The sequence below is a fragment of the Hemiscyllium ocellatum genome, chromosome 48 (genome assembly GCF_020745735.1).
Source record: "Hemiscyllium ocellatum isolate sHemOce1 chromosome 48, sHemOce1.pat.X.cur, whole genome shotgun sequence".
NCBI classification, from domain to species: domain Eukaryota; kingdom Metazoa; phylum Chordata; class Chondrichthyes; order Orectolobiformes; family Hemiscylliidae; genus Hemiscyllium; species Hemiscyllium ocellatum.
The window spans coordinates 3,925,720-4,069,898 of NC_083448.1; the positions used below are offsets into that span (position 1 = coordinate 3,925,720).

Sequence of the window (144,179 nt, forward strand, 5' to 3'; positions counted from 1 at the left end):
TCATTTTGCTCTTGTTTCTGACTGAAATTCCATCTGAGCATATTCACATGACACGTTATGTGAGCAGGAATTCTGAGAGGGCATTTCGAGCGCGGTGGAGAGTGGATGTGGTGCATCTGAAGTTTCAGATGACAGAGATCACCCAAAAGGCTGCTGCAACACGTAAAGTGTTCTTGTTAATGCATTAACCTGGATAGAGGATGGACTAACGAAAAGAAAGCAGGAAATGCGGAGAGGTGTTGATTTTGGGGTTGACCATGAGTAGCTACTGGTTTGCCTCAAGGATCAATGTTGGGGTCGCAACTGTTTCCAATCTACACTGATGATTTCAAATCTGGGCCACGTGTAGTGTGTCAATGTTCACAGATGACACTGCGTTGAGTGCAAATGCAAAGTCTGCAGAGGGATATAGAGAACCTATGCAACTGGACAAGAGTGCGTCAGATGGAGTACAAAGTTGGTGAATGTAAAGTCATCCATCTTGGAAGGATTAACAGCAAAAGAAACTAATTTTTACATGCCACGGTTCAGAGGGACCTGGGGTGCGTGACTCACAGAAGGTTGATGTGCAGATGCAGCAGGTAATTAAGAAAACAATTTAAATATTATCCTTCACTTGATATGTGGGAGTGTTTCAAACATAGCTCGGCGATGGTACAGCAAACGTATGTCCCTTTGAAAACAAGGGATAGGAAAGGCAAGATTCGTGATCCGTGGATGACAGGAGAAATCATGTGATGAGCTAAAAGGAACAGGGGAGCATACATGGTCCGGGCAGCTAAGAACAGAATGGGCCTTGGAGGAATGTCAGGAGAATGGGACCAATCTGAAATGAGGAATCAAGCTGAATGGAGCCATGGAAGAACTCTAGCGAGCAGAATTAAAGAGTAGCCCAAGGTATTTTATTCATATACAAGAAGCAAGAGGGTCATAAGAGAGTGTTTTGGTCCACCAAAGGATAAGGAAGGTTGTGGGTCGAACCTGAGAAAATGGCTGAGATTCTCAATGATTACTTTGCATCAGTGTTCATTGAGGAGAGGGATATGGTGACTGTTGAGATGAGAGGTAAAAGTTGATTTACTTTGGATCACGTTGACATGAGGAGGGAAGACATGTTGGGTAGGCTACAGGATATTAGGTGGACAAATCCCCAGGTTCGGATGGGATCTATCCCAGGGTGCTGAGGGAGACGAGAGAGGAAATAGATGGGGCCCTGACAGATATCTTTGTAGCATCCTTAAATACAGGTGAGGTGCCAGAGTACTGAAGAGCTGCTAATGTTGTGCTCCTGTACAAGAAGGGCAGTAGGGACATTCCAGGTAACTACAGACCAGTGAGCCTGACGTCAGTGGTGGGAAAGTTGTTGGAGAGAATACTGAGGGATAGAATGTATTTATAATTGGAAAATAATAGGCTTATCACTGATGGTTTTGTGGGGTGGGGGGGGGGGCGATCATGCCTTACCAACTTAATAGAGTTCTTTGAAGAAGTGACCAAGTTGACAGATGAAGGAAAGGATGTAGGTATCATATACATGGACTTTAGTAAGGCATTTGATAAGGTTCCCCATGGTAAACTAATGGAGAAAGTAAAGTCATATGGTGTTCAGGGTGTCCGAGCTCGGTGGATAAAGAGCTGTTTGAGCAACAAGATACAGAGACCAGTAGCTGAAGGGAGTTTCTCGAAATGGAGCAAGGTTATCAGCCGTGTTCCACAGTGCCGGGGCCACTGTTGCTTGTGATGTACATAAATGATCTGGAAGTGGGCATTGGTGGTCTGATCAGGAGACTCCCCCTCACGGATACAGGTCCAGAGCTGGTTGGAGGAGACAGGGGATCAACTCCGGCGCTGTCTGGAATTGGCTGATTGGACCATTTTGTAACAGTCCGCACTGTCACAGACTTTATCAGTGAGTGCATTGACTGAATAATGAGGAAATCAATCCCGGTGTTCCCCAACAGGAAACCCTGGATGAATTAGGGCCTACAGAACCTACTAAAAACCAGGCGTGAGGCCCTCAGATCAGGAGACCCACTCAAACGTAAAGGATCAGAGCCATTAAGACAGCCAAGGACCAATAACCGATCTGAACTAGACAGTCCCATGGCGACTATGGCAAGGACTAAATGACATCACAGGTTCGAAAAAGAGACAGTGCAAGGTAGCAGATGATGACATATCCCTCCCAGATCTTCTCAACGCCTTCTATTTTCGCTTTGAGCAGAATGTTGGCGAAGAGGCAACACCTATTCTGACAAGTCCTGATGAACCTATCCAAACAGTCACTGCATCAACGGCCAGATCAGTTTTCCTTCATGTGAACCCAAGGAAAGCAATGGGACCAGACGGAGTACCAGGCCGTGCACTCAGAGCGTGCGCAGATCAACTGGCAGAGATCTTCTCAGACATCTTCAACCTCTCCCTGTGGCAGGCCACTGTCCCTGCCTGTATCAAGAGGGCCAACATCATCCCTGAAGGCTCGTGCAGCATGTCTCAATGCCTACCGCCCAATGGCCCTAACTTCGGTGGTCATGAAGTGCTTTGAAGGCCTGGTCATGGCATTAATCAATTCCAGCCTCCCCATGACTCTTGACCCACTCCAATTTGCCTCTCGGATCAACAGATTGATGTCAGATTCCATATCACTTGCCCTTCACTTATCCCAAGAGCATCTTGACATCAAGAAAAGCTACAAAAAAATCCTATTAATTGACTCCAGTTCAGCTGTCAACACTAATATCATTTCAAGTCTGATTACTAAACTTAGTGATCTCGGACAAAGCCCCACTCTGTGCAACTGGATCCTCAGTTTCCTGACCCACAGGTCACAATCAGTGAAGACTGGGGACAATATTTCATCCCCACTCACACTCAATACTGGCGCCCCCAGGCGTGCAGGCCCATGTATATCTATGACTGAATGGCCCAAGACCAAACTAATGCCATTCACAAGTTGGCTAATGACACCATTACCAGTCAGTCGAATCTCAGATGGCGAAGAAGCAGACTACAGACAGAAGACCTGGAAAAATGGTGCAATTTAACTCTCAATGCCGGTAAAACCAAGGAACTCATTGGACTTTTGGTGGCATGTTACTCATGCTCCCCCTGCACATTGACAGCACAGAGATGGAACCAGTGGGGGATACCAACTTCCTGGAAGTGGTCATCCACGACAAGTTTTCTTGGATTCTGCGTGTAAAAACACTGGTTACAAAGGCCCAACAACGTCTCTTCTTCCTCAGCCAGCTGAGGAAATTTGGCATGATGGTGAATACTCTCGCCAACCTTTATAGGTGCGCCAGCGAGAGCATTCTGTCTGGATGTATCACGGCCTGGTACGGAAACTGTACCCATTAAGATGGGAGACGGTTACAGAGAGGGGTGAACTCAGCCCAGACAATCACAAAGGCCCAACCTCCCATCTATAGAATCCATCTCCCAGGCCCCGCTGTCAGGGAAAGGCCGGCAGCCTTCTCAAAGCTCCATCCCACCCTGGCAATGTTTTTCTACAGCCTCTACCATTGGGGGAGAAGGTACAGAAGGCTGAACTCATACACCAGCCGGTGTAGGAACAGTTTCTACCCTCCTGTTGTTAGAACACTGAATGGACTCCCAAAGTCTTAACACTCGTCTGCAGCTGTGTTTTTGTTTTTGCCGCTGTTTACCTATTATTTACTTATGGGTGCTACTTGACTCTGTGATCTACCTGTATTGCTCGCAAAACAAAGCTTTTCATTGTGCTTCGGTACACGGGACAATAAATTTGATTCAATTCAGTAAGTTTGCAGTTGACATGAAGATTGGTAGAGTAGCAGAAAGCAAAGGTGACTGTCAAAGAATGCAAGAGAATCTTAATAGACTGGCGAGTTGAATCTGGGCAAATGCGAGATGATGCAGTTTGGGAGGTCTAATTCTGGAGTGAACTATTCTAGAGTGGAAGAGCCTCGAGACAAGTTGACGAGCAGAGAGATCTGGGAGCTCAGGTTCATTGTACCCTGCACAGGTTGATAGAGTGATCAACAAGACATATGTGTGTTTGCCTACATCGGACAGTGTGCTGAATATCAGAGCTGGTAGGTCATGTAAAAATTGTCTAAGATTCAGCCACATTTAGAGCTGAAAATGTGTTGCTGGAAAAGCGCAGCAGGTCAGGCAGCATCCAAGGAACAAGAGATTCGACGTTTCGGGCATAAGCCCTTCCTCAGGAATCGAGGAAGAGAGCTTCTTCAAGGAAGGCATCCTTGAATCCTGAAGAAGTGCTTATGCCCGAAACGTCTAATCTCTTGTTCCTTGGATGCTGCCTGACCTGCTGCGCTTTTCCAGCAAAACATTTTCAGCTCTGATCTCCAGCATCTGCAGTCCTCACTTTTTCCTCGAAGATCTTAACCTACTGCGAATCCTCTTGCAAGGATGCCTTCCTTCAAGAAGCTTTCTTCCTTGATTCCTGAAGAAGGGCTTATGCCCGAAACATCGAAACTCCTGTACCTTGGATGCTGCCTGACCTGCTGCGTTTTTCCAGCAACACATTTTCAGCTCTGATCTCCAGCATCCTCACTTTTTCCTTCAGCCACATTTAGTTTGCTGTGTGCAGTTCTGGTCGCGAATTAGTAAAAGGATGTGGACACTTTGGAGAGGGTGCAGAGAAAGTTTATGATGATGTTGCTCGGTATGGAAGGTGCTAGCTATGAAGAGAGGTTGAGTAGGTGAGGATTGGTTTCATTAGAAAAAAGGAGATTGAGGTTGGACCGGATTGTGGTCTAAGGGTTGAGACAGGCTGGATGGAGATAAGCTTCTTTTTCCCGGTGTGAGGGATTCAATAACAAGAGGTCACGTGCTCAAGTTGAGAGGAGAAATGTTCAAGGGGGATACACGTGGCAAGTACTTTACACAGAGGTGCCAGCAGAGGTATTAGAGGCAGGCCGTGTAGATTGATTTAAGGTGCATCCGGAGAGAGGCATGAGAAGGTGGGGAAGAGAGGGATACAGATCCTTCAGAATTGGGCGATAGGTCGAGGCAAAGGATTTGGATCAGCACAGGCTTGGAGAACCGAAGGGCCGGTTCCTGGGCTGTGTGTTTTCTTTGTTGTGAGACAGAGGAAGTTTCAACACTCAGAATTCACATTGCAGCTGGACAGGGTGCTGATGATCCCATAACCGGAGCCTTGTGTGTTGTTTTGGTATCCTTACTTGAGAAAAGATGTGACGGCACTGGACAGGAGTGGAAAAGGTTCACAAAGTTGACTGGAGTGAAGAGGTTTGGCTTATGAGGACAGACCGAATAGCTGAGACAGTACGCATTGGGATTTAAAGGAATGGGATAGGTCTTATCACAACATGTAAAATTATAAAGGGAGTGATAATATAGAAGCAGTATTAAAACATATTCATTGCTATGAGTGCACAGTCAACCTCCTATGAATATGATCAGTGGCTCATCAGGACACAAACCAAATAGCAAATCTAAAAATTATGAACTATCAAGTTTGCAGCATATTCAGTCCCGCTGAATTCCCATAACAAATGGGCAAGTTTCTTTCAGAGGATGAAGCAACTCATTTAATGGTTGGAGTAGGCGTCTGTCACAGTAGTGTTTCAGTTTATCGATCTTCAAAACAATCAGGACAGAACTCCTGTCCCTCTCTCTCTCTTCCTACTCCCTACACCCCTCATCGCTGCTTGTGTCAATCTTGCATTATATTGACCGGGCGCTTCTGAGCATATATGTGGTAAATGGTTCTCCAAGAGAGTACAGCTCAACCAAGCTCAAGCCTGACATTGAAGCAATCGATACATGTGCTGCTGTTTTCACTGAGAGACAGACATTATTCCAATTACTTTGAGGTGGTTTAGCTTACACTGAGTTGCTGTCAAGTTACGGCAGCACATTTTCAGACACAGCGTAAGCATTTGTGCAGAGAAATGAGGGAGAGACAGAGACACGCAGAGACAGAGAGAGGAAAGGTTCTTCTCGGAATGTATCGATATTCACTTTCTGCCAAACAGGGGGACATTGTTGACTGGCAGATGAGCCAAACGGTCTTTTTTGCAAGCTGTGATTGTTCATGCATTTCGGGAGAAGCAGCTGTGATGCATTTTGATCAACATTTAGCTCTGAGCTGCAACATCCCCTCTTCCATGAACAAAAGACGGTTTTCAGCATCTTATCCCATCGTGCCGGCAAGAGGGTCACCTTCAACACCACCAGGGATTTGCAGCACCAGAGAGTGGGAAATCAGAGATCCGAATCTGAGAACAACAGATTGGAATGCTCCAATAATGGATCCAATAATGGATAGGGGATTATCCTGGTCCCTTTGCTACCTTATTTCGTGGCCTGGGTCAGGCGGTTGGTACACACACATTTGACTTTCCTTATCAAGTATTTTTCCTGTCCCTTCATGGCTTTTGTTGGAGTCACTGGTCAGTCTGCCACAGAGCTGTTGATTAACCGCAGTGTTTCCCTGATCATTTTGTTCTGTCACTCTCCCTGCTGGTATTGAGTCTCAGTGATTTTTCAACTCTCCCCCACCCCATCCCCTGACTCCATTAAACCCATGATACGAAGCTTAGAGAATGTTGTCGTAGCATGAAAAAAAACATGAAAAATCTTTTCAGATCTTGAACTTTCAGGGGTCTTAATTGTACGTCTCTGAGTTTGAAGTCTTGACTCAACATTTTGTTCTTTCCACTTCCCTCGTTTTCTTTTCATTCTTCCTTCTTTAGCTCCCACCAACAAAATCTGTGAGTCGCATTGCCTCTGTTTGAGAGAACTTATTGATTTGAATGTAGGCATGAGAATTCAAGGGAGGTAGCTTTTTCTGAGTCTGCACACTCCTCCCTCACAAAGTAATCCTCTGCTGCTCCACACTTCCTTTTAACTCCTTACTGCATCCCTTACATCCTCCCTGATGCTCAGTACCATCACTGAGTATTCCTATGCAAATGTCCCTGCAAATTCCCCTTTTACTCTCTGCTTCGCAATCACTGCCTCCTAAGTTGTAACCTCATAATCTCCTGGCAATTGCAGCTTTGTTCTAATGCCACACTCCCCAGCCACTTGCAGTTCTGTTGGAGCTCTACATTCCCCCATTACTCCTGGCACCCCCATCAATCTCTGGTCCTCATGACCTCATCCTCTCTGTCCCTCCCTGTTCCATTGTGAATCTTGGATTCCAATTGCTCCCAAGTCCAATACCTCTCAGCTCCACTGTTCAGGTCAGTGTGGACTTGGTGGGCCGAAGGGCCTGTTTCCACACTGAGTAATCTAATCTAAAAAAAAGTGAATGAATCTAATTTGAAATTTTAAAAAAGCCATACTTTTCCAACAACGTTTGTGTTTTAGCAACTGATAAGTGATGTTTCAGTCTCACAATGGCAACTTCATACATATTTATCTGTTGGTATGAGGAGTGATGATGTGGATGTGTGGTCCTGGGACTGGAATGGACAATGTCAGAAGTCATACAGAATCAGGTTACAGTCCAACGATTCATCTGAAGCCACAAGCTTTTGGAGTGCTTCTTAAACAGGTTAAGTGGACAAAATGGCAGCACTCCAAAAGCTTATGATTGAAAATAAACAGTTTAGACTACAACTTGGTATCATGTAACTTCCAGTTTGAGGAGCGAGTGTTCCCAGACATTTGCATTCATGTTTCAAAATACTTCAGACTGTTTATGTTTGTAATTCAGATGTAATCATTTCTGTAGTGTGTAAATTTGAAAACCTCAATAGTTTTTCAATCAAACTGATGTCTTCTCCCATCGACCGATATCTAATGTTTTGCTTTTTCCTTCCTTTTAGCTAACTCAATGACAATTTTCATCCTGCTTTGCAGAAATTGTGGGCTGTCAAGATGTGTCCCGCATTGCCTGCTAGCTATGGCCATTGCGGATCTGTCTGTCATTATTGTTGATTATTAGGCATATTGAGGCATATTAGGCATATTAGGCATATTAGGCATATCATTATTGAGGCATATGGTGATTACTTATAAAATGTATTTCCTGATGTCTCTCTACGCATGTAATATCCATTCTGTCCTAGTATACGCAGTCTGGTTCACCATCGCTTTCACCTTTGATCGATTTGTGGCCATTTGTTGCCAGGAGCTGAAAAGTCGATATTGCAATGAGAAAACGGCAGCTGTGGTGCTGGCAACAGTGTCTGCAATCAAATTGTGTAAAAGATATATTCTGGAATTTTGTGTTTGGGGTTATTATCGAATAGGTAACTTCCCTCGGTTTTGTCTGCTAACATCAGCTGGTCTGTGGAGTCATCTCTATGGGACAATTGAGCTCCTCTATATCGCTTTAAATCCATGTGTTCCATTTGTCCTGATATTGCTCCTTAATGTTTCACGGTCAGACACATTGTAGTGACCAGTAGGAGACTCCAGGTTCAGAGCAGTGAGAAGGCTCCCAGAGATCAAGAGATGGAGAGTCAAAGAAAGTCTATGATCTTGCTGTTCCTCCTCTCAGCCAATTTCATCCTCTTATGGCCATTGCATATGGTTCTCTCTGGAGACTGGCGGGTGGCCAGCATGTATGATGACATAACCCTGCACTTGTCCACTGATCTGCAGGAATTGGGTTTTATGCTGCAGCTCCTCAGTTGCTGCATGAACACGGCAATTTATACCGTGACCCAGACTAAATTCAGACAGCAGCTTAAAGGAGTGCTTGCATTTCCATTTACTCAGATTTAGCTATTAACCAAATACATTTGTTAACCCATCCTTTCAGACTCTTCTCGCTGTTGTCACATTTCCAACAGGCAAATGCTTTGATGGCAAGGTCTCAGGCTGCAGATGGGTCTTGTTGTGAAGGGTGAATGCAGGAAGGATGTTGCGGATGACCAGGCGTGGGGAAGGGTCCAAAAGCAGGGGGTCAGGGTTGAAGATTATGGGGTCGAATGTGGAATTCAGTACCACTGCAAGTGGTCCGGTGTAAACATTCAATGATTTTAAGAAGGAGCTAGATGTCACTCTCAGGGTTAAAAAGATTAAAGTGTTGGGTGGGAAGTGTTGAGCTATGTGACCCACTGTGATTTTATATGTCCTATTACCCCTTTACATGGAGTCTCACTATGACCCCTTAAAGGCACACCTTCATCCACTTGTGATGGGGTATTAACCCATCCCGGAAAAAACAATGACTGCAGATGCTGGAAACCAGATTTTGGATTGGTGGTGCTGGAAGAGCACAGCAGTTCAGGCAGCACCCGAGGACTGGCCCATCGATGTGATCGGACATCAATGCAGAAACACCTGGAGGACTGGGTGATCAATATGATGGGAGATTGATCCACTCCCCCTGGAGGACTGGTTGATCGATGAGAGATTGCTGTGAATGGTGCTCGCTGCCAAAACATCCATCGGCTGCTTTTGCAGTGGCATGGGTAGGCCAGCAGAGGGGGGCATTGTATCTCATGAAACAGAGTTAAAAATCACACTGCTCCAGGGTTATCGTCCAACAGGTTTATTTGGAAACATTAAGTTTTCGAGCGCTGCTCCTTCATCAGGTAGTTGTGGAACAGAACCATAAGACACAGAATTACAGTGCCATGCAACTGAAATGATATATTGTACAAATCTAGATTGCTGTGAAAGTCTTTCATCTTTTGAATGGGTTTGCAGGTTTCAGTTCATTTATATGTAAATCCCAGAATTTCTTTTAAGTCACCTTCTTGAGATAACTTAAGGCTTGTTAAAAAAAAGGTGACATCTCAGCTCAGACAAAGGGCGGCACGGTGGCCCAGTGGTTAGCACTGCTGCCTCACAGCGCCAGAGACCCGGACTGACTGTGTGGAGTTTGCACGTTCTCCCCGTGTCTGCGTGGGTTTCCTCCGGGTGCTCCGGTTTCCTCCCACAGTCCAAAGATTTGCGGGTCAAATGAATTGGCCATGCTAAATTACCCATAGTGCTCAGGAATGTGCAGGTTAGGGTGGACTGGCCGTGCTAAATTACCCATAGTGCTCAGGGATGTGCAGGTTAGGGTGAATTGGCCATGCCAAATTACCCATAGTGCTCAGGGATGTGCAGGTTAGGGTGGACTGGCCGTGCTAAATTACCCATAGTGCTCAGGGATGTGCAGGTTAGGGTGGACTGGCCATGCTAAATTACCCATAGTGCTCAGGGATGTGCAGATTAGGGTGAATTGGCCATGCCAAATTACCCATAGTGCTCAGGGATGTGCAGGTTAGGGTGGACTGGCCGTGCTAAATTACCCATAGTGCTCAGGGATGTGCAGGTTAGGGTGAATTGGCCATGCCAAATTACCCATAGTGCTCAGGGATGTGCAGGTTAGGGTGGACTGGCCGTGCTAAATTACCCATAGTGCTCAGGGATGTGCAGGTTAGGGTGGATTGGCCATGCTAAATTACCCATAGTGCTCAGGGATGTGCAGATTAGGGTGAATTGGCCATGCCAAATTACCCATAGTGCTCAGGGATGTGCAGGTTAGGGTGGACTGGCCGTGCTAAATTACCCATAGTGCTCAGGGATGTGCAGGTTAGGGTGAATTGGCCATGCCAAATTACCCATAGTGCTCAGGGATGTGCAGGTTAGGGTGGACTGGCCGTGCTAAATTACCCACAGTGCTCAGGGATGTGCAGGTTAGGGTGAATTGGCCATGCTAAATTACCCATAGTGCTCAGGGATGTGCAGGTTAGGGTGGACTGGCCGTGCTAAATTACCCGTAGTGTTAGATAAGGGGTAAATGTAGGGGTATGGCTGGGTTGCGGGTTGGTGTGGACTTGTTGGGCCGAAGGGCCTGTTTCCACACTGTAAGTAATCTAATCTAAACAATGGACTAAGGTAACTTCAGTTTTTTTTTAAAATGAAACCTAAAATTACCTCGAGAATGTGACTTAAAAGAAGTTCTAGCATTTTCATATAAATGAACCAAAGACTGCAACTCATTCTAAAACATGTTGGATTTAGCAGTAGTCTAGGTTTGTTCAGTATATCATTTCAGATGCCTGACACTGTAATCTTTTGCGGTAAATTCTGTGTCTCATGGTCCTGCTCCTCAACTACCTGTTGAAGGAGCAGCGCTCCGAAAGCTAGTGCTTCCACTTAAACCTGATGAACAATAACCTGTTGTTGTGGTTTATAACGTTGTCCACCCCAGTCCAACACAGGCCCGTCCACATCACATTAAACACAAGGGGGGGACTGGGCAAGATGGTGGCGATTCTGTAGAACTCTGTGGACAGCTCTGCCTAACAGCCAAGGCATACTGGGAGGTTTTTTTTTGTGTGTGGTGGAATTATTAGTTTAAAACCTTACAAAACACATATTTGTTAATATTTGGGAGTGGGAAGGAATGCCAAAGGGAAAAGGAGCCAGCAAACAGCAGCAGGGAGGACACTCCCCTGTAGCACCTACCACACCACAGACAGCAGCAGCAGCAGCAGCCTCTCCTGAACTTTCCGGGGGACCTGACAGACTCACAGGAATCGGCTACAGTGATGGAGAGACTTACCTTGAAGGTTGGGGCTGCGATTGAGGAGATCCGTGGGGAGATTCGTGCCCAGGTCCAAACCTATCGCATCCAGGCTGCAGAAGCACGAGCAGGAGATCCAGGGCCTCGGGGGAGAGGCTGGAGGGTCGAACCCAGGCCTCGGAAGCTGCGAAGGAGTCCTCCCCCAGTCGGATCCAGGTGCTGGAGCGAGAGGTGCGGGCCTAGCCAGACGACCTCGGAAATCGAGGACAGAGGACAAATCTCCGAATTGTCGGGTCCCTGAAGTTGAGGAAGGTGAGCAGACAGTCAGCTTCTTTGCTAGCGAAGTTTTCGGGCCTTCATGTCGAGTCCAGCAGGCTGCAGGTTGAAAGGGCGTATCGGGTTACAGTGCACAGGTCAGGGCCGGTGCAGCCTCCCCTCATGGTCCTAGTGCACTTCCACTCATAGAAGGACAAACGAAAAGTCATAGAAGCTTCCAGATCCCTGGGGAAAAATCCGCAGGCGCTGCTATACTCGGGATCAAAAATCCTGTTTTTCTAGGATTCCTCTGCAGCTGTAATTCGAAAGAGGAAGTCCTTCGATGAAATTAAAAAGAGGCTGAGGAACCTGGGCATCCAGTAGTCCGTGAGATACCCCGCAGTGCTCCGTTTCAGCCTCGAGGACTCAGTTTATACATTTGACTTGGCAGATAAGGCTAAAAACTTTGTGGACACTTTAAAGTAGACGGACTGGCCTGAAGAATACGGTTAATGTTCATTCTGTTTTCCTTCTTTCCCCATGTTTTTTTATTGCTTTCTTTCTCCCTAATAATTTCCTTTTTGGAAAGCGGGTTAAAAAACTTTGAATAAGCTGTTCCTTTTTTATTAATTACAGGATTTTCTGATCGGAAATCTCGTGAATGTTCTTTGTTGTCTTTCTGTTTCTCTTTTTTCTGTTTCTCTTTGAGTCACAAGTAGGGATGACATGAAGCCAAGGTTGGGTGGAGTGCTCATCCTGATTTGGTCTTGTTTCTGTTGATTTAAGGATCATCTTTTTTTTCCTGAGCTAAGCCTGGGGCATAGTCTGGGTTTGAAGGAGTTGTGAAGGAGGGGTTGGGTAGGGTGAGTGCCCCCTTTGGGCAGGGGGGAAGAGTCTTCCATTCAAGGTTTTATAGTTGGTTTTCTTTGTCGTTATTTGGTAGTAATAGTTGTTTGTAGTTATGAAAGAGTAGTTTTCGTATACATAATTTGTCAGCTCTAATAGTCTTTACTTGTGCTCAGCATTTTGTAACCAGGGATCCCCCTCCCAGGGGTTCAAGGGTCTCTGAAAGGGGATATGACTAAGTGACCTAGTAAATGGTGCACCTGGAACATCAAGAGAAGTTGTTTACCTGTTAAAAGGGAAAAAAAGTATTTTCTCGCCTTCCGTAGAAAAGATTGATATTGCTCTGTTGCTGGAAACCCATCTCAATGATGGGGTACACCTGAAGTTACAACAGAGGGGTTATGACAGGGTATTCTTTTCATCCTTTATTACTAAAAGTAGGGGAGTGGCAGTACTTATCCAGAAATATCTTCCGTTCACATTATTAGAGCAGGTAAAAGATGAGCAGGGATGGTTTGTGATACTTGGCCTGATACATGGGGAGGAATATAGCATGTCTACTGTCCTCCGGCGCATCCCCTCAAATTTTTGATTAGTGCTTTCTCTTAGCTGAGTGCCTTTGGAACACGGCACATTATTATAGGGGGGGATTTTAACTGTCTCTTGGATCCGGCACTGGTCAGGACGCCTCATGGGCCCTCACTATCTCTTCACAGGCCAAGTAGGGGGTTGACTTATGCGAGGGGTTGGGGCTGGTGGATATTTGGGGATCCTATCGGCAGGGACTTCACCTTTTTCCAAACCCACGTAAATGTCACACGAGGATTGACCTCTTTCTGGCTGCCTCGGCCCTTCGGGATTCGATTACGGGATGTAAAATTGGGAATATAGCTATCTCTGATCACGCGGCGGTATACATAGAGGTTAAGGCCAAGAGTGAGGGGCTAGGTTTGCGGCATTGGCGTTTGGACCCTTTTCTCCTTAAGGATTCCGAATTTGTGGAATACTTTTTAAAGGAGTTTCAGGAATTCTTGACTATCACCTCAGGCACAGCTAGTAGTCCGTCTAGGCTATGGGAGACTGCTAATGCCTTTGCTAGGGGATTAGCTATTTCCTATTCGGCTAGCCGGAAAAGACAGGAGGAGGAACAGCAGCGTCTACTTGAGACGCAGTTGAAAGCCGCGGAGGCAGCACATTTTGCACGGCCTTCGGTGACTAAGCTACAGCGGATCACAGCCCCCCCCCCGAGCTGCCTTGAGTTCAATACTGACACAAAACGCAAAGAAAGAGCTTGCTTTTTGCTAGACAAACGCTGTTTGAATATGGGGATAGGCCAGGCAAGTATTTAGCCTACCTGACGAGGAAAAAGCATGCTCCCCAATCCATTACTGCAATCAGAGACAATTACGTACGATGCTAAAAAGATTAATGAGGCCTTTTGAGGCCTCGTGGGCGGCACAGTGGTGAGCACTGCTGCCTCACAGCGCCTGAGACCCGGGTTCAATTCCCAACTCAGGCGACAGACTGTGTGGAGTTTGCACGTTCTCCCCGTGTCTGTGTGGGTTTCCTCCGGGTGCTCCGGTTTCCTCTCACAGTCCAAAGACGTGCGGGTCAGGTGAATTGGCCATGCTAAATTGCCCGTAGTGTTAGGTAAGGGACAAATGTAGGGGTATGGGTGGGTTGCGCTTCGGGGGGTCGGTGTGGACTTGTTGGGCCGAAGGGCCTGTTTCCACACTGTAAGTAATCTAATCTTTTACTCTGAATTGTATCGGACTGAAGGCTGCAAGGACAGGAAGACTATAATGGAGGCAATCTTTAAAAACCAGGACCTCCCGGGGTAAACCTTGGAACAGGCCTCTCTCCTTAATGCCCCCTTGACAGTTCAGGAAATACAGGAGGCCGCTAGGTAACTTCAGAGTGGGAAAGCCCTGATGGTCTTCTGGGTGAGTTTTATAGGATGTTTATAGGAATTCTGTCAGGGCCAATGTTAGAGATGTACAATCACTCCTATATGCATGAACGCCTACCACCATCTTTGAGAGAAACTAATATTTCCCTAATCCTTAAGAAGGGGAAGGTTCCTGAGGATTGTGCCTCATACAGGCCCATCCCTCTATTAAATTCAGATTTCAAGATTCTGTCCAAGATCCTGGCGCTGAGATTGGAAAAGGTGTTGCCCCATATTGTTAAAGAGGACTAGACGGGCTTTATAAGAGGCCGTAAATCCTCTAATAATATTAGAAGGTTGCTGAATGTGGTCCAAGTTTGTCATCAACGATCGATTCAGGGATTTGGTGATTTCCTTAGATGCAGAGAAAGCATTTGACCGGGTGGAATGGCCGTATCTTTTTCTGTCTTAGAACAGTTTGGGTTGGGTGGGGTCATTGCTAGATGGGTTGAGGTTTTATATCGCCACCCTCTGGCCGCGGTCATCACCAACAGGGTGAAGTCTGGGAATTTTAGGATTGGTTTGGGGTAGTCAGCAAGGCTGCCCCCTCTCACCATTGTTGTTTACGTTGGGGATAGAGCCGCTGGCAGAGGCCATTCGTCAGAACGTCTACATAACCGCTCCGGAAGTGGGATCGAGGGCACACAAGATTACACTGTATGCGGATGTTGTCCTTCTGTTATTATCGAACCCGATGACCTCCGTACCCTATTTGATACAAAGTATTAATTCATTTGGGGCTATTTCAGGATCAACGTTGCAAAATCGGAGGCTATGCCTTTGGGGAACCTTAAGGATGTGTCAGAAGTTGAAGGTGGCCCTACGTTCCCTTTTAAGTGGTCATGGGCAGGGTTCTGATACCTAGGCATTTTTACAACCCACAAGTTTGATTGTTTTTTCGGACTAACTTTGCTCACTTGCTCGACAACATTAGGCGAGATCTCCAGAGACAGGAGGATCTTCCAATTTCATGGCTGGGCCGAGTATCTCTCATTAAGATGAATGTCCTTCCTCATTTGCTTTATCCCATGAATATGCTTGTTTCCCAGGTCAACGCTGTGGAAGCTCATGGGGTGCTTTGGTTCCTTTGTCTAGCATCATGAGTGGCCCCTCATCAAATTTACTAAATTGCAGTTCCTTCAAGGTGGGGGAGGAGTTGATTTCCTAGACATTAAGAGGTATCAATTGGGTTCCCTCCCTTTGTCTGTGATTGGGTCCCTGTCCAAACTCAATATGATCCAAACTCAATATGGCTGGATATCGAGGCCTCCCAGGCAAAGTGCCCTCTTATTAACCCATTGTTCATGGATAAGATGAGGACAGATATGATCCATCGCCGGAACCCCATTGTCATTAGTACAGTCAAGGCATGGAGGGCGACGTGTCAGAGTGAGGGTTGCTTATCCAAGACTTCGCCACTTACACCTATAGCTGGCATGTTCCAACCAGGGATGATGGACTCAAGGTTCAAACTATGGGCAGTGAGAGGAGTTTCTAGTTTGGGAGACTTATTTGATGGGGAGGTTGTGATGTCTTTTGAGCAACTGAGCCACAAATATGGGTTGCCCAGCAGAGATCTTTTCCGTGTTTTTCAGGTTAGGGATTTCATCCAGAAGAAGACTACATTTCTCACTAAGCCCTATAAGCCCGATACCGAGAGGCTGTTGTTACATTCCACAAGCACCCTTTCGGATAGTGCCTTCTAACGCCGGCTGGGTGGCAGGGCCTGGCAGAATATTAACCAGTTATGTGAGGTCTGGGAGCAAGAGCTAGGACGGGAGATCTCTTCTGCATCATGGGAGAACATATGGGAGAATGCTAGAAAGATCTCAATCTGTACTAGGTCGTGCTACGCAGTTAAAAGTTCTGCACAGGGTTCATCTGGCACCAGACCATCTGGTGAAGTTTAAAAAAAGGGGCATCTTCAGTGTGCCCCGAATGTAAAATAAATGTAGGTGCTCTTACCCATTGCTCCTGGACATGCCACAGGCTCCATGTTTATTGGAGCGCTGTGGTGGGAGAGGCAGGGGTGGGTATTGAAGACTGAAGTTGAAAAATGTGTTGCTGGAAAAGCGCAGCAGGTCAGGCAGCATTCAAGGAGCAGGAGAGTCGACGTTTCGGGCATGAGCCCTTCTTCAGGAAAGTGAAAGTAAACCTCCCAATATCTCTCCTCTTAGGTCGACCAAATTTACCATCTTTAGACGGGCAGGGGAAGAAACGATTTAATATTCTTGCCTATTGTGCACGGAAGAATATTCTGATGAATTGGGTGTCTGAGAACTCGCCGGGTTTGCTGGGATGGCAGAAATTAATTACGGAGCACATTCCCTTGGACTCTTTCACAAACATGGTGCACCACACAGCAGACAATGTTTATGAAACATGGCAGCCCTTGCTTGAGTTATTTGGATATAGATTTGTCAGTTATCTTAACTAGGGCGTTTGTTTAACCAGGATGGTTAGGTTTGTCGAGCCCTGTGCCCTGAAGGGGGTCTCCTGTGTTAATACGGATATATATCCAACACTTCCGTTCCTCTGTTTGGGAGTTCTGTATTGTTTTCTTTTGGGTTTTGTTTTGCTTTTTTTTTATCCATTTGTTACTTAGTTATTTGTTGGTGGTGCTTTGCACAGTGTTAGGGTTTGTTTTGTATTATAGAGTAGGTTAGTCGTTAGTAGACAGTAGCTGCATTGTAATTTGAGGGGTTTTTTTACATATTATACTGATATTTGTTATTGATTGTATTTTTCAATAATTTTCTGCTTGGAAAGTTAAAACAAAATTGCTAATGAACATACTTACAAAAACAAAAACACAAGAGGAATGTACAGTGATAGACTCGAGATCCTGAATCATCACTTCTTCATTTATTGACTCAAAGTGTGTCCCATTGCAGAGGGAGCCCGCGGCATCAGGTGGTCACTGTATCAAGTGGATCTGTTGTTTTGGCCCTGGTGCATTAGAACGTGACTCACTCTGACCTTCCTCCTTGCTGCCCATTCCAACTCTCCCCAGGAACAAAGAAAGGACCAGATGGCACACTAAACAGTGAAACCGCTTCTTTACTTGAAATCATTGGATGACAGGCCAAGTGGAAGGGTCAGACAAAACAGCCCCGACACTTATCCACGATCAATAGTCCTTGCTTTATCGCGTGTAGCCCGGACAAAATGAAATATCAATAAATAAAATGACTCCTCTCCAACTGAGGGCAGGAGTCTATTGCACAACCTAGCACAGATTAGCAAGCTGACAGCGCAGAGCTCCTCCGGGAAGTAACTCCTTCCCCGAGGAGCTGGAGTGGGGCTGGACAGGGACAGTTCCTCGCTTCGTGGCTCTAGTTTGGAGCCATTTCAATCCTGGAAAACCAGCTGCGGTTGGAGTCCAGAATGCCCAAAACTGTCGCCGTCCACTCCCACTGCACTTGGCATGTCAATTCTACTCTTTATAACGGTAGACTTTATGTGTGTGTGTGTGTGTGTGTGTTTGTGTGTCTGTCTGAGAGATGAAATGGTTGATTCTGACACAAATAGAAATTATTGCACGCTTGTGTTCCTTTGAAACTGCTTGCATTATGGAGGGTTAACAGCAAGTTACAGCTGGCGATGGGTGCCCTCCGTCTCTAATATGTGCACACATCACTTTAAATTCTCCGTCCGAACATGTTAACCTGCTTGTACTCCTGAGTCCTTGGAAATCTGGTGGCGTGCGTGAGTCCTGATCACGACAAAACCGCCAGTAGCCCCGTGCTATTGAGGAACGGCCGGGCATTCCCCTGTTGGCATGATGTTCTGCAGGGTCGACATTATTAACGTGTCACCAGGGACTGGACCGAATCTGTCGACAGCATCATTTCCGTTGCAGGCAGCTGCCTCGCTGACTGCTTTGCCAACCTCGTGAGCCTTTATGAATTGGGCCTGATGAGGTCGTCTATCAAATCAAACAGAAAACTGGCGGAAAATAGTCATGATAACCGACAGCAAGGGGACCCACACCATCGAACCGGTATGGATTGCAGTAGATCACGTGCTTGAGAAAGCGAGATCGCCCGAAGACAAGATGTGCAAACCCAAATGGCTCACAAGACCAGAGCCAGTCACTCGGCCTCCCTCCCTCTCTCCGCAGATGCTGCCAGACCTGCTGAGTTTCTCCAACACTAGCTGCCTTCTCTTCAGATCTCCAGCTGTTCTTCGCCTGCTTTGACTTAGCGAAGGAGTGGCGGTGAATTTCAAGAAACGAGCATGCCCGATCCAAGTCAATTACAACTGGGAGGGCGGTGGGAATGTTTGAAGCAGGAGGCCTTGAACAGGTCGACGGAGAAAATAATCCCCCTCCAACTGATTTCCCTCCAATGTAACAATCGAGAGATTACCACCCAGGGGAACAGTCCCCAACCAGATACAGTCGTGACAGTGACAACTGCCAACAGGACACCTCTAATGTCCATGACACCCTCCACAGAAACATACAGGGGTGCGGAAAATGCCACCCTCCCCAGCCACGTTTCACAAACCTGCCCCATATTTATGGTTATAAATATGTGCCCCAGCACCCGTTTCCTCTGGTCTAGGTCGTGTGCCAGCCCCCCCTCACCCCCCCCCCCCCCCGGCATGGAAATGCCAACACGCTGCCCAATTGCCAGCCGAGGTAGGTCAGAATTCCACCACCACACCCCCCTGAAAATGAGGTCTGGCACATGACACCATCCCCCCACGCCCCCCCTTTCCAGTGGTAGGCACCCCTGGGCAAAGTCATTTTGAGCAGCAGCGACTGGCAACTGATTGGGACTGCCGGGCCATCTCTGCGTATTGAAGGCTGAGGATCATCTCTGTCACACACACACACACACACACACACATCCAACTCAACCGCTTTCTGAATCAAAAACAGAAACGGTTATCCTTCTGAGGAAGGGTGACTAGATCTGAAATCATTTACCTCCTCCCTCTCCTCCCCCCACCTCCCCCCACCAACTCTGTCTCTCTCTCCTCTCTCCACAGACCTGCTGAGTTCACTCCACCGTTTCACATTCCCAGGATACACCGTTCTCATTTTCCCATCGAATCACTTCCAGGCTCCCTCGAAAGTGCAGACTGGCCCCTTCCCCGTGTGCCGGGGCATGGGGTGGCTCCGAACGCGGATGCCCGAGTTCCTCTCAGCTGTTGGCTCACCGTAGACAGAAGGGCGACGTAGGCAAAAGGGCAGAGGAGCAAGTCTTCGCGGCCAAGAGGGGGAGGTGGTTTTGTTGGGGGGGGTGGGGGGAGACGCAGGGTTGAGTGGACTCCTAGTGCTGCCCGGCCTCCCGTATCCGGCAAGCGACCGCCGTGACCAGTGCAGCGCCCTTGCCGCTGCCATCTTCGGACTGGACGTACGACACCTCGCACCGGGGAGCCAAGCGCGCCACCGTCTCGTGCATGATCGAGGAGAAGCTGGGAACGGAGGAGAGGAGGTCAGGCTTGTGACAGAACCCAGATCCCAGCCCCGACCCATATGCCAGAAGAGGAAAACCCACAGGGGCCAAATCAGAGAAGGATTCCGCAAAAACCGAAACAGAAACGTGGGATATAACCCGAGTCTCAGTGTCGAATTCTGTTGGACTGATCGCCAGTTGGCGCAGAAACCCAATCAGTTTCCCTCACATCTCTTTCGGAAGGGAAATCTGCCATCATTACCTGGTCTGGCCTGCACGTGACTCCAGACCTAACTCTCTGGGAAGAGGATGTGGATGCTCGCTTAATCCCAGCGATGGGTGTCTCTGGAATTCCATCCCCCATTCAGCAGTTCGTTCGGAAGGGGACCGACTGGAGGGAACCCAAGGAGGAAAACAGTGTCCTAGAGGTCTACACCACAGGAAAAGACCCTTCGGCCCATCTAGTCTGTGCCAACCACCTCACTTTTTTAATCCCCGTTTCCCCAGCACGTGGCACATAGCCTTGGCATGGTGAGTGCCCATTGGAATTCTCCTTCAATGAGGGTTTCTGTCTCTCCCTCCCCCCGACTCCTTACAGCCAGTGAGGTCCGGATTCCCCACCAGCCTCTGGGGGAAGACATTATTCCTTAAGACCCCCTCTGAACCTCCAGCTGCTGCCCTTAAATCTAAGCTTCCCCCTCCCCACTCCCGCACCCTGTCACTGTACCCTCCACCGAGGGGAAAAAGGCTCCTCCCTCTGTCTCCCCACCGATACCCTCACCATTTTATCCTCCTGATGTGTCCCTCCTCGATCTTCTCTGCTGTAAGGAAAACAAGCCCTCCGGTCTGTCCCAATCTCTCAAGAACTGAAACTCTCCAGTTACCCCACCCCCACCCCGCCCGCCAAACAACGTCCCATCCTGGTAAATCTCCCCCTGCTCCCTCTCCCAGTGCTATCACATCCCTCCTATAATGTGGATACCAGGACTGTCCACAATACTCTCGCTGTGTGACCTCACCCACGTTGTATACATTTCACAGCCAAACCTCCCTGCTCTTAAACTCTACGCCTCAGTTAAGAAAGAGAAGTATCCCATAATCCTTCTGAAAGACTTTATCGCCCATCCCCCACCTGAAGGGATCAATGTACATGCACGCCAAGCTTCCTCTGCCCCTCAAAGGTCCTGCTTTCCATCATGTATGCCCTCTCCGTGTTTGAATGGACACTGCTCTGCTTTTGCCTGGGGTGGAAGGGTCATTTCCCACAGCCCTACTGGCAACCGTGTACCAATAGGTAGCATTGAATACAGACACCACCAGAACGGGCTTAACACGTCACCTGTGAGAGATACGCATTGTCAGGATGTTCCATCACGGTTTGCTTTCCGTAGCAGACAGAGACACACCAAAATCTTGTCTCTTATCTCCCAGGAGTTTAAACAGACAATGCAAACACCTTCATTAGCAACGTCGGAGCACATCCATTAAATTGTCAAGTTTATAAAACCACTCAGGCTGTAAAGTTCCCACCCACTCCTCAATTCTAACCTTCGATCTTGAACTGGTTTTATAGTCTTGTCCACAAACCTCCCTTGGTAAACAGTCACACCCCGCTCCTTTCCGTTTTGTCCCTGCTGTCTGTTTTTGACCGTTTCGGATGTATGGGATTCACAGATCCTGCAGGGAGGGTTTCTCACTGTTTCCTCTCTCAATCGATTTGAAAAAAAATATCGATCAAATTGACCTCCTGGGTCTGATCACCTTTGGAATCACCGGCACAAGAGTTCAGGAACAGAGGGAGTGTTTGTACAGTGGGCCAAGGAGTGGCAGGTGGGAGTTTAATGCAGATAAACGTGAGCTGACACAGGTAACAGGAGGGCCCTGGGAAGCGTTGCTAAACAGGGATTCAGGTCCATAATTCCCTGAAAAAAGACAGGGTGGTGAAGAAGGCATTTGGCACACTTGCCTTCATTGGTCAGTGCATTGAGAATCGGAGTTGAGACATCATGTTAGAATCTCTGGGAAGGCCAGTTTTGGAATACGAAGTACAGTGCTGGTCACCCGGCTACAGGAAGGGTGCAAAAATATTTACAAAGATGTTACTGATTCTGGAGGGTTTGAGTTAGACAAATAGGCTGGGACTGTTTTTCCCTGGAGGGCGAGAAGCAACCTTATAGAGATTTATAAAATCATCACAGACATGAATACAGTGAATAGCCTAAGATCTTTTTTGTCCAGGATATTGAAGACTAAAACAAGAGGGGCATAAGTTGAAGGTGAGGGGGGAAAGACTTATAAAGGGGCAACTTTTTCACATAGAGGGTGATATGTGTATGGAGTGAGCTGCCAGAGGAAGTGGTAGAGGCTGGTACAATGACTGCATTGAAAAGGCATCTGGATGTGAAGGGTTTCGAGGGGTATGAGTCAAATGCAGGCAAATGTTAAAAATGTTAAAAATCACACTACACCAGTTTATAATCCAACAGGTTTCATTGGAAGCACGAGCTTTCGGAGTGCCACTCCTTCATCAGGTAGTTGTGGAGGACACAATTGTAAGACACAGACTTTATAGCAAAAGTTTACAGTGTGATGCAACTGAAATTATACATTGGAAAACACCTTGGCTGTTTGTTAAGTCTCTCATCTGTTCGAGTGACCATTTTCGTTTCACGTCTTTCATATTTAAATCACAAAACTTTTTTTTTTAAGGAGTCACATCCTCGGGTTAACTTTAACAATTGGTGTTAGCCCAGATAATGTGTTGAAGATGTTATCTGGACTGACACCGATTGTTAAAGTTAACCTGAGAATGCAACTTCTGAAAAAACATTTGGTGGTTTATATCTGAAAGAAGAAGTGAAACTAACATGGTCACTCTAACAGATGAGAGACTTAACAAACAGCCAATCGATTTTTCAATGTATAATTTCCGTTATATCCCACTGTAAACTTTTGCTATAAATTCTGTGTCTTACAGCTGTGCCCTCCACAACCACCTGATGAAGGAGCGTCGCTCCGAAAGCTAGTGTGCTTCCAATTAAACCTGTTGGACTATAACCTGGTGTTGCGTGATTTTTAACTTGGTACACCCCAGTCCAACACCGGCACCTCCAAATTTTGGCAGGCAAATGGGATTCGTTTAGTTTGGCAAGGCTGGTGAGCTTTAACAATTTGGGCCGAAGGGTTTGTGGCCGTCCTGGGTGATTCTGTGAGAGGACAGTAAATAAAGCGTACACTCCTCTGGGCTTTATTAACAGGGGCACAGCTGCAATAATGTAACTATGGGTGACTCGGAGCCAAAATGTTGACTCTGCTCTCTCTCTCTCTCCCCCCCAACAAATGCTGAGTTTCTCCAGCAATTTCTGGTTTCATTTCAGAATTCCCTGAAACCGAACTGAAATTCTCCAGGCTGTTGGGGGCAAGGGATTCAAAGCGCGTCCCTTCAAGCTGTGACCCTGGATTACCAGTGGAATGAGCTCCCACCCCCCACCCACCAATGCCACTCACACTCAGCTGTCTGCTACCTAACCCAGAAAAGAGGGAGCGAGCTGTTCAGTGTGGACTCACTGTGGGTGCAGTTTGTAAAGGGTGCCATCCATCCCCACGGTGACCCGGAGACGTTCCAGATTCCTGTTCTCTCGGATCTTGTCCACCACAGCGGCCAATCCTGCCCCACAGAGCTGAGCGGCCCGGCGCGATACCACGCCACACACCTCCTTGACAATGATGCTGTCGTCACACGTACTCTGCAGGCCCAGTTTTTGCAGGATTGCTCGGACCTGCAGTAGCGCCAAGCGATCGCTGCAACAGAGCAGAGAGGGGATTAGCACACTCAAGCAGATGACCATCAGCCACAATTCAAATCAGTAACAACTTTCATCAATGTCAACTTTTGTCAATACCAACTTTCGTCAATACCAACATTCGTCAATACCAACAGGCGTCAATATCAACATTCGTCAATACCAACAGTCGTCAAAGTCCACATCGGTCAATGTCCACATTTTTCAATACCGACATTCGCCCACACCGACGTTCGCACACACCGACATTCGCACACACCGACATTCCTCAACACCGACGTTCGCACACACCGACGTTCGCACACACCGACGTTCGCACACACCGACATTCACCAAATCTGACATTCCTCAACACCGACATTCCTCAACACCGACATTCCTCAACACCGACATTCCTCAACACCGACATTCGCCCACACCGACATTCGCCAATACCGACATTCGCCAATACCGACATTCACCAATACCGACATTCACCAATACCGACATTCACCAATACCGACATTTGTCAGTATCCACATTCTTCAATATCCACAATCATCACTACCAGCATTCGTCAATGTCCACACTCGTCAATGTCCACACTCGTCAATACCAACATTCGTCAATACCAACATTCACCAACATTAACTTGCGTCAATACCTACATTCTTTAACATCAACATTCATCAATATCAACATTCGTCAATATCCTGGGGGTTACCTCAATCAGGGTTATACACAATGCATTTGATGACAGAAACCAGGAGAGTGGTCATTTTGACAACATCCTCTGTATTGGGTGCTCTAATGAAGGTGCGACCGATTCTGGGTGATGGCGCTGAAGGACCCTGTTCGCGTGGTCGGACATAATAGAGGAGAGGGTTGGCCAAAGGGAAGCAAAGATCCATTCTGCGCTTGGCGGCATGCGGCCCTGTGTGTCAATGCTGGTAAGCAAACTGGAAAAAGGAGCGCTGATTGCCCCCAGGCCTGACATCAATGAGGGTAAGACATTGCCCTAAGCAACAACTGCTCCCTGGGTCTGATTTTTATTGCAATGAAGTAATGTGGCCAGCCATCCCACTGTGCCATGATAATCAGAACCCACTTGCCAGCAGTTTGGTACTGGTGCCGTATATATTATTGTGCCACCCCACTTCCCTCCACCCCCACCCCCCCTTGAAATTTGGTACTCTTGTGACTAGATAGGTGCAAGGTAGAAATCTCCGCTGGCTCGTCGGGTGCCTGGAAGTAACCCTTTTCTTTGACCCCCGTGACAACGACAAACTGAAAATCTGAGGCTTGTCTCGACACAGGACCTGGAGGGAGAACAGAACTTTCCCTGCGAGGGACGGGCTGCAGCTCTTTGACATGTCCCACATGATGTGTGCGTGTGAGAGACAGGCAGCGAAAGTGACAGAGAGACATGGTAAGACAGAGACAGACAGAAAGAGAGAGAGAGAGAGGCAGAGAGAACACAAGGGTGACACGGAGATAGAGAGAAAGTGAGAGAGTTAGAGACAGAAAGAGAGAGAGAGAAAGCAACAGAGAGACACAGAAAGACAGAGACAGAAAGAGGCAGAGTCAGATGGGCGGATGGATAGATCGATCAATCCTCACTGCAATCCCTAATCTTTAACAAGTTCCCGATTTTATTGAGGGAAAGTGGGTGCCTGGATGAGGAGGGGGAGGAGCAGCTTTACAATAGTTGCCAGAGACCCATGATTGCTGTGGGCTAGTGGGTGGGCTGTTAGCCGAGGGGCAGGGTGCGGGTGGAGGGAGGGGGGAGGGTAGAGGACAACGGTTCGAGCTGGTTTGTAACCAAGGCACAGCAGGAGGCCACTCAGCCCATTGCTCTTCTGTGGCGCTCCACCCAGCAATCTGGTCGATTCCACTTCCCCCTCCCCCACCTGCTCCCGTGCGCGCACACACACACACACACACCCCCCCCCACCCCCTCAGTAACTCACCTCTCAATCTGAGACAGGAACCTGGTCTGGAAGATGCCCCTGGTCTTGAGCCTCTCGGAGATCCGGCCCCGGAACAGCAGCCCCCGCTTTGTGAAGTCAATGAGGATGTTGCGGACGATCTCGCCCAGGTACATGCCGCTGATCAACTTCTCGTACCTGCCGGAGGGAGGTCAGCCGGGTGAACATGGGAGCAGAGCGAACAGCAAGAGCAGGCCATTCGGCCCTGCTGTGCCGTCCAATCACAATGTGAGCTGATCATCCAACTCGGTCCCAAGTTCCTGCTCGCTTCCATTGATTCCTTTGTCCCTAAGAACTACATCTAAATCCTTCTTGAAATCAATGTTTTCTGCATCAGAGAATTCCACAGCCTCCCCTACTTTCTGGTTGAAGACACTGCTCCTCATCTCAGTCCCACCCCATCTCCTTAGATTATGACCGCCTGGTTCGGGACTCCTCAAAGTCTTCGGGAAATCCCTTTATTCTGTCCATAGGCGGTTAGCACTGCTGCCTCACAGCGCCAGAGACCCGGGTTCAATTCCCGACTCAGGCGACTGACTGTGTGGAGTTTGCACGTTCTCCCCGTGTCTGCGTGGGTTTCCTCCGGGTGCTCCGGTTTCCTCCCACAGTCCAAAGATGTGCGGGTCAGGTGAATTGGCCATGCTAAATTGCCCGTAGTGTTAGGTAATGGGTAAATGTAGGGGTATGGGTGGGTTGCGCTTTGGCGGGTCGATGTGGACTTGTTGGGCCGAAGGGCCTGTTTCCACACTGTAAGCAATCTAATCTAATCTAATCTAATCAGTCCCTGTTAGAATTCAATAGGTTTCTATGAGAACCTGTTCCCCCGACCACCCACCGAATCATCTTGGAAACTCCCAGTGAATATAGTCCTAATCCAATCCAATTTCTCTCTGGCCATCAGTCCCCGGAATCAGTCTGGGAAAGCCATCGCTGCCCCCTCCGTCACCAGAACATCCTTCGCGCGTGCGCGCACACACAAAAACACTCCAGGGTCTGGTGGCGCCATGCCCATCCTTGCCCCTGTCCTCCAATCCTCCCGCCGCAGAGGGCACAACGTCTCATTGGCCTTCCTCACCGCCCACTGCTCCTGCAAGGCTGGCTTTCAGCTAGTGGGGGGAGGAGGGACACCCAGGTCTCAAAGGGTGCAGTTTCAGTTTTGGGTTTGTTTAATTTGGAAAATAAGACAAAACAAAAAGCTCTTTTGTAGGAACTCAGTTCCAGGATAACTGTGACAGCCTGGTCAATCTGTTCTGCACCCTTTCCAAGTTAATAACATCCTTCCTACAGCAGGGCGACCAGAACTGAAAGCAGGATTCCAAACGAAGCCTCACTCATGTCCTATAAAGCCGCCACATGACGTCCCAAGTTTTGGACTCAATGCCCTGACCAGCAAAGGCAGGCTGTCAATCAATCTCCTTCACCACCCTCTCTACCTGCACTTCCCCTTTCAAGGGACTATGTACCTGCACCTCTAGGTCTCTCTGTCCCACAGCACTCCCCAGAGCCCAACCATAAACGATCTCAGTCCTGCGCTTCCCACAATGCAACACCCCGCACTTATCTGCATTAAACTCCATCTGTCCAGTGGACGAGCTGCTCAAAATCCCATCGTGCTCTGAGACATCCCCCAGCTCTCAGGGAGCAGGACAGAAGGGTGATAATGCTGGTCCAGAATCCACAGACAACTGCTCTCTCCCGCCAACTTCCTCTGGCAAAGTAACTGAATCCTCTTCAAAATCTGCTGATCTTTCCCAAACACAGCCGTTCCCTGACGTAGAAGCCTTGGGATGGGGGTAGGAGGAGACTGTTCCACACCGTTGTTCAACTAGATCACGGCTAACCTTTGAGCTCAATCCCATTTTCCCGTATTATAGAACAGAGAACAGTACAGCACAGAACAGGCCCTTCGGCCCTCGATGTTGCGCCGACCTGTGAACTATTCCCAGCTCCTACCTCTACTCTATCCCAAAATCACCCATGTGCTTATCTAAGGATTGTTTACATTTCCAATGCCCCTGTATCCCTAAAATCGAGGAATCGACTGAAATTTTCTTGAACGTAGTGAATGTCTGATTCCCCACTGTCCAAAGATTCACCACCGTCTGGGAAAAGAATGTCACCTCACAGATTTGTAGATTCACACAGTTGCAGCAAAGGCCCATTGGCCCTTTGAGACTGCATCAACACAAAGCACCACTGAGGGGCGCTAATCCCCATTCCCTGCACTTAGCTCATACCCTTGAATGTTATGCTATTTCAAATGATTAAGTAATTTTTTTGTGTAGGTTGTAACGTTTCCAGCCTCCGTTCCCGTCATCAGGCAGTGCATTTCAGATTGTCACCACCTGCTGGGTGAAAAAGTACTTTCTCAGATCTCCTGCCCCTTACCCGGACAGTATGCCCTCTCGTGATTTACCCTTAACAGCCACTGTCTGTCCACACCCTTCATAATCTTATATACCTCAATCACCTCTCCCCCAGTGTCTTCTCAGCTCTAGAGAAAAATTCCAAGGCTATTAATCTCGCCTTACAGCTCAACTTCTCCTTCCCAGGCAACGTTCTGGCTAACTTCCTCTGCACCCATTCCAGTGTTACCATATCTTTCTTGTAGTGAGGTGCCCAGAACTGCACACCGTGCTCCAACAGTGGCCTAACCAACACCCTGCACAACCTCTTATACTCTGTGAAAGAGCAGATGAAAGCAAGTGTCCCACATTTCTTCTTAACTATTCAACTTACAACTTCAGGGATCCCTGAATAATTACCCCAAGATCCTTCTGTTCTCCTTAGCTACCCATTTAGTAAATACTCCCACATATTGTTGTTGCTTCCAAAGTGCATCACCTCGCATTTCTAAGGGTTAAATATCATCTGGCCAACCCATCGATATCTTCCTGCAACCATTGTCTCCACGATTAGCCAACCCTGCACTTTTCACTGGACTCCTGTCCCTTTGGAACCTGAGTACACATGACAATAAACCTAATTCTAATTCTCCCATTCTAATTTTCAGTCTACCAGTCTTGGTGTCGTCTGCAGGTTTGACTAATATTTCATTCTGGATTTGACTTGATTACTGTCCCATGTCCTGAGCTGCAGTGTTGTCCTATGAGAATTGAAGGCAGATCACACTATGCAAGTTCATGAGGACTAAGAGCACCCCCGGATTTGACTACCCCCACATCTGCAGAAGTCAATTCAAGTGTGGGTTATGTATTGACTGATGGCCACATGGTGACACAGTGGCATTGGATGCCAAGGAATCCTACACTGCCCAACGGGTTTCCCTCATTTCCCAAAGTATCTCCGGATTTGAGAAACGCACTCCCTTACGTCTGTTTGCCCGGATTCATCGACAGCCGGTCCACTTCCCGATCGAACTCAGTGCAGATGTCATCCAGGCAGCCATTGTCGCCAAACGCGCCCCATTCTGTGTTGATGCACATCCGCCCTTCATCGCCTTCCACCGTCTCCACATTCTTCATCTCTTCCATGTAGCAGGCATTGCAACCGGTCCCTGCAGAGCAGGAGGGGAATAAAACACCAAACACATCGCCAGATAAAACAACCTGCTTCAGAACACAAGCTGCTGTTGACCAGAAAGCGACCAGCAATGGCTGCGTAAATACAGCAGGACGTCGGTGGCTGGGAATCCTGTGGCATGTAACTCCTCTCCCCCCGAAAAAAGCCTGTCCCCACCATTGACGAGGCCAAAGTCAGGAGCGTGTGATGGAATACTCCCCACTTGCCCTGGATGGGGGAGGAGGGGCAGCTCCAACGACACTGGAGAAGCCCGACACCAACCAGGGGCAAAGCAGTCCCTGCGTGACTGGCCCCACACCCACAAACCTTCACTCCCTCCACCACCGACGCTAATGGGGGGGGGGGGTTACCATCTACAATACGCACTGCAGCAACTCACCATCGATGAAGTGCCTGTGAAATGCGGAAACAAGTGAGCAACAGGTCGGAGGTAGGTTTAAGAACAGATCCCATGAAAACGTGGGTCTGAGGACGTGAGCCCATTGTTAGCGTGTATCCACATTCAAGTTGGTCAACTTCAACAGGGAGGGAGGGAAGTGGGGAACTGGGGTGAAAGATGGGAACTGAGAGCCAGTGTAATGTGTTTCACTGCTTCAAACACATCAACCCATTCACACAACCAATCTCGAACAAACAACTGGTCATTAAACCATTATGTGGATGCAGATGTAATACATCAGGAAGCTCCCTTCACTTTTATCATCGACGCACAGAGTCTTGCAGCACAGAAACAGACCCTTCGGTTCAACCAGTCCATGCACGGTGGCTCAGTGGTTAGCACTGCTGCCTCATGTCGCCAGGGTCCCAGGTTCAATTCCAGCCTTGGGCATCAGTCTATGTGGAGTTTGCACAATCCCCCCGTGTCTGCATGGGTGTGCTCCGAAGATTAGATTACTTACAGTGTGGAAACAGGCCCTTCGGCCCAACAAGTCCACACCAACCCGCCGAAGCGCAACCCACCCATACCCCTACATTTACCCCTTACCTAACACTACGGGCAATTTAGCATGGCCAATTCACCTGACCCGCACATCTTTGGACTGTGGGAGGAAACCGGAGCACCCGGAGGAAACCCACGCAGACACGGGGAGAACGTGCAAACTCCACACAGTCAGTCGCCTGAGTCGGGAATTGAACCCGGGTCTCAGGCGCTGTGAGGCAGCAGTGCTAACCACTGTGCCACCGTGCCGCCCACAGATGTGCTGGTCAGGGTGGATTGGCCATGCTAAATTACTCGTAGTGTTAGCTGCAGCAGTCAGAGGGAAATGGGTCTGGGTGGGTTACTCTTCAGAGGGTCGGTGTGGACTTGCTGGGCCGAAGGGCCTGTTTCCACACTGTAGGGAATCTAACTTAATCTAATAGTCACAAACTAAACTAGTCCCACTGCCTGCTACTGGCCCGTAGCCCTCCAAATATTTTGTAGTGATGTCCTTTAAATGTTGTAATTATACCTACACAGACCATTCCCTCAGGAAGCTTATTCCACACACAAACCACCCTCCTGAACTTTTTAAATCTCTGCCCTCTCACCTTAAAAATGTGCGCCTGCGCTTAAAATCCGCCATCAGAGGGAAAAGACAAATACCATTTACTCTATCTATACCTCTTACGATTTTGTAAACCTCTACAAAGTTCACCTCTCAACCTCCTATCATCCAGTGAAAAAACGTCCCGGCCTATCCAGCCTGTCCTTATAACTCAAGCCTTCCATACCCGGCAACATCCTGGTAACTCTCTTCTCAACCCTCTCCGGCTTCATAATATCCTTCCTATAGTGGGGCAAACAGAACTGGACACCAATGTCCTGGACATGCTCAGCATGACGTCCCACTGCCTGCGCTCCGAAGACTGAGCAGAGGAGGTGTCAAAACAAAAGTGTTAACTCGCTCAGAGTCCCTGCTTCCTTGTGGCAGGGTTCAGAGAGAGTTCGCTCGCCCCACAAGTGCTCACCGACAATGAGGCCGACCTCACAGAAGGGGTCGTCGTATCCACAAGACATCATCGTTCCGACAGTGTCGTTGACGATCGCCACCACGTCCAGGTCAAATTCCTGCAAAAGCACAGAAATGGCATTTAAATGGTCATTGGATAAGCATATGGACGAGAGTGGAATAAATGGGCTTCCGATTGGTTCTACAGGTCGGTGCAACATCGAGGGCCGAAGGGCTTGTACTGCGCTGGAATGTTCTATGTTCCGTGTTACAGAGCGTGAAGGTCAGAGAAAAGGAGGAAGCGAAAGGAGTCAGAGAGAAAGGGATGTAGAAAGAGACAATACTGAGAAGTGAGTGAGATGGGAGATGGGGGGGGGGGCGGGAAGAGAGAGAGAGAGAGAGAGAGAGAGAGACAAAAATGTGTAAGAGTGGGACAGGGAAAGAAATAGGGGAGAGAGAGAGATATAGATAGAGAAAGTGACAGGCAAGGGAGACAGAAAAGGGTCTGGAGAGAGGAAGTGGCCAGGTGAAGAGAGGGGGAGAGAGAGAGAGACAGAGAGAAACAAAGAGACAGAGAGAGAGAGAAGATAGACAAGAATGTGTAAGAGGAGGCAGGGAAAGAAACGGGGGAAAGAGATAGACGGACAGAGGGACAAGCAAGGGAGAGACAGAAAAGGGTCTGGAGAGAGGGAGTTGGGGGGGTGAGAAAGAGAAAGAGAGAGAGAAGGGGGGATGGACGGAGAGATAGGAAGTGAGAGGGAGAGAGAGAATGAGAGACAGAGGGAGCAAGAGTTGGGGCCACAGAGATATGGGAGAAAGTAAGAGAACTAGAAGTGGAAGGAGGAGGAAAGAGCAGACAGGGAGAGAGAGAGAATGAGAGAAAGACAAAGAGAGAGAGAGAAAACAAAAGAGAAAAAGAAAGAGAAAGTGAAAGAAAGAAGGAGACAGATAAAACAAAAGGAATAATTGAGTTCAGAGATGAAAACAGGAAGGGCTTTAAGGGGCAAAGGGGCCAGAGGGGCTGCTGAATGGTATCTTGGCACCGCCCAGCGATGATGGAACTGAACGGTGTGAGAGGCTGGGTGGGGGTGGGCTCCTGAATGACTTCCTCCTGTGTCCGACACGCGACACAGAGGGGGGGTGGGGCGCCACGGAGCACGTACCTCCCTCCTCTTGATGGCTTCTCGGAGGAGATCGACAATGTCTTCACCCTCGCAACCTGTCGTTTTGAATCCTTTCATCCACTTCAAGAGGATGGCCTGGGGAAAGGAGGGATGAGGTCATTGGTCGGACAGCCGGAAATCCGGGGATGTTGTGATGGGAAGGGGCCTGCGACCCCCGCCCTTGCCACCCGGAACATCTCATTAATGGAGGAGAAAGGTTACGACTGAGGAGGAAAGATCTGCGTTCCCCCCGACGTATCAGGCAGAGGGAGGGCAGTGTCTTGGGAATGAGACCCTCGCCAATGGTGCCAATGGCTGACTCAACCCACTGGGCATTCAGGGCAAGGGTGAGGCTGCGGGGCCAACCTCAAACACAGACCAGAAACAGCCCTTGTCTCCAAGTGGTCCCCTCTCCCTCAGCCCTTCAGAGGCCTGCCAGAACTCTGAGCTCCAATGAGGCAGAGAGTAAGGGAGCGGAGAGGAACCGACAGAGGCCTTTCTGCCCATTAATCCCATGTCAGCGCCCAACAAAGGGAGAGGAAATTTCCAATCCACTCAGCTCGCGCCCAAAATCGAACCTTTCCTTCGAAGATTGGATGGAGTGGCCCACAAACCAGGGTGAGTCATCGAGCTGAGTAGGCCGTGCCGCCATCTTTGGCCTCTGGCCTAGAGTACAAAGCTCAGGCAGGATGGAGAACTGACCTGATCAAGACCTCGCTGCTCGCAGGGAAAGGAAAAGGTGAAGCCCAGTGGCAGAACGCATTGCTTTATCCCCATGTACTCCATAAATTCCGAGATGCAGTGGACGATGTGATCAAACAGCTGCCAAAAGAAAGGGAGGAAACATAAAGACAAAATCTAGGCACGCATTGCAAATCAAATTGCCCGATGACCACCAGAAGGTAGACTCCATTGAATTGAGTGATCGTGAAGATTTTGCCTGAAGAACCACAGCCAATCTCAGTTCTGAACTAACCCCAACGCCATTTGGTTTCGCAAAGGCTGCCGAGGGACTAACAGTCATCGGGATCTGGGAATCTTGTATGTCGTTCGTGGAATTTGGGGTCACTGGCTGGGCCCAGCATTTATGGGCCCACTTCCCTCTAACTGCTCCCTTAAGATGGTGGTGAGCATGCTGTTAGAGATTCTGACCCAGAGATTGCGAAGGAACGGCTGGCATATTTCCAAGCCTGGATGGCGAGGGGCTCAAAGGGGAGCCAACAGGGGGCAGTGTTCCCACAGATCTCCACTCCCAGTTCCTGACTCGCTCCCGCGACCATTGTGGCCACCTGACCTTGTTGCGGAATGAGAGATGTACGGTTCTGGTCACCGCACTACAGGAAGCATGGGATTGTACTGCAAGGGTTACGAAGGAGGTTAACCAGGATGTTGCCTGGAATGGGGCAATGGATAAGCTCGGGTTGTTTTCTCTAGAGCTGGGAAGGTTGAGGGGGGAATTTGAGAGAGGTGCGTGAGATTATGAGGGGCATGGATAGGGAAGGTAGAAAGCAGCTGTTCCTCTTAGCCAAGGAGTCAATTGTGAGGGGAATGAAAGGCGAGAGGTTGAGGGAAATTGGAGGAACATAATTTCACCCCGACGGTGGCGGAGATGTGGAATACACTGCCTGGGAGGGTAGTTGAGGCCACAAGCCTTATAACCTTTAAAAATGGATTTGGACAAGCACTTGATGTGTTGTAACACTAAAGGCAGGGGGCCCAGTGCACGAAAGTGAGACCAGTGCAGATTTAGTGTCTTTTTGGCAGTAAATGGGCCTAAGAATCTTGTCTATACTATTTGACTCGATGATCCTGGGTCAAGGGCTGTCACTCTCTCCCCTCCCCGCTGGAATTCAGCTCTCCTGATCAAGTCTGAACCAAGGCTGTAATGAGGTCAGGAGCTGAGTGGCCCTGGCAGAACCCAAGCTGGGCATCACGGAGTAAGTTACTACTGAGCGATAGCGTTGTTGATGACACCTTCCAACATCTTACTGATGATGGAGAGTTGACTGAATGGGACGGTAACTGGACATACACCATTCACAACTGGATGCGGCAGGACTGCAGAGCTTAGATCTGATCCGTTGGTCGTGGGCTATCACTTAGATCTGTCCATCACTTGCTGCTTATGCTGTTTGGCACAGCAGTTTGGTGGCTTCACAAGTTGACACCTCACCTCCAGATAGGTCTGCACCTGGCATGCCCTGCTGCACTCTCCATTGAACCAGGGTTGATCCCCTGGCTTGATGGTAATGGGGGATATAGAACATAGAACATAGAACAGAGAAAAATACAGCGCAGTACAGGCCCTTTGGCCCTCGATGTTGCGCCGATCCAAGCCCACCTAACCTACACTAGCTCACTATCCTCCATATGTCTATCCAATGCCTGTTTAAATGCCCATAAAGAGGGAGAGTCCACCACTGCTACTGAACTCACGACTCGCTGAGTAAAGAATCTACCCCTAACATCTGTCCTATACCTAACCCCCCCCTTAATTTAAAGTTATGCCCCCTCATAATAGCTAACTCCATAGGTGGAAAAAGGTTCTCATGGTCAACCCTATCTAAACCCCTAATTATCTTGTACACCTCTATCAAGTCACCCCTAAACCTTCTTTTCTCCAATGAAAACAGCCCCAAGCACCTCAGCATTTCCTCATACAATCTTCCTACCATACCAGGCAACATCCTGGTAAACCTCCTCTGCACCCGTTCCAGTGCCTCCACATCCTTCCTATTGTATGGCGACCAAAACTGCACACAATACTCCAGATGCGGCCGCACCAGAGTCTTATACAACTGCAACATGAAATATGTCGGGCCATGAGGTTAAAGGTTATGCGGGAGTACGATTCTGCTGCTGCTGATGGACCACAGCACCTCATGGACATTGAAGAAAAGAAAGAAAGAGGGTGCTTCTCCGAGCTGGTGTTATTTCCTGGGACAGGGGTGGGGAGCAAATGAGATGAGAAATTGCCCCTTGAACAGTGTCAGGCATTTCAGAGGGCGGTTAAGAGTCCACCACGAGGGCTGTGGAACCCGGAGCCAAACGCGTGCCCAACCCATGTCAAGGATGGCAGCTTTCCATCGCAAAGAGGGCATCAGTGAACCCAGTGGGTATTTCGCTTTACGCCAATCACCAATGCCTCCATGGTTGCCAATGCCTTTCTATTCCAGAACTTAGGGAAAACGAGCTTCAGATCCATGTGACCAAAGTGGTACCCGCTGCGCGACTCTCCCAAAGACGTGATCGTTGCGCCGGCACCTCCCAGCAGCACTGAGAGTTCGGACGTCAACGTTCTCACTGGATCTTGGGAGAGTCGGGTGCCATCTCCCCACCACCTGGCACTCACCTCCTCTCCGGTGCCCTCCATGGCGTCGACGGGGATGGCGTAGATCTTGTTGTGCATTTCCGCCACTCGGCGTTTCCCGCTCCGAAGCTTCACAAGCAACACCCGGAAGTTGGTCCCGCCGAGATCGAGGGCAAGGAAATCGCCCTTTTCTGCGGGGGGGGGCGAGAAAGGGAGGAACGGCCGTCAGGAATCGTGGGCCAGTGCAGATTGGAGGGAGACGAGGGAGCAGCACCTGTGGCATTGCGCCCTCCAAGTGCATGGATTATACGCCGACCGCCCCCACACCACCTCTCTACCCACCATCCCACCAATTCCAGGAGGCGGAATTCTCTCCCCTCTCAATTTACCGAATCCCCATAATTGCTAGTTCTGGGGAAGTGGTGGGTGAAATGGGCTCGTGTCCCAAGAGACAGGAGCAACCAAGGGACGTCCATCGAAAGGCTAGGGAGTGCGGAGGGGGGAGGTTTGAGTTAGCGGACACCAGAATTGCACGGGCGTCGGCCACTCGGCCGTCTCCAGGGCCCCAATCGCCCCCTCCCAACAAAAATTGGGACGGTAAACCCAGCTGGAGCGATGCCTGGAATAAACAAAGTAAAGATGCAAAAGTAAAGATGCACCCTCCCCCCACCAGCATAACGGTGATTTGGCCCAGCCCTACCTGTCCCGTCAGGCGTGGAGCGGACGTAGGTGGGCAGCATTTTGACGGGCGCAGTGGCGTGCCCGTCCTTGGTCAGGCCTCGCTCCATCTCCGCCCGCATGCGCTGCTTCACCTGGAGGAGCTGCTCCTCGTCCAGCGTCAAGGCCCGCAGCGTGGCCTCCCGCAGCTCCTGCTGCTGGGCCAGCCGGGAGGCCACCGCCGTCACCATGGCGGCGCCCTTGCCGCTGCCGTCTTCCGAGGGCAGGAAGCGGACGTCGCACCACGGCGCCAGCCGGCGCACAGACTTCTGCAGGCGACGGGCAAACCTGAGCGAGAAACAGGGCAGGTGAGAGAAGGGGAAGGAACAAACGTCAATTAGGCCTCAGGTATGGCCGAGAGAGAGAGAGACAGACAGAGACAGAGAGAGAAAGAAAGAGAGAGAAAGAAAGAGAGGGAGAGAGTGAGAGAGAGATAGACACAGAGAGGGAAAGACAGAGGGAGAGAGAGAGACAGAAACAGAGAGACATACAGAGAGGGAAAGAGAGGGAGGGAGAGAGATAGAAAGAGAGAGAGAGAGAGAGACAGAGAGAGACACACACACTCATAGAGAGAGAGAGACACAGAGAGAGAGAGAGACAGAATCAGACAGAGAGCAACACACAGAGAGGGAAAGAGACAGAGGGAGAGAGATAGAGAGAGACAGATACAGACACAGAGAGACATACAGGGAGGGAAAGAGAGTGAGGGAGAGAGATACAAAGAGAGACAGAGAGAGACACAGAGAGAGAGAGAGAGACAGACACAGAATCAGACACAGAGAGACACACAGAGAGGGAAACACAGAGATAGAGGGAGAGAGACACAGAGAGAGAGACACACACACACACAGAGACAGAGAGAGAGAGGGAGAGAGACAGAGAGAGTGAGAAAGAGAGTGAGAGAGAGCGCGCAAGAGAGAGAGCAAGAGACATTAGGGCACACTGGGAAAAAACTTGGCAATATGGTGACTTTGGGCAGCACAGCGGGTTAGTGGTTAGCACTGCCGCCTCACGGCGCCAGGGACCCAGGTTTGATTCCAGCCTCGGGCGACTGTCTGTGTGGAGTTTGCACATTCTCGCCCTGTGTCTGCGTGGGTTTCCTCCCACAATCCAAAGATGTGTAGGTTAGGGTGAATTGGCTGTGCTAAAGTGCCCATAGCGTTCAGGGTTTTGTAGATTAAATGCATTAGTCAGGGCTATTATAGGGTAGGGGAATGGGTCTGGGTGGGTTACTCTTCGGAGGGTCGGTGTGGACTTGTTGGGCCGAAGGGCCTGTTTCCACACTGTAGGGGTTCTGTTATCTGATTCTAATAGGAAGGCCAATGAAATGTGGGCCTTTATCACAAGGGGAATAGAATATAAAAGTGGTCAGGTTTTGCCAAAACTGTACATGGCACTAGTGAGCCCACAGGTGGAATTCTGTGAACGGTTTTGGGGCCCTGTATCTGAGAAAAGATATCTGGATTCGTGATGCTGGAAAAGCACAGCAGTTCAGGCAGCATCCGAGGAGCATCGGAGGAAAGATAGACTGCCCACTGGAGGCAGTCCAGAGGTTCACTCAGCTGATCCTGGGGATGGAGGGACTGTCTTACAAGGAGCCGTTGAGTAGGTCGGGGCCTACACTCATTTAGAAGAATAAATGAGGCAATCTTATTGAAATGTACAAGATTCTTAGAGGGACTTGACAGGGGGAAATGTGGAGAGGTTGCTGCTCGTGTGGGAGAGTCTAGGACCAGAGTAAGGGGTCAGCCATTGATCACAGAGAGGAAGAGGAATTTCTTCACTCTGAGAGGATTCTCTACCACAGATGGCGGGGTCGTGAAATCTGCTCGAGGCTTAGCGACAGGTCTTCAAATCAAGACAGGTTTCACCAGGAGTTGGAGCGAGTGGAGGCGAGACCGACCCAACCGGCGCCAGTCCGAGTGCTGGGACCGACCAGCGAAGATGCCAAGCTTACTGCGGGTGCTTCTTGTAGACAGTGCCGTCCACTCCGATGGTGGTCCGCAGCCTCTCGAGTCCTTTGTTCTCCTTGAGGCGCCTCAGGACCGCTGCCAGGGTGGCAGCGCAGAGATCCGACGAGCGGCTTGACACAACAGTGCAGACCCGCTGGGTGGCCGCGCAGTCATCGGCGCTGGCTTCGATGCCCAGCTTGGCGAGAATCTCCTGAGCCTTCTGCAGACCATCGCTATCCCTGAGTAGGCGGGAGTGGGGGGAGAAGAATGTAAAGGGCACTCCATCGACTGGCATCATGACCTTCGCTGCCCGCACCCCGCTTTACCCACCACTCCTCTCTCCCAAAACCGGGTGCAACTCCATCCTGGACCCAGGGAGAAGACCCTTCGGTGGCCACACGCCATTCTATCCCACCTTCAACTCCCACTCTCCCTTCCCTCACATCCTTCACTTTCCCCCGGGAGATCGAAATATAGAAACATACACCCATTTCGTAAGGTATGAAGCGCCCGGTTGGCACACAAAACACTCCTTGTTACTGTATCTTGAGTTGGGAAGTCAGGTTGAGGTTGTGCAGGACATTGGTGAGGCCTCTTTGGGAATACTGTGTCCAGTTCTGTTATAGGAAGGACACTGTTTAGTTGGAGAAGGTTCAGAAGAGGTTGTTGCCAGGAAGGGAGAGTTTGAGTTATATACACTGTAATTTAGGAGGTTGAGAAGTTTATAAAACCAAGAGGGGTATAGCTAGATTTGATGGTCGTTCCCTTTTCCCTGGGGTGGGGGATTTCAAAAATAGAGGCCACATTTTTAAGGGGAGAGGAGAGAGAGATTTTAAAAAGGTATCAAGTTTTACACCGGGAGTGTGGAATGAACTTGCAAAGGAAGTGGTGGATGTGGGTGCAGTTACAATTTCGAAAAGGCTTTTGGATAACAACGTGAATGAGAAAGGTTGGGAGGGATATGGGTCAGGAGCATGCAGGTTAGTTTGGGATTATGGTTGACATGGACCCGGTTGGACCCCAGGGTCTGTTTCAGAGCTGCATGACTCTGTTTGACAATCAGAAATCAATTCCCCTTCTCGAAGAGATACGTTTGTAAATGACGGCAACGCGATTTTTTTCGCGTGCCCAGAATAGTTCAAAGCTCCCTCCCTGACAGACAGTCTTTACTCGCTATTGAGTAGATGCGAAAATAAATAGGGCAGACCGGAGTCATTCAGACTGCTCCCACTCCAAACCCAGGGTTTCTCTGGGAATTCCTCTGTCGATCTCAATCTCCTGGCACCCGCTCCATCAACCCCCCTCAGCAAGAAGCATTTCAGATCAACGCGGTACTCACTTCTCAATCGCTGACACGTATCTGGTCTCGAAGTGACCTTTGATGAGCAGCTCTGGTGAAAGCTTTCCTTCGAATAACAGGCCATCTTTGGCCATTTGGACGAGGATAATTCGGACCAGCTCCCCCATGTACATTCCACTAATGAGCTTCTCAAACCTTTGAAAGAAACAAAAACGAATCATCGCGGGCCGCAGAGTGCTCTCGATACAGCGTTTCCAAGCCCACTATACCAGAGCTGGCGCTAATGCCACGCAGGCGAAATGCAGGCCCAGCCCGGTCAGAGACCAGAAAAGAACGATTAAAAATCTGAAATGAGAAGCTACATACATCACAAGTGTTGGAAAAACCCACCGGGGTCACTAATGCCCTGAAAATCGGCCCCTCCCCTCAATCCACGTGACTCCAGAACAGTCTAAAGCGGTCAAGAATGTTTATAAGATGGAGTTAGATCTTGGCACCAAAGGATACAGGGGGAGGGGAGGGGGGGTTGTGGGTGAGAGAGAGAGAGAGAGAGAGAGAGAGAGAGAGAGAGAGGGAGAGAGAGAGTGACAGAGCGAGAGAATGGAAAGGGGGAACTGGATTGGATGAAATGCCCTAATCTTCCGAAAGGGCCAAATGGCTTGCTTCTGCTCCTATTTCCTCTATGACTCAGCACCATCCTCTGGGCATTGAGGAACAGACAGTCAAAGTGAGAAGGTTCTGTTGAACCTGTTTATAACACGAGGAGAAAGTGAGGACTGCAGATGCTGGAGATCAGAGCTGAAAATGTGTTGCTGGAAAAGCGCAGCAGGTCAGGCAGCATTCCTGAAGAAGGGCTCATGCCTGAAACGTCGATTCTCCTGCTCCTTGGATGCTGCCTGACCTGCTGCGCTTTTCCAGCAACACATTTTCAGCTCTGTATATAACACTAGCCTGGCTTGAGCTTGGGCTATCATGTCCAGTACTTCAGGAAGGATGGGTAAGGACATCAGAGAGCGTGCGTTGAAGATTAAAGAGGACAGGTCCAGGAACAAAGCCCTTTAGTTATGAAGATAGATGGGAGTTGCTGGGTCTGTACTCCCAAGCAATGGGCTGAATGTTCTCATTCTGCCCTCAGTGATTCTGGGAGAAGAGGGGGAAGAGAAACAACAAGATGTTACTCTTTGGTCTGGCCAAGTTTACATTCAGCTCAAACTCTGTTTGACTGCATGGCCCTTTGGGGTAATTTACATGTTGGAATACTCCCTGACAATCACTCTTTCACAATGCGAGAAAGCACAGCATTGTCGCCCATCCTGAGCTGCCCTTGAACGGATTTCACAAGGCAATCACATTTGCCGTGGGTCTGGAGTCACGGGTAGGCCCAGACTGGGTGAAGACAAGGCAGCTTTCCTTCCATGAGGGGACGTTACTGACTGGCGATTTGAACACCGATCGATGACTGTTGCGGGGGTCGCCTCTGCCGAGATCGGCACTCAGTGCCAACACCCCAGTGCCCAGTCATCGCCACCTTCCCCCACCGCCCTACTACTCCGCGCACACTCACAGCTGCTTCCCGGGGTTGATGGAGCCTCTGTCAATCTCTCGGTCAAACTCCGTCCGGATATCGTCCAGCTCTCCAAAGTCTCCGAAGGCGCCCCACTCCATGTTGATACACATCCTGCCCTCGTCCCCCTCCACCATGTCAATGTACTGCATCTCCTCCATGTAGCAGGCATTGGTGCCTGTACCTATAAAATCAAAAAGCTACTGGGTTACCGAGCTAAAGAACAACACCAGGTCACTTCATTTCATATTTTACCACCTCCACTGGTGCTGAAGGTACCTATCACTTCTGCGTGAAATACTTTCCTCACACATAGTCATACAAACATACAGCACAGAAACAGACCCTTCGGTCCAACTCATCCATGCCGCCCAGATATCCCAACCCAACCTAGTCCCATTTGCCAGCACCCGGCCCATATCCCTCTAAACCCTGGCATGGTGGCTCAGCCGTCAGCACTGCTGCCTCAAGGCGCCAGGGTCCTAGGTTCGATTCCAGCCTCGGATGACTGTCTGTGTGGAGTTTGCACGTTCTCCCCGTGTCTGCGTGGGTTTCCTCCGGATGCTCCGGTTTCCTCCCACAGTCACAAAGATGTGCGGGTTAGGGTGAATTGGCCATGCCAAATTACCCATAGTGCTCAGGGATGTGCGGGTTAGGGTGAATTGGCCATGCTAAATTACCCAGAATGTTCAGGAATGTGCAGGTTAGGGCGGATTGCCGTGCTAAATTACCCATAGTGTTCAGGGATGTGCAGGTTAAGGTGGACTGGCCATGCTAAATTACCCATAGTGTTCCGGGATGTGCAGGTTAGGGTGGATTGGCCGTGCTAAATTACCCATAGTGTTCCGGGATGTGCAGGTTAGGGTGGATTGGCCGTGCTAAATTACCCATAGTGCTCAGGGATGTGCAGGTTCAGGTGGACTGGCCATGCTAAATTACCCATAGTGTTCCGGGATGTGCAGGTTAGGGTGGATTGGCCGTGCTAAATTACCCATAGTGTTCCGGGATGTGCAGGTTAGGGTGGATTGGCCGTGCTAAATTACCCATAGTGCTCAGGGATGTGCAGGTTCAGGTGGACTGGCCATGCTAAATTACCCATAGTGTTCCGGGATGTGCAGGTTAGGGTGGATTGGCCGTGCTAAATTACCCATAGTGCTCAGGGATGTGTAGGTTAGGGTGGATTGGCCGTGCTAAATTACCCATAGTGCTCAGGGATGTGTAGGTTAGGGTGAATTGGCCATGCTAAATTACCCATAGTGCTCAGGGATGTGCAGGTTAGGGTGGATTGGCCATGCTAAATTACCCATAGTGCTCAGGGATGTGCAGGTTCAGGTGGACTGGCCATGCTAAATTACCCATAGTGCTCAGGGATGTGCAGGTTCGGGTGAATTGGCCATGCTAAATTACCCATAGTGCTCAGGGATGTGCAGGTTAGGGTGAATTGGCCATGCTAAATTACCCATAGTGCTCAGGGATGTGCAGGTTAGGGTGAATTGGCCATGCTAAATTACCCATAGTGTTCAGGGAGGTGCATTAGTCAGAGGGAAATGGATCTCGGTGGGTTGCTCAGAGGGTCGGTGTGGACTTGTTGGGCCAAAGGACCTGTTTCCACACTGTGGGGAATCTAATCTAATCTAATCTGATCCCTGTGGGAACACGCTGGTCAGGGATCTCTGGTTAAAAAAATACACCTCCACAACTACCCTCTGTCTTTTATCACCAAGCCATTGATATTCAACCTACCAACTCACAGTGAATGCCATGTGATTTAACCTTCTGGACTAGCCTCCCATGAGGAGCTTGTCAAATGTTTCATTTAGTAAAGTCTGTGTAGACAACATCCACTGCCTTATCCCCATCAATCACTTCCTCAAAAAAAAAAGCAATCTCCTGTACAAAACCACGCTGACCATCCCTCATTAGCCCACTCTTTTCCCCGTCCCTAAGAATACTGATAGTGGGGGATGGCCAAAGGGGAGAGAGGAGTAGAATTTGTTTTTAAATTGGCAAGGCAGAGGGGGTTACAATAAGCAGGGAATGCGCTGTCTGACAAACTGCAGGAGAGAAAGGGGAGGAGGCCAGGGGCTGAGCTCAGGTGGAGGAGTGGGCTGAGTTGGAATACAGAGCTAGCACCAAGTCAAAGGGGCCAAATGGTTCAGACACCCTCACAGCCCGGCAACTGATGTCGTTGTTGGAGGCTAAGGAGGTGAAGGTTATCTCAGATAACAAAGAGATCATGATCAGATGGGCCAATGGGCTAAGGAATGACAGAAAAATTCAGGGTGTTGCATTGTGGGAATGCAAACCAGGGCATGACTTACACAGTTCATGGTAGGGCTCTGGGCAATGTTGTCAAATAGAGAGACCTCGTGGGTGCAGGTATATAGTTCCTTGAAAGTGCCGTCGCAGGTCAGTAGGGTCATGGAGGTATTTAGCGTGCTTGCCTTCATTGGTGAGAGCGTTGAGTTTAGAGTTGGGGGGTCATGCTGCAGTTGCAAGGCCACATTTGGAGTACTGCGTACAATTCTGGTCGCCCAGCTATAGGAAGGATGTTATTAAACTGGAAAAAGTGCAGAAAAGACTTGCCAGGATGTTACTGGGACTACAAGGTTTGAGCTATGGGATAAATAGACAAAGTCTTTTCTCCTGGGGTGGGGGAGTCCAGAACTAGAGGGGCATAGGTTTAGGGTGAGAGGGGAAAGATATAAAAGAAACTTAAGGGGCAACGTTTCATGCAGAGGGTGGTACGTGTATGGAATGAGCTGCCAGAGGAAGTGGTGGAGGCTGGTACAATGACAACATTTAAAAGGCATTGGATGGGTATATGAATAGGATTCCTGATGAAGGGCTTATACCCGAAACATCGAATTTCCTGTTCCTTGGATGCTGCCTGACCTGCTGCGCTTTTCCAGCAACACATTTTCAGCACGGGTATATGAATAGGAAGGGTTTGGAGGGATATGGGCCGGGTGCTGGCAGGTGGGACTAGATTGGGTTGGGATATCTGGTCGGCATGGACGGGTCTGTTACACGCTGTATATCTCTATGACTCTAAGAGGCTGGATAGGCTGAGGGATAAAGTCATCTAGATATATAAAATCACGAAGGGCTTGGATAGGGTGAATAGCCAAGGTCTTTTCCCCAGGATAGGGGAGTCCAGAACTGAAGTGCATAGGTTTAAGGTGAGAGGGGCAAGATCTAAAAGGGACCTGAGGGGCAACATTTTCACACAGAGGGTGGTGCGTATAGGGAACGAGATGCCAGAGAAAGTGATGGAGGTGGGAATAGTTACAACATTTAAAAGGCATCTGGACAGAGAAATGGACAGGAAGGGTTCAGAAAGAGTTGAGCCAAATGCGCCCAGTTCAGTTTGTGCGACCCGGCCGGCATGGACGTGTTGGGCCAAAGGGTCTGCTTCCGTGCTGAATGACTCTGTGACCTGAGCACCAATTCCTCCCGTATCCCCACTACACCAAGATATCATCAGAAATACAAGAAGATTAACAACATGGGACCTACCAACAATCAGCCCAATCTCACAGTTGTGATCATCGTAACCGCAAGTCATCATGGTCCCCACTGTGTCATTGACGACGGAAACAACATCAATGTCAAAGTCCTGTTTCAGGAGAAGGGGAGGAGAGGGGAAGACAAATTCAGTCAATGTTTCACAGCGAGACGCAATTAATCCTGGAGTTCACGGCCACTCGCATCTCCTCCCACAGAAACCTCTCCTCCTTAAAAATGCAACTAAAATTTAAAGGAAAAAAGAGCCTTCCTCAAAGAGCAAAGGTCTTACCCCGCGCCTCGTAATCGCCTGTCGGAGGAGAGTGACCACATCGCGCCCCTCCACTCCGCTTGCCTTAAATCCCTTCGTCCAGTGAACCAAGATACTCTGCAGCAGGAAGCAGGGAGAAAAAAACACGACCCAAGTTAGACACCACACTCGAAAGCAAAGGGCTGCAAAGCGCGAGGTTCGAACCAAAGCGCGAGGTGCACCGTGGCTCAGTGTTGAGCACCGCTGCGTCACGGCGCCAGGGACCCGGGTTCGATTCCAGCCACAGGCGACTGTCTGTGTGGAGTTTACACATTCTCCCCCCGCGCACCGTGCCTGCGTGGGTTTCCTTCGGGTGCTCCGGTTTCCTCCCACAGTCCAAATGTGTGCAGGTTAGGGTGGAATGGCCATGCTAAATTACCCACAGTGCTCAGGGATGTGCAGGGTAGTGTTCATTGGCCATGCTAAATTACCCACAGTGCTCAGGGATGTGCAGGGTAGGGTTCATTGGCCATGCTAAATTACCCATAGTGCTCAGGGATGTGTAGGTTAGGGTGGAATGGCCATGCTAAATTACCCATAGTGTTCAGGGATGTGCAGGTTAGGGTGAATTGGCCATGCTAAATTACCCATAGTGTTCAGCGATGTATAGGCTCGGTGCATTAGTCAGGGGAAATGTCGACCAATAGGTTTGGGGAATGGGTGTGGGCAGGTTACTCTTCGGAGAATCAGTGTGGACTTGTTGGGCCACACTGTAGGGTTTCTATGACCTCCACAGTCAAAGCACTGCAGTGTCTCTTTCTCTCACCTCATCCAGCTTGGTCTGTTGACAGGGGAACGAGAAGGTAAAACCGAGAGGGAGTTTCTCATTTTTGATGTCCAGTTCCTCCATGACGCTCGCCAGGCAGTTGGCGATGTGATCGAAGAGCTGAAGAGGGAGGGAGGAAGGGGAAAGAGAAAAAGTAAACAACTGTCCAGTGCATACAGTGGCATTGAGGGGGAAACAATCACTTGTGTCAGGCCCAGTACTTATTGCCCCATCCCCTAATTGACCTTTTGAGAAGGTGGGGGGGTGTGAGCTGCCATCTTGAACCGCTGTAGTCCGTGTGGTGTAGGGACCCAACGCAATGCCTTTAGGAAGGAATTCCAGGATTTTTGACCCAGCGACACTGAAGGAACGGCCGATATATTTCCGAGTTGCAGACGGTGAGTGGCTCGGAGGGGAACTTGCAGGGGGTGGTGTTCCCATGTATCTGCTTCCCCTTATCCTTCCCGATGGATGGTGCGGTTGAGGAGCCTTGGGGAGTTGCTGCAGTGTGTCTTGTAGATGGTACCCACTGCTGCTACTGAGCGTCGGGGCGGGTGGAGGGAGTGGGGTGCTTGTGGGTGTGGGGACAATCATGCGGGGGCTGCTTTGTCCCTGGATGGTGTCGAGCATCTCGAGTGTTGTTGGAGCTGCCATCCCCATCCTGGGCAAGTGGGGAGTATTCCATCACACCCTCCTGACTTGGGCCTTGTCGATGGTGGGGACAGGCTTTGGGGGGAGTCAGGAGGGGAGTTACTCGCTGCAGGATTCCTTGCCTCTTTATTATTTATAGCCTCCGGCCTCTACTCCTGGCCGACGGATAGATTACTTCAGAGTGTTGGGGGCAATGTATTAGCATAGATGGAGGATTGGCCAATGACCAGAATTGATACAAGAGGGGGCAACTTTTCAATGGCAACTTGTAATGAATGGGGTACCACACGAACCACCTTCGCCATGGTGCATTAGCGCCGTGAGAAACCTGGAAGAGGAGGAAGACCACCCCAATGGCGTAGCTTGTGCAAATCTGAGTCCCCGAGAGGGAGACAGCACCTGGTGCCACCAGCGACTTCCATTCAAGGAAGAGGACAAATAGAGGAGGCAGTTCAGGGACTGTACGGAACACTTGCCTTTATTCGTTGAGTCAAAGCAATAGGTTATGAGGTATAGCATGAGGTTAGGTTACAAACGGAGGACCACGTATAGTTCCGCACTTTAGGAAGGGTGGCATCTCACTGGTGCAGGTGCAGAGGATGTTCACCGGGATGTTACCTGGGATGGAGCAGGTTAGCGATGAAGAGAGACTGGGGTTGAGTAGAGAGAAGGGACCTGATTAAGGTCCATACAATTATGAGGGGCAGAGTGCTGGTAGATAGTAGTGGCGGGGAGCTCTTCCCTCTTTAGTGGAGGGGTTAGTAAGCAGGGAGCGTAGATGTAAGGTTAAAGGGTTTCAAGGGCAATGCGTTTTCCTTCTCGGAATGGGAATCTGGGACCGAAAGGCTGCGAGAGGCCGGAAACCCTCAGCACATTGAAGGCGGGTTTTGATGGGCACTCACGATGCCAAGGCTGGGTGAGGGGATGGGATGTCCTGCCCAGAGAGGACGGGCCAAAGAGCCTCTCTCTCTCTCGAACCCGATTATGGTGTCATCGTTGTTGAGGGGGTCTGCAACACTCGATGAGGACAAGAAAGGAAAAGGGCACAGCAAGAGCCAACTTCAGCTTTGAATTGCCATGGATCCTCACCAGGGGCCACATCCACCTTCTAAATAGGAAGGATCCGGAGAGGTTCGGCAGCTGCAGAGGAGGAGAGTCTGGCCGCCGGGAGAGAGGAGACCTCCAAGTAAAGGGGTTCAAACAAGATGGGGCTTTGGGCTTCGATGGAGCCCAGGTAGGATGGCCAATCATTGAATGCGGTTGGGTGGCAAAGACTTGACGTTTCAAGAGGGCACAGTCGGCTAGAGAGAGCAAGGTTACAGTTGACCTCCCAAAGGGGACGGGCGGAAACGAGGGTTTCCACAGGCTGGCACCTACCTGAGTGCCTGTCCCGTGCATCAGGTCTTCCGGAACGGCGCATATCCGGTTCTCGATCTCCACTTTCTGCTTCCCGTTGTCCGAAACCTTGACCCTCAGCACCCGGAAGTTAGTGCCCCCTAGATCAAGAGCCAGGAAATCGCCACTCTCTGCCAAACATAAGGGAGACGGAGTCAGATTTCGGAGCATTTAAGCCAATTGTGCCAGTTTTCACAATGGAATCCCTCATCCTCAATGTCCCTCTCTAAAGAAGAAGTGCAAATTCCCTCTACTGACCGTACCAGACTCTCTCAACATTTAAAAACACTTAAATTAGATCATCTACACAGCACGCTTTCTGTCAACTGACTTGGCACTCTGTTTTCTTTCATCACAAATGGGATGTGGGCATTGCTGGCTGGGCCAGTCCTTACTGCCCATCCTCAAGTGCCCAGATGCCACAGTCGAGAGTCAGATGGCAGATTTCCTTCACCAGAGCAGCACCAAGTGAACCAACTGGGCCTGGGCAATGAGCGATATTGGCCATTTGCCAAGCATGCCATGGACTGGGGGCTTGCGGACAGTTGGCACATGCACAGTTGCCAACGGCACATCTGCTCGGGTGCCAACCTGGGAGATGGGGGGGAATTGACTGGGTACGTGACACAGTAGGGAGGGTACCCTTGTCCCCATGCGAGACACCCCCTCACCAGCCTGGTAAGAGCACCTGAGCTGGGTCAAATGAGGCCAGGTGCCCACTGGCAAGTCCTACCAATGAAGGGTGAGAGCAGGAGGTCAGAGGGGTAGAGTTAAACACGGGCCAAAGAGACGATTATTGAGGCCCTCGTGTACAGCGATCCACAACCTTTAATCCCACTCCCCACTCCCCTGCCCAGGTCATCACGCTATTGCCACACGTGCCACTCCCCCCTTGTCAATAGCCCGCGGGAGTAGCTGTGTTGGCATTTCTGGAAGCAGAGGCAGGGGTGGTGAGATGGCACTGAGAGACCACGGTCAGGTTGCACAGTTCTGGTACGGAGTCATTTCTCCACATCTCAGTCCTACCCTGTCTCCTTAGACCGTGACCTCCCCACTTGTTCTGGACTCCCCCTCCTCAGTCATGGGGAACATCCCTTACCTGTGTAGCCCCTGATAGAATTCCATAGGTTTCTATCAGACTCTCCGTTCGCTGCCAAACACAAGGGAGTCAGTCCCAGGAATCAGTCTGGGAAAGCCTTCGCTGCCCTCCCTCCATCACCAGAACATCCTTCCTCAGATAAGGAGACCCAAAACCGCGCTCACACAGTACTCCAGGGCGTGGTCTCACCCTCCCCCGTCCATCCCTGTTCCTGTCCTCCAATCCTCTCGCCACAGAGAGCCCAACATCTCATCAACCTTCCTCATCGTCAAGAAGGGGACGCAGGAGTCTGGGTGCCAGTTCGTGACTGACTCTTGGTTGCTGAGCAGCCATCAAGGGGACAGCTGATAAATCTTGCGCTAAGTATCATTCCCTTATCATCTAAATGGACAGGAAACAGCTCTCTGGTCAACTGAACAGTGTGCAGTCATCTGTGCACAGCAACCGATAAGAGGAAGGCAGCCTTTTGAAAGTGTGCAGAGATTAAAAAGCTGGTGTTCATCTGTCTGGAAAATGTCATTTCTCATGCGGAAACTTTTCCACATTTTGACACAGAGGCGCTACCGACAATCAGGGACAACGGAAAACAGCAGCAATGCTTTCAGCCAGAGCTGGCACTGGGTGCATTAAGTTCACTGCGGAGATTATGGATAGAAACGTCCTGGAGTTTGAGAGCTGAGGAAAACTGCCTCATATTTAACATTCCAGCTCAATGCTAAAACTGGACCGAATTCCAAGAGCAAGCTCCCAGGAGAAAAATCATTGTGAATGTATATAGATGGACATGTCTTTTCAATTTATTCATGGACTGTCAGCATCGCTGACTTTCCCAGGGGGCAGTCAGGAGGCGGACTCATAGTTGTGAGGCTGGATTCATATGCGTACCCAGACCGGGCAAGGATGGCAAATCCCAAAGGATAGCATTTAGGCTTTTCCGACATGGCCAACAATTCCGGATTTTCCTTCAGTCAGGAGAACATACAATATAAAAATAGTGGGTACAATTCTAAAGGGGGAGGCAGAGGGAGCTGGGGGTGTATGTGCCCCAGGATCACTGAGGTGGCAGGAGAAGTGTAGAGGGCAGTGAGTGAATAAAGCAAACAGCGTCCTTGGCTTTATCAAGAGGGGCATAGAGTACAAGAGGTGAGTTGACCTTGTACAAGACACTTGTTGGACCCCAGTACAGTGTGCAGTTGTGGGTGCCACGTTTTGGAAAGGTGTGACGAAAGAAGATTGCGCACGGGGGATAGCACCTGCACTGCCATGATGGGACGAATGGTCTCCTCCTGCGCTGGAACAATTCTCTGACTCGGTCCAATATTGGGAAAATTGCCTCTCAAACTCGTTCTGTCCACCCTCGTTGCTTTTTTGCTTTGCGTTCGTGAACTGGACTTTTGTGAAATGAGATTCTCTCTCTCTCTCTCTTTGTGGGAGATGGTCACGGCCTGGCATTTGCGTGGCGCGAATGTTACTTGCCACTTGCCAGCCCAAGCCTGGATCTTGCCCAGATCTTGTCGCATGTGAACACGGACTGCTCCAGTACCCGAGTCACAAACGGTGCTGAACATTGGTGCAATCATTGGCAAACATCCCTACTTTATGAGAGAGGGAAGGTCATTGGTGAAGCAAATGAAGATGGTTGAGCCAAGGACACTACTCGGAGGAATTCCTGCAGTGATGTCCTGGAGCTGGGATGACTGACCTCCGCCAACTACGATCATCTTCTTATGTGCCAAGTATGACTCCAACCAGCGGAGAATTTGCCCCCCGATACCCATTGACTCTAGTTTTGCCAGGGCTCCTTGATGCCACACTCAGTCGACTGTGGCCTTGATGTCAAGGGCTGTCACTCTCACCTCACCTCTGAAATCCAACTTTTACGATGGAGCAGATCGCAACGTGGGGACGCATTTTGGCAGGAAGAATAGAGGAGACGAATATTAATTAAAAGGAGAAGGACGGCAGAAAGCTATGGCAGAGAGGGATTTGGGAATCCTTGGCTGTGAATCACAACAAGCCAGCGTCCAAGTTCAGCGGGGAATACGAAAGGCCAATGGAACATTTTAAGTCCACACCAACCCACCAAAGCGCAACTCGCCCAGAACCTTCACCTCCCACTACGGGCAATTTAGCATGGCCAATTCACCTTAACCTGCACATCTTTGGATTGTGGGAGGAAACCGGAGGAAACCCACACAGACACGGGGAGAATGTGCAAACTCCACACAGACAGTCGCCTGAGTCGGGAATTGAACCCGGGTCTCTGGCGCCGTGAGGCAGCAGTGCTAACCACTGTGCCACCGTGCCGCTCACAATCGATGTTTTACTGAAACTGTACAAGGTACAAGTCAGAGCACAGCTGGAATCTTGTGAATGGTTTTGGGTCCCCATATCTCAGCAAGGGTAGGCTGGCATCAGAGGCAGTCCAGACAATTTTCATCCGGCTGAACCCATGGATGTTTTAATGAACAGAGACTGAGTAGGTCAGGCCTGGACTTATTACAGTCATAGAGTCATAGAGAAGAAAAGCACGGAAACAGACCCTTCGGTCCAACCTTTCCATGCCGACCCAGATATCCCAACCCAATCTAGTCCCACCTGCCAGCCCCAGCCCATATCCCTCCAAACCCTTCCTATTCATATACCCATCCAAATGCCTCTTAAGTGTTGTAATTGTACCAGCCTCCACCACTTCCTCTGGCAGCTCATTCCATATACGTACCACCCTCTATATGAAAAAGTTGCCCCTCAGGTCTCTTTTATATCTTTTCCCTCTCACCCTAAACCTATGCCCCTCTAGTTCTGGATTCCCCCACCCCAGGGAAAAGACTTTGCCCATTTACCCTACCCATGCCCCTCATAATTTTGTAAACCTCTATAAGGTCACCCCTCAGCCTCCGACGCTCCAGGGAAAACAGCCCCAGCCTGTTCAGCCTCTCCCTGTAGCTCAAATCCTCCAACCCTGGCAAAATCCTTGTCAATCTTTTCTGAACCCTTTCATGTTTCACAACATCTTTCCGATAGGAAGGAGACCAGAATTGCACACAGTATTCCAACAGCGGCCTAACCAACGTCCTGTACAGCTGCAACATGACCTCCCAACTCCTGTACTCAATACACTGACCAATAAAGGAAAGCATACCAAACGCCTTCTTCACTATCCTATCTACCTACGACTCCACTTTCAAGGAGCTATGAACCTGCACTCCAAGGCCTACTGTTTGGAAAAATGAGAGGCGATCTTAGTGAAACAGATGACTCCTTCAAGAACTTGACAGGGGGAGATGTGGAGAGTCGAGAGTGTGGCGCTGGAAAAGCACAGCAGGTCGGGCAGCATCCGGGAAGCAGAAGAATCAACGATGAAGGGCTTACACCCAATATGTCGACTCTCCTGCTCATCAGATGCTGCCTGACCTGCTGTGCTTTTCCAGCACCAAGCCCCCGACTCTCCAGCATCTGCAGTCCTCACTTTCTCCTAGGAGATGTGGAGAGGCGTGTGAGAGCGTCTAGGACCAGAGGGTGTAATCTCAAAGTAAGGGGTTACCCACTGAAGACAGACATGAGGAAGAATTTCTTCTCTCCAAGTGAACGGAATTGGTGGAATTCTTTATCGCTGAGGGTGGGTCATCAAGGCTGAGATAGATTTTTTTTAGAAACAGGAGAGGCTGTGTGTGAACAGAGGCTGCTTGCAGCTCAGTAGCTGAGTGGTCCTGGCAGAACACAAATGGAGGGTCAGTGAGGAGCATTTCGCTCTGACACTCGCGCCCTACTTGCCGATCGGGGAGATTCACCGAGTCTCCTTCAAATCGACAAACGAAGGAAAAGCCCAGAATGGGAGATCAAAATCTTTCTCTTTTTCCAGAGTGGTTAGAGAAAAAAAATAAACATGCTCCCTGTTGCAAGGTCAGAAGTTCTGATAGCAGCCAGAGACGAAACAATTAACCCGAGAGGCGCCGTGTGAATTCAGAGAGTCGCCACACGGTGCCAACAGCCTTGCAGATGTTGTGTCTCATCTGAGGCTTGAACAGAAATATTTTGCTTGGAATCACAACGTCCAAGGTTGTCAGTATCCAATCCCCCCCCCCCACTGCCATCTCTCTCCGTGCTGGAGATTGAGGGACCCTTCAAGGCAGCGAGTTCCACAGTCTGGGTGAAAACACTTTTCCCCACGTCCCCCTGCCCTTAAAGCTACGCTCCCTCTCTCCCCCAACTCCTCCAGGTCATTGACTCCTCCACCAAGGGGAAATGGTCCTTCCTGTCTACCTTATCGATACTCCTCATCACTTCATCCATCTCAATTGCCTCCCTTCTCTCACTCTCCTCTGCTGTCAGGAAACCCCCCTCTCCCTCCCCCCACCCCGGTCTGTCCCAATCTCTCTTCAAGAACTGAAATCCTCCAGCTCCCACGAGGCATCATCCTGGTAAATCTTCCTCTGACCCCTCCCCTCTCGCAATGCCATCCCATCCTTCCTATAACGTGGATGCCAGAACTGCCCACAATACTCTCTCTGTGTGGCCTCACCCACGTTGTGTACAGTTCCCAGCCAAACTCTTCCCCGCTCTTAAACTCTCCGCCTCGGTTAATGAAGGCAAGTATCCCATAATCCTCAAAGTTTGTGAGGAGATTTGTAGCTCGGGTGCTCGTTGTTGTGGTTCTGTTCGCCAAGCTGGGAATTGGTTTTGCAGACATTTCGTCCCCTGTCTAGGTGACATCCTCAGTGCTTGGGAGCCTCCTGTGAAGTGCTTCTGTGATGTTTCCTCCGGCATTTTTAGTGGTTTGTCTCTGCCGCTTCCGGTTGTCAGTTCCAGCTGTCCGCTGCAGTGGCCGGTATATTGGGTCCAGGTCTGTGGATGAGTGCCATGCCTCTAGGAATTCCCTGGCTGTTCTCTGTTTAGTGTTGTCCCAGTCGAACTCATGTTGCTTGTCATCTGCGTGTGTGGCTACTAAGGATAGCTGGTCGTATCCATGAACACCAACTAGCCACGAAACGACACGACCAGCTATCCTTAGTAGCCACACATGCAGATGACAAGCAACATGAGTTCGACTGGGACAACACTACTATTATAGCACAAACAGAGAACAGCCAGGAAGTTCCTAGAGGCATGGCACTCATCCACAGATTCAATCAATTAGCACATCGACCTGGACCCAATATACTGACCTCTGCAACAGACAGCTGGAATTGACAACTGGAAGCGACAGATTCAAACCACTATACATGTCGGAGGAAACGCTTCACAGGAGGCTCCCAAGCACTGAGGATGTAACCTAGATGGGGGACGAAACGTCCGCAACACAAATTCCCAGCTCAACGATCAGAACCACAACATCTCATAATCCTGCTCCAGATATTATCAGGGGAAGGTCGAACCGGGAACAAAATTCCTTCCCCTCTGCTCCTCACCTGTCCCGTCCGGAGTGGACCTGACAAACGTCGGCAGCATTTTCACAGAGGACGTGGGGTTGGTGTCCTTCCTCAGTCCTTTCTTCATCCCCAGCAGGAAGCGGTCTGAGATGTCGCGCAGGACGTCATCCGAGAGTCTCATGTGGTACAGGTACTTGTCCACCTGCAGAGGACGGAGAGAGTCGCGAGTCAGCACTGGAAGCAGAAAGGGAGCAGTTCCCACGGGAAACAAAAGTTGGCAGCTGGAATTTGTAAACTGTGTCGCCTCATTCTACACGTCCCCCCACAAGGGGGTAAATCATCCTCCTCCTAGCATTCACTCGGCCAGAGGCCATCAGCATCTTATATATATCCATAAAGTCTCTATTCACTCTCAGCAATTCCAAAGGACACATAACCTTTCCCATCCCCCTGCCCATGATAACGCCTAGAGGCATCAGAGTGAACCCACTTCTATTGCAACAATGTCCTTTACTGAAATAGAGAGAGAGAGAGAGAGAGAAATAGAACTGGAGAGGAAGTGAAAGAAAGGTGGAGTGTGTGTGAGACAAAGAGACTGGAACAGAGTGACAGTGTGAGAGAGAATGTGAGAGAGAGAGAGAATGAGACAGTGAGGGTGAGAGTGAAAGAGAGAGAGAGGCTGAGAGAGAGGGTGAGGGTGAGAGTGTGAGACAGAGTGGGAGGGGGTGAGAGTGAGAGACAGAGTGACAGAGAAAGAAAGAGACAGAGTGAGAGAGAGAAAGAGAGTGAGAGAGGGACGGGGTGAGGGGGAAGGGGAGACGGGGAAGGGTATATGGGGATGGGGCGAGGGGGAAGGGTATATGGGGATGGGGTGAGGGAGAAGGGGTGATGGGGAAGGGGTGTCGGGGAAGGGGTGTCGGGGATGGGGTGAGGGAGAAGGGGTGTCGGGGATGGGGTGACAGGGCGGGGGGGGTGAGGGGGAATATGCATGTGTGAGAGTGGTGTCGACCTGTTGGACTATAACCTGGTGTTGTGTGATTTTTAGCATATGTGAGAGAGTATGTATGTGAGAGATGAGTGAGAGAGTGAGAGAGACAGAATGAGCAAGTGAGAGAGCAACAGAGAGAGAGTGAGAGGGACAGTATGGGAGAGAGAAAGAGAGACAGAGAGAGATACAGGGAGAGAAAGAAAAAGGAAGAGAGCGTGAGAGAGACAGCGTGAGAGAGTGTGAAAGAGAGAGGGAGAGTGAGAGAGATTGAAAGAGAGAGTATGAGAGAGGATGAGAAAGTGAGACAGTGAGAGAGAGCATGAGAAAGAATGAGAGTGAGAGAGACATAACACAGCATTTATGTGGCGCAAATGTTTCTTGCCACTTGTCAGCCAATGTCTGGGCATTGTCCAGATCTCGTTGCAGTTGAACCTGTACTGCTTCAGGGTCTGAGTAGTTGCGAATGTGCTGAACTTTGTGCGTTCACCAGTGCACATCCCCACTTCTGACCTTATGATGGAGGGCAGGTCATTGAGGAAGCAGCTGAAGGTGGTTGGGCCTTGGACCCTACCCTGAGGGACTCCTGCAGAGCTATAGTTTCATAGAACATAGAACATAGAACTATACAGCACAGAACAGGCCCTTTGGCCCACGATGTTGTGCCGAACATTTGTCCTAGCTTAAGCACCTATCTATGTATCTATCCAATTGCCGCTTAAAGGTCACCAATGACTCTGACTCTGCCACATGCCCAGACAGCACATTTCATGCCCCCACCACTCTCTGGGTAAAGAACCTACCCCTGACATCCCCCCTATATGTTCCACCCTTCACCTTAAATTTATGTCCCCTTGTAACACTCTGTTGTACCCGGGGAAAAAGTCTCTGACTGTTCTACTCTATCTATTCCCCTAATCATCTTATAAACCTCTATCAAGTCACCCCTCATCCTTCGCCGTTCCAATGAGAAAAGGCCTAGCACTCTCAACCTATCCTTGTACGACCTATTCTCCATTCCAGGCAACATCCTGGTAAATCTCCTTTGTATCCTCTCCAAAGCTTCCACATCTTTCCTAAAGTGAGGCGACCAGAACTGTACACAGTACTCCAAATGTGGACATCCTGAAAAACAGATAACCTACTTGCTGGACTACAAGTCCGGATCCCATCCCCCTGCCAAATTAGTTCAAACCCCACCCCGAGGTATATCTGTGCACCTTAGCATTATATATTCTTCTCGCTGTCAAGTGTAACTAGGGATGGGCAATAAATTCTGGGCCAGTCGTCAATGCCCGTGTCCTACAAGATTTTTTTTTTAAATCCTCTGCTCCTTCTCCACAGATGCTGGTGATCCAGTATTTCCAGACTCTATTTTAGTTCCTATTTCCAGTGTCAAGTGATATTTTGTTTTAATTAATTCACTCATACGTTTTGAAGTTCAGTAAGTGCATCAATTTCAGTGTGTGTAAAAGGTCAACCAGGGAGAAATGATAAGATCTGCAATCTTTAACAAAAAGGGTTACAGAATGCACATAATATACGTTATAATGTCTTAGCTGTGGCACTATTGGTAAGACTGTTGGCACTGATTAATTAGGTGTTGGATACATTATTGTTATTTGTGGAATCTTGCTGGGCACAAGTTAGCCACTGTATTTATTAAGTTAGAACAGTAATCACTGTTCATTGGCTATAAACTGCTTGGGATACCCGTAAGGTTTTGAAAGATATTACATAATTCCTTACTTAAAGACATACTTATCCCTGGAGGAACAACAGCAAAATATTCTACACTGACATTTCACTGTTCGATGAGATTGTTTATGTCATCTAGAGGAAGAGATGCAATGTCAAATGACCTTCCCCTGATGTCAGACCCATATTTCAAACCCCTTCTGTTCGGTATCAGTATGCTAATTTTCATGCAGGCTTTGCGCACCTTTTGTGTGTATATTCACAACTGTAAGCAGTTCTAAACATGCAGTAACTCCCCTCCTGACTCCCCCCAAAGTCTGTCCCCACTATCGACAAGGCCCAAGTCAGGAGGGTGTGAGGCTCAGTGGTTAGCACTGCTGCCTCACAGCACCAAGGTCCCAGGTTCGATTCCGCCTCAGGTGACTGTCAGTGTGGAGTTTGCACATTCGCCCCGTGTCTGCGTGGGTTTCCTCCGGGCGCTCCGGTTTCCTCCCACAGTCCAAAACGTGCAGTTCGGGTGAATTGGCCGTGCTAAATTACCCATAGTGTGAGGTGCATTAGTCAGAGGGAAATGGATCTGGGTGGGTTACTCTTTGGAGGATCGGTGTAGAGTTGTTGGGCCGAAGGGCCTATTTCCACACTGTAGGGAATCGAATCATACAAGGGAACACCACCCCCGGCAAGTTGCCCTCCAAGCCCCTCACCGTCCCTGACTTGGAAATATATTGGCCGTTCCTTCAGTGTCGCTGGGTCAAAATCTTGGAATTCCTTCCCTGAAGGCACACTGTGTTGGGGGGTGGGGGGGTCCCTACACCACAATGACTGCAGCAACTTACCCCCTCACCCCAACCTTCTCAAGGGAATGATTGGGGGAGGCAAGGCAATGAATGCTGGGCCCAGCCAGTGACACTCACTAGCAATTAACGCACTCGAATCGAATCCCACTGCAAGAGATGGTGAAGGTGACGGCTGAGGACGGGAATCAAGAGTACCAAATAGAGCCCCTTGTTCCACCTGGCAAGCCAAGCGTTGAGCCAACTGACCAAAGGATCAGGAAACAGAGTGCAAACGTCATGGAGACTGGGCCTGGTTCTCCCGAAAGACAGGGAGAGGCAAGATCGACTCTCTCTCCCCCCAAGGGACAACTCCTGCCCCAAATGCCAACCTTCTTTCACAACGAGCGACGCTCAATGAAAAGGCTTCACTGCTTCATACAGGGCTGCTCTGACCCTATTGTGGCCAACACCACCATCCCACCCCAGCGCCAAAGTGAAACCCCAAAATCGAACGCTCGCTCCTGACCCTCTCGCCGGCAAATTCCTTTCCCAGTGCGACGGAGGGTGGGGAGACTGAGAATAAGCAAGCCGGTCCCGAGGAAAATCCGGCCTGCGTTCTCCGGGAAAAGCGGGCAGCGCAGTCAGCCGCAGGAAGCCACCTTCAGACACAAATTCCTCGGATACCTTCATCCTGGCGAAGGGACGGCAGATCCGTTCCCCCACACCAAGGAGGGGGGAGGGGGCGGGCAGGGAAAGGACGGAGGCTGAGCTGGGGGGAGGGAGCAGGTTCGAGGGGGGGGCGCTTAACTCTTCAAGAGGGGGCACTTGGCCAACTTTGCCCATTTCTAAGAGCCCCTTGCTTGGTTTGCCCATTGCAGCCACCTGCCAGCCACTGATGGTGCGTTTGAAGTCACGTGCAGGCCAAGGCCAAAAGGGCATCAACAAACACCCCCCACCCCATCCCACCCACACACGGCCATTCGGCCCAACAGGTCCATGCCCAACCCTTCACTACCAAGCCACTCTCACTGCTGGCACACCTAATCTGCACCTCCCCAGGGTACTCTGCAGGGGAGGAGAGGGGGGCAACTTATCACAGCCACCCTAGCCCGCACATTTCTTTTCCATCACCCATAGGGGCTGGCCAATGCCCTCAATCCCTGGGCTCCATGTTTTCCAGAAGCTTCTCTCCCCTCAACACCCTCTCGCTCTGACGTCATCCACCAGGACGATGGCGTGACGTCACAGCAGTGGCCCAAACCCGCCGCCCAGCCAATGGCGTGACGTAAGCGAGACCACAAACTCCGCCCCTCGCTCTGGCACCGCCCGCTCAGGCAATGGCGTGACGTAAGCGAGACCACAAACTCCGCCCCTCGCTCTGGCACCGCCCGCTCAGGCAATGGCGTGACGCCACGCGCAGACCTCAATAACCCCGTCCCCTCGCTGAGGTGCCACCCGCCCAGGCAATGGTGTGACGCCACGCGCAGACCTCAATAACCCCGCCCCCTCACTGAGGTGCCACCCGTCCAGAGAAGGGTGTGATGCCACGCGCAGACCTCCCCCAATAAAAGTACCCCCTCGCTCAGACAATGGTGTGACATCACGCGCTTACTACCGAATAACCCCGCCCCCTCGCACAGGCACCACGCGCTTAACCCCACCCCTCGCTCTGGCGTCACCCGCCCAGAGAATGGTGTGACGCCACTCGCAAATACCCTCCACCCAAACACAGTCCCGCCCACTCGCACCGCCCCCCGGACAATGGTGTTCCAACATGCATGGACCCAGACCACGCCCCCCTTCGCTATGTGACATCACGCCGTTAGCTCCCACTCTGAGGTCATCCACTAGCCCAAAGCGTGACGTCACGCCGCCCCCGCCCTGCTAACGGCATGACGTCAGAGCCCCTGCCCCACCCTTGCCATGGAATAATGTTCTTCTGGAAGACCCGAGAAATCAGCTCTCAGGGAGAGAAGGGACTGGAAGGTTAAAAGGTACTTTGGGAGTTGTGGATGTGGGAATGTCACAGGGTAGGGACACTCACACACACACCCATACAGACACCCTCATGCACACCCACACAGACACCCTCACACTCTCACAGTCATACACACCCAAACACTTTCATACACACCACACAGACACCCTCATACACGCCCACACAGACACCCTCATACACACCACACAGACACCCTCATACACGCCCACACAGACACCCTCATACACACTCACACAGACACCCTCATACACACTCACACAGACACCCTCATACACGCCCACACAAACACTGTCATACACACTCACACAGACATCCTCATACACACCCACACAGACACCCTCATACACACACAGACACTGTCATACACACCCACACAGACATCATACACACCCACACAGACACCATCATACACACATAGACACCCACACACACACACACACACACACACTTTCATACACACTCACACAGAGAGAGACACACACACATACACATACAGACACACTCACTCACAGACACCCTCATACACACTCACACAGACACACACACACATACACCCTCATACACCCTCACACAGACACACACACAGACACAAACACACAGACACACACACAAACACACAGACACACTTACACACAGAGACACACACACATACATACACACTCATGCATGGACACACACAGAGACACACAAACATGCAGACACACTCACAGACAAATACATATGTACACACACTCAGACACATACAGACAGACAGATACACTCAGACACACATACGTACACACAAACAGACATTCATTCACAGACACACACATACACATACATATATACACGCAGACACAGTCAGACACACACTCTCAGGGATACACACACTTACAGACAGACAGACACATTCATTCACAGAGACACACACATACATACAGACTCCCAGGCACACATACACCGACACACACAGAGGGACACACATACGGACACAGTCAGTCACAGAGACGCACACACAGACACACTCACATACATACAGGCATACAGACATATTCACAGACACCGACATAGATGCACTCACTCAGAGGCATACACAAACAGACACACTCACTGACACACACATATGCAGACACATGCTCACAGACGTACTCACAGAGACCAACACACACACACAGGTACACACGTACAGACACTCACAGAGATAGACATTGAAATACTTACAGACAAGCACACATACATGCAAACATACACTTGGACACACTCACAGAGACACATGCACACATTCACATAGACTCTCATGCACACTCGCTCACATCTACTCTGGTTAGCGCACATGCACTCTTGCACACACACAAATACAGACATGCTCACTTATACATACATATGCACACATTCTCACAAATACGCACATACTCTCTCACACACCATAGTTACGCACAAATGCACACACACTCATAGATCACACACATGCAGATACATATAGACACACACCAGCAACACATTAACAGACAGATACACACTCCCGCAGACACACACACGCAGACAAGGACGGCATTGTGGCTCAGTGGTTAGCACTGCTGCCTCACAGCACCAGAGTCCCAGGTTCGATTCCAATCTCGGGCGACTGTCTGTGTGGAGTTTGCACATTCTCCCCGTGTCTGCGTGGGTTTCCTCCGGGTGCTTCCGGTTTCCTCCCACAGTCACAAAGATGTGCAGGTGAGGGTGAATTGGCCATGCTAAATTACCCATCGTGCTGAGGGATGTGCAGGTTAGGGTGGATTGGCCATGTTAAATTACCCATAGTGCTCAGGGGGATGTGCAGGTCAGGGTGACTTGACCATGCTAAATTACCCATAGTGTTAGATGCATTAGTCAGAGGGAAATGGGTCTGGGTGGGTTACCCTTCGGAGGGTCGGTGTGGACTGGTTGGGCCGAAGGGCCGTTTCCACACTGTAGGGAATCTAATCTAATCTAATCTAGACACGTGCAGGCGCACACAGACACACACACTCAGACTGTCACACAGACCTGCACATATACTTGCACAAAGACACACACACACACATACACAGTCCCTGGGTTAGTCCCGGTTCCTGCTCCTGAGCTGGCACTCACACAACAGCTCAGGTCACTCTGGGTCACCCAGCCTCATTTGCCAAGCCTGGCCACCTGCGCTCTGTGAAAGAATTCACAGAAGGAAAGTAGCTCTCTATCAGCTCACTCACTCACTCTCTCTCTGCCACATGCTCACACAGATACAGACACACACAGCCACAGAGATGCACATACACACAGATACAGACAGACATTCTCACACAGACACACACTCTCAGACAGAGACACACACACTCTCACACAGATACATTCTCACAAAGATAAAGACATACACACACACTCTCTCTTTCATGACCTCACTCTCACAAGATACAGAACACACAGAGACACACCTCCTCACTCTCCCACACAAAAATACAGACACACACAGAGATACACTCACCCACACACAGACACTCACAACCTCACACCCACACAGATACAGACACACACTCATCCTCACATACATACAGACTCACAGACACATACACTCACAGATACAGACACACTCACGCAGACAACGCTCACAGAGACACACGCAAGCAAACACACACATATAGACTCTCACGCTCATTCTCACACACACAGAGCTGAAAATGTGTTGCTGGAAAAGCGCAGCAGGTCAGGCAGCATCCAAGGAACAGGAAATTCGACGTTTCGGGCATAAGGCCTTCAAATGAAGGGCTTATGCCCGAAACGTCGAATTTCCTGTTCCTTCGATGCTGCCTGACCTGCTGCGCTTTTCCAGCAACACATTTTCAGCTCTGATCTCCAGCATCTGCAAACCTCACTTTCTCCTCACACACACAGATACAGACAGTGACACACTCCATCCTCACTCTCACACCAAGATACGGACACACACACACACACACACACAGATACTCACTCACTCTCACAACGATACAGACACACACACAGAAAAGTACACACACAGATACAGACACCGTCACACAGAGGCACATACAGACACACACATACTCAGATAGAGACACACACACTTGTGTGCTCACTCACACATAGATACAGACAGACACGTGCAGATCCAGGTATAAACACAGTTGCAGAGACACTCAATGACACAGATCCAAATGCACACTCACCACACACACTGACTCTCTCACACACATTCTCTCTCTCTCTGTCTCTCTCACGTGCACAGGGTTAAATTGGCCTCTGATAGGAGGACAGTTCTGTGGTAAAGGCCCTCTCTCTTTTCATAGAAGCCTCCCTGCAGCTCCTCTGAGCTGTCAGCTTGTTAACCGATTTCTCCCAGGATTTCCCAGCCCATCGACCGATTGGAGAATCGGGAGGGTGTGGTTCGACCAACCCACAGCCATCCCCTAGCAACAGCCAATGCTGTTGCCAGGTGATGGCACTAACAGGCGGTGCCGGGTTATTGCCAGGGGGGCATCGCTCCCCAGAGCCCAGTCACATGTGGCAACACTCACACCAGCTCCTCTGCCCCAGGCTGACGCTGGGCAATTTACAGCAGCACTGCGCCCACAGCAGGTCATCGGGGGGGTGTGTGTGTATTGAAAACAAATGCTGGAGGTCACAGCAAGTCAGACAGCATGGAGGGAGAGCAAGCTAATGTTTTGAAGCTAGATGATTCTTCATCAGAGCTGAAATCTGTGCGTGTGTGAATCTGTGTGTGTGTGTGTGGTGACAAAGAGTGTGTGCGTGCATGTGTGTGCGAGAGAGTGTAGGTGTGTGTTAGTCTGTGTCTCTGTAAATGTGAGAGAGAGTGTGTATGTGTCAGTGTGTGATCTGTGTTTGAGAGTGTGTGTCTATGTGTGCTGTTTGTGTGAGAGTGTGTGTGAATGTGTGTCTATGTGTGCTGAGTGTACAAAAGTGTGTCTCTGTATGAGAAAGTGTGTCTGTGTATGTCTGCTGTGTGTATGAGAAAGTGTGTGTTTGTGTATGTGCGCATGAGAGACAGTGTGTCTCAGTTTGAGTGCGTGTCTGTGCGTGAGTGTGTGTGTGTGTGTGTGTGTGCTGTGCGTTTGAGAGAAGGTGTGTCTGTATGTATTTGTGTGTGTGAGAGAGAGAGAGACTGTGTGTGTGTGTGTGTGTGTGTGTGTGAGAGAGAGAGACTGTGTGTGTGTGTGTGTGTGTATGTATGTATGTGTCAGGACCCACGCTGCACCCCTTCCACTCAGTCTCCCTCTATTCCCTTGACTCCATCCCACTCTTTTTTTCTGTCTCGCTGTCTGCCCATCTTTGTCTGTCTGCCTCCCTTCTCCCTCTCTGTCCCCTCTTCTCTTTCTGTCCCTCTCTCTCTATCTCTGTCTCTGTCCCCCCATCTTTGTTACTCTCTCTTTCTGCCTCTCTCTCTCTCTCTCTCTGTATGTCCCCTGATCTCTTGTCTGTCTGTCTGTCTCTCTCTCTCTCTCTCTTCCTCCCTCCCCCCTTTCTCTCTGTCTGTATGACCCCATCTGTCGGTCTCTCTCTCTCTGTTCTGTGTGTGTGTCTCTCTCTCTCTTTCTCTCTCTATGTCCTCCCATCTCTGTCTGTGTCTCTCTCTCTCTCTCTGTCCTGTCACCCTCTCTCTCTCTCTCCCCATCCCTGTATCTCATTCCCTCATCACTCAGAATCAAACAAAAATGACCACGTACACCCCCCCTACAACCCCACCCTCCATGAGCCCCGCTCCCCTCAGAAACTGACAGGAACAGAGCAAGGAAGGGCAGCACTGGGGGGGGGGGGGGCCTTCTGGATGACAGACACCCCTGGGGGAGGGCAGTACGGGGTGGGGTGGTTCGGGAGGGGCAGTGTCCAGCTTGCCAAGCCGCCCGAAGGCAGCGTGGGGAAAGCGAGGATTGACGATTGCGCAGGCCCGCGGTCGCCGCCATGTCGAAATCAGCACATCCTCCTTTCCAAGGTCAGTGATGAAACCTTTGAAGTCCTGCCTCACAACCTCGGGCCAGGGGGGAGGCGGGGCTGTTGGGGAAAACCCAGAATCCATTGCTGGCTTCGGGCTGGGACGTGACAGCGCGCACGCCAAAAAAGTGCGAGTCACTCCAGACCAACCGCAGTGGGACATGAACCGACTGACACTGTGTTTGAATAGCAGACGGCAATTATAATGACAAGCTTGGCCTGGTTCACTGCTCAATACTTGTCAAGTGTGCTCCAGAGATGTCCCTGACAAGGGAACGCACTCATTAGAGGCTGAGATGGCTATTAATGTCTTCCCACGGCCGAGAGGGAACCAGCATGATCTGAATTGGTGTGGCTACGTTGTCATCGTCTCAAGTAGCCGCCAAAAATTTCACAGTATCGCCCCGGGTGTAACAGCAACCCAAATGGACTTGGCACAGAAACCCAGCTCCCCTCCTGACTCCCCCCACCACCGACAAGACACAAGTCAGGAGTGATCGAGGTTAGATTCCCGGCAGTATGGAAACTGGCCCTTCGGCCAAACCAGTCCAGACTGACCCTCCGAAGAGTAACTCACCCCAGACCCATTTCCCTCTGACTAATGCACCGAACACTATGGGTAATTTAGCATGGCCAACCCACCCTAACCTGCACATCCCTGAGCACTATGGGTAATTTAGCACGGCCAATCCACCCTAACCTGCACATCCCTGAGCACTATGGGTAATTTAGCACAGACAATCCACCCTAACCTGCACATCCCTGAGCACTATGGGTAATTTAGCATGGCCAATCCACCCTAACCTGCACATCCCTGAGCACTATGGGTAATTTAGCACAGTCAATCCACCCTAACCTGCACATCCCTGAGCACTATGGGTAATTTAGCACGGCCAATCCACCCTAACCTGCACATCCCTGAGCACTATGGGTAATTTAGCACAGTCAATCCACCCTAACCTGCACATCCCTGAGCACTATGGGTAATTTAGCATGGCCAATCCACCCTAACCTGCACATCCCTGAGCACTATGGGTAATTTAGCATGGTCATCCCACCCTAACCTGCACATCTTTGTGACTGTGGGAGGAAACTGGAGCACCCGGAGGAAACCCATGCAGACACGAGGGGAGAATGTGGACAGTTGCCTGAGGCGGGAATTGAACCCAGGTCTGCTGGCCCTGTGAGGGCCACCCCCCCCCCCCCCCCCCACTGTGCCCACCCCCCCAGTGAGCTTTGGGCCGAAGATCTGTTCCTGTGCTGTAAGACTCGAAATGTGCTGTTCTTGAGCAACTGAATGTGGGCGAGAGGTTCACAGTGGGACAGGAAAATTCTCTCTGTGGTTTCTCTCGCACAAACGACACACACATGCCACAAGTTCTTCCGGAATGGAATAATCCCGGATGTTTTTGTTTTAAAAAAAAACAGGTGAAGAGGAAAGGCAACATTCATTGTTGCCAAGGGGAAGGGGAGAAAAAAACTCAAGAGTTGCTAAGGCTATTAATTACTTTGCGGTAGATTACAGTTCAGAACTGCAGGCATGTCTATTGCAGTGAACCTGGAGAACGGGGGTTTTGACTGCAATTCCAAAAGCATCGACACAAGTGTCTCTTCAGGAGTTTGTGCGACCTGCAGTGCAGGAGAAAATATCCTTTCTTAACCCAGCGGGTAGTTAGGGCGTCATTGGAAGGGCGTGCGGGGAGATGGGCAGGAAAATTGGCAGAGGATGGGCAAATTGCACTACTCCTGCCCATTGCCGTCTTGAGATTCCAGCCTCCTGCAACAGCATGCGTCCCAGAGTGTTTGTGGGGGGGGAAAGGACAGGGATTGACGTAGACTTGGGAGTCATAGAGATGTGCAGCACGGAAACAGACCCTTCGGTCCATGCCCGACCCAGATATCCTAACCCAATCTCGTCTCGCTTGCCAGCACCCAGCCCATATCCCTCCAAACCCTTCCTATTTATACACCCATCCAGATGCCTTTTAAATGTTGCAATTAGGGAGTCATAGATAGATGTACAGCACCGAAACAGACCCTTCGGTCCAACCCATCCATGCTGACCCAGATATCCCAACCCAACCTACTCCCAGCACCCGGCCCATATCCCTCCAAACCCTTCCTATTCATATACCCATCCAAATGCCTCTTAAATGTTGCAATTGTACCAGCCTCCACCACTTCCTCTGGCAGCTCATTCCATACACGTAACCACCCTCTGCGTGAAAAAGTTGCCCCTTAGGTCCCTTTTATATCTTTCCCCTCTCACCCTAAACCTATGCACGGTGGGCTCAGTGGTTAGCGCCTCACAGCACCGGGATCCCAGGTTCGATCCCAGCCTCGGGGACTGTCTGTGTGGAGTTTGCACATTCTCCCCGTGTCTGCGTGGGTTTCCTCCGGGTGCTCCGGTTTCTTCCCCCTGTCTAAAGATGTGCAGGTCAGGGTGAATTGGCCATGCTAAATTGCCCGTAGCGTTAGGTGCATTAGTCAGGGGTAAATGTAGGGGAATGGGTCTGGGTGGGTTGCTCTGGGAGGGTCAGTATGGATGTGTTGGGCCGAATGGCCTGTTTCCACACTGTAGGGAATCTAATCTATGCCCCTCTAGATCTGGACTCCCCCACCACAGGGGAAAAGACCTTGTCTATTCTCCCCATCCAGGCCCCTCCCCTTCCTGATTTTATAAACCTCTACAAGGTCACCCCCTCAGCCTCCGACACTCCAGGGAAAACAGCCCCGGCCTGTTCAGTCTCTCCCTGTAGCTCAAACCCTCCAACCCTGGCAATTTAACTGGATTTCATCAGTGAAGGCTTTTGGAGGGTTACCAGCAGAGAAGAATTGCCCAGCGAGAGAGGGAATCCTCGGGAAATGCCGTTGGAGTGTAGTCTGGTGCGGATTCTCAGAACCATAGAATCCCTCAGTCCAGGTCGTTTTGCTGTTAAGCGCGTTTTGCGAACACAAATTAATGGCTCCATCATTCAAACTGCTCAGGCAGTTTTAGTAACCTCCTGCTTTCTCTCCTTCTCCCCCCCCCCCCCAAATTGTCCAACGCTCTCTTGGTTTTATCTAACAAACTGGCTCCCAACGGCGGGAGAGAATTCCACAGGTTTGGCAATTCTCTCAGTGGAGAATTTCTTTCTCCTCTCAGTCCCCGAGTGGCTTACCCCTTTCCTCTGAGCTGAAAATGCGGTGCTGGAAAAGCGCAGCGGGTCAGGCAGCATCCAAGGAGCAGGAGAATCGACGTTTCGGGCATGAGCCCTTCGTCAGCCTCCTGCTCCTTGGATGCTGCCTGACCTGCTGCGCTTTTCCAGCAACACCTTTTCAGCTCTGACCTCCAGCATCTGCGGTCCTCGCTTACTCTCTGAGCCCAGACCTCCCCCCCCAGCGTCGGGGGAACATCCCTCCCGCATTAGCCTGTCCACCCATCAGCACACTTTACGCAACTCTCCCCTCCTCATTCCTCTAGCAGGTCAGGCAACATCCCAGGGGCAGGAAAACCGACGTTTCGGCCGTCACTCTGGGTGAAGGGCTTTCGCGCTGAGATGTTGGTTTCCCTGCTCCTGGGATGCTGCCTGACCTGCTGTGCTTTTTCCAGCGCCCCCTCTCATCCCTGGTGAACCTTGGCTGGGCTCCCTCAGTTAGCAAAGTGTCCGTCCTCAGACTAGGAGACGGAAACAGCACACAATACACAAGGTGTGGCCTCAGCAAGGCCCTTTATTACTACAGCAAGCCTGGTGAGCACAGCCAGAAATTCAAAAGAATGAGTTTCTCTCACACTGTAACAGAGAGCACTCTGCATTTAGTCACATCCTGTCTCCCCGCCCCCACCACCCCAAACATTCCCAGCAGGCTGGACACACCCGACAGAATCCTTGGATGCCCACAGCACAGGAAAATGCCCAGCAGTGCCAACCACCGCACGATTCTGATCCCCGTCTCCCTGCCCTTGGCATCGCGGCTAAAGCCAGGTGAGGGTGTCTGCCTCTCCCCACCCGTCCAGGCACAGAGTTCCAAATTCCCCACCTCCTCGCGATCCCTCCCTCCAAGCCTCCTGCCCCTTCCCTTGAATTGATGCACCCCTCCTGCCCAGGTGCACCGAGGGGAGTTGTTCCTTCCTGTCCATGCCCCCTCAGCACTTTATCCATCTCAGTCGTCTCCCCTCTCTCGATCTCCTCTGCTCGAGGGGGAAACCAACCCGCAGTCTCTCATCAAGAACTGAAGCTGTTCAGCCCCCAGGATCCTGACAAATCGAAATAGGGAGGAGCTTCTCTCTCTCTGGTGTGTGTATGTGTGTGTGTGTCTCTCTCTCTCTCTCTCTCTCTGGTCTCTCTCTCTTTCTCTGTGTGGTGTATCTCTCTCTCTCTTTCTGTGGTGTCTCTCTCTCTCTCTCTCACTCTCTTTCTCTGGTGTGTGTCTCTCTCTCTCTCTCTCTCTTTCTCTGGTCTCTCTCTCTCTCTCTGTGGTGTATCTCTCTCTCTCTCTCTCTCCTCTCTCTGTGTGGTGTCTCTCTGTCTCTCTGTAATGTCTCTCTCTCTCTGTCTCTCTGTGGTGTATCTCTCTCTATCTCTCTCTCTCTCTCTGTCTCTCTGTGGTGTCTCGCTCTCTGTCTCTCTGTGGTGTCTCTCTCTCTCTCTCTCTCTGTCTCTCTGTGGTGTCTCTCTCTCTCTCTGTGTCTCTGTCTGTCTCTCTGTGGTGTCTCTCTCTCTCTCTGTCTCTCTCTCTGTGGTCTCTCTCTCTCTCTCTGGTCTTTCTCTGTCTGTAGTGTCTCTCTCTCTCTCTCTCTCTCTGTCTCTCTGTGGTCTCTCTCTCTCTCTCTCTCTCTCTCTGTGGTGTCTCTCTCTCTCTGTCTCTCTCTCTCTGTGGTCTCTCTCTCTCTCTCTCTGTGGTGTCTCTCTCTCTCTGTCTCTCTCTCTCTCTCTGTCTCTCTGTGGTCTCTCTCTCTCTCTCTCTCTCTGATCTCTCTCTCTGTGGTGCATCTCTCTCTCTGTCTCTGTCTCTCTCTCTCTCTGGTCTCTCTCTCTCTCTCTCTCTCTCTCTCTAGTGTTTCTCTCTCCCTCTCTCTCTCTGGTGTCTCTCTCTGTGGTCTCTCTCTCTCTGGTCTCTCTCTCTCTTGTGAAATGATTGAGAGCGAGAAGAGGAACACCTCTTCTAAGATTCTGCAACTCGGAACGGGGACACGATAAAGGAATACAGTATGAGAGAACAGAGGCGTAGAGAGAGAGAGAGAGAGACACACATACACAAAGTGAGCCAATCGACAATTCCACACAGAAGCAGGAAGTTCCCTGTGTGTGTGTGTGTGTGTGTGTGTGTGTGGCAGAGAGAGACACACAGAAGCAGCTGAACAGGTTATTGCAAGGAGTTGCCCAAGCCCTGAGGCTTTGTAAATAAAAGCAGAGTGTTAAGACCGAAAGATGTGAGAGTGTCCCTTTATAAAACTCTGACTCAGTCTCAGCTGATCGCTTCCAGTCTCTGGTTTCACCAAGGACACCCCCATCTTCTGCTGGCAATCGGTTCCAGGGATTTTTGCGAATTAGATTGACCGGATCAACTCTACTTGGGGCCAAGAAAGTGACATTGACCCGAGGATCACGGAAATTGGGAAATCAAAAGTTGACCTTATTCCTGCCCCAAGAGACAGTGAAAAGCTTTGTTCCGTGTGCAAATCAATTCTGGTCTCCTTCCTATCGGAAAGGTGTTGTGAAACTTGAAAGGGTTCAGAAAAGATTCACAAGGATGTTGGAGGGTTTGAGCTACAGGGAGAGGCTGAACAGGCTGGGGCTGTTTTCCCTGGAGCATCAGAGGCTGAGGGGGTGACCTTAGAGAGGTTTATAAAATCATGAGGGGGCATGGATAGGATAAATAGACAAGGTCTTTCCCCCTGGGGTCGGGGAGTCCAGAACTAGAGGGGCATAGGTTTAGGGTGAGAGGGGAAAGATATAAAAGAGACCTAAGGGGCAACTTTTTCACACAGAGGGTGGTGCGTGTATAGAATGAGCTGCCAGAGGAAGTGGTGGAGGCTGGTACAATTGCAACACTTAAGAGGCATTTGGATGGGTATATGAATAGGAAGGGTTTGGAGGGATATGGGCTGGGTGCTGGCAGGTGGGACTAGATTGGGTTGGGATATCTGGGTCGGCATGGACGGGTTGGACCGAAGGGTCTGTTTCCGTGCTAGACATCGATTATGACTGTATGACTCAAGGAACAAAATATAGTGTCACAGCTACAGAGAAAGGTCAACTGTAATATATCAGAGGTCCGTTCACAAGTCTAATAATAGCAGGGAAGAAGCCATTAAGTCCTCAAGGTGTACAGCACAGAAACAGACCCTTCGACCCTACTCATTCATGCCAACCAGATATCCCAACCCAATCTACTCCCACCTGCCAGCACCCGGCCCACCTCTCGCCAAACCCTTCCTCTTCACATACCATTCTTGAATATTACTCCAACATTGAGTTGCTGGAAAAGCGCAGCAGGTCAGGCAGCATCCAAGGAGAAGGAGAATCGACGTTTTGGGCATGAGCCCTTCTTCAGGAATGAAATGAAACGTCGAATTTCCTGCTCCTTGGATGCTGCCTGACCTGCTGCGTTTTTCCAGCAACACATTTTTCAGCTCTGATCTCCAGCATCTGCAGTCCTCACTTTCTCCTATTACTCCAACATTATCCACTTAGGGGATAACTCTCACATGACAATGACAGCGCGCTGTTAATCACCAAAGATAATTCTCAGTGAGACAGGGTTCCAGCCCAATCAAAATAGAGTCATAGAGATGTACAGCATGGAAACAGACCCTTCAGCCCATCTCATCCCTGCCGACCCAGATATCCTAACCTAATCTAGTCCCACCTGCTAGTATCCAGCCCTCCAAACCCTTCCTATCCATATACCCATCCAAATGCCTTTTAAATGTTGCAATTGTACCAACTTCCACCACTTTCTCTGGCAGATCATTTCATATACGCACCACCCTGTGTGAAAAAGCTGCCCCTTAGGTCTCTTTTATACCTTTCCCCTCTCGCCTTAAACTGATGCCGTCTAGTTCTGGACACTCCCACCCAAGGCAAAAGACTTTGTCTATTTACCCTATCCATGCCCCTCATGATTTTATAAACCTCTATAAGGTCACCCTTCAATCTCTGACGTTCCAGGGAAAACAGCCCCAGCCTATAGCTCAAACCCTCCAACCCTGGCAACATCCTTGTAAATCTTTTCTGAATCCTTTCAAGTTTTACAACATCTTTCCGATAGGAAGGAGACCAGAATTGCACGCAATATTCCATAAATGTCCTGTACTCAATACTCTGACCAATAAAGGAAAGCATACCAAAGCCTCCTTCACTATCCTATCTACCTGCGACTCCACTTTCAAGGAGCTATGAACCTGCACTCCAAGGGCTCTTTGTTCAGCAACACTCCCTAGGACCTTACCATTAAGTGTATAAGTCCTGCTAAGATTTGCTTTCCCAAAATACAGCACCTCGCATTTATCTGAATTAAACTCCATCTGCCACTTCTCGGCCCATTGGCCCATCTGGTCCAGATCCTGTTGTAATCCACTGTCCACTACACCTCCAACGTTGGCGTCATCTGCAAACTTACTCACCAAACCTCTTAAGCTCACATTCAAATCATTTATATATGTATACTTAATGGATTTATTCATCGCAAAAATGCCAGTCTCCATTAACACCGCTCTCAGCAGGATTGCGAGGCAGGAGTGGGTTACCAGCTCGGAGATAGTGAGGACTGCAGATACCAGAGAGTCAAAGAGTCGGAAAGTGTGGTGCTGGAAAAGCACAGCAGGTCAGCCAGCTATCTGAGGAGCAGGAGAGTCGGCGTTTCGGGCATAAGCCCGTGGAGCTGGCATTGACATGAGGTTTCGCAGGAAGGTCCCCATCAGTGAGATGTTGAATGGCCCGTGCACAGTTTATCAGGACAAGGACACAACTGACATACCAGGAACTGGAGGGATTGTCTGACCGGCAAAAGGCTAAGCAGGTTGGGAGTCTCCTCACTGGCATTTAGGAGAACAAGAGGCGATCTCATTGGAAACAGATCGGCAGGGTTAACGCTAGGACTCTCATATGGGAGAGTCTGGGACCAGAGGGCACACTCTCAGACTAAAAAGGGCACCAACTGAAGACCAAGATGAGAAGGAATTTTTTTCCTCTGGGAGTCTCTGGAACTGACAGAGAGCTTTGGTTTGGGGGAGGGAGACAGAGTCCCGGTGTTCATTTAAGGTTGAGATTCTTGATCAGAGTGAGGGGGGGGTGGGATAAAGAGGAAGGTGGACATGAGGAGTGTAGGATCAGCCGTCATGGGCTCGAGGGGCCGAATGGCCGATTTCCTCAGACTCTCAAGTCTCTCGCCACCTCCCAACTACTGCCAGGGGACACGACTGCCTCAACTCACTGAAAAAAAACTCTGTTGGGGAACTGATGCAGAATATTGCGTGCAATTCTGGTCTCCTTCCTATCGGAAAGATGTTGTGAAACTTGACAGGGTTCCAAAAAGATTGACAAGGATGTTGCCAGGGTTGGAGGATTTGAGCTACAGGGAGAGGCTGAACAGGCTGGGGCTGTTTTCCCTGGAGCTTCGGAGGCTGAGGGGTGACCTCGTAGAGGTTTCCAAAATTATGAGGGGCATGGATAGGGTAAATAGACAAAGTCTTTTCCCTGGGGTGAGGGAGTCCAGAACTAGAGGGGCATAGGTTTAGGGTGAGAGGGGAAAGATATAAAAGGGACCTGAGGGGCAACTTTTTCACACAGAGGGTGGTACGTGTATGGAAGGAGCTGCCAGAGGAAGTAGTGGAGGCTGGTACAATTGCAACATTTAAGAGGCATTTGGATGGGGACATGAATAGGAAGGGTTTGGAGGGATATGGGCCGGGTGCTGGCAGGTGGGACTAGATTGGGTTGGGATATCTGGGTCAGCATGGACAGGTTGGACCGAAGGGTCTGTATCCGTGCTGACCATCTCTATGACTCTAAATGCGGGAGAATCTTGCCTCCACCACCTCCTCCACCCACCTTCCAAGGGAGAAAAAGGTCAAATTGAAGAAGCTAGCTCTCAAGGTCACAGGACTACAAGGATTACACCCCTCCCCCCACCCCCACTCCCCAACTTTGAAGACATTGTCATCCATTGACAAGGTAAGGCAGCACATGGCCAGAGGAGCTAGCTGGGAAATTCCCTCCCTCCCCATTCCTTTCACACCGTCAACCCTGCCTCAATTTTGACTCAACTGTGCCCCATTCGTGTCCAATTCCACTTCCCCTCCCCATCCCCAATAAGTGACTCCTTCCCACGATCCCTGGACAAAACGCTGGTTGAGACTCTGCCTAGCCTCCCTATCTGACCCACCAATTAAAACTGAAGGGGGGGGGTGGTGACAAGGTAGGAAAGGGGGTAAATCAGAAACTGCCCTTACCTTCTGGATCTGGTCATGTTTCAGTTCCGTGAAGTAATACGCCAGGAGGTGAGAGGCGATCATGTTAAGTTGGAGCAGGAGGAGAGAGACACAAGTTCTCTCTGGTACAGAAAGCTGCAGGGATCTCTTGCTGGTGTTGAGCGACTGGGAGTGAGTGAGTGAGTGAGTGAGCTCTGACACACCGTCCTCCCCTCCCTCTCTGTCTGTCTGTCTCAGAAAGCAACGTGCTGTTAAACAGGCATTCCCATCGTCTGGCAATCCCACCTCCCCTCCCCTCCCAGGCAGCGTCACAGCATCCTGCTCTACCTCCCTCTCCCCTCTGCCTACTGGCACACCAGCCGGGGGTGTGCCTCTGACGATAGGCTTTCTCAATTCCTCATTCGCTTCCGAGAAGGGATGGGCTCCCCCAGCCGCCAAGCCAGCACGCCGCTTTTAAAGGGACAGAGAGCTGGCTGCGGGGGGGAGGAGACAGGCAGGCAGGGCAGTGAGGGTCTGAGATACACACACACACACACACACAGGGGACAGTGAGGGTCTGAGATATATATACACACACACACACACACACACACAGGGCAGTGAGGGTCTGAGATACACACACACACAGAGGGGACAGTGAGGGTCTGAGATACACACACACACACAGAGGGGACAGTGAGGGTCTGAAATACACACACACACACACACACAGACAGGGCAGTGAGGGTCAGAGATACACACACAGACAGGGCAGTGAGGGTCTGAGATATATACACACACACACAGACAGGGCAGTGAGGGTCTGAGATACACACACACACACACACACACAGTGAGGGTCTGAGATACACACACACACAGTGAGGGTCTGAGATATACACACACACAGACAGGGCAGTGAGGGTCTGAGATACACACACACACACACACACACACACACACACAGTGAGGGTCTGAGATACACACACACACAGACAGGGCAGTGAGGGTCTGAGATACACACAGAGGGGACAGTGAGGGTCTGAGATACACACACACACAGACAGGGCAGTGAGGGTCTGAGATACACACAGAGGGGACAGTGAGGGTCAGAGATACACACACAGACAGGGCAGTGAGGGTCTGAGATATATACACACACACACAGACAGGGCAGTGAGGGTCTGAGATACACACACACACACACACACACAGTGAGGGTCTGAGATACACACACACACAGTGAGGGTCTGAGATATACACACACACAGACAGGGCAGTGAGGGTCTGAGATACACACACACACACACACACGCACACACACAGTGAGGGTCTGAGATACACACACACACAGACAGGGCAGTGAGGGTCTGAGATACACACAGAGGGGACAGTGAGGGTCTGAGATACACACACACACAGACAGGGCAGTGAGGGTCTGAGATACACACAGAGGGGACAGTGAGGGTCTGAGATACACACAGAGGGGACAGTGAGGGTCTGAGATACACACACACACAGACAGGGCAGTGAGGGTCTGAGATACACACAGAGGGGACAGTGAGGGTCTGAGATACACACACACACAGAGGGGACAGTGAGGGTCTGAGATACACACACACACAGACAGGGCAGTGAGGGTCTGAGATACACACAGAGGGGACAGTGAGGGTCTGAGATACACACACACACAGAGGGGACAGTGAGGGTCTGAGATACACACACACCCCACCCACACACAGACAGGGCAGTGAGGGTCTGAGATACACACACACAGACAGGGCAGTGAGGGTCTGAGATACACACACACACAGTGAAGGTCTGAGATACACACACAGACACACACACACACAGAGGGGACAGTGAGGGTCTGAGATACACACAGAGGGGACAGTGAGGGTCTGAGATACACACACACACAGACAGGGCAGTGAGGGTCTGAGATACACACAGAGGGGACAGTGAGGGTCTGAGATACACACAGAGGGGACAGTGAGGGTCTGAGATACACACACACACAGAGGGGACAGTGAGGGTCTGAGATACACACACACACAGACAGGGCAGTGAGGGTCTGAGATACACACAGAGGGGACAGTGAGGGTCTGAGATACACACACACACAGAGGGGACAGTGAGGGTCTGAGATACACACACACACAGACAGGGCAGTGAGGGTCTGAGATACACACAGAGGGGACAGTGAGGGTCTGAGATACACACACACACAGAGGGGACAGTGAGGGTCTGAGATACACACACACCCCACCCACACACAGACAGGGCAGTGAGGGTCTGAGATACACACACACAGACAGGGCAGTGAGGGTCTGAGATACACACACACACAGTGAAGGTCTGAGATACACACACAGACACACACACACACACAGAGGGGACAGTGAGGGTCTGAGATACACACACACACAGAGACAGGACAGTGAGGGTCTGAGATATACACACACACAGTGAAGGTCTGAGATACACACACACACACACACAGAGGGGACAGTGAGGGTCTGAGATACACAGACACACACACACACACACACAGTGAGGATCAGAGATACACACACAGACAGGGCAGTGAGGGTCTGAGATACACACACACGGGTCTGAGATGCACACATACGGGCAGACAGTGCAGTATGGCTCTGAGATACACACACACAAAAATCCTCAATTAGACAATGCAGTATGGGTCTGAACTCCTCTCTCTCGCTCTCTCTCTCACACACACAGTGCAGGAGGGCATACCAGGAGCAGTGCCAGGCAAACCTGACAATGAGGTGTCAATCTGGCGCAGCCACACAACACCGAAACTGAAACGTGCCAACGTGGAACGTGTGAGGGTGAGGAGAGGTGATCACACGAGGGAGAGAGAGGGCTGGAGGCTTACACTGAGACCCTCTCCCCTGTCATCACTCTCCATGCCCAGAGCTGGGGACCTCATGCCCAATCACCCAGGAGGGAATTAAAACCGTGTGCCAATCTGTCCAGCTGTATTCACGCTGCCAGGACTGAAAGGAAGGCACTGTGTTTGACACAGTATGTACCCAAGTACATCAGGAAACCATTCGAATCCCATTAACGCAAATTAGCAAGAGGAATTCCAGCACGCCCTGTTCCTCTTGTGAAACGGCCCAGGTAAGGATTGTTCCCACACTGAGGAGCACAAGGGAGACTCCGTGATAGCAAGAGGCTCCTAGACCAGCAGCAGGGGTAGAAAGCTAGGGCTGGGGGATCCTGTAGTGAGTGACTGCCCTCCTGACTCCCCAGTGCCTGTCCTTCCAGGCAGGAGGGTGTGTGAGGGAATACTCCCCACTTGCCCTGGATGGGGGGCAGCTCCAACAACACTCGAGAAGCTCAACACCATCCAGGGACAAAGCAGACCCCGCTCGATTGTCCCCACACCCACAAACCCCCCACTCCCTCCACCCCCCGACGCTCAGTAGCAGCAGTGGGTACCATCTACAAGACGCACTGCAGCAACTCCCCCAGGCTCCTCAGATAGCACCTTCCAAACCCCACGGCCACTTCCATCGGGGAGGACAAGGGGCAGCAGGTACGTGGGAACACCCCCCCCTCCCCCCAGCAAGTTCCCCTCCGAGCCCCTCACCGTCCCAACTCGGAAATATACCGGCTGTTCCTTCAGTGTCGCTGGGTCAGAATCCTGGGCCTCCCTCCCTGAGGACGCTGTGTGAGGGGGGGGTCCCTACACCACACGTCCCTGGATGGTGTCGAGCATTGTCGGAGCTGCCCCCCGTCCCATCCAGGGCAAGTGGGGAGTATTCCCTCACACACCCTCCTGACTCGGGCCTTGTCGATGGTGGGGGACAGACTTTGGGGGGAGTTACTCGCTGCAGTATCCCTGACCTGCTCTTGTAGCCATTGTGCTTATGCGGTGAGTTCAGTTGAGGTTCTGGTCAGGACGTTGATAGTGAGGGATTCAGTGACGGTAACACCACTGAATGTCGACGGGGTGATGGTTGGACGGTCTCTTATTGGCGATGACTGTAGCCTGGCATTTGTGTGGCATGAATGTCACTTGCCCCTTGTCAGCCCCTGCCTGGATATTGCCCAGATCGTGTTGCTTTTGAACACGGACTGTTTCCGTACCCAAGGAGAGGCAAAGCATCACAAGCTCGGAAGTGGGGATATCCACTGGAAACTGCGAAATTTGGGAGGGGCGTTGCCACGGAGACAGCGCCCATTGCTGCCCCAACCAAAGAAGTGGCACCCATTCGTTGGTTTGTTTCTCAGCAAATGTGTTGACCTAGCTAACTAGCTGCAAATTTCAACCAAGCTTGGCAGTGAACTGTCTGTCGTCAGTCACTGGCACATTCCCTGTGCTAATGAGTCCCTCAATCCGATGGACTTGCCTGCAATAAGCGCAGTTTCCCCTTCAGACTGCCCAGTCTTGCCAATTCCATGATAAATGCACGCAGGAATGTTTCAACGTTACTCAAGGTTCGCACTGGCGAACGACAACAAACAGTTAACTGCCGCTTGCGCCCGCCACCCCCCAGCCACATAAATTATAGAACGGTCGACACAGAGGTCTATCCTTTCATAAAGAACCCATCTGCACAATACGCTTATCATTCCTGGTTATGTAAGGCCCAGGAGAGAGGATTATGATGCTGGAGGTCAGGTTAATCCAGCAGGGATTTGACACAGATCTGTCTTAATCTGCCGAATCTTTCTCAAACTGGTCTCAATCTTCTTGACGGTCTCCCTGGACAGGATTCGAAGGACTTCAAATATATCAAAGCTTTCTCTCTGTTCTCTCCGATTGGGTGGGAAATTCTGAAATCGCCAAATCATTCCCAACAGTGAGCAATGGTAAGGGAGCAGAACATGGGCTACACTCCTTCACACACACACTCACATACACTCACACTCACACTCACACACTCACACTCATTCACACACACACACACATTCACACACACACACACTCTCACACACACTCATTCACACACACACTCTCTCACACACACACACTCTCACACACACACACTCTCTCACACACACACACACTCATTCACACACACACACTCTCTCACATACACACACACTCACACAGACACATACTCACACTCTTTCTCTCATACACACTCACACACACACACACTCTCACATACACACCCTCACACTCATTCACACACACTCTCTCACATACACACACACACTCACACACTCATTCACACACACTCATACACACATTCACACACACACACACACTCACACTCATTCTCTCACACACTCTCACATACACACACTCACTCACACAGACACACACACTCACTCACAGACACACACACTCACTCACACAGACACACACACACATTCACACACTCACACACTCTCAGTACACACTCACACACACACATTCACACTCACACACACGCTCACACACTCTCTCACATACACACACACACTCATTCACACACAGACACACACACACTCACACAGACACACACTCACACAGACACACATACACACTCTCTCCCACACACACACACACTCACACAGACACACACACACTCTCTCACACACTCACACAGACACATACTCACATACACACACTCACACAGACACATACTCACATACACACACTCACACACAGACACACACACTCTCACACATACACTCTCTCACACAGACAGACACACACACACTCACACACTCACTCACACACTTTCTCTCACACACACACAGGCAGGTGGGACTAGATTGGGTTGGGATATCTGTGTCAGCATGGACGGGTTGGACTGAAGGGTCTGTTTCACTGCTCTACATCTCTATGACTCCATGACTCTAAAGAAATTCAGCCGATTCCCTCCTCTCAGAGAGTAGAAATTCCTCATCGTCTCCATTTTCAAAGACCAGAAATTTCTACCGCAAGGAAGTTGTGAAACTGGAAAGGGTCCAGCAAAGATTGACAAGGATGTTGCCAGGGTTGGAGGGTTTGAGGTACAGGGAGAGGCTGAACAGGCTGGGGCTGTTTTCCCTGGAGCGTCGGAGGCTGAGGGGTGACCTTATAGAGATTTACAAAATTATGAGGGGGCATGGATAGGATAAATAGACAAGGTCTTTTCCCTGGGGTCGGAGAGTCCAGAACTAGAGGGGCATAGGTTTAGGGTGAGAGGGGAAAGATATAAAAGAGACCTGAGAGGCAACTTTTTCACACAGAAGGTGGTATGTGTATGGAATGAGCTGCCAGAGGAAGTGGTGGAGGCTGGTCCAACCATCTACCCGTAGGAAGAGGGCAGGAGGGGTGTCCTTGATGCTGCTGGCTGCTTTCCCGGCTGCAGTGGGAATTGTACACGGAGTCCATGGATGGGAAACAGGCGCGACGCTGTCTTCGGCTCCGGCTCCCCTGTCTCTCTCGATCTGTGCCAGTCCCCAATGCCCGTACCCTGCCCTTCCGCCCGCTGGCTTTCAGAGGAGGTGGCATCCGCAATCGAGCCCTCAATCCCTGATGTCTCCTGAACCCACGTCCACCCACCCGTCCCACCCCTATCTCCCCCTATTGAATGTAACTGTTTCGAACACCTCCGAATACAGCCCACTGCCCCTGCACCCTGGCAAGTGTACAAGATGCTCAGTGGTTGGAGAGAGGCAGTGGGGTGGGGGAGTCCAGAACTAGAGGGGCAGAGAGGCTGCCTCCCCCTGCCGGCGAGTCCAGGACCAGAGGGTGTCATCGAGTCATAGAGATGGACAGCGCGGAAACAGGCCCTTCGGTCCAACCCGTCCATGCTGACCCAGATATCCCAACCCAATCTAGTCCCACCTGCCAGCACCCGGCCCATATCCCTCCAAACCCTTCCTATTCAGATACCCATCCAAATGCCTCTTAAATGTTGTCATTGTACCAGCCTCCACCACTTCCTCTGGCAGCTCATTCCATACACGTACCACCCTCTGTGTGAAAAAGTTGCCTCTTAGCTCCCTTTTATATCTTTTCCCTCTCACCCTAAACCTACACCCCTCTAGTTCCAGACTCCCCCACACCAGGGAAAAGACCTCCTCATGATTTTATAAACCTCTATAAGGTCACCCCTCAGCCTGCGACGCTCCAGGGAAAAACAGCCCCAGCCTGTTCAGCCTCTCCCTGTAGCTCAAACCCTCCAACCCTGGCAACATCCTTGTAAATCTTTTCTGAACCCTTTCAAGTTTCACAACATCTTTCTGATAGGAAGGAGACCAGAGTTGAGCACAGCATTCCAAAAGTGGCCTCAACGATGGGGAGTCAGACCCCAACTGGAATACCCCGGACGGTTTCGGGGCCCCGTATCCAAGCAGAGATAAACAGGCCATCGGAGGTGGCCTGGTAAAGGCTCGCTCGGCTGATTCCCGGGGTTAGAGGGACTGTCTCATGAGGAGGGGTTGAGTAGGTTGGGGCCTACACTCATGAGAGGCAACCCTAGAGTCAAAGAGTCATTAAGATGTACAGCACGGAAACAGACCCTTCAGTCCAACCCGTCCATGCCGACCCAGATATCCCAACCCAATCTAGTCCCACACGCCAGCACCTGGCCCATATCCCTCCAAACCCTTCCTCTTCATATACCCATTCAAATGCCTCTTAAATGTTGCAATTGTACCAGCCTCCACCACTTCCTCTGGCAGCTCATTCCATACACGTACCACCCTCTGTGTGAAAAGGTTACCCCTTTGGTCGCTTTTATATCTTTCCCCTCTCACCCTAAACCTATACCTCTCTAGTTCTGAACTCTCCCACTCCAGGGAAATGACAGTGCCTATTTATTCTATCCATGCCCCCTCACAATTTTATAAATCTCTGTAAAGGTCACCCCCTCAGCCTCCCACGCTCTCGGGAAGATTCCCTGAGGGACTCGGCAGCAGGGAGATGTGCAGAGGGTGTTTCCCCCTTGTGGGAGAGTCCAGGCCCAGAGGGTATAATCTCAGAGTCAGGGGAAGATAGAGATGAGGAGGAATTTCTTCTCTCTGAGGGGAGTGAATCCGTGGGACTCTTCACCGCACGGGCCTATCGAGGCTGGAACATTAAAACGATACCCTTTTTTGAAGCGAAAGCTTGCCTTCCTTGGACGCCTTGTTAAAAGGAACTGGTTTAGCCGGTCCAGGTCCATTCACCTTAGGCACTGACTGCATTACAGATCCCTGGGTTTGGTAACCCAACGTTGTGCACTTATATCACCAAGACAGCCGTTTGGCACCTCGAATACTAGAGTGAGTGAATGATTTATTGTCACGTACATCTCGAAGAGACAGCCGAAAGCGTTTTACCGCCACATTACGGCCGCCATCTTTGAGGGACGACAAGGAGAGAAAGAGGTTACCAGGAAAACAGCGCGTCGTCTGTTCAAACTGGGGGCTCCATTACACCCCTCAAGGTTTTCTGGAAGGTGTTTAGGGCTTCGAGGAGTCCCTGCTCTGGGAGCTGCTGCCTCAGGAGACCCCTGCTCTGCTGCTGCCCTTGCCAACACTGCCAAGGCTCCAGGCTTTGGGCCTACTGCAGCCAGGAGTCTGGGCTCCAGGCCTACTGCAGCCAGGACTCCAGGCTCCAAGTCTACTGCCATGAAGACTCCAGGCTCCAAGCCTACTGCAGCCAGGAGTCCAGGCTCCAAGTCTACTGCTGCCAAGAGTCCAGGCTCCAGGCCTACTGTATCCAAGACTCCCAGCCTATTGCTGTGAAGACTCCAGGCTCCAGGCCTACTGCCACCAAGATTCCGAGCCTACTGCTGCAAAGACTCTGGACTCCAGGCCTACTGCCTCCAAGAGTCCAAGCTCTAGGCATACTGCCACTTAGAGTCCAAGCTCTGAGCCTACTGTCAGCATGAGTCCAGAGTCCAGGCCTACTGCCACCATGAGCCAGGAGTCCAGGCCTACTGCTGGCGAGAGTTCAGGCTCCGGACCGACTGCCATCAAGAGTCCAAGCTCTGGGCCTGCTGCCATCATGAATCCAGAGTCCAGGCCTACTGCCACCATGAGCCAGGAGTGCTGGCGAAAGTCCATGCTCCCGGGCCTACTACCACCATGACTCCAGAGTCCAGGCCCACTGCTGGCGAGAGTCCAGGCTCCTGGGACTACTGCCACCAGGTGTCCAGGCTCCAGGCCTACTGCTGGCAAGATTCCAGGCTCTAGGCCTACTGCCACCAGGTGTCCAGGCTCCAGGCCTATTGCCACCAGGTGTCCAGGCTCCAGGCCTACTGCTGGTGAGATTCCAGGCTCCAGGCCTCCTGCCACCAGGTGTCCAGGCTCCAGGCCTACTGCTGGTGAGATTCCAGGCTCCAGGCCTCCTGCCACCAGGTGTCCAGGCTCCAGGCCTACTGCTGGTGAGATTCCAGACTCCAGGCCGACTGCCACCAGGTGCCCAGGCTCCAGGCCTACTGCCACCAGCAGGAATCCTGGTCCCTGCCCCCAACGTTTGCAGCCACCAATCCCCCAACACCGCTCTGGCCTCGAAGGTGATGAATAAAGGGAGAAGGAATGTGAAAAAGTGCTTCGAGGAGTGGACGCTGCTGGCTAGGAGCGGACAGGAGCACGAACTCCCACCCACCGTGCCGTGCGCCATCTCAGGATCGTCCGGTGAGGCGGCAGCAGAGCCAGGAGCAGAGCACTCGGCTGATCTCGGGGACTGTCTTGAAATTGGCAGATACGATATTGTGGGGATAACTGAGACGTGGCTTCAAGTGGACAGGGCCTGGGAAATTAATATTCAAGGCTACACGTGCGATCGTAAGGACAGACTGACGGGCAGAGGGGGTGGGGTGGCCTTGCTGGTAAGGGAGGATATTCAGTCACTTGAGTGGGGGGACCTAGAGTCAGGGGATGTAGAGTCAGCGTGGATAGAGCTGAGAAATACTAAGGGTAAAAAGACCCTCTTGGGAGTTATCTACAGGCCCCCAAACAGTAGTCTGGATGTCGGATGTAAGTTAAATCAACAGCTGAAATTGGCCTGTCGCAAAGATGTTACTACAGTTGTTATGGGGGATTTCAACATGCAGGTAGACTGGGAGAGTCAGGATGGTATTGGACATCAAGAAAGAGACTTTGTGGAGTGCCTCCGAGATGGATTCTTAGAACAGCTGGTGCTGGAGCCAACCAGGGAGAAGGCAATTCTGGATCTGGTATTGTGCAACGAACCAGAATTGGTCAGGGACCTCGAAGTGAAGGAGCCATTGGGAAGTAGTGACCATAATACAATAGGCTTCAATCTGCAATTTGAGAGGGAGAGGGTACAATCGGAAGTGACAATATTTCTGTTAAATAAAGGGAACTATGGAGCTATGAGGGAGGAGCTGGCCAAAGTTCAATAGTGCAATACCTTAGAAGGGATGACAGTGGAGGAACAATGGTGGATATTTCTGTGTATAATGCAGAAGATGCAGGATCAGATCATTCTACAAAGGAAGAAAAATCCTAGGAGGAGGCAGGGGTGGCCGTGGCTGACGAGGGAAGTTAAGAAACATATAAAGTTAAAAGAGAAAAAGTATAACATAGCAAAGATAAGTGAGTAAACGGAGGACTAGGAAGCTTTTAAAGAACAACAGAGGATTACTAAGAAGGAAATACGCAGATAAAAAAATGAGGTACGAAGGTAAACTGGCCAAAAATATAAAGGAGGAGAGTAAAAGCTTTTTTAGGTATATGAAAGGCAGAAAAATGGTTAAAACTAAAATTGGGCCCTTGAAGAAAGAAACAGGGGGATATATTATGGGGAACAAAGAAATGACAGAAGAATTGAATTGGTACTTCAGATCTGTGTTCACTGGGGAAGACACAAGCAATCGCCCTGAGGTAACAGTGGTTGAAGGGAATTTATATTTGCCAGGAATTGGTGTTGGAGAGACTGTTAGGTCTGAAGGTTGATAAGTCCCCGGGGCCTGATGGTCTACATCCCAGGGTACTGAAGGAGGTGTCTCGAGAAATCGTGGATGGGTTGATGATTATTTTCCAGAGTTTGATAGATTCAGGATCAGTTCCTGCGGATTGGAGGGTGGCTAATGTTGTACCACTTTTTAAGAAAGATGGGAGAGAGAAAGCAGGAAATTATAGACCAGTTAGCCTGACCTCAGTGGTGGGAAAGATGCTGGAGTCTATTATAAAGGATGATATTACGACACATCTGGATAGCAGTAACAGGATAGGACAGAGTCAGCATGGATTTATGAAGGGGAAATCATGCTTGACTAATCTTCTGGAATTTTTTGAGGATGTAACTCTGAAGATGAGCGAGGGAAATCCAGTAGATGTAGCGTACCTGGACTTTCAGAAAGCTTTTGATAATGTCCCACATAGGAGGTTAGCGAGCAAAATTAGGGTGCATGGTATTGGGGGCAAAGTACTAACTTGGATTGAAAGTTGGTTGGCTGATAGGAAACAAAGAGTAGTGATAAACGGCCCCATTTCGGAATGGCAGGCAGTGACCAGTGCTGGGACCGTAGCTTTTTACAATATATATTAATGATATCGAAGATGGTAATAGTAATAACATTAGCAAATTTGCTGATGATACTAAGCTGGGTGGCAGGGTGAAATGTGAGGAGGATGTTAGGAGATTACAGGGTGACCTGGACAGTTTAGGTGAGTGGGCAGATGCATGGCAGATGCAGTTTAATGTGGATAAATGTATGGTTATCCACTTTGGTGGCAAGAACAGGAAGGCAGATTACTACCTAAATAAAATCAATTTAGGTAAAGGGGCAGTATAGAGAGATCTGGGTGTTCTTGTACACTAGTCAATGAAGGTAAGCATGCAGGTACAGCAGGTAATGAAGAAGGCTAATAGCATGCTGGCCTTCATAACAAGAAGGATTGAGTATAGGAGCAAAGAGGTTCTTCTGCAGCTGTACAGGGCTCTGGTGAGACCACACCTGGAGTACTGTGTGCAATTCTGGTCTCCAAATTTGAGGAAAGACATTCTGGCTATTGAGGGAGTACAGCGTAGGTTCACGAGGTCAATTCCTGGAATGGTGGGACTACCTTATGCTGAAAGACTGGAGCGACTGGGCTTGTATACCCTTGAGCTGAAAATGTGTTGCTGGAAAAGCGCAGCAGGTCAGGCAGCATCCAAGGAACAGGAGATTCGATGTTTCGGGCATGAGCCCTTCTTCAGGAATGAGGAAAGTGTGTCCAGCAGGCTAAGATAAAAGGTAGGGAGGAGGGACTTGTTAGAAATGCAATAGGTGGAAGGAGGTCAAGGTGAGGGTGATAGGCCGGAGTGGGGTGAGGGCGGAGAGGTCAGGAAGAAAATTGCAGGTTAGGAAGGCGGTGCTGAGTTCGAGGGATTTGACTGAGACAAGGGGAAATGAGGAAACTGGAGAAATCTAAGTTCATCCCTTGTGGTTGGAGGGTTACTAGGCGGAAGATGAGGCGTTCTTCTTCCAGCCGTCGTGTTGCTATGGTCTGGCAATGGAGGAGGCCAAGGACCTGCATGTCCTTGGTGGAGTGGGAGGGGGAGTTGAAGTGTTGAGCCACGGGGCGGTTGGGTTGGTTGGTCCGGGTGTCCCAGAGGTGTTCTCTGAAACATTCCACAAGTAGGCAGCCTGTCTCCCCAATATAGAGGAGGCCACATCGGGTGCAGCGGATGCAGTAAATGATGTGTGTGGAGGTGCAGGTGAATTTGTGGAGGATATGGAAGGATCCCTTGGGGCCTTGGAGGGAGGTGAGGGGGGAGGTGTGGGCTCAAGTTTTGCATTTCTTGCAGTTGCAGGGAAGGTGCTGGGAGTGGAGGTTGGGTTGGTGGGGGGTGTTGACCTGACGAGGGAGTTGAAGAGGGAGTGGTCCCTCTGGAATGCTGATAGGGAAGGGGAGGGAAATATATCTTTGGTGGTGGGGTCCGTTTGGAGGTGGCGGAAATGACGACGGATGATACGATGTATATGGAGGTTGTGGGGTGGTAGGTGAGGACCAGTGGGGTTCTGTCCTGGTGGCGATTGGAGAGGCGGGGTTCAAGGGTGGAGGAGTGGGAAGTGGAGGAGATGCGGTGGAGAGTGTCGTCGATCACGTCTGAGGGGAAATTGCGGTCTATGAAGAAGGAGGCCATCTGGGTTGTACGGTATTGGAACTGGTCCTCCTGGGAGCAGATGCGGCGGAGAGTAAGGAATTGGGAATATGGGATGGCGTTTTTACAGTGGGCAGGGTGGGAGGAGGTGTAATCTAGGTAGCTGTGGGAGTCAGTCGGGTTATAGTAAATGTCCGTGTTGATTCGGTCGCCCGAGATAGAAATGGAAAGGTCTAGGAAGGGGAGGGAGGAGTCTGAGACAGTCCAGGTAAACTTGAGGTCAGGGTGGAAGGTATTGGTAAAGTGGATGAACTGTTCAACCTCCTCTTGGGAGCACGAGGCAGCACCGATACAGTCATCGATGTAGCGGAGGAAAAGGTGGGGGGTGGTGCCAGTGTAGCTGTGGAAGAGGGACTGTTCCACATATCATTAACGGTGGGGGGGGGGAGCCCTGGAACGCGTTGGGGGAGGTGGGGGAGGCCAGCACTTTGGTGACATTTAAGAGGCATCTGGATGGTTACAAGAACAGAAAGGGAATCGAGGGATAGGGATCCCAGTAAGGGTTTGTTTTACAGTTTGGTCAGGGCGCGTTGATCGGGGCCCGGAACTGCAGGACCAAAGAGCCAATTCCTCTGGTGCACCTCTCCTTCATTCTTCTGAAGTTTGGCCACTCAGCGGCAAGTGTGCAAGGACTACATTGGGGGGGGGGGAGCTGAGGACTCAGCGTCAATCAGTCGAAAGGTTAGTTTGCAAGTCCGTTTGGCATATTGGCTGTGTCGAAGGTGCTATCTCAATTCAAGTTCCTGTCGTTGAGTGAAATGAGGAACGTCCCCAGGAAACATGTAATTCTGGTCTCCTTCTGATGTTGTGAAACTTGAAAGGGTTCAGAAAAGGTTCACGAGGATATTTTGAGCTATAGGGAGAGGCTGAATAGGCCGGGGCTGTTTTCCCTGGAGCGTCGGAGGCTGAGGGGTGACCTTGTAGAGGTTTCTAAAATCATGGATAGGGTAAATAGATGAGGTCTTTTCCCTGGGGTGGGGGAGTCCAGAACTAGAGGGGCATAGGTTTAGGGTGAGAGGGGAAAGATACAAAAGAGACCTGAGGGACAACCTTTTCACACAGAGGGTGGTACGTGTGTGGAATGCGCTGCCAGAGGAAGTGGTGGAGGCTGTTACAATTGCAACATTTAAGAGGCATTTGGATGGGTATATGAATAGGAAGCGTTTGGAGGGATATGGGCCGGGTGCTGGCAGATGGGACTAGATTGGTTTGGGATATCTGGGTCAGCAGGGACGGGTTGGACCGAAGGGTCTGTTTCTGTGCTGTACATCCCTTTGACTCGAATTGGGAAGTCAAGCAGACAAATTCCTCACCTTGGTTTCTGTGGGCTGTCGCATTAGTCACGGGTCTCCGATATGAACTCTGTTACACTCTCTGTGGGTGAGGGCAACTCGCCAACATATTTCCACTCAAGGAGGTGGGGAGACTCAGCTCAGGGACAGCGGTAAAACTAAAGAACGGCAGACCGTCACAGATCTGAAACGAGGACCAAAATTGTTGGAGCAACTCAGCAGATCAGTGCAAACAGACAAAGAGAGAGACAGTTTGTATTTTCTGTCGTGTGGAAACAGGCCATTCAGCCCAACCAGTCGACACCCGCCCTTCTCCTACCCTATTACTTTACATTTCCCCCTGACTAATGCACCTCACCTACACATCCCTGAACATTCTGGGAATTTAGTTAGGCCAATCCACCCTAACCTGCACATCCCTGAGCACTATGGGTAATTTAGCAAGGACAATCCACCCTAACCTGCACATCCCTGAGCACTATGGGTAATTTAGCACGGCCAATCCACCCTAACCTGCACATCCCTGAGCACTATGGGTAATTTAGCACGGCCAATCCACCCTAACCTGCACATCCCCGAGCACTATGGGTAATATAGTATGGCCAATCCACCCTAACCTGCACATCGCTGAGCACTATGGGTAATTTAGCAAGGACAATCCACCCTAACCTGCACATCCCTGGGCACTATGGGTAATTTAGCAAGGACAATCCACCCTAACCTGCACATCCCTGAGCACTATGGGTAATTTAGCACGGTCAATCCACCCTAACCTGCACATCCCTGAGCACTATTGGTAATTTAGCATGGCCAATCCCCCTGACTAATGCACCTCACCTACACATTCCTGAACATTCTGGGAATTTAGCATGGCCAATTCACCCTAACCTGCACATCCCAGAGCATTATGGGTACTTTAGCATGGCCAATTCACCCTAACCTGCACATCCCAGAGCATTGTGGGTAATTAAGCACGGCCAATCCACCCCAACCTGCACATTCCTGAACACTGTGGGTAATTCAGTCGAGGCCAATCCACCTTAACCTGCTCATCCCTGAGCACTATGGGTAATTTAGCATGGCCAATCCACCCTAACCTGCACATCCCTGAACACTATGGGTAATTTAGCACGGTCAATCCACCCTAACCTGCACATCCCAGAGCATTGTGAGTAATTTAACATGGACAATTCACCCTAACCTGCACATCTGTGAGTATTGTGGGTAATTAAGCACGGCCAATCCACCCTAACCTGCATATCCCTGAACACTTTAGGTAATTTAACATGGCCAATCCACCCTAAGCTGCAAATCCTTGGACTGTGGGAGGAAACCCACACAGACTCGGGGAGAATGTGCAGACACCACACACAGATGGTCGCCCGAGGCTGGAATTGAACCCGGGTCCCTGGCATTGTGAGGCAGCAGTGCTAACCACTGAGCCACCAATGTTAATGAGTTAACATTTTAAGTCCACTGACCCCTCTCCAGAATAATACCTTCACATGAAAGAGGGCAGGTTTGACTAAAGCTGTACCAAGCCGCTGGTCAGCCCTTGGCAGGAATACCGTGAAGGAGTTTCGGGGCCCCGTATCTAAGCAGAGATAGACTGGCCATCAGAGGCAGTCCAGAGAAGGTTCACTCGGCTGATCTCGGGGGATGGAGGGACTGTCTGAGGAGGAGGGGTTGAGGAGGTCGGGGACTGGACTCATTTAGAAAAACGAGAGGTGACCTTATTGAAACAGACAAGATTCTCAGAGGGGCGCATCCAGTCGTACAGCACAGAAACAGACCCTTCAGCCCACCCAGTCCATGTTGACCATAACCCCAAATTGAATTTGTCCCACCTGCCTGTGTTTGGCCCATGTCCCTCCAAACATTTGTTCTTAGCTCATTTATCGGAACATCTTTTCAATGTTGCAATTACACCCACACCCACCACTTCCTCAGAAAGGTCTTTGCACACGCAAATGAACCTCTGTGTAAAAACATGTTGCTCCTCACGTCCTTTTTAAATCCTTCCCCTTAAAGAAATCCCAACCCCCAACCCAGTCTTGAAATTCTCCCCACGCCAGGGAAAAGCCCTTTGCTATTCACTGTATCTATGCCCCCTCATGATTTTGGAAACCTCTATTAGGTCACCCCTCAGCCTCCGACGCTCCAGGGAAAAAAGTCCCAGCCCAACCTTACAACTCAAAGCCTTCCATACCCAGCGACATCCTGGGAAACCTCTTCCGAATCCTCTCCAGTTTACTAATGTCCTTCCTACTAACAGGGAGACCAGAACTGGACACAGCACTCCAGTAGAGACCTCACCAATGTCCTGTACAACCCCAACATGGTGTCCCAGCTCCTGTACTCAAAGATCTGAGCAAGATCACCAAACGCCTTCTTAACCGCCCTGTACCTGAACCCTGAGGTCTCTGTTCTGCAACACTACCCGTTAATTGTACAAGTCCTGCACGTGTTTGTGCTACCAAAATGCAGTTATCCAACTTGAACTCCATCTGCCACTCCTCAGCCCATTGACCAAGTCGATCAAGACTTGATGGCGGTGGGGGAGGGGAGATGTGGAGAGGGTGTTTCCCCCTTGTGAGAGATTCTAGGACATCAGGGCATAATCTCAGAGTAAGGCGGGGTCACCCATTGAAGGCAAAGATGAGAAGGAATGTCTTGTCTTTGAGGGGAGAGAACCGGGGCACGGTGGCCCAGTGGTTAGCACTGCTGCCTCACAGCGCCTGAGACCCGGGTTCAATTCCCGACTCAGGCGACAGACTGTGTGGAGTTTGCAGGTTCTCCCCGTGTCTGCGTGGGTTTCCTCCGGGTGCTCCGGTTTCTTCCCACAGTCCAAAGATGTGCGGGTGAGGTGAATTGGCCATGCTAAATTGCCCGTAGTGTTGGGTAAGTGTGGGGGTATGGGTGGGTTGCGCTTCAGCGGGTCGGTGTGGACTTGTTGGGCCGAAAGGCCTGTTTCCACACTGTAAGTAATCTAATCTTAAAAAAAAAGAATCTGTGGGATTCTTTCCCGCAGATGGCTGGGTGTACTCAAGGCTGAGTGAGATGGTAATCAGGAAGGGGAGTGGAGGCTGATGGGAAAATGGCAGGATTGTGGGAGTCAGGGATGCTCAGATCAGTGGGTCTTTAGCAGACTCAATGGGCCCACCACTGCTCTTCAATTAGCTCGGCTTCTCATCTATCGTCAGCATGCTTTCCTTCATCAGACGGGGTATTGAGTATGAGAGTTGGCAACTCTTTGGTTGGTTTTGGTTCGGCCACGTTTGTAATACTGCATACAATTCTACTCACCACATTACCAAGAGGAAGTAGATGTCTTGGTGCAGAGGATGTTGCCTGCTATGGAGGGCGCTAGCTACCAGGAGAGGTTGAGTTGGTTAGGATTATTTTCATTAGAAAGATGGAGGTTGGGGGGGGGGGGGGGGGACCTGACTGAAGTTGACAAAATCATGAGAGGTGTAGACAGGATGGATAGCAAGAAGCTTTTTCCCCCCCAGAGTGGAGAGACTCAATTACTAGGGGTCACGAGTTCAAGGTGAGAGGGGAAACTCTTAAGGAAGATATTGTGTGGAAAGTTCTTCACAGAGGGTGGTGGAACGCAGAAGTGGTAGAGGCGGGCACGGTAGCATAATTTAAGATGTATCTAGACAGATACATGAATGGACAGGGAGCAAGAGGGATACAGACCCTTAGAAAACAGGCGACAGGTTAAGATGGAGGTTCTGGATTGGCACTGAAAGGGCCTGTTCCTGTTCCGGAATGTCCTTTGGTCTTTGTTCAGTAGCTGTTGGGACGAGCCTTTAACGGATAAGATGGGGAAAAGATGAGGGGGGAGTTTTTGTTGACACAGGGGGGTTTGGAGCAATTTGAATTGAGATGGTGTGCGCCATCATGGGGCGATGAGTACGTGACTCTAAGATAGAGTACACAATGGCAAGGCCAACCCGTGCTGACCAAACTGGTGTTACAAGGATGTTAACATCGAGTGACTGTTCAGTAACTTGTCAGCAAGTCCCCCCGATGTTCCTGAAATGACCTTCTGAAGCCCTGGTCCTGACACAACCACTTTGTCATTGACAAGGACTCCCGTTTCTCCTTATTCCTCATCCGGAGACGCAAAGTCTTTGGACGTTGGAGTGTCAGCAACCGATTCGGAAGCGAACCCTGGGGTCGTGGGCACAGTCGGGTCCGTTCCGGCCGCCACCTGTGCCCACTTCCGGCCAATGGGAGACGAGACGGACACTACCGAGCAAGGGGTGGTGCCGGGGCAGGTCTCCTCCTCACAAACATTCCTGTCACCTTCTCCCCTGAGTGCGACTGCGCTTCACGTTATCTGGACCAACAATCCAGGTTTTATTTAGTCACAGATCCAGAGCAGCAAAGGGCTTCCCGGACTGATTCCTGGGACTGACGTATGAAGGCAGACCAGATCTGGTTAGGATTACATTCACCGGGAGGTTAGACTCATAGCAACTCGTCCATGCTGACCCAGATATCCTCACCCAATCTAGTCCCACCCGGCCCATATCCCTCCAAACCCTTCCTATTCATATACCCATCCAGATGCCTTTTTAATGCTGTCATTGTACCAGCCTCCACCACTTCCTCTGGCAGCTCATTCCATACACGTACCACCCACTGTATGAAAAGGTTGCCCCTTAGGTCCCTTTTATATCTTTCCCCTCTCACCCTAAACCTATGCCCCTCTAGTTCTGGACTCCCCCCACCCCAGGGAAAAGACCTTGTCTATTTATTGTATTCATGTTCCTCATGATTTTACAAACCTCTATAAGGTCAGCCCTCGGCCTCCAATGCTCCAGGGAAAACAGCCCGGCCTATCCAGCCTCTCCCTGTAGCTCGAACCCTCCAATCCTGACAACATCCTTGTAAATCTTTTCTGAATCCTTTCAAGTTTCACAACATCCTTCCGATAGGAAGGAGACCAGAATTGAATGCAGTATTCCAACGGTGGCTTAACAAATGTCCTGTACAGCCGCAACATGACCTCCCAACTCCTGTACTCAATACTCTGACTGATAAAGGAAAGCATACCAAACACCTTCTTCACTATCCTATCTACCTGCGACTCCACTTTCAAGGAGCTATGAACGTGCACTCCAAGGTCTCTTTGTTCAGCAACACTCCCCAGGACCTTACCATTCAGTAGGGTCTGATAGAAATCTATCAAATTCGAACAGGGACCGGCAAGGGGAGTTCACAAAGACTAGGTTGGGGGGTAGGGGTTGAGTTCAGAACCAGGGAGCATCATAGTCATAGATGGACGCTAGGAAATTGTTTCAGTTAGGCGAGGAGACTAGGACCCGTGGACACAGCCTTAGGATTAGAGGGGGTCAATTCAGAACAGAAATGTGGAGACATTTCTTCAGCCAGAGAGTGGTGGGCCTGTGGAATTCATTGCCGCAGAGTGCAGTGGAGGCCGGGACGCTAAATTTATCAGAGATTGATAAATTCTTGATGTCACAAGGAATAAAGGGCTATGGGGAGAATACGGGTAAGTGGAGTTGAAATGCCCATCAGCCATGATTGAATGGCGGAGTGGACTCGATGGGCCGAATGGCCTTACTTCCACTCCTAGGTTTTATGGTCTTAAGGAGACAGGAGTAGGACTGAGTTGAGCAGAAATGGCTTCACTCAGAGAGTGGGGAAGCCTGTGCTGCAGAAAGCGGTTTGAATGTTTTCTTAGGAGGCGTCGGACACGGTCCTGGGGAGGGTGGGCGAAAAGAGGAAGCGGGGTCAGACGACCAGCCTGCAATCACGTGGAAGGGCCAAATGGCCTGCTCTCTCTCCGTCTGCAGAAGGAAACCGGGAAGTTGACTCAGAGTGACTCGGCTCAGAGCTTTCGAAATGACGTGGAAATCCCCTCGTGCTCATCCCTGTTCTTGGGAAAACAGACTCTGTTCTTGGGAAAACAGAGTGTCCAGTGAGGCTACAGAATCCTGGGGGTGGGGGTTAGGGGAAGGAGTACAGTCCATGGTGGGGGGGTGCTGACTTCCCAAGAAATGAACGTACATTTAGTCAGATTCGCCCCCGCGCTTCTGGAGGTGGTGAGTGTGTGTGTCTGTGTGTGTGTGATTTAGCTCACGTCCTGAGCTTGACTTCATGTTTAGACACTAAACAATTCTACCAGGAAGCAGCCAGTCAATAAGAGCTCAGACAGAGTCATGCAGCGTGGTAATGGAATCATCGGTCCAACCAGTCACAGAGATGTACAACATGGAAACAGACCCTTCGGTCCAACCCATCCAAAACGCCTCTTAAAAGTTGCAATTGTACCAGCCTCCATCACTTCCTCTGTAGCTCATTCCATACGCGCACCATCCTCTGCGTGAAAAAGTTGCCCCTTAGGTCTCTTTTATATCTTTCCCCTCTCACCCTAAACCTATGCCCCTCTAGTTCTGGACTCGCCGACCCCAGGGAAAAGACTTTGCCTATTTACCCTATCCATGCCCATCATAATTTTGTAAAACTCTTCTTTACTCAGCGAGTCGTTGAGTTCATGGAATGCCCTGCCAATAGCAGTGGTGGACTCTCCCTCTTTATGGGCATTTAAACGGGCATTGGATAGGCATATGGAGGATAGTGTAGGTCAGGTGGGCTTGGATCGGTGCAACATCGAGGGCCGAAGGGCCTGTATTGCGCTGGACTTTTCTATGTTCTATAAGGTCACCCCTCAGCCTCCAACGCTCCAGGGAAAACAGCCCCAGCCTGTTCAACCTCTCCCTAGAGCTCAAACCCTCCAACCCTTTCTGAAAATAAGTATTGCTCTCGTGCTTTCTGAAGTGCCCTGAGTCACACATTAACAGAGTGTGGCGTTGCTGACAGCGAAAGACTGATTTTGGTTTGGTTATTGCCACATGTACCGAGGCACGGTGAACAGTATCGTTCTGCGTGCTATCCACGCAAATCCTCACTGTGACGGGACAAAATGTCACGTTCCAGCTACAGAGAAGATGGAGAGAACGCTCGAGTCTAACGCATGAGAGACCCGTTAATAAGGCTGATAACAGCGGGGAGGGAGCTGGTCTTGAATCTGTCAGGACGTTGGTTTCAAACTGCCTGAGGGAGGAATGGGGGCGGGAAGGGGGTCGTTCATGACGTTGACTGCTTTCCCGAGGCAACGGGAAATACAGACGGAGTCAACGGATGGGAGGTTGGAGGGGGACTGGGCTGTGTTCACAACCGTCAGAAAGTTTTTGCTGTCTTGGGCACAGCAGTTGCCAAACCAAGCCGGGATACATCCGGATAGGAGGTTTTCTCTGGTGTATCAGTAGAAATTTGTGCTTCCTTGACCATAGCGTTGGCGTTGATGGACCAGGATAGATAGCGGGTGAGTCTGGCTGGTACATTGCTGGGGGAGCACTAGCATGAACCCCAAACATCACCATCGAATGGGAACATTTCAGGTTGGCACTGGACATGGGCGAGGTGGGGAGATGAGGGAGAGGGAGGGAGGTGAGGGGAAGGGGAGATGAGGCAGGGGGATGGGGAGGGGAGGGGGAGATGAAGGAGTGAGGGGGGAAGATAGAGAGGGAGAGATGAGGGAGGGGAGAGAGATGAGGGAGGAGAGATGAGAGTAAGGGAAGAGAAGTGATGGTAAGGGAGGAGAGGTGAGGGAGGAGGTGGTGAGGGAGGGGGAGATGAGGGTAAGGGAGTGGGAGATGTGGACGGAATGGGGGAGGAGAGGTGAGAATAAGGGATAGGTGAGGGTAAGGGACGGGGGAGATGAGGGACGAGAGGTTTGGATGAGGGGGGAGATGAGGGTAAGGGAGGGGAGTTGAGGGTGAGGGAGGTGAGGTGAGGGAGGGGGTGGTGAGGGTAAGGGGAGGGCAGATAAGGGACAAGAGGTTTGGGTGAGGGAGGGGAGATGAGGTTAAGGGAGGGGAATTGAGGCTGAGGGAGGGGAGGTGAGGGAAGGTGTTAGGGAGGGGGTGAGGGAGGAGAGGGGGGTGAGGGAGGAGAGGTGAGGGTAAGGGAAGGGCAAATAAGGGATGAGAGGTTTGGGTGAGGGAGGGGAGAGGTGAGGGTAAGGGAAGGGCAGATAAGGGACAAGAGGTTTGGGTGAGGGAGGGGAGATGAGGGTGAGGGAGGGGGGGTTAGGGAGGGGGAGGTAAGGGAGGAGAGGTGAGGGTAAGGGAAGGGCAGAAGGGACAAGAGGTGAGGATGAGGGACGAAAGGTGAGGATGAGGAAGGGGAGGTGACGATGAGGGAGGGGAGGTGACGATGAGGGAGGGGAGGTGAGGGTGAGGGAGGGGAGGTGACGGTGAGGGAGGTGAGGATTTGTTGGACTGATTGGCCTGTTTCCACACCGTAGGGATTCAAAGATTCCGATAATGTGGTGCCCACAACTGGCCACTGAATACTCCAGCTGGAGGGGCACTAACCAGGCTCTTATACAGACCAGCGTCACCCTTTGTATCCTATGCCCCTAGTAATAAAGCCAAGGATACTGCGTGCTTTATTAACTGTTCTCTCCCCATGTCCTGCCCCCTTCAGCGATCTGAGTACCCAAACCACCCCCCCACCCCCCCAGCTCCTGCCACCCCTTTAGCATTGTACACATGATGGTTCAATCGCAAGGATGTTGAGAAAGGCGTGAAATTCAGAGGTTGGAACTGTTGCAAGTCTGGACACCCATCAGCCACCAATCATCTCGTGACACCTCATGAACGCATCAGTCAGCTCTCTGGCATTACAGAGGCTTGGGATTACTCTGACCACATCCCCACAGGAATCTCTCACGGCCAGGACAGAAAGCAGCAGCAGCAGCACGATTGCCAGCTGTACCTCACTGAACAGCTCGCAGAGTTGGCTTGCATTCCCAGCCACGCCATCCCTCTTCCTAATGTCTTCCTGCACTTTCGGCCGGAGGATTTCTGAGACCACTTCACACGTCCGCACTCTCTCGGGCTCAGATTTCCACTGACTGTGAGGAGTTGAAACATTAACTCTTTCCTCTCTCTCTGCACAGACCTGCCACTTGCTTCAAACAATTCTCATGGATTCAGGTTAAAGATGGGCAAGGAAACCTCCATGTACCCTCCACCCTCAACTGATGAACTGGCGTTCCTTGCTTCCGCTGGGAAAACGCGCTGAGGGTGGCAAGGGGGCAGAACGTACTCTGCTTGGCAGGGTGCGGATTTCAATGCCCACCAATAGGCAGCAGCACTGTTGGAATATTGTGTGCAGTTCTGGTCTCCTTCCTACCAGAAGGACGTTGTGAAACTTGAAAGGGTGCAGAAAAGATTGACAAGGATGTTGGAGGGTTTGAGCTACAGGGGGAGGCTGAACAGGCCGGGGATGTTTTCCCTGGAGCGTCAGAGGCTGAGGGGTGACCTTATAGGGGTTTATAAAAAGGGGGCATGGATAGGATAAATACACAAGGTCTTTTCCTCTGGGGTGGGGAGTCCAGAACTAGAGGGGCGTAGGTTGAGGGTGAGAGAGGCCCTTCCTTCAGAGTCCCGGGACTCCCTCCCTGAGGGCGCTGTGTGGGTGTCCCTACACCATACAGACTGCCGCGATTCAAGAAGGCAGATCACCCCCACCTTCTCAAGGAGGCGATTACGAACAGGCAATAAAGGCTGGCCCATGAAAAACATTGTTAATTACTCAGTCTTGAGCTCTTGCCACAAACTAACCCCACCTATTCCCTCTTACAATTGACCCAGTGACTCATCAAGCATGACTTGTCCCATTCACAGCTGAGGCACTGCATGGATTTCATCCAGTTCCTCCCATCTTGCACCCAGTTAACCGGGACGCAATCGCAACCTATCCGGCAACTCCATTCCTGCTGGGAAAACTGACCCGTGGGTGGCTCGGTGACTGGAACGGTTGCCCCACAAGGCCAGGAGCCGGGGTCTGATTCCAACCCACGGGCGGCGGTCTGCAGGGGGGAGTTTGCAAGTTCACCCCTCCCCGTGTCTGCGTGGGTTTCCTCCTTTGCATCCGAAGATGTGCAGGTTAGGGTGGAGTGGCCATGCTAAATTACCCATAGTGCTCAGGGATGTGTAGGTTAGGGTGGATTGGCCATGCTAAATTACCCATAGTGCTCAGGGATGTGCAGGTTAGGGTGGATTGACCACGCTAAATTACCCATAGTGCTCAGGGATGTGCAGGTTAGGGTGGATTGGCCATGCTAAATTACCCATAGTGCTCAGGGATGTGCAGGTTAGGGTGGATTGGCCATGCTAAATTACCCCGTGGCATCCAGAGATGAGCAGGTTGGGGGGGGTTAGCCATGCTAAATTGCTCCATGGTGTCCAAGGATGTGAAGGCTAGTTGAGTGGGCCGTGGGAAGTGCAGGGTTACTGGGATGGGATGGATCTGGGTGGGATGGGATTGATCTGGGCGGGATGTCCTTCCGAGAGTCGGTATGGATGGGCCGAATGTCCTGCTTCCACACTGTGGAGATCCTATGTGATCTGGGCTAGTCTAATAGGAAGTGAGGTGAACCTTTCACTGCCATCACACTTCAAGTCTGGAATAACCTTGGAATAATTTTACAACAGTCCCCATTATATGTGGTCTCACATTAATCGAAGGATTGTGGAAAATAGATCAATTTCAGTTTCTGCTTTCTTTCTGCAGATTCACTTTGGACAATTAGAATATTTTGCCTTTCTTGGAAATCACATGACCTCATAGCCTGGACTGACTTCTGGGAAATGAAAACTCTATCACTGACTCTATTTTGACAAATGCTTGGCTTAGAGATTTTCCATTGAGTGGGAGGGGGAAACAGCTGTTCCAGTCTATATTCGGCTGTTTCTGAAACAGTCTTGCTGTGCGTCCTGTCCCAAATCAGATTATTGCTTCTCAATATGCAAGGCACAACTGCAAATATTTATGGACATAACTGCAAGTGTCTATGGACGCAACGACAAGTGTCTATGGACGCAACGACAAGTGTCTATGGACGCAACGACAAGTGTCTATAAACACAAAGACAAGTGTCTATGGACGCAACGACAAGTGTCTATGGACGCAACGACAAATGTCTATGGATGCAACGACAAGTGTCTATGGACGCAACGACAAGTGTCTATGGACGCAACGACAAGTGTCTATAAACACAACAACAAATGTCTATGGACACAATGACAAGTGTCTATGGACGTAACGACAAGTGTCTATACACGCAACGACAAATGCCTATGGGCGTAACAACAACAGTCTATGGACGCAACGACAAGTATCTATGGACACAATGATAAGTGTCTATGGATGCAACGACAAATATCTATGGACGTAATGACAAGTGTCTATGGAAGTAACGACAAGTGTCTATGGACATAACGACAAATGTCTATAGATACAACGACAAGTGTCTATGGACGCAACGACAAATATCTATGGACACAATGACAAGTGTCTATGGACGCAACAAGTATCTATGGACGCAACGACAAATGTCTATGGACGTAACGACAAGTGTCTATTTAATGCAGTGATAAATGTCTATGGACGCAACGACAAATGTTTATGAACGTAATGACAAGTATCTATGGACACAACGACAAATGTCTATGGATGCAACGATAAGTGTTTATGGACGCAACGACAAGTGTCTATAGACACAACGACAAGTGTCTACAGACACAACTACAAGTGATAGCATTGGGAGAAAGGAGGGGCTGCAATGGGATATTTATCAGGATGTTACCTCATGGAGGGCTCAAAAATTCCAGTTCTTAAGAAAGATTGGGTCAGACTTGGGGGGAGGGGTTCTTTGCCTTAGATCAGAGGACATTCATATTATAAAATGGTGAGGGGTATCGATAGGGTAGACAGGAAGATACTCTCCCGCCTTGGTGGAGTGATCAGTGACTGGGAAGCAGGGAGGAGGGAGTAGATTTAAGGGAAAGGGCCATGAGTAAAAATGTTCTCCCTGAGAGGCTGTTTGGGCATCTGGAAATCATGACTGTAAGGGGAGGGGAGGCGCAGAAACCCTCATCACATCGAAGGAGTTTACGTGAAGTTTAATTTGGATAAATGCAAAGGGTTGCAGTTTGGCACAACTGACACAGGCAGGACTTACACAATTAACAGCAGTGCCTTGGACAGTGTCGTCTAACAGTGAGACCTCAGGGTCCAGGAACATCATTCTTTGCAGTTTGGGCCGCAGGGTGGTTCAGAAGGCGTTTGGCACGCTCATTACTCAGACCTTAGAGACCAGGAGTTGGGATATCCTGTTGAGGTTTGTACAGAACGTTAGAGAGGCCCCTTCTGGAGTACGGTGTCCATTTGGGCTCTGCTGACGCCTCAGCTAAAAAATGTAATTGCACAGACCTGTAAATAAGAACGATTACTCTGTTTCGGTACGCAAAGAAATGAAATGTTTACATATGTATAGCATGTCCACTTGTATAGAACATTGAAGTATTTTATGAATAAAGGAAATTTAAAAAAAAGGAAGGAGATTGCTATGCTGGACAGGGCTCAGGAGAGATTTAACGAGGATGTTGCCGGGAGTGGAGGGTTTGAATTCTAGGGAGAGGCTGGGACTTTCTATCCTGGAGGTGGAGGGCGTGACCTTCTTGCAGTTTCACAAAACCATTTCCCCTGGAGTTTGAGGGCGTGACCTTCTTGTGGTTTATAAAATTATGAGCGGTACAGATAAGGGGCGAACGTCTTTTCCGGGATGCGCGATTTCAAGACTAGGTGAGAGGTGAGAGGAGAAAGATTTTAAAAAGACATGAGGGGCACCTTTTTTTTTGACACAGAGAGCAATTTGTGTGTGAGATGAACCTTCAGAGCAATGCAGGTACAGTTTAAAAGACATTTAAATAAGCACATGAACAGGAAGGATTTGGAGGGGATAGGGGCAAGTAGCAGGCAAGCAGACGGTCGGTGACTAGTTGAGTTTGGGACCACAGACTAGATGGACTGAAGAGTCTGTTTTTGCCCTGTATGACTCTTAAGTATTTCGACTCGCCCATGCCAAGGTCATGCAGTGAGTGGTTGGAAATTTGGGGGTCGAGGTGGTTGTTTCTGACCAGTACGGACCTGATGCGGGGGGTGTTCTGTACTGTGGACCTCTTTGATGTGAATCACTCACAGCTAACGCTCCAGCTCCACAGAGATAAACACAGCTCGCTGCGCTGGAATGTGGAAAAACCTGTTCGGATGCATAGCCAGGGAACAAAGCCAGCCCTGGAGTAAATGAAAGCTGCCTCATAGGAATTTGAGAGGGAGGAGGGTTTGTTCAACGAATCTAAAGACACAGCGCCCCCATACCGGAGGACAGTGATTTGAATCCAAATTTAGTCAATTCTTCTATCAAACAAGGTTTGGCAATCAAGTCTGGAATTAGCAATAAAACCAACTAACAACCGTGTTAGAAACTAGTACATTCCAGCACCGTACAGGTCCTTCTGCCCTTGATGTTGCGCCGACTTGTGGAACCAATCTGAAGCCCATCTATCCTACACTATTCCATTCTTGTCCATATGTTTATCCAATGACCATTTAAATGCCCTTAAAGTTGGCGCATTCACTACTGTTGCAGGTGGTGCGTTCCACGCCCCCTACTATTCTGAGTAAAGAACCCACCTCTGACAGTTGTCCTATATCTATCACCCCTCAGTTTAAAGCTATGTCCTCTCGTACTAGCCTTCACCATCAAGGAAAAAGGCTCTCTCCCCCCACCCTATCTACCCTTCAGATCATCTTGAATGTCTCAATTTCGTCACCTCTCAATCATCTTCTCTCTAACGAAAACAGCCTCAGTTCCCTCAGCCTTTCCTCGCAAGACCTTGCCTCCATCCTGGTAAATCTCCTCTGCACCCTTTCCAATGCTTCCATATCCTTCCGATAATGCGGTGACCAGAACTGTGTGCAATACTCCAAGTGCGGCCGCAACTCCAAGTGCTGATTGGAACAACTTTTAGCAGCGTCCTTCAGGGGAGCAAATCTGCCATCCTTACCCTCAGGGTCAGGCCTGCACGTGACTCCAAACCCCCAGCAACAGGGTCGGCTCTTAACCGGTTCAGCGCGAGCTTCTAATGCCAGCCACCTCCCCCCCCCTCCTCCATGCACGCCATGCCAGGGAGTTCTCCAGGTTGTCTTGAATCGCTGAAACCATCACCGCATTTTGTCCCCACAGCATCACGTTGCGGTTTGTGGGTCAGACTGAGTGCTCCTTCGGCAGAATCACGTTCGTGTTACAGCGCAGGACGCCATTCGTCCCATTGTGACTGCAGCCTGGTTCTACATTGGCCGGCTCAATGGTTGGCACCGCTGCCTCACCGCGCCACGGACCTGGGTTCGATTCCAGCCTCGGCCGACTGTCTGTGTGTGCAGTTTGCACGTTCCCCCTCCATGTCTGTGCGTGGGTTTTCTCCGGGTGCTCCGGTTTCCTCCTGCAATCGCAAAGCTGTCCAGGGTAGGGTGATTTGGCCGTGCTAAATTGCCTAGAGTGTTCAGGGATGTGTAGATTAGCCAGGGGTAAATGTAGAGCAGAAAATGTGTTGCTGGAAAAGCGCAGCAGTTCTGGCAGCATCCAAAGAGCAGGAGAATCGACGTTTCGGGCATGAGCCCTTCTTCAGGAATCAGATGTAGAGGAATATGGTAGGGGAAAGGGTCTGGGTGGGATACTTTTCAGAGGGTTGGTGTGGACCTGTTGGGCCGAAGGGCCTGTTTCCACACAGTTCTATGATTCTATTCCTCGTGTCCAAACTCCCTGAACACCACTTCTAATCCAATGCCTCCACGTTGTCCAACTGGAGTACTGCATGCAGTTCTGGTCGACATCAAGGATATTATTAAACTAGAAAGACTTCAGAATAGAATGACCAGGATGCTACCTGCACGGGAAGGTTTGAGTAAGAAGGAGAGGCTGGGAGCTTTTCCTCAGGAGGGTCGGAGGCTGAGGGTGACCTTATAGAGGTTTATAAAATCATGATGGGTCATTGTCAAGGGAGGTGGGCAACTGCACGCCCCCCATGATAGGGGAGTCTAAAATTACAGGATATAGGCTTAAGGTGAGAGATTCGAAAGAGTCCAGTGGGGGCAATTTTTTTCCACACAGAGATCGGTGAGGGTCTGGAACAGCGGTAGTGGTGGAAGCGAGGACAATTCCTTCTTTTTCGGAACACGGATGGGATAGGAATGGAGGGATTCGCAGGCAAATGGGACCGGGTCGATTGAGAAACAGGGACCATGGGCACGTTGAGTCTCTATCACTCGATTTCCAGGCAGTGCGTTCCACACCCTAACTACTCGCTGGCTGAGAACAATGTCCCTCACATTACCCTCGCCCTGTCGGCCGTCACTTTTTCTCCAGGCCCCTCTGGTCCATGGTCCCTTCAGAAACAGGAACATCCTTTCCCGCTCTTCCAAATTTCAAAGCCTGCTCTCAGCTTTCCAAACAGGACAATCCTGATGTCTTCAGTCCAGCCTGGAGTCATACAGCACGTAAACAGACCCTTCGTTCCAACTCGTCCATGCTGACCCAGATATCCTAACGATTATAACCTGGTGTTGTGTGATTTTTAACTTTGTACACCCCAGTCCAACACCGGCACCTCCAAATCATAATCCAGTCCCATTTGCCAGCACATGGCCCATATCCCTCTAAACCCTTCCCATTCATATACCTATCCAGATGCCTTTTAAATGCTGCCATTGTACCAGCCTCCACCACTTCCTCTGGCAGCTCATTCCATACACATACCATCCTCTGCGTCAAAAAGTAACCCCTTCGGTCTCTTATGTCTTTCCCCTCTCACCCTAAACCTACGCCCTTGAGTTTTGGACTCCCCCACCCCAGAGAAAAGACCGTCTCTATTCACTCTTTCCATGCCCCCCCCCCCCCCCCCCCCCATGATTTTATAAACCTCTATAAGATCACCCCTCAGCCTCCAGGGAAAACAGCCACAGCCTATCCAGCCTCTCCTTATAACTCAAATCCTCCAGGGTTGGATCCTTGTAAATCTCTTCTGAATCCAATACAGGGGGAACTAGCCATTTGAATACAGAACTGGCTCGAAGGTCGCAGAGGGTTGCTTTTCAGACTGGAGGCCTGTGACCAGTAGAGTGCCACAAGGATCAATGCTGGGTCCACTGCATTTCATCATTTATATAAATGATTTGGACGTGAACATAGGAGGTATAGTTAGTAAGTTTGCAGATGACACCAAAATAGGAGGTGTCATGGGCAGCGAAGAGGATTACCTCAGATTACAACAGGATCTGGACCAGATGGGCCAATGGGCTGAGAGGTGGCAGATGGGAGTTTAATTTAGGTAAATGTGAGGTGCTGCATTTCAAAGGCAAATCAGAGCAGGACTTATACAGTTAATGGTCAGGTCTGGTGGGGGGGGGGGGGGGTGTTGCTGAACAAAGGGCTTCAAGACTGAAGTTTCTCACACACCCCCCCCCCACCATTGTGAATCATGCCTGCATTCCTTCCAATACGTCCACATCCTTCCCAAGAAAGTGGTGCCTGTATCAGTACAAAAAGCAGCCATCGTCTGGCACAGATACCAGGTCCAGAGACACTGCAGTTGTTGGGAAAGGCGAGAGAGAAAGGTGAGTGTTGATGTTGATTTGGGGCTGGTCAGTCCGTGGGGGTATCAGTGGGCTCCCCCCCGACTCCTCCTGGCACTTTTGTGTGGTCGGGGTGGGGCGCTTAAAGAGGCGACCCCAGGCTGAACAATGTGACGAGGAGAAACTGATGTCTGCAGATGCTGGAGATCAGAGTCGAGAGTGCGGCGCTGGAAAAGCACAGCAGGTCAGGTGGCATCGAGGAGCAGGAGAATCGACGTTTCGGGCATAAGCCCTTCATCAGGAATGAGGCTGGTGGGCCAAGGGGGGGTGGAAAGATAAATGGAAGGGAGTTGGGGCTGGGCGGGGGGGGGGGGAAGGTAGCTGGGAATGTGATAGATAGATGAAGGTGGGGGAGAAGGTGCTAGGTCAGAGAGGAGGGTGGGGCAGATAGGTGGGAAGGAAGATGAACAGGTCAAGAGGGCGCTGCCGAATTAGAAGCTTGGGACTGGGATAAGGTGGCGGAAGGGGAAATGAGGAAACTGGTGAAATCCACATTAATCCCGTGTGGTTGCAAGTGGAAGATGAGGCATTCTTCCTCCAAGCGTCCGGAGGATAGGGTTTGGCGATGGAGGAGGCTCAGGACCTGCATGTCCTGGGCGGAGTGGAAGGGGAAGTGAAAATGTTTGACCTGACCGGATAATTCAGGGCTCCCTCAGCTCACTGAGGGCCTCCAGTGCCTGACCACAGAACTGCACCCCCTTCAGTCCTTCAGCTCTGCCCAGCCCTGCCTTTGGGGAGGCGGCAAGGGCAGAAGGAAGAATGGCCTGACCTGCCTTGAGAGAGCGCCTTCTGCGGCCTTCTGACAGGGGTCGTTCACTGTCAACGTTCCGCACTTAACTAGCCCCACCTGCCTGCTCCTGGCCCGAATCCCTCCAAACCTTTCTTATTTATGTATTTATCTTTTAAATGTTATACCCGTATCTATCACTTCCTCTGGAAATTCATTGCACACGCAAACCACCCCTCTGTATGAAAAACAAATACTCCTCATGTCCTTTCTTCACTCATCTTAAACATTACACCCCCTGGGCTTGAAATTCCCCTATTCTGGGGAAAAGACGCCTACCGTTCACCTTATCCATCCAACCTCATGGTTTTATAAACCTCTATGAAGTCACCCCTCAACCTCCTACGCTCCAATGGAAAAACAATCCCAAGGCTATTAGCCCTCTCCCGATAACACAAACCCTCCATTCCCGGCAACATCCCGGTAAATCATTTCTGAATCCTCTCCAGTGTAACGATATCCTTCCTGTAACAGGGTGACCAGAACTGGGCACAGTCCTCCAGACGAAGCCTCACCAATGTCCTGTACAACCTCAACATGACGTCCCAACTCCTTGACTCAAAGGTCTGAGCAATGAAGGCAAGCACACTAAACGTCTCGCAACCTCCCCGTCTACGTGACCCAAACTTCAAAGAATTACATACCTGCGCCCTCTACTTAATTGCGTAAGTCCTGCCCGTGTTTGTGTTACCAAAATACAACCCCTCACCTTTATCCAAATTCAACTTCATCTGCTATTCCTCAGCCCCGTTGACCCAATCGACCAAGATCTCTTTGTGCTCTTCAATAACCTTCTCCATTGTTCCACGTTGCCGATATCCAACAACCGCATCTGAAGAGTGCAACCTTAATTTTATTCAAAAGACTTGCAACTCCGTCCTCAACACACAGCCAATTCCCCTGGACTTTACGGTGTCGGAACCAATGGCCCTCAAGTGAAAGATCGTCGTGATTGTTGGACCCCAGCCATCTCAGTTCCAGGCCATCCCTGCAGGAGTTCCTCAGGGTAGTGTCCTCAGCCCAACCATCTTCAGCTGCTTCATCAATGACCTGCCCTCCACTTTAAGCTCAGAAGTGGGATGTTCGCCGATGAGTGCACAACGTTCAGCACAATTCCCCTCTCAGATACTTAAGTGTTCAAATACAAGATTCGGGCAATATCCAGGCTTGGGCTGACAAGTGGCAAGTAATATTTGTGCCACACGAAGGCCAGGCTATGACCATCACCAAAAAGAGACAATCTCACCCACCGCCCCTTGACGTTCAATGGTGTCACCATCACTGTATTTCCCAAAGTCAACATCCTGGGAGTTACTACTGACTACAAACTCAACTGGACCAGCCATTTATAGACAGTATCTCCGAGAGCAGGTCAGAGGCTGGGAATCCTGCAGCGGGTAACTCACCTCCTGATTCCCCCCAAAGCCTGTCCCCACCATCGACAAGGCCCAAGTCAGGAGTGTGTGAGGGAATACTCCCCACTTGCTCTGGATGGGGGAGAGGAGGGTCACTTCCAACAACACTTGAGAAGCTCAACACCATCCAGGGACAATGCAGCCCCACTTGATTCTCCCCACAGCCATAAACATCCACTCCCTCCACCCTCCAACACTCAGTAGCAGCAGTGGGTACCATCTACAAGACGCACTGCAGCAACTCACCAAGGCTCCTCAGACAGAATCTTCCAAACACCACGACCACTTCCATCTAGAAGGACCAGGGGCAGCAGATACATGGGAACACCACTCCCTGCAAGTTCCCCTCCGAGCCCCTCACTATCCCAACTCTGAAATATATCAGCCATTCCTTCAGTGTCGCTGGGTCAGAATCCTGGGACTTCCTCCCTGAGGGCACTGTATGGGGGTTCCTACACCACACAGATAGCAGCGACTCAAGAAGGCAGCTCACCCCCACCTCCCCAAAGGTGCAATTAGGGACAGGGTAACAAATGCTGGCCTCACACTGACACCCACATCCCACAAAAGAACTGAAGTGACCTTTTGCACAACTGCAAAAGATCTGAAGAAGTCAGAGGGCACGAGTTGCTTCAGGAGACTTGACCCTTCCGAAAGAGCTTTGGGTATCAAATACATTGTGACCTTGAGGACAATTCCGATAGACAGCGATAGTGTCCATTCCCTGAAAGATATACACACATTAATTAATTTTCCTGCCAACAACCATAGCTAATCTTCCTCTCTTACATTCTCCCTCTCTCCTCTTTCTTTGCAACCCCTCTTTTGTCATTCTCTCCCTACACTCCCCCAAATTCTCTCTCCATCGCCATCTGTCCTGTGTCGATCCTTTCTCTCTCTCTCGTCAAGCCTGTCCCATTTTCTCTCTCTCTCTCTCTACCTCCCTCTATCCCCTTCTCCCACTCTCCTTCCCTCTGTAACCCTGCCCCTTTCTCCCCCATTCGTCTCCGCCACTCTCTATACCTCTGTCCCTTTAACCCCTCTCTCTCTGCCCCACCCTTCTCTCTCCCGCTCAGCCTCTATCCCCCCTCTCTATGCCACCATCCCACTTTCTTACTCTCTCTACCCCACTTTCACTTTCCATCCCTTTTCTGATCCTCTCTCTTGCCATCTTTCTGTTTCTTTCCATTCATCCCACATTTCCTCTCCATCCCTCCTCTCTATCTCTCCCCATCCTCCCTCTCTATCTCTCTTCATCCCTCCTATCTCTTCACCTCTCTCTATCTCTTTCCAATCTTTCTCTCTTCATCCCTCCTCTCTCTATTCCTCCTGTCTCTCTCCATCCACCCCTCCTCCCTATTTCTCCCCATCATTCTATCTCTCCACCCCTCTCTTCCTCTATCTCTCTCCATCCTTCCCTCCAGTCTCTATCTCTCAATTGCTCCAATATCTCCATCCTTCTCTCTCGCCCACGCCGCCTGACTCGCGCGAGGCGGGAAACGGGGCGCAGGCGCGGCCGCCACGGTGCAGGCCGGGAGCTGTAGTCCATCGCCCGACTTCTCGGCTGGAGTCAGCGGCGCCTGGGCCTACAACTCCCAGCCTGCCCTGCGGGGGCCGGTGGGGCACGTGGGTGGGAATGGAATTGCGGTCACGCGCCATGAGAGAAAGTGGGGGTGAGGGGGAAGGGGGGGGAGAGAGAGAGAGAGAGAGAAAAAAGTGGGGAAAGGGAGAGACAGATTGAAGGAAAGAGAGAGAAAAGTGGGGAAAAGGGAGACAGATTGAAGGAAAGAGAGAGAAAGTGGGGAAAGGGAGAGATAGATTGAAGGAAAGAGAGAGAAAGTGGGGAAAAGGGAGATAGATTGAAGGAAAGAGAGAGAAAGTGGGGAAAGAGAGAGATAGATTGAAGGAAAGAGAGGAAAAGGGAGAAAGATTGAAGGAAAGAGAGAGAAAGTGGGGAAAAGGGAGATAGATTGAAGGAAAGAGAGAGAAAGTGGGGAAAGAGAGAGATAGATTGAAGGAAAGAGAGGAAAAGGGAGAAAGATTGAAGGAAAGAGAGGAAAAGGGAGAAAGATTGAAGGAAAGAGAGGAAAAGGGAGAAAGATTGAAGGAAAGAGAAGAAAAGGGAGACAGATTGAAGGAAAGAGAGAGAAAGTGGGGAAAGGGAGAGATAGATTGAAGGAAAGAGAGAAAGTGGGGAAAGGGAGAGAGAGATTGAAGGAAAGAGAGAGAAAGTGGGGAAAAGGAGAGAGAGATTGAAGGAAAGAGAGAGAAAGTGGGGAAAAGGGAGATAGATTGAAGGAAAGAGAGAGAAAGTGGGGAAAGAGAGAGATAGATTGAAGGAAAGAGAGGAAAAGGGAGAAAGATTGAAGGAAAGAGAGGAAAAGGGAGAAAGATTGAAGGAAAGAGAGGAAAAGGGAGAAAGATTGAAGGAAAGAGAGGAAAAGGGAGAAAGATTGAAGGAAAGAGAAGAAAAGGGAGACAGATTGAAGGAAAGAGAGAGAAAGTGGGGAAAGGGAGAGATAGATTGAAGGAAAGAGAGAAAGTGGGGAAAGGGAGAGAGAGATTGAAGGAAAGAGAGAGAAAGTGGGGAAAAGGAGAGAGAGATTGAAGGAAAGAGAGAGAAAGTGGGGAAAAGGAGAGAGAGATTGAAGGAAAGAGAGAGAAAGTGGGGAAAAGGAGAGACAGATTGAGGGAAAAGAGAAAGTGGGGAAAGGAAGGAACAGATTGAAGGAAAGAGAGAGAAAGTGGGGAAAGGGAGAGACAGGTTGAGGGAAAAGAGAGACAAATTGAAGGAAAGAGAGGGAGAGTGGAGGGAAAGAGAGGGACAGTTTGGGGGAAACAGAGGGAGTTGGAGGTGAGGTAGATAGAGGGAAAGAGGGTGAGAAAAGGGTAGAGAGAGGGGATAAGAGGGATTCAGAGGGTGAGAGAGAGAAAGATAATGAAAGGGGAAGAGGGGGAGAGCAAAGGGTCTTCTCCATTGGTCAGTGGGGAAAGCGGGCAAGAGGTTAAGTTGCAAGCCATGGATTGGAGGGAGTGGGACATGGAGGACGAGGAGGAGCTGCAGTTTTATTTGGAGCTGAGCTGCGAGGACGAAGATGAGGAGGTCTCTGGGCTCCTCCAGGCGGAGGAGGGTGGCGGGCAGCAGCTGACTGGGCACCTCCTGCTGGTGCCTGTGCCTGAGCGGATGAGCCAGGTCCTGGACGAGACCTTGGGCCCGTTGCCCGTCCTGGCACCTGTCCGGAAATTCAAGAGGCAGCCGGCCGGGCACTACGACGCCAGCACCGATGTGCAGGAGCTGTTCGGCAAGAGGCGGGCAGCCAATGCCAGGGAGAGGCACCGGGTGAGGACAGTCTCGGAAGGAAATGGGAGGTTGGAAGGATGTGTGGGTGGCAGCAGGTACTTGTTTGTGAGCATTAGCCACAATGGAAATGCAGTAACATTAGGGATATGGGTCTGAAGTAGATTGGCATTATTCTCGGAGAATTGAGCCCAATTGAACAGAGAGCACACGGGTGAAGTTGACAAACTGTTTGTTCCAAGCGATATCACTGGAAGAGATGTCACTTAGCTGACAGAGAACTGACCAAGGGTTCTTTTCCCTGAGCTGAGAATCGAGCCAGCTTTTATAGTAGTACAGTTCAATGGTGCTAATTAAACATCGTGAAAATGCAATGGTCTTGATAGAGTCGCAGGGAGATAGGATAGTGAAGAAGGCAGCGTTTGGTATGCTTTCCTTTATTGGTCAGAGTATTGAGTACAGGAGTTGGGAGGTCATGTTGCGGCTGTACAGGACATTGGTTAGGCCACTGTTGGAATATTGCGTGCAATTCTGGTCTCCTTCCTATCGGGAAGATGTTGTGAAACCTGAAAGGGTTCAGAAAAAATTGACAAGGATATTACCAGGGTTGGAGGGTTTGAGCTACAGGGAGAGGCTGAATAGGCTGGGGCTGTTTTCCCTGGAACGTCGGAGGCTGAGCGGTGACCTTGTAGAGGTTTATAAAGTCATGTGGGGCATGGATAGGATGAATAAACAAAGTCTTTTCCCTGGGGTCGGGGAATCCAGAACTAGAGGGGCATAGGTTTAGGGTGAGAGGGGAAAGATATAAAAGGGACCTAAGGGGCAACTTTTTCACGCAAAGGGTGGTGCGTGTGTGGAATGAGCTGCCAGAGGAAGTGGTGGAGGCTGGTACAATTGCAACATTTAAGAGGCATCTGGATGGGTATATGAATAGGAAGGGTTTGGAGGGATATGGTCCAGGTGCTGGCAGGTGGGACTAGATTGGGTTGGGATATCTGGTTGGCATGGATGGGTTGGACCGAAGGGTCTGTTTCCTTGCTGTATGACTCTAATATACTGTTCCAATAAAATCCCGTGTTAAAATTACGTCAACTTTAATTTCAAAACCACACTGTGGCTGTTGTCATCGGTATCTGTATTTTATCAGCTGAAGATCTCCCTGGGTCGCGTTCCATCTTTTACAGCTAAAATGTTTCACAAGAGAAAGGTACATTTGAGAGAGAGTGCTTTTGAATGGCAGTCTCTCTCTCAATCACAGTTACCCTCTGTGTAACTTTCAAAATGCCTACTGCGTTATACCCCCAAAACATTAGATCATCTCGTTGGTTCAAGGTTGGCAAAAACAATAAATTCTAACTCAATTGGGTTTTAGTATCCTGGGGCATAATTTAAACGCATTGGTTAAACTCAAAATGTTGTCAAAATAGCAACCAAAATCCAGGTGTGTGTCACAGCCATATGTTACATCTTTGCAATTTTCTAGTACACTCAGACTGCTAGCTAGTCACATGACAGGTGCCCCTTAGGTCCCTTTTATACCTTTCCCCTCTCACCCTAAACCTATGCCCCTCTAGTTCCGGACTCCCCCACCCCAGGGAAAACACCTTGTCTATCCACCCTATCCATGCCCCTCAATTTTGTAAACCTCTGTAAGGTCACCCCTCAGCCTCCGACGTTCCAGGGAAAACAGCCCTAGCCTGTTCAGCCTCTCCCTGGATCTCAAATCCTCCAACCCTGGCAACATCCTTGTAAATCTTTTCTGAACCCTTTCAAGTTTCACAACATCCTTCCGATAGGAAGGAGACCAGAATTGCACGCAATATTCCAACAGTGGCCTAACCAATATCCTGTACAGCCGCAACATGACCTATTATAGAGTTGGAGGCAGATAACATGCAGTTGAAAGAAAAGGGGGTTTAGAGCTGTGAATACTTGTTGTTTAGTGGTCACGTTTAGAGCTAAGGAATAAATTGATTTTATTTGCTTTAAATAGTGGAATTTGAGGCATTCTCTGTCACTCATATATTGACAGATTGCGAGGCGAGTTGAGCTTTTCTAGGGCGTTTGGTTTAATTGGCAGAAGAGTTCACCGATGTGTTGTAACACTGTCTGTCTACCTCTGTCTGAGGACCTGATCGATGGGTGAGCAGGTACTAGAGCAGACGCCATCTCCCGTCTGTGAAGTACTCGGTGAGTCAAGCGTTGGTCTGACACGTGCCTCTCGTTTCAGGTTCAGAGCATCAACGGTGGCTTCTCCAAGCTGAAGAGCATTGTACCGTTGATTCGGAAAGACCGCAAGCCCAGCAAGGTCCACGTGCTGCGGGCAGCGTCGGAATACATCCGCCTCCTGCACAACGTCCTGCAGGAAGCTGCTGCTGCTGAGGTAAGGGCAGGCTGGAGAGAGTCTGCCAGCAGAAACAATACCACGGCCTTGAAGTGTGCACCGCCCCTACGCCAGGAGCCCCCTGCCCGGTCTCCATATTGTGCCAAAGATCCATTGCTGGGGATCATACTGGCCAAAGGTCTTTTAGGACGGCAAGTTGGCTCAGTGGTTAATGCTGCTGTCTCACAGCACCAGATTCGATTCTAGCTTCAGGCAACTGTGTGTGTAGTCTACTCACTCACTCACGCTCTCACATACACTCACATGCTCTCACATTGACACGCACTCTCTCGCGCACACTTTCTCTCTCTCACACTCTCACACACACACATACTCCCTCTCACTCACACACACGCTCTCACTCTCTCTCTCCCTCACACATGCTCTCTCTCTCACACACACTGTCTCTTTCTGTCTCACACTCACACACTCTCTCTCTCTCTCTCACAAACTCAGTCTCTCACACGCACACTCTCTCTCTCTCACTCACACATATATACACACACACATGTATCCCATGTCTGCATGAGTTTCCTCAGGGTGCCTCCCACAGTCGAAAAGTGTGCAGGTTAAGGGGATTGGCTGTGCTAAATTCCTGAAGAAGGGCTCATGCCCGAAACGTTGATTCTCTTGCTCCTTCGATGCTGCCAGACCTGCTGCACTTTTCCAGCAACACATTTTCAGCCGTGCTAAATTACCCTATAGTGTTCAGGGATGTGCAGGTTAAGGTGGATTGGCCATGTTAAATGTCCCATAGTGTTCAGGGATGTGCAGGTTAAAGTGGATTGGCCAGGCTAAATTACCCATAGTGCTCAGGGATGTGTAGATTTGGGTGAGTTGGCCAGGCTAAATTACCCATAGTGCTCAGGGATGTGCAGGTTAGGGTGCATTGGTCATGCTAAATTACCCATAGTGCTCAGAGATGTGTAGATTTGGGTGAGTTGGCCGTGCTAAATTACCCATAGTGCTCAGGGGTGTGCAGGTTAGGGTGGTTTGGCCATGCTAAATTACCCATAGTGCTCAGGGATGTGTAGGTTATGTGGGTTAAACTTGGGAATGCACATGTAGGAAAAGCGTTGGGTCCGGTGCAATACTGTTCGGAGGGTCAGTGTGGACTCGATGGGCCACACCACTGATTCCATGACAATTGTCACTTAACATGCACTCAAACAAGCCAAATAAACCAAACCTTCTGTAAATTGGAGGGTAGATAATGTAACAGTGCTATTTTTAAAATCAAAAGGTACTCTCGAGGGAATAGGGATTTGTAGACAGGTTAGCCTGGCATCAATAGTGGGCACAATGCTGGAATCTAATCTCAAAGATTTATAGAACAAAATCCCTACAGTGTGGTATCAGGCTCTTCGGCCGAACAGGTCCACACTGAACTTCCGAGTTGTTATCCAGCCATACCCAGTCCCCTACCCTATATTAGCCCTGACTATTGCATCTAATCTACACATCCCTGACCACTATGGGTAATTTAACATGGTCAATCCACCCTAACCTGCACATCCCTGACCACTATGGGTAATTTAGCACGGCCAATCCACCCTAACCTGCACATCCCTGAGCACTATGGGTAAATTAGCATGGCCAATCCACCCTAACCTGCACATCTTTGGATTGTGGGAGGAAACCGGAGCACCCGGAGGTAACCCACGCAGACGCAGGGGAGGATGTGCAAACTCCACACAGACCGTCGCCCGAGGCTGGAATCGGACCCGGGTCCCTGGCACCGTGAGGCAGCTGTGCTAACCACTGAGCTGCAGTCGAATGGGCAGTTTCAGAGCAAAGAGTTTGCAATTAATTATGTTTCAATGAGACGTGTGCCTGGATGCGTTTAAAGTTGGGGGGGGGGGGGGCGCGTTAAGGTTTCCTGCACTCTGGAGCTCCCCACCTCCCGTGTTCACAGGGCCGAAGCACAGGTTGAAAACTAAAGGCACCTGTGTTTCAGGAAGGGCCGTATCTCTCAGCCCCCACCCTCCGAGATGCGGTCCCGCAATTTACTTTCAAGGGAATGATTCCCAATGAGTTTAACTTAGATAAATGCAAGGTCGCAGTTCAGAAAAACAAATCTTAGCGGGACTTATACACTTAATGGTAAGGTCCTGGGGAGTGTTCCTGAACAAAGCTTGGAGTGCAGGGTCATAGCTCCTTGAAAGTGGAGTCACAGGTAGATAGGATAGTGAAGGCGGCGTTTGGTATGCTTTCCTTTATTGGTCAGAGTATTGAGTACAGGAGTTGGGAGGTCGTGTTGCGGCTGTACAGGACATTGGTTAGGCCACTGTTGGAATATTGCATGCAATTCTGGTATTCCTTACGGAAGGATATTGTGAAACTTGAATGGGTTCAGAAAAGACTTGCAAGGATGTTGGAGGGTTTGAGCTGCAGGGAGAGGCTGGATAGGCCAAGGCTGTTTTCCCTGGAGTGTCGGAGGCTGAGGGGTGACCTTATAGAAGTTTATAAAATCATGAGGGGGCATGGATAGGGTAAATAGACAATGTCTTTTCCCTGGGGTGGGGGAGTCCAGAACTAGAGGGGCATAGGGTGAGAGGGGAAAGATATAAAAGAGACCTAAGGGGCAACTTTTTCACACAGAGGGTGGTACGTGTATGGAATGAGCTGCCAGAGGAAGTGGTGGAGGCTGGTACAATGACAGCATTTAAAAGGCATCTGGATGGGTATATGAATAGGAAGGGTTTGGAGGGATATGGGCCGGGTGCTGGCAGGTGGGACTAGATTGGGTTAGGATATCTGGATCGGCATGGATTGGTTGGGCCGAAGGGTCTGTTTCTGTGCTGTACATCTCTATGACCGGATGATTGCCCTGCCCCTCACCCCACACACCCAGCTTTGCCAGTTGCAGCGTTTGGCCGCAGGGCTCTAACAGTTGTTGCCTTTGATGCAGGAGGTGGCTGCGGGGGTCCAGGAAGGCGAGCGTGTGAACGTCGGGGAAGTGTCACTGCCCACGAGCAGGAGACCTTCTGAAGAGATCCATCACCTTCCCGCGGGCATGGCTGCGGGAGCTGGGTTCGGCTTCCCGGCCGACGGAGAGGCACCGGGTGTTTGGGCCAGTCCCGCTGTGCCCTGCGTTGGGATTGTCCAGCTGGAGGACGGAAACATGGTGACGTACCCCTGAAATGTCGTGGTTTTTGCAAGAACTGCTGTTCAGAACCTGTCTGTCTCTCTTTTTCTTTCTGTCTCTCTCTCTCTCTCTCTCTCTGTCTCTCAATGTCTCTGTGTGTGTGTCTCCTCTGTAATCCCCACGATGTAGCTCATACCGCAGCCGGCTCAGCCCCTCTGACAGGGGCAGCACAAATTGTCACTCCTGTTATTCAGTCTCCACCTGTTTTTCCCCCTTCCGCAAACCTCCGATTTCCTCAGCTCAGCTGCTGTCCAAACTCTCCCTCCCTTTGACTCTTTTCTCCAAATAGGCAAAAGTCATCTTCCGCCTCGGGACCCTCCAACCCCATGGCATCAATGCGGACTTCACCCGTTTCCTCATTTTCCCTCCTCCTCTCCCCCTGCCCCCAAACCTTACCCCCAGTTCCAACCTTCCAACTCGGCACCACCCTCATGACCTGTCCCACCTGTCAATCTCCCTTCCCACCTATCTGCTCCACCCTTCTCATCTGACCTATCACCTCCATCCCCACCCCCATCCATCCATTGTACTCTTTGCTACCTTCCCCCACCCTCCCCACTGACCTATCACCCTCATCCCCACCCCCACCCACCCATTGTACTCTTTGCTACCCCACCCCACTCTCCTATCTGACCTATCACCTCCATCCCCATCCCCACCCACCTATTGAGGTCTCAGCTACCTTCTCCCTAGCCCTACACCCCCTCCCATTTATCTCTCCACCCACCTGAGCCTCCCAGCCTCATTCCTGTTGAAGACCTTTTGCCCGAAATGTCGATTTTCCTTCTCCTCTGATTCTGCCTGACCTGCTGTGCTTTTCCAGCACCGCTCTGATCTAAACTCTTTTCTTTTTCTCTCCAACCCCTCCACCCCCAAGGGGCCCAGTCTCCCACACTCTGCAATCTTGAGCTGACCCTCTCAATCGGAAACAAAATGGCAGCTCACTCCACACCCGTACCACCCCCTGCGTGAAAAAATTGCCCCTCGGGTCCCTTTTATATCTCTCCCCTCTCACCCTAAACCTATGCCCCTCTAGTTCTGGACTCCCCCCAACCCCAGGGAAAAGACCTTATCTGTTTACCTTATCCATGCCCCCCTCATGATTTTATAAATCATGCCTCCGAGGCTCCAGAGAAAACCCTCCCCGGCCTGTTCAGCCTCTCCCTGTAGCTCAGACCCTCCAACATCCTTGTCCATCTTTATCTGAAGCTCATGTTTGACAAATCTCAAACCTCTCGATCAGAATCAAAACAAGACAGAAAATTGCTGGAACAGCTCAGCGGGCCTGGCAGCATCTGTGGAGAGAAAGCACGGTCGGCGTCTCGGGTCCAGTGACCCGTTCGCATCGAAGGCGAGCTCACCGAGCCAGCCTCGGGGGTACCTTGCAGCTCAGTGTGACTTGTTGTTGTTCTCCAAAGCTGTTGTGAGACGCTGTGGAACGTCTCTCTGTATTCAAGGCACCCTATAATTATAACTTGTTGCCATCGTCACCGGGTTGAGGGCGTAAATGCAGTGTTTATTTTTCCTGCGTGTTTTCGTTTGACTGATCAGATTAGGGGTTGCAGACTCGCACCGCTGGTATTAATGATGTCAGGCGGCTTTTGTTTCACATCTGCGTTTGTGACAAACAGCCGCCCCAGTGGCAATGTCGGCTGAGTATTGTGCTGCAGGGCTCACTTTAGGTTCCTGGCTCTGTTGAGCGTTGTCAAGGTTAGAGTGGGCGCAGGGAAAGCACAGCAGCGTCCGAGGGGCAGGGCAAACCGACATTTCTGGACAAACGTCGATTCTCCGGCCCCTCGGATGCTGCCTGACCTGCTGTGCTTTCCCAGCGCCCGCTCTAATCTCGCCTCACCATCTCCGCCTCGGCCGTGCTGTTCAGCGTCACCTACCGATAAGGAGGCGCTCTTCCTCCAGTTTGCGCTGAGCTTCAGCTGGTGCTCTGCGGCGAGCCCTGGACTTCGGGACGTTGGCCGGGGAAGCAGGGTTGGGGGGTGTTGAAGCCCAGGCAGGTGGCTGGAAGCCCAGGGTCATTCCTGTGTGGGTAGAACGCGTTTTCGTTGCGGAGGAGACCGGCGTCGTGAGCAGCGAATGCAGTACACAGGGTGACGGGCAGCGCAGGGAACGCCCCGCTTCACCTGGAGGGTGTGCCCGGGATAACGGGGAGGGGGGCACGGGAACGGGCAGGAGTCCCACCCTCTGTGGTCGTCGGCGAAGACGCGGTGGGGAGTGGAGGAAGAGGGTGTCCCGGAGTTGGGGGCGTGGAATGGTCCCTTGCTGAATGCCGACGAGGGGAGGGGAGAGGAAGGCCGTCTGTGACTGGTGACCCCATGATCCTCTGGATGTGGGAGGTCAAGATGAGGGGGTCCCGATCGCGGTTGGGGGGGGGGGAAGGAGTGCTGGAGATGGGTCAGAGCTGGCTGAGAGCTCTGTCAACCTCAACGGTGGGAAGGAGCCCTCGGTTGAGGAAGCAAGCGAACGTACTTGAGTGCCCCACCCCCACTCAGAAACATCAGGGGTCGATGTAAACGGTGCATCTGAATCGACAGCCCACAGCAATAACGGACAGGGAGGATTTGAATACATTGCGACTGTAGTCGGGAGACTCTCTCCTCCTGCCGGTGAAGTGAGGGTTACGCTGCTGAGTGCTCTGTTCAATTCCGGACTGACTGACAAAAAAAATCACCAGGACTGTGTGAGTGGTGCTCCCAAAAATCGATATCTGCGACTAGAGCATTAAACCCAGTGACTTTGAATGCTGTCTGATGTTAAAGATAAAGCCATTCTGCAGCACCTCCCCCCCCCCCCGCCCAAAACCTCCTTGCCAGCGTCCAACTCTCACAGAATTGTCATCTCTGTGCCCCCCCCCCAGCTATCTCGAGGCAAGTCAGAGTTGAACGCTGGCCGAACAGTGACCATGCAACCCAGGCCAAGTTGTGGAAAAGGTCACTTGTGTCCTCAGGGAAGGGAGGGCTGTCCTCCCTGTCTGGTCCGGCCTCCACGTGATTCCCAACGTGGTTGACTCTGGACTTTCCGAGGTGGGGAGCGGGCTGGTCGCTGATCACTGCACCAGGGGTCTGCATCACTGGCAACTCCATGTCCAAAGGCAGCATGATCCGGGCAGTATCCAGGCTTGGGCTGGGAGTGGCCAGTGACGTTGGCAGTGGGGAGATGACGGCCTAGTGGGATGATGCTTATCCAGATTAGGTATTTCCATGGCGGACTGTGGAACATGATTTCAGTCCATATGTAGAGAGAGAGAGCTGGGTGTTCAGGTCCATTGTTCCCTGAAGGTGGCAACGCAGGTCAGTAGGGTGGTGAAGAAGGCATAATACGGCATGCTTTCCTTCACCGGACAGGGTATCGAGCACAAGAGTTGGCAGGTCATGTTACAGATGTATAGGACTTTGGTTCGGCCGTTTTTGGAATACCGCGTACAGTTCTGGTCACCACGTTACCAAAAGGATGTGGATGCTTTGGAGAGGGTGCAGGGGAGGTTCACCAGGAACCGAAGAGAAACTGCTGGAAAATCTCAGCAGGTCTGGCAGCATCTATAAGGAGAGAAAACAGCTGATGTTTCGAGTCAAAGCTTTGACAAAGGGTCAGTTAGCCTCGAAACGTCAGCTCTGTTCTCTCCCTTACAGATGCTGCTGGACCTGCTGAGATTTCCCAGCATTTTCTCTTGTGTTTTCAGATTCCAGCATCCGCAGTAATTTGCTTTTATCCAAGGTTCACCAGGATGTTGCCTGGTATGGAGGGAGCTAGCTATGAGGAGAGGTTGAGTAGGTGAGGATTATTTTCATTGGAAAGGAGGAGGTTGAGCGGGGGGACCTGATTGAGGTTGACAAAATCATGAGAGGAATAGACAGGGGGGGATAGCAAGAAACTTTTACCCGGGAGGGGGAACTCCGTTACTAGGGGTCACGGGTTTAAAGTGAGAGGGGGAAAATTTAGGGGGGATATTGCGTGGGTGCAGAGGGTGGTGGGTGCCTGGAACACGTCAGTGGAGGTGGTAGAGGTGGGCATGGTATTGTCACTTAAGATGTGTCTAGACCAATCCATGAATGGGCAGGGAGCAGAGGGATACAGACCCTTAGAAAATAGGCGATGGGTTTAGATGGAGGATCCGAATCGGCGCAGGAGGGCCGAAGGGCCTGTTCTGGAACATTCTTTATTGAGTAAAAATCTGGAATTAAGAATCGAATGATCATTCGGGATTGTCGGAAACCCCCCCCCCCCCCTCCCCCCCACAGTTTCCCTTGCGTAAGGAAGTTGCCACCCTTATTTGGTCCGGCCTAGACGTGACTCCAGACCCAAAGCATTCGAGTTAACCCGTAATTGCCAATGGCCAAGAAATGCATGTGGGCAAATGGTTTAGTGCTGGTTGGAACATAGAGGTACGATCAAAGGATCTGCTTCTGTGCGGTATGGCTCTATACTGGTCTCGCGGCACCCACAAATAAGAAAGAGTACAAATTGCCGTCACTGAATCCCCCCACTGTCAATGTACTGGGGGTTACCGTTGACCAGAGGCCGAACTGGACCAGCCCATAGAGATATGATGGCTCCAAGAGCAGGTCAGAGGCTGGGAGTGACCAACTCCCCTCCTGACTCCCCCCAAAGCCCCATCCCCACCATCGACAAGGCCCTAGTCAGGAGGGGGTGAGGGAATAATCCCCACTTGCCCTGGATGGAGGGGGCAGCTCCAACAACACTGGAGAAGCTCAACACCATCCAGGGACAATGCAGCCCCCTGCTCGATTGTCCCCACACCCACAAACCCCCCACTCCCTCCACTCCCCCGACGCTCAGTAGCAGCAGTGGGTACCATCTACAAGACGCACTGCAGCAACTCCCCCAGGCTCCTCAGACAGCACCTTCCAAACCCCACGGCCACTTCCATCGGGAAGGACAAGGGGCAGCAGGTACGTGGGAACACCACAACTCTGCAAGTTCCCCTCCGAGCCCCTCACCGTCCCGTCTTGGGAAATACATCGGCCATTTCCTTCAGTGTCGCTGGGTCAGAATCCTGGGACTCCCTCCCTGAGGGCGCCTACACCAAGATGGTGGTTCAAGATGGCAGCTCACCCTCTACCTTCTCAAGGGGACATTTAGGGATGGGTAGTCGATGTTATGATTGAATGTCACTTCAACCCACCTCTGGGCCGTAACTTCTCCACCTAACCCTCTGCGTTTAAAATAAAATTGTATGAGGTACAGAAACGTAAGTGTTACAGAATTGAACAAGCGAGGAAAAGAAAAGCCCAGCAGAGGAGTTCAAAATTTTAAGCCCAGAGGAAGAAGAATCAAGCATATCTTTAAGTTACAGTCCATTTCACAGAGTGCATGCCCGCTGGGCATCAGAACCCAAGGCCCTACCCCAGACCCCGTCCCCTCTGGGTAAGTTGGAAGCAGTTAAAAGTTGTAGGGGGATGGTTGGGTGGTAGAAAAACTGCAGGAAAGAAGGGGGAAGGAAAGAAAGAAAAGAGAAATGAAAAGGAGCTGCAATCCTCTCCTGAACGAGGAGCCTGCTGTTAACCAGTGTTCCTAACCTGAAGTTCCTTGCTCCCATTAGCCCCCTGAAACCCCCTTATTTTCAGTGAGTCTGATATCGTGGTGCGAAATATTTGTCTCGCGCACTTGTCCCCTCCTTATCTCTCATCTGAGATTATAAGGAACTGAGTGCACTTTAGCTATTCACTTCCTTTTTAGATCTAAACTTGTAACCAACGTGGACTATAGCTACTCACTTCCTTTCTTATTGGAAACTTGTAAACAACATAGAATTTAGCTCCTCTCTTGCTTTTTTTTTAAACGTAACTTTGTAAAAGCAAGAATGCAAAAGTCAGCTTGAATTTTCCTGGTCAGTTTAGTCGTTTCTTTTCCCCTCTCCTTTTTAATCAACTCCTTGCCTCCACCACCCCCCCACCCACCTCCCTCCCGGCCACTTGCTGGTAGCTAAGTCCTCCAGGTTAGCAATCTTCACAACACCAGGAGCCGCCTCCTTTACGTCTAATGCTGTATCTTAAAAAGCTTCTATCCCTCTAAGAGGCTGGGGCTGTTTTCGTGAAAGATGGGAGTGGTGCTCACCGCAGGGAGGTGAGGAGAAGGAAGTGCTGGCATCCATTGGCCCCGTCCCTCCGTGTAGATTAGATTAGATTCCCCGACAGTGTGGAAAAAGGCTGTTCGGCCCAACAAGTCCACACCGACCCTCCAAAGAGCAACGCACCAAGACCCATTCCCTTACATTTACCCCTTCACCTAACACTATGGGTAATTTAGCACGGCCAATCCATACTAACCTGCACATCCCTGAGCACTATGGGTAATTTAGCACGGCCAATCCACGCTAACCTGCACATCCCTGAGCACTATGGGTAATTTAGCATGGCCAATCCACCCTAACCTGCACATCCCTGAGCACTATGGGTAATTTAGCACGGCCAATCCACCCTAACCTGCACATCTTTGGACTGTGGGAGGAAACCGGAGCACCCGGAGGAAACCCACGCAGACACGGGGGAGAACGTGCAAACTCCACACAGTCAGTCGCCTGAGGCGGGAATTGAACCCGGGCGTCTGGCGCTGTGAGGCAGCAGTGCTAACCACTGTGCCACCCACACCGTGTACTTGGAATCAAACGGTGCCGGCGAGCACGTGAGTTGCGTGCTGCATGTGGCGTCTGTAACGTGCGTTGTTCGAGCGTTGCCTGTGTGCCTCGCTGACCGCCTTCACCTGATTCACTGTGAACTCGGTTCGGTTGTGTTTCAGATCCTCCGAGCGGCCGAGGGCCTGACTTCCACTGTGGCTGTCCAGTTGGCTCTGGATTAACTCAAGGTAAGCAGCGGGTGGCACCCCGCGTGTGAACATTTGCAGTGCCCGTTCCGCGCAGCAGCGTGAAACCCAGTTGAGGGAGCACCGTCTCCACAGCGATCAACGCCTCTCTCTCTCGCGGGGTTGATTGCAGTCTCCTTGGTAAACCAGCGTTGCTGCATCTCTCCTGGTGGGTGCAAGTGATCAGGCAACCGTTTGCGTTGACAATGCCCCACAGCAATGAGGTTCAGTGGAGGATTTGAATTCTGGTCGCTCTGTGAGGAAGGGTGAAACACGTGAGTGTTTGGAATGAAGCTGCTCAACTTGAACAGTTTCTGCTGGACTGGGGAGTTCCCAGGGCCAGTATCCCGAATGCCAACGTCTGCACCTTTCGGAGATAACATATCACCAGTTCGAAGGGAGTGTCCCGTGTCCTGACATTTCGAGACCTTTTGAAGTTGTAGGTAGAGAGGAACATTCCCAATTTGAGAAGGCATTTTAAAACATGACTCTGTCTCATATACACCGTTTCACACGCACGCACACTCTCGCGCATCTCTCACACACATGCCTCTCTCACACGTGCGCAAACTCTCATGCACTCACGCATGTTGTCTCACGCACTCTCGCGCGCCCTCTCTCTCTCACACACACCCTCTCTCTCTCGCGTCTCTCTCACACACTCTCTCTCTCATGCGTGCGCACACGCACTCATGCATGCTGTCTCACGCATACTCGCGTGCACGCTCCCGCGCCCTCTCACACGTGCCCCCTCATGCACGCCCCCTTTTTCTCACGCGCGCCCCCTCTCTCTCACGCGCGGCCCCCCTCTCTCACGCGCAGCCCCTCTCTCTCTCACGCGCAGCCCCCTCTCTCTCTCACGCGCGGCCCCCTCTCTCTCTCACGCACGGCCCCCTCTCTCTCTCACGCACGGCCCCCTCTCTCTCTCACGCACGGCCCCCTCTCTCTCTCACGCACGGCCCCCTCTCTCTCTCACGCGCGGCGCCCCCCCTCTCTCTCTCTCTCTCTCGCACGTACACTCGCACGCACTCTCTCGTGCATAGACTCACGCATGTGCACACTCTCACACGCACTCACGCATGCTCTCTCTCACGTACCCCTGCGCCCCCTCTCTCCCGCGTGCGCTCTCACACAGCCATTCTCTGGACTGGTCACATAAATGCTGTGCCTGCAAGAGCAGCTCAGAGGCTGGGAATCCTGCTGCGTGTAACTCACCACCTGACTCCCCCCAAAGCCTGTCCCCTCCATCAACAAGGCCCAAGTCAGGAGGGTGGGAGGAAATATTCCCCACTTGCCCTGGATGGGGGGGCAGCTTCAAAAACGCTCGATTGTCCCCGCACCCACAAACCCCCCCTCTCCCTCCAACCCCCCCCCCCCCAACGCTCAGTAACAGCAGTGGGTACCATCTACAAGACGCACTGCAGCAACTCCCCCAGGCTCCTCAGGCAGCACCTTCCAAACCCCACGGCCACTTCCATCGGGAAGGACAAGGGGCAGCAGGTACATGGGAACACCACCCCCCCCGCAAGTTCCCCTCCGAGCCCCTCACCGTCCGCAACTCGGAAATATATCGGGCGATCCTTAGCTCACAATCCTGGGACTCCCTCAGGGCACTGTGTCCCTACACCACACTGACTGCAGTGGATCAACAAGGCAGCTCACCCCCACCTTCTCACAGGGGGCAATCAGGGATGGGCAATGAATGCTGTCCACAAAAATTGAGGGAACTGGAACAACATAATCATAGTTTCCCTACAGAGTGGAAGCAGGCCCTTCCAGCCCACATTGTCTATCCAAAGAGCATCCCACTCAGACCCACTCCTCCGCCCTGTCCCTGCAACCCTGCCTTTCCCATGGCTAGCCCACCCTAACCTGCACACGACAGGGGTCTTTAGCACAGCCTGCCCACCCTGACCTGCACATCTTTGGACTGCGGGAGGAAACCGGGGGGGGGGGGGGGAGAAAGTCGCCCGAGAGTGGATTCAAACCCAGGTCCCTGGCGCCGTGAGGCAGCAGGGCTAACGGCGTGGACTAAGGGAAAGGAGGGTGAGAAGGCAGCAGTTAAGGTGAGGAAGGAGGGAGGATAATTGCTTTGGTAGGACATAAAAGACCAAGCGTTTGTTTTCGGATGTGGTCGGAGACCAGGAAATTAGGACACCCTAGAGGGATTTGTGGTACGTATGCACAGAATATTTACACGTGGGTACAACAAGCAGTTCGAGAGGTTTTGTCTCTCTCTGCCCTTGTTGCAAAGGGGGCATTGGGTTATCCAACTATACCAATGCTTTGTGTTGGCCTCATAAGATCCCCCCACCCCTGCTAACCGATGACAACAGTGAGAGTATTGTGTGCAGTTCTGGAATCCACATTGTAGGAGGGAATGTGCGAGCACTGGGAGAGAGGGGCACGTGGGGGGGAAGCAGAGGGAGATTTACCAGGATGTTGCCTCATTTTGGGGGGGGTCTGGAGAATTTCAGCTCTTGAAGAGACATTGGGACAGACTGGGGTGGGGGGGGAGGTGGAGTTGTTTTCTTGAGAGCAGAGGAGATGGAGGGAGGGCAGACGATGAGATGGATCGGGGTATCGCTGGGGTAGATAGGAAGGAACCTTTTTCTCCTTTGTGGAATTGATGATCTGGGGTGGGGAGGCATAGAGTTAAGGGAAAGGACGGGAGGGTTCGAGGGCAGAGGCTGGTGAGGAATCTGGAACTCAGCGCCTGGGAGAGGAGGGGGGAGAGGCAGACCCACCTTCTCGCATTGAAGGAGGGTTTAGATGGGGCACTCGCGATGTGCCAAGGTGACAGGCCACGTGCTGGGGAAACAGGGGATTGGGAAAGTGGGGTGGCACGTTCCCAACCAGCACGCACTTTCTCAGAGCTGCAGCCCTCCGACCCGAAGGTTGGTTAGCTGCCCGCGCAGAGAGAAGATTGGAGTAAGCATTGAGGCGAAGGAGCGTATGTTGTATGGCCTCTCGAAGAACCTGAGCCTCCGTTGACACATGGGGGCTTCTGCAAGAACCCGACAGGAGCAGGAACGGTGTTGCTTGACCACGGCAGTCTCTTGCCCAGGCGCGCGTCCAGGACTGAGCATAGGCGACGTTTCTTCGGGAACGTGCTGTCTTGGCGCGTGCGGGAATCCCGTTATCCCTGGCATGACGACTGCTTCTTTATTGGGATGACCACGAAGTGTTCAAAGCACAGGACCTACACGCAGGAGCAGGGAGGCAGCTCTGGCTTCCAGTGCGTCAGTGGCGGAGGCTAGAATTGAACTGTAGTCCCTGGTGCTGTGGCGGGGGGTGGTCTGAGTTTGGAGTCTTGGCAAGGTCGCTGCTCGTCATCCAGAGGATCCCCCCCCCCTTCCCCCCACTGTGGGGGGAGAGGTACGGCTCATAACGTATCTGCCATCCTTTCCCGGTCTGGCCTACACGTGACTCCCGACCCCTAGCGGCATGAGTGCCCCTGGACTGCCCCACTCCATTCCCAGGGCAGTCGGGGAAAGATCCAGTGTGGCCCGAGCCCACGCCTGTTTGCAAAGGATGAAAGCTGGCCGAGAGGGGTCAGCTTGGGCCCTTGGAAGGTTGTTTGAATTCACATTACGTGGCTAAGCCAGAGCTGGAGTCTGAGGGGTTGACACCGTGTGTTCAGTTCGGTCCTTCCCTACCCTCCAGGGCTGGGGAGCTGTCAAGAGATACTCCTTCAAAATCCCACTGACTGGTGGCACAAAGTAAGGTGGTTCACTTGAGCGCCAGAGGATGAGGGGCTGACCTGATAGAAGTTTGCAAAAGCTATGGGCGTTGCCACCCAGGGTTGTTAAGAAGGCGTATGGTGTGTTAGCTTTTATCGGGAGAGGGATTGAGTTTCGGAGCCATGAGATCATACTGCAGCTGTACAAAACTCTATTGTGGCCGCAGTTGGAGCATTGCATACAGTTCTGGTCACCGCATTATAGGAAGGATGTGGAAGCTTTGGAAAGGGTTCAGAGGAGATTTACCGGGGTGTCACTTGGTATGGGAGGGAAGGTCTTACGAGGAAAGGCTGAGGGACACAAGGCTGTTTTCGTTGGAGAGAAGAAGGTTGAGAGGTGACTTAACTGAGACATGTAAGATAATCAGAGGGTTAGATAGGGTGGACAGTGAGAGCCCTTTTCCTCGGATAGTGATGGCTAGCACGAGGGGACACAGCTTTAAATTGAGAGGGTGATAGGTATAGGACAGATGTCAGAGGTAGTTTCTTTACTCAGAGAGCAGTAGGGGCGTGGAACGCACTGCCTGCAACACTCACCAACTTTAAGGGCATTGAAATGGTCATTGGATAGGCATATGGAGGAGAATGGAATGGTGTCAGTTAGCTGGGCTTCAGATTGGTTCCACAGGTCGGTGCAACATCGAGGGGCCGAAGGGCCTGTACCGTGCTGGAACGTTCTATGAGGATGCTACATGCCACCTTGAGACAACAGCTTTTATTTCCAGGTGGTTGCCTTGAGGCAGGTTGCTTTGTTTAAAGGAGAGAAGCGCAACAGTTCTGGAGCTAACTTGTGCCCGCTGTGTTCTCTTGCCCTGCAGATGGTAGAGTCCCGGGCTGTGGTACAGAAAAGCCATGCCCGCACGAAGTCAAATGTGAAAATCGCTTCCCACCCATTCCCAGGGCTTGCGAAACCGTCAAATGGCCGCCAAGAGAAACTGGGCGATTCAAGTGAGCGTCCGCTCTCCAGTCTTGTCACGAGAGAGCCGTGTTCCTTCAGTCTGGCCGGTTCACGGTTCCACACGGCGGCAAGCTCAGCAGGAAACCGGACAGGCACTTGCGCTAAATAAAACACACCCATGGGCACACGCAACTGGCTGGGTTTGTCTTCTTCCAGACAGCAGGCAGGGGGGTTCCTGCAGAGTCTCGCAGTCCCAGGGGCGACCACCATCCCGAGTGGCGCTAGGGAGCCGGCCAGCTCATGGCTGTCGGCTTCTATGGACTGTGGTGGCTCCCTTGTTCACGGGAGGCTGGGAACTCTCCACGCCTGATTTTAACCCATCTGACCACCGACCCTGTCGAAGACTCACCATGTGGTTCTCAACCACTTCTGGACTTTGCCGTCGTCCGATGAAGCACAGCATCCGCTGTTGCGATGGTTTGACATTTCGCTTGCGCAGATCAGAAAATCTTCGATAAAAGACTCCATTCGAACTCTCTTTGGTGGCGCAGATCTTCAGAGAGGATGTTTTAAATTTGCATTTTCTCCCCTGGATCTAATTCATTTCCCCCCCCCCCCCCCCCCAATATCTCCCCATATTGAATATAATTCATCGTCTACTCTCTGTCCCATTTCCTTCCTACGAACTCCAATGCAAGCAGCGGGACACTTTGCGAGCGCTCCCTCCCGGCTCCATCTTCAATCTGATCAAAGGGTGATCATCGACTCCGTGCCCACTTTCAGTTCCTCCTTGAAAAGTTTCGATGTCACCCCCTCCCCACCCCTTGCTTTCTGCACCAGAATTTCTGGGTGAGGATATTTCTCCTCATCTCAGTCCCACCGCGTGTCCTTAAACTGTGACCCCCCCCCCCCCCACCTCCCCACCGTTCTGGCCTCTGTTACAACACTGGGTGAAAGCCTCTGCTAATTTAAACCTCCAACGCAGAAAAGATTCATCCTGCACAAAAGAGCTAGCCCAGAGATCACTATTTATCTTTTTAAAGCATGCATCCATCAATTAAAACGACCACGTTTAATTCTTTCAAACTCAACCTAAGTCTGACCCAGTTCCTCCTCTGTGTCTCTGTGCATCAGGTACCAATTCACAAGCACTCCAAATCGCCTGTTTAACCTCTTCCTAATCTCTTGACCCCCTCATCTGACAGCGCAGCAAATACCTCACTAGCTCTGCCGACCAGTTCAGTCTGAACTAGCGTTACCCGTAGATCCTCTGACCACTCCACCTGCCGAGCCAATTTTTCCAATGAAATAAATAAGGCTTCAACCTCTTTCTCCTCAAAATGCGGCAGAGTTTTGACATATTTATATATATTACAACCTTCTCTTTTAATCTCCATCCTGTTGACTTTGCTGACTAAGTCACGGACTTCTCAAGTTCAAATTCTTTGCTCAGCCAATAGACTTCTCTCTCTTTCTTCTCCCTTTGCTCAGGTAAGAACCCCTCTCTCTCTCTCCCTCTCTTTTTCTTTTCATCTCAGGGATGTGCAGGTTAGGGTGAATTGGCCATGTTAAATTACCCATAGTGCTCAGGGATTGCAGGTTAGGGTGGATTGGCCATGCTAAATTACCCATAGTGCTTAGGGATGTGCAGGTTAGGGTGGATTAGCTGTGCTAAATTACCCATAGTGCTTAGGGATGTGCAGGTTAGGGTGGATTAGCTGTGCTAAATTACCCATAGTGCTCAGGGATGTGCAGGTTAGGGTGGATTGGCCATGCTAAATTACCCACAATGCTCAGGGATGTGCAGGTTATGGTGGATTGGCCATGTTAATTTACCCATAGTACTCAGGGGGATGTGCAGGTCAGCGTGAATTGGCCATGCTAAATTACCCATAGTACTCAGGGATGTGCAGGTTAGGGTGAATTGGCCATGTTAAATTACCCATAGTACTCAGGGATTGCAGGTTAGGGTGAATTGGCCATGTTAAATTACCCATAGTACTCAGGGATTGCAGGTTAGGGTGAATTGGCCATGTTAAATTACCCATAGTACTCAGGGATTGCAGGTTAGGGTGAATTGGCCATGTTAAATTACCCATAGTGCTCAGGGATTGCAGGTTCGGGTGAATTGGCCATGCTAAATTACCCATAGTGCTTAGGGATGTGCAGGTTAGGGTGGATTAGCTGGGCTAAATTACCCATAGTGCTTAGGGATGTGCAGGTCAGGATGAATTGGCCATGCTAAATTACTCAGTGCTCAGGGATGTGCAGGTTACGGTGGATTGGCATACTAAATTACCCATAGTTCTCAGGGGGATGTGCGGGTTAGGGTGAATTGGCCATGCTAAATTACCCATAGTGCTTAGGGATGTGCAGGTAAGGGTGGATTGGCTGTGCTAAATTATCCATAGTGCTCAGGGTGGATTGGCCGTGCTGAATTACCAATACTGCTCAGGGATGTGCAGGTTAGGGTGGATTGGCCATTCTAAATTGTGCATCGTGTTAGATGCATTAGTCACAGGGAAATGGGCCTGGCTGGGTTACTCTTCGGAGGGTCGGTGTGGACTGGTTGGGCCGAAGGGCCTGTTTCCACACTGTAGGGAATCTAATCTAATCTAATCTTAAGTATACGCTCTCTCTCACAGACACTCACAAACCTTCACTCCAGACACACACACACTCACACATGCACCCCCTCACAGACTTAAACACTCTACACTCACATACACACTCACAACCCCTGAACCCCAGACAGACAGACACACTGACACACACAAAAACCCATATTCACACATATACATCTACATTGTACTTTGCTCAAAAACTGCACGAATTCATGTAAGACTCTGTTAACTCCCTTGTTAGATTAGTATCCATCTAAACATGATGGCACAGACAGAGAACACAAGGGGATAACACCTTCAACATCTTACCTGGGCTGACACCAATTGTTAACAGCTAACCCGAGAATGCAACTTTTAAAAAAAAGTTTTGTGATTTACACATGAAAGAAGTGAAATTATCACGGTATTCGAACAGATGAAACAATCAAAGTATTTTTCAGTGTATGATTTTTCCATCACACTGTAAACTTTGCTCTAAATTCTGCATCGTACAATTGCGTCCCCCACAACCACCTGATGAAGGAGCGTCGCTCCGAGAGCTAGTGTGCTTCCAATTAAACCTGTTGGACTATAACCTGGTGCAGCATCATTTTTCACCTTTGGACACCCCAGTCCAACACCGGAATCTCCAACTCAAGCGTCACAGGGTGGTTAAGAAGGCATTCGGCCCGTTCACCCTCATTGCTTGGACCTTGGGATTAGGAAGTCTCATTGGGGTTGTACAGGACATTGGTGAGGCTTCATCTGGGAGTCCCATGTCCCATTCCGGGCACCCCCCTGTTATAGGAAGGATATTATTAAAGCAGGAGAGGGTTGCAAAGTGATTTAGCAAGGACTGGAAAGGTTTGAGTTGTAAGGAACATGGGAGGGTGAGGGGTGACTTAACGGAGGTTGATAAAATCATGAGCTGGGGGGGGTGGGGGTACAGTTGGAGTTGTCTATTCCCTGGGACGGGTGAAGGAGTACTTTTTCCAGGTGAGAGGGGAGAGATTTAAGAAAGGCACGTGGGGCGAATTTTACACAGAGGGTATGGAATGCACTTCCTGAGGAAGTGATGGATGCGGGCGCTGTTACAACGACATTCAGATAAGTCCACTTGGACCTCTCTCTTCCTCCCCCTACATCCAAACACAAAAAAGCACGCAGCTCCCACTGGGAACAAAAACCGAACACTCATTCCCCTGCTCGCATTGGTAACGATCCGATTTGAGTTTCGAAACGTCCATTACTTCAAATCTCATTGCCAATTCAGTTAGCTCCATCTGCAATGCAAGTCTTGCGGCTGGGACATAGCGTGGGCGGTGAGGAGCTCACTTAGCGAAATGGGGACTGACGCGTTTGCTTTTCGGAACGCCCACGCCACATTAGCCTCTGCCGATCTCTCCAGAACCCAGCGGGCTCTCCGACGACATTTTCCCACGTCCAGGCCTGGCTTTGGCTCCAGATTTCCAAATCGGCTCAAAGGTAGGAGACAGAGGATGGTGGTGGAGGTTTGTTTTTCAGACTGGAGGCCTGTGACCAGGGGAGTGCCACAAGGATCAGTGGTGGGCCCTCTACTTTTTGTCATTTATATAAACAATGTGAACGTGAGCATAAGAGGTACAGTTAGTAAATTTGCAGATGACACCAAAATTGGAGGTGTAGTGGACAGCGAAGAGGGTTACCTCAGATTACAACAGGATCTGGACCAGATGGGCCAATGGGCTGAGGAGTGGCAGATGGAGTTTAATTCAGATAAATGCGAGGTGCTGCATTTTGGAAAAGCAAATCAGAGTGGGACTTAATGGTAAGGTCCTGGGGAGCGTTGCTGAACAGAGACCTTGGAGTTAAGGTTCATAGCTCCTTGAAAGTGGAGTCACAGGTAGATAGGATAGTGAAGGCAGCGTTTGGTATACTTTCCTTTATTGATCAGAGTATTGAGTACAGGAGTTGGGAAGTCATGTTGCGGCTGTACAGGACATTGGTTAGGCCACTGTTGGAATATGGCGTGCAATTCTGGTCTCCTTCCTATCAGAAGAATGTTGTGAAACTTGAAAGGGTTCAGAAAAGATTGACAGGGGTTGGAGGTTTGAGCTACAGGGAGAGGCTGAACAGTCTGGAGCTGTTTTCCCTGGAAGTTCGGAGGCTGAGGGGCGACCCTTATAGAGGTTTATAAAATCATGAGGGGGCATGGGTAGGTGCCAGTGATGGACTGGGGTGTACAAAATCACACAACACCAGATTATAGGAGAAAGTGAGGACTGCAGATGCTGGAGATCAGAGCTATAAATGTGTTGCTGGAAAAGTGCAGCAGGTCAGGCAGCATCCAAGGAACAGGAAAATGAAGGGCTTATGCCCGAAACATCGAATCTCCTGTTCCTTGGATGTTGCCTGACCTGCTGCGCTTTTCCAGCAACACATTTTCAACACCAGGTTTATTTGGAAGCACTAGCTTTCAGAGCATCGCTCCTTCATCAGGTGATTGTGGAGCAGAATCATAAGACACGGAATTTACACAGGATTGCAGTGAAATGGAATAAAATATTGAACAAATTTAGCTTAAGTCTTGCATCTTATTGAATGATCACATTAGTTTCAGTTCCTTCATATGCAAATCACAGATCTTTTTTAAAAGTTACGTTCTCACGATAGCTTTAACAATATGTTCCATCTCAAGCTCAGATAATGCATTGAAGGTGTGAGGTTCAAGTCCGTCTGGATCCCAAGGTTAGTTCAGACTGATCCTATTTCTAAAGTGGGATTTACAGAATCTTACCTGGATTTCTGCCGTTTTTGAGCAAATTAGGATGTAATTCTGCAAGTACAAATTCACCCCACAAACGTAAATGTGTGTGCATGCAGGGGAGAGGGGGTGTATGGGTGTGGGTGTGTGTTTGTAAGTGTGATGGGCTATAAGCCTGTGAGAGGGTGGGTGTGAGGGGGTGTATGAGAGAGAGCTTGTGATGAGAGAGTGTGTGTGTGGCTGTGTGAGAATGTAGGAGTGTGTGTGTGTGTGTGTGGTGTGTGTGTGTGTGTGTGTGTGTGTGTGAGAGAGAGAGGGTCTGTTTGAGTGTGTATGTGTGTGTGTGTGTGAGACAGAGAGAGAGGGTGTGTTTGAGTATGTAAGTGTGTGTGTGTTTGTGTGTGTCTGAGAGAGAGTGTGTATGTGAGAGAGAGGATCTGTTTGAGTATGGGAGTGTGTGCGTGTGCCTGAGAGAGTGTGAGAGAGAGTCTATTTGAGTATGCGGGGGTGTGTGTGTGTGTGTGTGTCTGTCTGTTTGAGTATGTAAGTGTGTGTGTGTGTGCGCGCATCGTGCAATGAGGTCACCTACAGTGTGGCATGAACCCAAGGTCCCAGTTGAGGCCGTTCCCATGGCTACCAAACTTGCCTATCAGCCTCTGCTCGGCCATTTTGCATTGTTGCCTGTCCCGAAGTCCTCCTTGGACAAGACAAATAGACAAGGTCTTTTCCCTGGGGTGGGGGAGTCCAGAACTAGAGGGGCATAGGTTTAGGGTGAGGGGGGAAAGATATAAAAGGGACCTGAGGGGCAACTTTTTCACACAGAGGGTGGTACGTGTATGGAATGAGCTGCCAGAGGAAGTGGTGGAGGCTGATACAATGACAACATTTAAAAGGCATTTGGATGGGTATATGAATAGGAAGGGTTTGGAGGGATATGGGCCGGGTGCTGGCAAGGGGGACTTGATTGGGTTGGGATATCTGGGTCGGCATGGACGGGTGGGATCCGAATTTTGAAACAAGTTGGATCCCTATCACCCTGCCTGTTTCTGGATCCCCCCCCCCCCCCCCCTCAGCTTTGTCAACCAACCCTGTGGCATCTTGCACGTTTCTTCGAATCGCCTGGGCACGAGACAGCGAGGTTACCTCTCCCTGTCAGCTCCCCGGTCGAGAGCGTGGCGCCAGGACTGATGCCCGGCATCTGCAGCCCGCCCTCACTGGCAAACTCCCCTGGCTATCTCAGGAGTAAATAAACCAGCCTTTACCTCCCGCCCCCCCCCCCGCCACTACAACCCTCATTTAAATCCCAGGAGTCTAGCTCCTCTGTTCCCATCTGCCATCCCCAAAAACCCCCCCCAGGATCTTTCCAGGAAAGAAAATACAAGCGGTTATCACGTCTGGTGCTCACGAAATCTAAAAGGACTGAGAGAGGAGAAATCTAACAAGTCAGGTTAGGGACAAACACACCCTTGTATGTCAATTTCTTACCTTGTAGCGTTTTGCAGGAGTGTTGTGGTGCTGGGGAGTGGAGGAGACGTAATGAGGGATGCTCCCAGCAGAGGGTGCCCAAAGGCCTTGTGTGTATGTGTGTGAGAGAGAGAGAGATAAGCTCTTTGCAGAGTGATACAGAGAGAGAGAGAGAGAGGATTTCTGCTGGCTTTGTCCAGGCAGCTGTAGAGGTTGGGGTGGCGGGGCGGGGGGGGGGGGGGGGATTAGACTGCGAGGTGCACTCCCTCACAGAGCTGAGGGAGGCTTCCTCGCAGGAAGAGCTTGCAGCTTGGGCAGTATGCTCCCTCATGCAGAGCTGAGGGGGAAGGTGCGGTGAAGGGGAAAGGGGCTGTTTTAAAAACACACCCACACAACACACAGAGAGAGAGAGAGAGAGAGAGACAGAAGAAATGACAGGGGCGGAGACCCAGGCAAGACTGCAATGCATCTGAGTCGCTGAACGCCGGCTTTCAGAAGGTAAGGATGGGAGAGATTGGGTGGATGGGTGGGAGATAGCTTTATTTTGGAGATATATTTGGAGATGAGAGGCTGAGAGGGAAGGGGTCGAATCTTATTCACCTGATTTCCAAATGCCTGTCCTCATCCCTCCCTCCCCATCCCTTCACACAAAAAAAATCCCACTAGGAGGAGGAGAGGGAAAATCCACTCCCTTTTATTTCACAAACCTTATCCTGTCTCAGCAATCATGGATATTTCACCTGAAATGACAGGAAATTTGACGGGTTGTGTGTGACTCCAGAAATTGCAAGCTTTCCAGGGATTTATTGAAGGGAGGTGTTGGTGGGGGTGGGGGGGGAGAGAGGCAGGGCTGAGATAAACGTTTAATCCAATTTCCCTCCTGGCTGCTATTTCTCCCAACCCCACCCAACCCCCAAAAACAAAAAAAAACTGATACCATGCAGAAAACTCCAAATCTGCGAGAGGTTGGAACTGTCAAGAATTGGGCTCTTTCATTCCCCCCACCCCTACACCTGGAAGGTACAGAACGATCCCATTTGAAATCCTCCTCCCCCAAAGGAGGAGAAAGCAGTCCTTTCTCGATTCCCTGCTGGCACGCCCCTCCCGGCTCGACTTCCATTAAAGGGAAAGCGAACTCTGTCACCTTTAACCTCTCCCCCCCCCTCCCCTTCCTGAAAACATTGGATCTGGGCTAACATCTTGACTTCATTGCCACCTTCTGAAATGAGAGGGGAGGCAAGTGCTGGAGGGGGCGACGCAGATATCCCAACCCAATCCAGTCCCCACCTGCCAGCACCCGGCCCATATCCCTCCAAACCCTTCCTATTCATATACCCATCCAAATGCCTCTTAAATGTTGCAATTGTACCAGCCTCCACCACTTCCTCTGGCAGCTCAGTCCACACACGTACCACCCTCTGCGTGAAAAAGTCGCCCCTCAGGTCCCCTTCTCACCCTAAAACTTTTCCCCTCTAGTTCTGGACTCCCCCACCCCAGGGGGAAAAGACCTTGCCTATTTACCCTATCCATGCCCCCTCATGATTTTATAAACCTCTATAAAGGTCACCCCCACCCCCTCAGCCTCCGACGCTCCAGGGCAAACAGCCCCAGCCTCTCCCTGTAGCTCAAATCCTCCAACATCCTGGTCAATCTTTTCTGCACCCTTTCACAACATCCTTCCTGTAGCAGGGAGACCAGAATTGCACACAACAACAGCCTAACCAATGTCCTGTACAGCCGCAACATGACCTCCCAACTCCTGTACTCAATACTCTGACCAATAAAGGAAAGCATACCAAACGCTGCCTTCACTATCCTATCTACCTGCGACTCCACTTTCAAGGAGCTATGACCCTGCACTCCAAGGTCTCTTTGTTCAGTAACACTCCCCAGGACCTGCCCGTGATGTGAAGTATCCCGCTTTTTAATTCCGTCTCCCGTAGCCGGGAACGTGTACTGTTCTCTGGGAGATGAGCCGACGCGGAGCTCCCAGCCTGTCAGGGTGAGGGCCTGGCCAGTGGGAGGAGGCAAGAGTTGTTTTTGACATAACTGATGCCAACGTGCGGCTCTCCTGGACCACCAGCCTGTGGCCACCCCCGCCCCCGATAGCCTGGCTCCGTTGTGCCTGGAGCTGAGGGGAGGTTTGGGAGGGGGGTCCCGAACACCTGGCCCTGGTGAGAGGGTGACCCTCTCTCTCTCTCTCTCTCTCTCTGGGATGTTCGTTGTGGCCATTCCCAGGGTGCTCCGAGGTGCCCCGCCCTTCACCAGGCTGCACAGGATTGTGGGCTGAGAGGGACTGGGAGGGTGGGGGGTAAAGGGAAGCTGTTGCACACTCTCTCGCTCTCACGTGCACGCACACTGTCTGCCACAAATGTACACACACACACAGACACATTCACACAGACACACACTCACACAGACACACTCTCACACAGACACACACTCACACAGACACACACTCACACAGACACACACTCACACAGACACCTTGTGCTCCCACGAGGAGGTTGAACAGTTCATCCACTTTACCAACACCTTCCACCCCGACCTCAAATTTGACCTGGACCATCTCAGACTCCTCCCTCCCCTTCCTAGACCTTTCCATTTCTATCTCGGGCGACCGACTCGACACAGACGTTTATTATAAACCGACCGACTCCCACAGCTACCTGGACTACACCTCCTCCCACCCTGCCCCCTGTAAAAACGCCATCCCATATTCCCAATTCCTTCGTCTCCGCCGCATCTGCTCCCAGGAGGACCAGTTCCAATACCGTACAACTCAGATGGCCTCCTTCTTCAAAGACCGCAATTTCCCCTCCGCCGTGATCGACGATGCCCTCCACCGCATCTCCTCCACTTCCCGCTCCTCCGCCCTTGAGTCCCGCCCCTCCAATCGCCACCAGGACAGAACCCCACTGGGCCTCACCTACCACCCCACCAACCTCCATATACATCGTATCATCCGCCATCATTTCCGCCACCTCCAAACGGACCCCACCACCAGAGATATATTTCCCTCCCCTCCCCTATCAGCATTCCGAAAAGACCACTCCCTCCGTGACTCCCTTGTCAGGTCCACTCCTCCCACCAACCCATCCTCCACTCCCGGCACCTTCCCCTGCAACTGCAAGAAATGCAAAACTTGCGCCCACACCTCCTCCCTTACTTCTCTCCAAGGCCCCAAGGGATCCTTCCATATCCACCACAAATTTTCCTGCACCTCCACACACATCATTTACTGCATCCGCTGCACCCGATGTGGCCTCCTCTATATTGGGGAGACAGGCCGCCTACTTGCGGAATGCTTCAGAGAACACCTCTGGGACACCCGGACCAACCAACCCAACTACCCCGTGGCTCAACACTTCAACTCCCCTCCCACTCCACCGAGGACATGCAGGTCCTTGGACTCCTCCATCGCCAGACCATAGCAACACGATGGCTGGAGGAAGAGCGCCTCATCTTCCGCCTGGGAACCCTCCAACCACAAGGAATGAACTCAGATCTCTCCAGTTTCCTCATTTCCCCTCCCCCCACCTTGTCTCAGTCAAATCCCTCGAACTCAGCACAGCCTTCCTAACCTGCAATCTTCTTCCTGACCTCTCCGCCCCCACCCCACTCCGGCCTATCACCCTCACCTTGACCTCCTTCCACCTATCACATCTCCATCGCCCCTCCCCTAAGTCCCTCCTCCCTACCTTTTATCTTAGCCTGCTGGACACACTTTCCTCATTCCTGAAGAAGGGCTCATGCCCAAAACGTCGATTCTCCTGCTCCTTGGATGCTGCCTGACCTGCTGCGCTTTTCCAGCAACACATATTTCAGCTCTGATCTCCAGCATCTGCAGCCCTCCCTTTCTCCTCACATGCACAGAGACACACACAGAGAGACACACAAAGACACACCCGCACAGCGACACACACACACACACACAGATACAGACACACTCACACAGACACACACTCACATAGACACACACACTCACACACACAGACACACATACTCTCACACAGTTACACACGCAGAGCCACACAGACACACACACACATCCAGACAAACACATACAAAGACACACACACAGACACACACACAAACAGACACACACACAGCCACACACACACAGAGCCACAATCACCCAGACACTCACATACATAGCCACACACACACAGAGTACACACTCACACAGTCTCGCACACAAAGCCACACTCACACACAGAGGTACACTAACACACAGAGCCACACTCACAAACACAGCCACACTCTCACACACAGAGCCACACTCTCACACAGAGGTACACTCACACACAGAGGCACTCTCATACACACAGCCACACTCACACACACAGCCGCACACTCTCACACAGAGGCACACTCTCACACAGAGGCACACTCTCACACACAGCCACTTTCACATACAGAAGCACACGCACACAGAGGCACTCTCTCACACACAGAGGCACACACACACAGAGACACTCTCACACAGAGGCACACACACACACAGAGACACTCTCACACACACACTCACACTCACACACAGAGACACTCACACACAGGCACACTCACACACAGAGACACACTCACACACAGAGGCACACACACACTGAGGTACACTCACACACACAGAGGCACACACACACACACACACACACACACACACACAGCCACTTTCACATACAGAAGCACACACACACAGAGGCACTCTCTCACACACAGAGGCACACTCACACACAGAGACACTCTCACACACAAAGGCACTCTCACACACAGAGGTACGCTCACATACAGAGGCACACACAGACACACACGCACAGAGACACACACACACACACACACACACACACATAAATAGACACACTCACCCAGACAGACACATACAGAGACACACACACAGAGAAACTCTCACACAGACATTCACACACACAGACACATACAAAGCCACACTCACCCAGACACTCACATACATAGCCACACTCACACAGATTACACTCACACAGACGCACACTCACACACAGACGCACACTCACACACAGAGCCACACTCACACACAGAGCCACACTCACACACAGAGGCACACTCACACACACAGGCACTCTCACACACAGAGGCACACTCACACTGAGGCACGCTCTCACATACAGGGGCACTCACACACAGAGAGGTACGCTCACACACAGAGGCACACACAGACACACACGCACAGAGACACACAGACACACACACACAAATAGACACACTCACCCAGACAGACACATACAGAGACACACACACACACACATACACACACAAAGCCACACTCACCCAGACACTCACATACATAGCCACACTCACACAGAGTACACACTCACACAGTCTCCCACACAGAGGCACACTCACACACAGAGGCACATTCACATACAGAGAGACACTCACACAGAGGCACACTCACACACAGACTCACTCACATACAGAGGCACACACACACAGATAGACACACAAAGACACACTCATCCAGACAGACACATACAGACACACACACCCAGAGACACTCTCAGACAGACATTCACACACAGAGACACACACACACAGACAGACATACACACAGTCACACTCACACAGACACACACACACACACACAGAGCCACACTCACCCAGGCACTCACATACATAGCCACACTCACACAGAGTACACACTCACACAGACAGTCTCCCACACACAGGCACACTCACACACAGAGGCACACTCACACACAGAGGTACACTCACACACAGAGGCACACTCACACACAGAGGCACACTCACACACAGAGACACACTCTCACACAGAGATGCTCACACACACACAGGCACACACACTGAGGCAATCTCACACACAGAGCCACACTCACATACAGAGGCACACTCACACACGCAGCCACACTCACACACACAGAGGGACTCAGAGGTACACTCACACACAGAGGCACTCACACACAGAGGCACACTCACACAGAGGCACACTCACACACAGAGGCACTCTCTCACACAGAGGCACACACAGACACACACGCATAGAGACACACAGACACACACACACAGATAGACACACAAAGACACACTCACCCAGACAGACACATACAGAGAAACACACAGAGAGACACTCTCACACAGACATTCACACACAGAGACACACACACACACACAGAGCCACACTCACACAGACACACACACACACAGAGCCACACTCACACAGACACTCACATACATAGCCACACTCACACAGAGTACACACTCACACAGACACTCACATACATAGCCACACTCACACAGAGTACACACTCACACAGACAGTCTCCCACACAGAGCCACACTCACACACAGAGGCACATTCACACACTCACACACAGAGACACACACACACAGAGGCACACACTCACACAGAGACACACACACAGAGACACACACATAGATAGACACATAGAGAGAAACACACAAAGAGACGCTCTCACACAGACATTCACACACAGAGACACACACACACACTGACAGGCATACACACAGGCATACTCACACAGACACACACATACACAGAGCCACACTCACCCAGACACTCACATACATAGCCACACTCACACAGAGCACACACTCACACAGACAGTCTCCCACACAGAGCCACACTCACACACAGAGGCACTCTCACACACAGAGGCACACTCACACACACAGAGGCACACTCACACACACATGCACACTCACACACAGAGGCACACTTGCACACAGAGACACACTCAGACGCAGAGACACACTCAGACGCAGAGACTCTTTCACACCGAGGCACACTCACACACAGAGGCACACACTCACACACAGAGGCACACTCTCACACACATAGAGGCACATTCTCACACACAGAGGCACTCTCACACACACAGGCACTCTCACACACACAGACACTCTCACACAGAGGCACACTCTCACACAGAGGCACACTCTCACACAGAGGCACTCTCACACACAGAGGCACACTCACACACACAGAGGCACACTCACACACACATGCACACTCACACACAGAGGCACACTTGCACACAGAGACACACTCAGACGCAGAGACACACTCAGACGCAGAGACTCTTTCACACCGAGGCACACTCACACACAGAGGCACACACTCACACACAGAGGCACACTCTCACACACAGGCACTCTCACACACACAGACACTCTCACACAGAGGCACACTCTCACACAGAGGCACACTCTCACACACACAGGCACACGCTCACACACAGGCACACGCTCACACACAGAGGCACGCACTCTCACACACAGAGACACACTCTCACACAGAGACACACTCACACACACAGGCACTCTCACACACACAGGCACACTCTCACACACAGGCACACTCTCACACACAGAGGCACACGCTCTCACACAGAGGCACACGCTCTCACACATAGAGACACACTCACACACAGAGGCACACTCATACACAGAGGCACACTCTCACACAGAGGCACACTCTCACACAGAGACACACTCACACACACAGGCACTCTCACACACAGAGGCACACGCTCACACACAGAGGCACGCACTCACACACAGGCACTCTCACACACAGAGGCACACTCTCACACAGAGGCACACGCTCTCACACATAGAGACACACTCACACACAGAGGCACACTCATACACAGAGACACTCTCACACACAGAGGCACACTCATACACAGAGACACTCTCACACACAAAGCCACACTCACACACAGAGACACACTCACACACAGAGACACACTCACACACAGAGGCACACTCACACACACATGCACAAAGACACACACACACACACACACAGATAGACACATACAGAGACACTCTCACACACAGCCACACTCACACAGACACACACATACATAGCCACACTCACACAGAGCACACACTCACACAGACACACACATACATAGCCACACTCACACAGAGCACACACTCACACAGACACACACATACATAGCCACACTCACACAGAGCACACACTCACACAGACAGTCTCCCACACAGAGGCACACACTCACACACAGGCACACACGCACAGAGACACACGCACACAGATAGACACACAAAGACACACTCACCCAGACAGACACATACAGAGAAACACACAGAGAGACACTCTCACACAGACATTCACACACAGAGACACACACACACACACACACACACAGAGCCACACTCACACAGACACTCACATACATAGCCACACTCACACAGAGTACACACTCTCACACAAACAGCCTCCCACACAGAGGCACACTCACACGCAGAGACACACACACAGAGCCACTCTCACACACAGAGGCACACTCTCACTCACAAGCCCTCACATACAGAGTCACACTCATGCATACAGGCACACACACACACACACAGACACACTCGTACGGACACACCCTCACATAGACACACTCACATACAGAGCAACACTCTCGCACACAGGCACACATACAAACTCTCACACATGCACCTTCACACACTTGCACACATTCTCTCTGTCTCTCTCACACCCGAACACACTCTCAAATGCACACTTTGTGAATTTCATCCCCCTCCTCCTGTCGAAATCCCAGTCACAAAGTGAGTGGGTGCCAGTTAATGTTTGTGTGGTGTGTGCGGGCGGGCGGGCGTGTGAGGGATCATGTGTGTGCGGGTGAGAAGGTGTGCGTGAGAGTGTGTTCTCGCTATTTTAGAGAAACAGCTCTGTACCTGGGAACCCATTCCTCCCCTCGACCCAGAACCCATCTGCACCAGGCCTCCCTGTTCATGCCCCTCCATTTGTGGGGAGGGGGGGGGAGGTGCGGGCACCATTGGCATTCCGCACCCTCAGCTCCCTCCCCCACTTCCCGTGCCCTTTGACCTGAGGGACGAGGCCGAAGATGGAGCAAAGACACCGCAGTGATTCTCGCGCCGACAGGCCGCCGGGAGAGTTCTCCCTGACCTTTGCCAGAGATTGTCAACCGTCCCTCACACCCCGCTCGCCATCTCCCCTCGCTTTCCCACCCACCACCCTCCCCTGCCTTGCTCAGAGGGAGCAGCCGGCAGATTTGGGGTTCAGGGGGGGAGCGTTGGGCTGGGAATGGGAGAAGGCGAGCCTGTGGGAGTAAGGCTTCGAGCGAAAACTAGGCCTGGGCTCCCTTTTACCCAGGCGCGGAGTCAGCCAGACGGGTCCGATTTGGGGTCTTTCCCAACTAGCCACCTCGGAATAGTGAGTCCGTGTTTCTTTTTTGGCGTATCGTGCGGTTATGGGGAAGGACGTGGAAGGTTTTGGAGAGGGCGTGGCCTGGATTGGAGGCCAGCGAGCTGGGGGAAGGGAAGGGGTGGCTGGTGCGGCCTGGCAGAGGTCGCGAAGGTTTATGAGAGGCACGGATGTTTTGTCTATGCTCTCCACGTCTCCCCATTACGCCCCCCACCCTCCCCACCACCCATTCCCAACATCCCCCTGACGCTGGGTTAACCACAGACAGATACTTCAGTTAAAGGCAGGAACTCCGGGAGTTGGAAGGGGAAGTTGAGGGGAAGGCCACATCCTGACTGCTTGACTCTTCTCAACTGAAAGCCACGCTCCCTCTACGCTGATCCCATACCCACCAAACACTCCCATGACACAGGGGGGGTTAGATACCAACTCAAGCTCTCTCTACACTGTCCCCATAACAAACACTCTCCAGGACAGGGACAGCACGGGGTTAGATACAGAGTAAAGCTCTCTCTACACTGTCCCCCATCAAAGACTCCCAGGACAGGGACAGGACGGGGTTAGATACAGAGTAAAGCTCTCTCTACACTGACCCCGTAACAAACACTCCCAGGACAGGGACAGCATGGGGTTAGATACAGAGTAAAGCTCTC

The 144,179-nt window shown here is 50.8% G+C and overlaps 2 protein-coding genes across 2 annotated transcripts; one reads left to right on the plus strand and one right to left on the minus strand.

The window, feature by feature from the left end:
• Positions 1-19,218: 19,218 nt before the first annotated feature.
• Positions 19,219-74,400, minus strand: LOC132836975 (hexokinase-2-like). The gene is made up of 18 exons (XM_060856573.1): positions 74,104-74,400; positions 54,293-54,455; positions 47,768-47,916; positions 45,740-45,859; positions 44,956-45,051; positions 44,676-44,775; positions 41,157-41,340; positions 39,632-39,787; positions 38,298-38,531; positions 36,324-36,628; positions 35,666-35,814; positions 33,016-33,135; positions 32,314-32,409; positions 31,170-31,269; positions 29,010-29,193; positions 25,659-25,814; positions 23,474-23,707; positions 19,219-19,925 (listed from the first exon to the last, which is right to left on the minus strand). Exons 1-18 carry the CDS (start codon positions 74,164-74,166, stop codon positions 19,781-19,783), a joined length of 2,754 nt encoding a protein of 917 aa, XP_060712556.1. The 5' UTR covers positions 74,167-74,400; the 3' UTR covers positions 19,219-19,780.
• Positions 74,401-99,775: 25,375 nt separating this feature from the next.
• On the plus strand, positions 99,776-127,660 carry LOC132836893 (factor in the germline alpha-like). Its single transcript, XM_060856458.1, has 7 exons — positions 99,776-99,866; positions 108,621-108,675; positions 110,371-110,536; positions 112,725-112,877; positions 115,789-116,004; positions 122,794-122,859; positions 127,417-127,660. The coding sequence occupies exons 1-6, from the start codon at positions 99,776-99,778 to the stop codon at positions 122,851-122,853; spliced, it is 741 nt and encodes a 246-aa protein (XP_060712441.1). The 3' UTR covers positions 122,854-122,859; positions 127,417-127,660.
• Positions 127,661-144,179: the final 16,519 nt, after the last annotated feature.

Excerpts from the sequence above, each read along its gene's own strand:
- LOC132836975 (XM_060856573.1), bottom strand. The coding sequence starts at position 74,166 with ATGATCGCCTCTCACCTCCTGGCGTATTACTTCACGGAACTGAAACAT. Across the intron at positions 44,776-44,955 it reads AGGCGATTACGAGGCGCGGG|GACTTTGACATTGATGTTGT; the intron begins GTAAGACCTTTG and ends CTCCTGAAACAG. Across the intron at positions 32,410-33,015 it reads AGCAGCGAGGTCTTGATCAG|GCCATCCTCTTGAAGTGGAT; the intron begins GTCAGTTCTCCA and ends TCCTTTCCCCAG.
- LOC132836893 (XM_060856458.1), top strand. The coding sequence starts at position 99,776 with ATGGACGCAACGACAAATATCTATGGACACAATGACAAGTGTCTATGG. Across the intron at positions 108,676-110,370 it reads TCTCTCTCGCCCACGCCGCC|GCCTGAGCGGATGAGCCAGG; the intron begins TGACTCGCGCGA and ends GCTGGTGCCTGT. Across the intron at positions 112,878-115,788 it reads AGGAAGCTGCTGCTGCTGAG|GAGGTGGCTGCGGGGGTCCA; the intron begins GTAAGGGCAGGC and ends CCTTTGATGCAG.